This window comes from Rhinolophus hipposideros (genome assembly GCF_964194185.1).
Source record: "Rhinolophus hipposideros genome assembly, chromosome: 20".
NCBI lineage: Eukaryota > Metazoa > Chordata > Mammalia > Chiroptera > Rhinolophidae > Rhinolophus > Rhinolophus hipposideros.
In genome coordinates, this window is record NC_138066.1 from 38580180 (window position 1) to 38699388 (window position 119209).

At 50.1% G+C, this 119209-nt stretch overlaps 2 protein-coding genes and 1 pseudogene across 12 annotated transcripts; 1 reads left to right on the forward strand and 2 right to left on the reverse strand.

Moving 5' to 3' along the window:
* The first annotated feature begins 33665 nt into the window (after positions 1-33665).
* LOC308488618 (translation machinery-associated protein 7-like) lies at positions 33666-33853 on the forward strand (annotated as a pseudogene). The gene has a single exon. The product of its transcript is annotated as a translation machinery-associated protein 7-like (transcript).
* A 5160-nt stretch (positions 33854-39013) lies between these two features.
* Positions 39014-69763, reverse strand: ARHGAP27 (Rho GTPase activating protein 27). 6 transcript variants are annotated; one of them, XR_013991827.1, is made up of 19 exons: positions 69343-69579; positions 68277-68409; positions 66295-66972; positions 48361-48774; positions 48003-48185; positions 47667-47747; positions 47511-47594; positions 47084-47151; positions 46726-46816; positions 46130-46234; positions 43003-43101; positions 41942-42047; positions 41698-41820; positions 41527-41625; positions 41264-41341; positions 41017-41151; positions 40753-40858; positions 40313-40645; positions 39015-40214 (listed from the first exon to the last, which is right to left on the reverse strand). XR_013991827.1 is itself a non-coding variant. In XM_081027148.1 (18 exons), exons 3-18 carry the CDS (start codon positions 66952-66954, stop codon positions 40468-40470), a joined length of 2610 nt encoding a protein of 869 aa, XP_080883274.1. In that variant the 5' UTR covers positions 66955-66972; positions 68277-68409; positions 69343-69763; the 3' UTR covers positions 39014-40467. The 6 variants fall into 6 exon arrangements, 4 of the variants coding, with proteins under 4 accessions (XP_080883274.1, XP_080883275.1, XP_080883277.1 ...); XM_081027148.1 differs by having other exon boundaries at positions 39014-40645; positions 69343-69763; XM_081027149.1 differs by having other exon boundaries at positions 39014-40645; positions 66295-67101; positions 69343-69618.
* A 1201-nt stretch (positions 69764-70964) lies between these two features.
* PLEKHM1 (pleckstrin homology and RUN domain containing M1) lies at positions 70965-116663 on the reverse strand. Of its 5 annotated transcripts, none has more exons than XM_081028885.1 (13): positions 116566-116663; positions 115857-115929; positions 110096-110184; positions 107560-107807; positions 105251-105874; positions 98431-98842; positions 89202-89472; positions 85402-86322; positions 82836-82981; positions 79202-79395; positions 74779-74842; positions 74066-74223; positions 70965-73224 (listed from the first exon to the last, which is right to left on the reverse strand). In XM_081028885.1, exons 3-13 carry the CDS (start codon positions 110141-110143, stop codon positions 73113-73115), a joined length of 3198 nt encoding a protein of 1065 aa, XP_080885011.1. In that variant the 5' UTR covers positions 110144-110184; positions 115857-115929; positions 116566-116663; the 3' UTR covers positions 70965-73112. The 5 variants fall into 5 exon arrangements, 4 of the variants coding, with proteins under 4 accessions (XP_080885011.1, XP_080885012.1, XP_080885014.1 ...); XM_081028886.1 differs by having other exon boundaries at positions 115861-115929; positions 116566-116651; XM_081028888.1 differs by lacking the exon at positions 116566-116663 and having other exon boundaries at positions 107542-107807.
* Between the last annotated feature and the right edge of the window lie 2546 nt (positions 116664-119209).

Consider the following 119209-nt stretch of genomic DNA (forward strand, 5'->3'; position numbering starts at 1 on the left):
CTAGCTTAACTAAAAACAGCTGGATTCATACATCTACATTCAATCTGTTGTGATGTTATACATACCTCATGTGGTCTCTGGAAGACACTGGAGAGCAATAAGGGTAAACTCTGAAATAGTTTTGACATCATGGACCCCCAGAAAGGGTCCTGGGGATTTGCAGGGGTCCTGGAACCACACTTTGAGAATTGCTGTACTAATGCATTAATTTTTCCAAACAGAACAATGAGGCAGATTTCTAATTATCCTGATTTTACCGATAGGGAAACTGAGGCACAGAGAAGCTAAGTAACTTATCCAAGGGCACTTAGCTAGAAAGTGGCAGTCGGGATTCAAACAAAATCAGTTCATAGAGATGGGATTATGTTGGTGACTATCTCTTACTAGATGTGTGATCTTGGGGAAAATCAGCTTCTCTGAGCTTGAGGTATATATAGTTTGTTATTTGATTAACCCATTGCCATCTTTTAGGTCGGGTTAGACTTGACTTCCCACCTGATGGGGTCCTCATCTATGCTTCCTTAGCGTTCCCTTTTTGTCCTTCCCACATGGCACTGTATCCCACGCTACCGAGGCATTATTTATTTGTCCCCATTAGACTGGACTCTCCATGAGGGCAGATACCACATCTGCTTTGATTCAATTGTCTTACTGGGGTCTGGAACAGGTGCTAGAAAAATCTTTGCTGAAGAAAGAAACAAATAAATACATGCAGAGACATTTCGCATGAAGGCGGGATGTATTCCATCCACCCTACCCAAAATTCTTCTCTGCGGCTCCAGGGAGGGAGAGAGGAACGGGTGGGGGAAGGGAAGGGAGTTACAGTGCACTTGCATATACTTGCCCAAGCTCATAGTATCGTCACAATCACAGGACTAATCCGGACTAAGAAAAGACTCCCCCTAAATTCTCCAAAGCAACTCGATCACCGCCTTTTTTCCTGGAGTCACTTCTATTCAATCTTCCCATCCTTTGACACTCAGACACTCAGGTTAGCAGTCTCTCCAGATATTCTACATCCTTCTAGAAAATTCTACATCTCCCCCTGTACTGCTGGGGGATTGGGTGGGGAGTTCTCTGCCTTTTTCATTCATACCCTGGGCTTCGTATGTTATCAGCAACTCCCCTACCCTTTTCTAGAATAGTTAAACCTTTGTATTTCATTACATATAGAAAGGGTCAGGCACACAAGAATGAAGTTGTTCTCGTTCCAGTGCCCCACACCACTTGGTGCCTAATTAATGGCTGCACTTCCGGAGGCTGGGGACTCTGGGGAGATGTGGCCTGGCAGGTGGGAACAGTTGGATGGAGGCCATCTCCCTGGGCTGGAGCTGCTCAGCTTCCTCTTTCGCTATCTATACGGTCCTTTCCAGCAGTGACCTTCTAGGATTCTCAGAAGCCTCTGAGGAGAAGTGTAATTGTGGGGGAGGGAAGGAGGCAGCACAGAGACAATCAACCAGGATTCTGCCTGGAAGGTCATGAGGCTGAGCTCTGGCTCCAGAAACCTTTAAGAAGAAGCAAAGAGGAACTGAGAAAATAGCCAAGAGTCTGCTCAGCTTGGAGTTCCTGGAATTCTGCTTTGTGTATGAGCTTCCAGCAGCAGCCAAAGCCCTTCTGACTAACAGGAGATGAGAATGGGAAGCGAGAGGGCGGGTGGAGAGACAGCTTGGCCTGACAACTCCCAGGCACTGCCAGCTCCACAGACTGGCTCCAGGTTTCCTCCCGGGGCCCACCTGGGTCTCCCCAGAATCTCACCCATAAGGGCAGATGGCTGCCTGCCTGCTGTGCAAGAGGCCAGACAGATCTAATAAGTTAGGTTCTCTTCCCACCCAGGATCAAGCTCTCTGCCCATCTGGTCTGGAGCAAGCAACCAAACTGAGGCTGCTATCTCCAGAAGGCCATCTTTAAAACATGTCTCTTACCCAGAAAGGCTTACCTGACCCTCGGGTCATTTTTATGATTCAGTAGTTGTCATTATAGAAGATACGGGGAGCCTGGTCTGAGCCACAGGACTGATGGATTTCAGTAGGAAGGAGGAGGAGGAGGGATTGGGAGCAGCAGTCTGGTCAGGGTGGGGGTTGGGTTCTTAAGGAATAGGTATAATTGGGATCAGAGCCATACCCAAGGTTGCAAACAAACCCAAGGATCCTTTTCCGTTTTTCCACCCAACGTTAGTGCAAGTGAATTCTTGTTAAGATAAAAATCAAGGCTAGCCTGGGTATACTCTTACCTTCTCACACCGTAACACAAGAGTCCTTCATGTGTCTGTCTCCCCCTCTAATTTGTGAGCAACTAGACGACAGAGGGCTGGGTTGTGCTCACCTCTGCGTCTCTGTGTCCTGTGATGGGCCTGGCACACAGGGCGGGCTCAATAGATATTACATGAATGAATGAAGAAACAAAGCCACAAACAAGACTAGAGTCAAGGGTGGGACGTTGTGGGAAGGAGGCAACACAGCCAGGAGGAGCTAAAAGCAAAGGCAGATTGGGAAGGGGAGTGGATGCGTGGGTCCTGCTACTATTTACTGTGTTGTAGGGGCTCAGAATAGCTTCCTCCTCCCCCCTTCCTCCAGCTGCCCTGGTCTCTAAATGCTCAGATAAGGTGGTTAATCCATCTAATCAACACATGTTTATTGAGCGCCTGCCACGACAAGCCCTGGGTTCTGCATGACTGAGGATGAGACCTACACTTACCTGCGTCAGGGAGCTCCCAGTCTAGTATCAGTAATAAGTAACTACCATGAGCTATGATAAGTCCTGTGACCCGGTAGGTCTCGTAGAGCTAGAGTGCCTATACTTAGTATCCTAATTGGGACACTTTTGAGAGTAAGAGTTCCCTGGGAAGCAGATTCTGAGATGGAGACCCGCATGCAGAAAGTTCATGAGTGTTTTGGGGAACAACACCTGTGGAAGGAAGGGACAGAAGCCAGACTGGAGGGAGAAGAGAAGTTGAGTTGTGACACACGCACACTGAAGGCCTCAGGCAACCCCACAGCGGGCCTAGAGCTGACAGGGCCCTATGGCCTCATCTCCAGTTGGGGCAGGGGGCCTGGCTCTTATACTGTCATGTTGAACTGCCAGTGGATCCTGTCTGCCTCTGGAAGCACGTGTGACCTTGGGTAAGGCTATTTGCTTCAATCTTCAAAGAGGGCTGACCGCTGAAGGCATCTCCCAGCAGCATTCCGACACTTAGCGGTTTGGGTTGTGCCTCACGTACTTGCCACCTGAACTGATGAAGGCCATGCACAGACAATTGCCATAAACCAGGCTGTCTCAGGTGCCCACAGCAGGAGAACTGCGGCATCTTTCAGCTGGAACCCTGTGTCAGTGTAGGGTGGCAAGAAGCTCCGGGCAACAGCAAGAAGCTCAGGGCTTTCCAGTCTGCAATCCCTTCATCGCCGGCTCTCCTCCTTTCCCTCACCCATTTCCTTTGCCTTTCAGGACCATTCGTGACTTCCGCATGTGCTCCATCATTCACTTCATATTGATCGTATCATTTAATTTGCAGTGAGGTGGGTGTAATTATTATTCTCCATATCCAACATCTGTACTATCCAAAACACAGCCCCCAAACACAGTTCTTTTCTCTGTCTTCACCACCTTCACCCTGGTGCAAACCACCACCACCTCTCTCCTAACTGCTGACATTGATCTCGTTATGAACCACGGTGGCCAATAGCATGAAACTGCTAAAAAGACAGGTGACAATGTGAACAAACAAAACAAAACAAAACAAAAAACATTGAAGGAGCCTCCCAGTAGAGCATATGCACTAGAAAAACCTTCAAGGATGCCAAATACATATTTCATCTGAAAATGTCAGCACATGACCTGAAAGTTGAGGAGATTCCCTCTTAAGAATAAATTGAGAAGGGCCGGCCCAGTGGCGCAGGCGGTTAGAGCTCCGTGCTCCTAACTCCGAGGGCTGCGGGTTCGATTCCCACATGGGCCAGTGGGCTCTCAACAAAAAAAAAAAAAAAAAAAAAAAAAAAAAAAAAAAAAAAAAAAAAAAAATTATAAAAAAAAAAAAAAAAAAAAGAATAAATTGAGAAGCAGGCGAGCACAGTGGTTAGTCGCACGGGGCTAGTGGCATGGCTCCCGAGGCCAGAGGGCCTGGGCCTGTGTAACCACAGGCCAGCTTCTTGAAATTTCTGTCTTAGTTTCCCTGTCTGTAAAGCAGGGGTGATGATAACAGAACTATTACACAGGGCTGTTAGGAGAAGTAATGAGTCACATGGGTAAGACATTTAGAACAGTGCTAGGGCACACGGGAAGTGCTCTACCAGAGTTAGCTAGTGGTATTAACCTCTGAGCTGCTAGCTTGGTCCACATGCAGTATGGCAGATGTTGCTGTTGGTACCCCTTCTGGTCCCCTATCTTCTAAGAAATAGTCAACAAATATTTCAACAAATATATCCTACGCATGCACCAGGCACTGAACTCTTGTTTTATTCTTCTCCGTTCCACAAGTCCTTGAGCCAGCGGGCAGGCTACCCTGGGCTTGGTTTTGCTGGACATGGGAGGCTCTGTGTCCCTCCATTTCTTGGGATGTTCAGGGTCCCCCAGATGAAAAACCCACTTCTGTGGGGCCCAGCTACCTTTGTCCACCTTTCAGGCCTTCAGTTGTTGGCTGAGAGTGAGCATCATAAATGACTCCATGGGCTCTTCCTCATGGACCCCAAACGGCTGAGTGAGAGAGGAGGCCCTTTGCAGCATGGAACCCTGCTCTCTCAAGTGGCTGCATTCCCCACGTGATTCTGACGTTGGCCATGGCCTTGTGGATTCCTGGCCTATGCCTCCTCTTTTTGGATGTCCCTCCCAATCTCAGCAAGGCCCTGGAAGGATGAGGGAGGAGTAAACCAGAGAGAGCAGGGGATTGAGCAAGTGGAAGAAAGGAGCGAAGCCAAGGGAGGCAAGAGGGGTTGAAAGGGAAGAAGGGTGAGAGCACACTGATGACGAATGAATTCGTTGATGCCTTAATCCACGTAATAGCCCTACAAGGGCAGTGCTATTCTCATCCCCATTTCACGGAGGAGGAGTCTGAGGCAAAGATAGTTATAAAACTTGCCCAAAGCTTTATGGCTTGAAAGTGGCAGATCTGGAATTTGAACTCAGAGATGCCCTGGAAAAAGAAGAGTGCAGACATCCTAAAGGGACACCCTGAGGGCGTACATCTGGCATAGAGCTGGCAGGCAATGAGTGGTGTTGAACGGATCATGGTGCAGGGTGGTCAGGGCTGGAGGCTATGGGTTGTCTCTTGACATAAATCCCTGGTGTTTGTTGGCACTGGTCAGTGAACATCTGATCTTCCCCATCCAGTAATTCTTCAGCCACCTTGGTCAGTGCCCTGTAACCCAGCAGCCAGAGGGAGACCTGGATTCACCAGTCCTGGGTGGGCACCCCCCAACGCCACCCGTGTGAGAAGGAGATGGCTGTGCTGTGGGCACAACTTGACGTTGATCACTTCCTAACCCTGGGACCAGAGGCGTTTAGCCTCACTTTCCATCACACAATAGGAATAGTAGGTCTACACTCGTGGGGTTGTTGTGAAGATAAAATTGCACGGGGGCAGAGCCCCGCACAGAGCAAGGAGGTGATAAACGGATGCTGTTATTATTATGGTCCTTGGTCACCAGCCCTAGTGTGCTGTTGGCTGAGGGGTCTTTACGGGCGACAAAACCCTTTCTGCTCCCATCTCAGCCTGACATGGATCCTCTTAGCACGTGGGCAGGCATGACAGAACTTCCTTCTCTCTTTCACAAATGAGCAAACTGAAGCCCAGGAGATCAGCGAGGAGGAGTCCTGCAGAGGTCCATGGGGGGTCTGTGGCAGCGGTGTCAGGAAGAGAGAAGCCCGTCTGGGTCCTGGAACCCAGTGCAGCCTGCCTGCCTGCCCCTCCTCTATCAGCACGGCTGGGACCTGTTGGCCCATATCGGGTCCCCATGTCCCTTTCCAGCAACAGCCTGACCTCGTCCACTTGGAGAAAAACAGGAAGCTGGGCTCTGCCAGGAATTGGAACACACCCTTCCTCGGTCCTGGATATGAGGATACTGCAGTGGTAGGGGTCTCTGGGGGCAGGACATGGGACAAGGTGTGGGGTAGGGGTTCCGTAGGCCAAGCCAGAGTGGACTGGGCCTTACCGCCTCGCCAAAGGGCTTGGCTCAGTAGGCTGGGTATGCTCTAGCCTGGCCTCGCTTAGCCTCCCAGGGGCCAAGAAGACTCAGGGAGGTGGAGAATCAGGGGGAGGCGCTCCTCACCTTCCTCTCCCGTGTGGGGACGGAATTCTGGGGCACCAGGGCCACGTAAGACTTCTGCCCTTGTGGACCCTGTACTCCATAAAAAATATTAAAACGTATATTATACAACTGCCTTGGTATAAAGATGGATATACATGATTACATATTTATTATTATTCTATCCAATTTATCTTCTGATTTTAAAAGAAATTAAAATGAAAACATTTTATGTGCCCCTAAAAGTCTCATGGGCTCTGTGCCTAGAGGATAAGTTGGCCCTGTGGGGGAAGCTGCTAACACTTTCCAGCTGACACTGTGTTCCCGCCCTTCTCCCCAGGCCACACAGTGGGGATTAGCACTAAGCTCAGATGCTAGAGGGGAAGGCCTGGCTCAGCCTAGAAAGAGAACCTCTCCAAGCCTCAATTTCCTCTTCTGTAGAATGGGGGAATGAAAGCATCTGCCTTCTCATGCTCTTGTGAGATGCTCCTGTGAAAAGTGTCTGGACCAGGGCCTGCCCTAAAGGGCCCCTAATGTTTTCATAGTACATATGAGTCTCAGAGCCCACGGGAGACCACAGCAGCTGCCAGGTACCTAATGTAGGGTTGGGGGACAAAGCCAGAGTTCCTACATCTTTAATTTTTCCCTTCTCTCCTGTCTGTCTCTCCTGGACCTCTGCTTCAGAGTCAGACCCAAGGCAACAATAAGCTAAGGAATCGTGTGTGTCCAGCTCACAACCCGCTTTCCCCCATCCCCTCATCAGTCCTCACAGCAACCCCATGAGGAATGTTTTATGTGATTATTCACCCTGTTTGTTCGAAGAGGATACTGACCATCAGAGAGGTTAGGTACCTTGCCCCAGGTCACACAGCTCACAGAGAGAGAGATGGGACAAGATTTTCATGCCAACTGGTATATGTATGTATGTGTGGGGGCTCTTGTGACAAGGTAGGTAGCAAGGATTGGAGTGACTGTGGCGGGGCTTAGGACCTTGCTGGGGTGTGCTGACAGGGGGCTCATAAATACAGCAGGTCTGTAGTTGCCCCCCACAGGGGTCCCTGAGGCGCTTACTTTGTCTGTGTCCTGCTCAGGGCCTGGGCTGGACCCACTCACCGGTTCCTTGACTGCTGCTCCAGGTGAACCCCCCCCACCTCCTGTGTTCCCGCTCCTCTTCACTAACATAGGTTAGGCACCTACTGGGTGCAGAACCTAGGGAAGAAAGTGGCTTAAGAGAACAGCCAGTATTTTATGTCAGAGTTTAGGGTCATCTTTCATTTTAAACTTTTCATTGGAAAACAATTTACTATCTTCAAATATACATAATCTCACAAAGAGAAATACAGTGAAAAGTGGGATTCATGTTAGATTTCAGTGAAGAAGATTGAGGCCCGAGATGAAGTCTCAGCTCGTGAATATTGTTTAAGCACAAAAAGTGACTCCTGTGTAGTGTAGTGTCCAGAGAATTCTTTTCAAAGACCTTGAAGGAGAGACTGAATTTCCAGCAGACAGGGATAGTTTGGGTTAAGGTTTTCATTTCTGTGATGTTTCCGATTAAAACCTTCCAGCTCCTCTGGCCGAACTAGGTCACATTGGTCTTTCATGATTTCGTTATTTCCTAAGAATCTGAGCTGGAGCTGGATGACCAATGCCCTCCTCAGCCCTGTACCCATGGACTCCATGGGCTGGTGGCTTGAGATGCCATTGGTCTTGCCCCTTCTTTGCCAGAGGATGATGAGGGTAGGACAGGTCACCCGGCTGGGCCTGCCATTACTCCTGGGTCCTGCCATTACTCCTTCACAGCCTTCAGCATCTGGAGATGACCCATTTATGTGTGCAAGTGTTCGAGTGGAGTCTTTGAATGGAGCTCATCTGCCCCACTAGAGGCACCTATGAGGAAAATGAGGCAACGCACAGAAAGCACTTAGCGGAATGCCTGGCAGGGCAGAGCAGACACTCAACAAAGGCAGGCTGCTAGGATGAGGATTCCCTGTGGTGACAGGGAGAGGGAGGAATGAGGGCCCAGGACCCATTGCACAACATCTCACAGCTCTGTCTACATAGATGGCAGACATTCATCACCACGTCCACAGCTATTCCACCACTTGTGGGCTTCCTATGATTTAGGATGGTTTTACTGTTATGGTTCCCAAACTTAGCTGTTTATTGGAATCAAAGGGGAATTTTAAAAGAATCTGAATGCCTAAATTCAGCCCCACAGATTCTGATGTAATTGATCTAAGATGTGGCCTGCACATCGGGACTGTTAAATGACGCCAGGTGATTCTACCGTGCAGCCAAGGGTGAGAACCGCTGTCTTACTCTAGATGTGATTTCAGGAGCCTGCTAATTTCTTATCACTTTCTTCCCACCGGCCTGAAATTTGTTTGACACAACACAAAGATGTTCATGGCACAATGAAGATAAATTACTTAAAATGCAAAGGACGAATTGAGGAGAAAAATGGCTGAATCTTTTTCCCAGCATGCTCCATCAGTCAGCTGTCAGATTCTTTTCTGCCTCCCTAGCAGGAAGGGGATTAGAACAGAGGGGCTGGGCCCTAGGAGAGGGAAAGGGAAGAGAGATAGGACCTGGGATCTGGAGACCCACGTCCTAACCTCAGCTTTGCCACTGTGTAAATATGGACAAGCCACCTCTCCCCCAGACCCTGTATCTCTCAGTTCCCCCTCCACAGAATGACATTCTTTTGACAGCCAGCATCTTACCGCTAGGGCCAATTCCACAATCCCTAAGAGCCAGCCAGCCAGCAATCCTAAAGATTCTGTATCCATGTAGCTCCCCTGGACTCTAGCTTGCCCTACTTTCTGAAATTTATTTGTTTAACACAATTGCGCTATTATAAAGCTTAATTCCCAGAAGACATCACTGTACTTTTGAGGTTATGAAACAACTCAAAGTAAACTGAGGTGTTGACAAGTAGAGGTCGAGGGGGTCAGCTTGTTATTGCATAGACAAGAATCTTCTATAATCAGCTGGAGGCTTATCTGTAGTTAGATGTTGCCTAAGAGAGTGAAATGTTTCCTCTCTTGAGCAGGTCGGTGTGGGCCACTGTAATACTATTTTTACACAAGTTATTTAAAGGGAACCCTGTTCTTGTTCCTGCGGTTACCAATTAATTGACAAGATTTTATAGTTGTTGGAAGAAAGAAGAAATGGAAATTCCAAGGAAGAGACACGAGTTCTACAAAGCACATTTAATATGACACAAGAATGAGTAGGGCTGAGGTAGGGTAACGTCCTGGAACCAGCCTGAAGGGTGGGCCCGGAAAGGTGTCCCTGGGCAACTGCTCTTGTTTTCAGATTTTTTTTCTGAGGTTAGGACTGAGGGCCTCCCAGCTACAGAGCCCAGTCAGGCCACAATCATTGCACAAATCACAAACATCTAGCGCCAGCCCAATCAGGCCCAAGCCCAATTTTTCTGAATGTTAGAACTTGCACATTTGAGGTCAAGCTCTGTTGGACACAGAGAGAAAGGGTAGTTGGGAAAGGACAGACTTTCCAGAAACTCTCTGGCACCCTGCGCCTTCCCCTTCAATTCAGAGTTGGGAGCACTTCCAAAGCAAGGCAGCCTCATGAAGACTGCTCAGATACCCTGGGAAAGATTTCTAGATGAAATCCACTCAATCCCTCAAAACATGCATTGGCTAAGTCTCCTGGTGTCCAGCACTGGGTTATATGCTCACATCCGAGTTGGGAGGTAAGCAAATTTGGCATTATCCCTATGCTCTTCCTATGAGGAAGCTGAACGATTCTGTTCCAGGGATTGTGAATTCAGACTGGGGGTTCAGAGGTGAGGGAGACCTGGCCCTACTCTGGAAGAGTTCACAGTCCACGAGGAAGATGGACAACACATCTGGCTTGACTATCCTGCCAGCTCAGGGCTGGACCTCACCTGGACAGACCCTGGCTCTTGGTCCCACTCAGAGTGATCCTTAAGCTCCCTCTACACTGCTACATCTGCCTGTGTCCCAGTGGCTGCCTGATGGGCTATCTGGTCGACCCAGCCTCCAAATAATAATTTATCTTGATTACTGAGTTTTTTGGCACCTCTTGAAATTTTGCTCTTGAAGCAAATGCCTAACTCATCTGACCCTAACTGAGCCCTGGACAGACTTCTGACTGATGGCCATACATATACAAGCAGCTGTAGGCTGGAGGGGTGAGTGCTTGGAACAAAGACCCATGAGAGTTCACAGGGACATTTGAGTAATCCTGGGGGCAGTGTTTCCCAAAGTGTGCTCTGTGAAACATCAATCCTATGAAGTGCTCCTCCAAAACTAAAAGATTTTGTGGACAAATACTTTTGGGAAATGGTGCATACTCTAGGTTCCCCCTTAGATATTCACAATGGATACGAACACACTGAAGGCTCTGAGACTCCTGTATGAAGAAATATTACTTTTCTAGACCACCCTCTGGGACTACTTAGCTGGGTCAGCTCAGACAAGTCTATCAATGTTTCTTAAAGTGAAATGAGGGGCCCTCATCTCAGAATCTCTTGGGGGTGTTTTTCAGAAATACAGAATCCCAGCTCTGCTACAGACTTTCTGAGTCAGAGTCTTTGGAGCCAGGACCCAGGACTGCTTTGAACAAGCTCCCAGTTGACTGTGATGCATGCTTAAGCTGAGAACCTCAGATAAATCTTCCCAGGCCTGGGCTTTTTCTCAGAATGTTGTAAAGATCAAGACATAAGCTTGACCAAAATATTAGTCAAAAAGAAACCTAGACACTTCCTAATTCATTCTATGAGCCAGTACTATCCTGAGAACAAAACCTGGCAAAGACATCACAAGAAGAGAAAAGTGCAGAGCAAATATATATGTAATAAATGTAGATTCAAAAATCCTCAATAAAATACTATTATCGCGAAACAAATCCAACAACATATCAAAAGGATTATACACCACGACCAAGTAAGATTTATCCCAGAAATGCAAGGTTGGTTTAGCATCCAAAAATTGATTAATGTATACCATATCGACAGAATAAAAGATGAAAACAATTTGATTATCTCAATCCATGTATAAAAAGCATTTCACGAAATCCAACACCCCTTAATAATAAAAACACTCAAGCTAAAAATAGTAAAGAACTTCCTCAACTTGGTAAAGGGCAACTTTGCCCACAGCTAACATATTTAATGTTGACAACAGACTGAAGGACTTCCCTCTAAGATCAGGAATAAAACCAGGATGTCCACTCTTGCCACTTCTATTCAATATTGTACCAAGTGAAGAGTAGAATGGTAGTGGCTGGGGGCTGGGGCAGGGGAAAGTGAGGAGTGGTTTAATGGGTATAAAGTTTGGGTTGTGCAAGATGAGTAAGTTCTGGGGATCTGCTGAACACATAGTAGTTAACAATACTGCATTGCTCACTTAAAACTTTTGTTAGGAGGGTGGAACTCATGTTAACTGTTCTTACCACCCAAGACAAAACAAAAGGACAGGAAGAAAGTTTTTGGAGGTGATGGATATGTTTATTACCTTGATTATGATGATGGTTTCACAGGTGTATGCATGTGTCCAAATTCATCAAATTGTATACATTAAACACCTGCAGTTTTGGTGTATCAATTATACCTCAATAAAGTTGTTAAAAAAACAACAACCCATAGAATTGGAGGTTCTAGCCAGAGCATTTAGAGAAGGAAATGAAATAAAAGGCATCCAGATTGGAAAGCAAGGAGTAAAACTATCTATATTCTCTGATGACATGATCTTTTATATAGAAAATCCTAAGGAATCCATTTAGAAAACTATTAGAACAAATAAGCAAGTACAGCAAGTTTGCAGAATACAAAAATCAGTTGTAGTTCTCTACACTTACAATGAACAACCCGAAAATTAAATAAAGTAATTCCATTTACAATAACATTAAAAAGAATAAAATACTTAGGAATGAGTTTAATAGAAGTGCAAACTTTATACTCTTGAAAACTTTATACTTTTGAAAACTTTATACTTTTGAAAACTGTCTTATTTCCAGAAATTGATAAACTGATTCTAAAATACATATCAAATTCAAGGGATCCAGAATAGCTAAAAATATTTTGAAAAAAAAGAATGAAGTGGAAGCACTCATACTTCCAAATTTCAAAGCTATTCCAAAGCAAAGCTATGGTAATCCACTAATCAAGACAGTGTAACACTGGCATAAGGATAGACATAGAGATCAGTGAAATAGACTTTAGAGTCTAGAAATAAACTCTCGTATTTATGGTCAATTGATTTTTGGCATAGATGCCAAAGCAATGGGGAAAGAATTTCAACAATTGGTGCTGGGAACTAAATATCCACATAAAAAGGTATTAAGTTGGATCCCTATCTCACATGATATACAAAAATTAATTCAAAATGGATTAAAGACCCAAGAACTAAAACTGTAAAACTCTTAGAAGAAAACATAGTATAGTGGTATATCTTCATGCATTTGGGTTAGGCAATGGTTTCTTAAATATGACGCTGAAAGCACAAGCAACAAAAGGAAAAAATGGTTAAATTGGACTTCATCAAAATTAAAAGCTTTTGTGCTTTAAAGGACACCATGAAGAAAGTAAAAGACAACCCACAGAATGGGTTGCAAATCATGCATCTAATAAGGGCTTAGTATCCAGAATATATAAAGAGCACTTACAATTCAATAATAAAAAAAGACAGATAACCCAATTTAAAAATAGGCAAAGAATCTGAATAGACATTTTCCCCCAAAAGACATACAAATGGCCAATAAATACATGAAAATATCATCAGTCGTAAGGGAAATGCAAATCAAAACCATAATGAGATAATGTTTTTCATCCACTAGGATAGTTATCATAAAAATAACAACAACAAGAACAACAGATATTAACACGTGTTGGTGACGATGTGGAAAAAAACACTGCTGGTGGGAGCATAAATTGTGAAGCTGCTTTGGAAAACAGTGAAAAACTCACCTCACTCTCACTGAGGCCCTGACAGAACTCTGACTGATGGCAACACATACACAAGAAGCTGCAGGTCAGAGGGGTGACCTCAAAAGGTTAAACACAGAGTTACCATGTTACCCGGCAATTCTACTCCTAGGTACGTACTCAAGAGAATTAAAAATGTCCATACACACAAAGACGTGTACATGAATATTCATAGCAGTATTATTCATAATTATTCATATTCCCAAAGTGGAAGCATCCAAATGTCCATCAACAGATGAACAGATAAACAAAGTGTGGTATATTAATACAGTGGAATATTATTCAGCAGCAAAAAGGAATAAAGGATTGATTCACGCTACAACGTGGATGAACCTTCCACGCATATGTTAGGTAAAAAGAGCCAGACACAAAAGGCGACATGTTGTATGATCCCATTTATATGAAATGTCCAGAACAAGTAACTCTATAGACAGAAAGGAGATTAGTGGTTGCTTAGGGCTGCAGTGGAGGTGGGGACATGGGGAGCAACTGCTAAAGGTCATGGGGTTTCTTTTTGCAGTGATGAAAATGTCCTAAAATTAATTGTATTGATGGTTGCACACGTCTGTGAATATTAAAAACCATTGTAAACTTTAAATGGGTGAATCATGGTATGCAAATTATATCTCAATAAAGCTGTTACAAAAATAAAAGAAACCTAGAGATGGGACTCGAGTTGCACCCTCTCCCTGATAGATTTCATCAGCCTCCACACAAACAGAACGAAACTAAACATGAATCATTACGGACGACCTCTCGCTTCCTCTAACTCCCTCAGTGTGCTTTTCCTTCACTTGCACATCCCCCCCATGAACATACTTGACGTAAGAACCCTGGCTGCTGCTCCCTAGGCTGGTGCTCAAGGTGGTCCTCTGTGTTGATGGCGCTGAGTAACTTTCAAGGTCTCATTTATTCCAAGAAACATTTATTTAGAACCCATGTTCTGCAAAGCACTTTGAAGAAAAGAAACATAGCTATGCAGTCTTGTAGGAGAAATAAGACTTATCATTTAGGAGACGTTTTCAGCAAATGAGTTTGGATATTACAGAAGGAAACTGTCAGTTCCTTCTGGAGAGCCACAAACAGATGCATCTTGGGACAGGAGCCAAGCGCTGGTGTTACCATTTGCACATTTGAGTGTTGATTTTTAGACTTTACAGGAATATATATATATTGATCAAACAATACAGTGAATGTTTAAATAAAAAAACCTATTACAGTAAAAGACACATTGCCATTAATCCCCCTCAAAATACTCTCCCTCGCTTCAAACACACTCATCTCATCGTTCTTCCTGAAGCAGTTCTGGAAATCCTCTTTTGTGAGTGTCTTTAATTGTGCTGTCATGGCTGCCTCGATGTACTGTCCTGAATCGATTCAAAACGTTTACCTTTCATGGTAATTTTGACTTTGGGGAAGAGCCAGAAGTCGCACAGTGCCAGATGGGTGAATAAAGTGCATGAGGACACACCGTAATGTTTTTATTTGACAGAAATTGCCGTACGCCAGAAGTGATGGGTAACACGGAGCGTTGTCATGATGGAGGATGAAACCATTTGCCCATTTCATGTTAATGTGTTGTTCATGATCCATGATTTACAGCACACTTTAACACATCTTCTCTCACCCATAGCTCCCACCTGACTGACTGCATCGAACAAGTTGGAACTTGTCACACACTGTTACTAAGGTTCGATGTGTCGCTTCCTGTATTGAAAATCCCTGCCTTTCCATTGGAGGGCACGTGGCAGCAGCATTCACCATATTTTTTGATCACACCTCAGACATTAGACTAATTTCAACAAACGCCTGTGTCTGTATAACTTAAACCTCTATTAAGCAACATAAGTAATTGCCATCACCTCAGAAAGTCCCCCATACTCCTTCCCAGTCAGTCCTTTCCTCCCCCCATCCACACAACCACTATTCTGATTTTTTCACCATAGATTAGTTTTGCGCGTTCTAAAACTTCCTATAAATCAAATCACATTACATGTACTCTTCTGTGTCTAGCTTCTTTCTCTCAACATAATGGGAGATTCATTGATAATGTTGCATGCATTGGTAGTTAATTTTTTTTTTATGGATGAGTAATAGTCCATGATTATACCAGAAGAACTATTTATTCTTCTGGTATAATCACTGGAACTGCTTCTAGATTTTAGCAATTATAAATAAAGCAGCAATGCACATTCTTGTATGACTCTTTTTGTGGACATATGCTTTCATTGCTTTTAAGTAAATGCGATAAGTGGAGTTGCTGATTCATGGATAGCTTTTGTTTTAAGAAACTACCAGATCTTCATCCAAAGTGGTTGTACCATTTTACATTCTTACTACCAATGTGGAAGACTTCTGACTGCTCCACATCCTTGTCAACAGTTGATGTTCTCGACCTTTAATTTTAGCTATTCTGGTAGGTGTATATTGGTGCCTCGTTTTTGTATTTTCCTGATGACTAATGATGTTAAGCACTTTTTAATGTGTTTCTTAGTCATCTGTATGTCTTCCTTTGTGAAGTGTTTACTCAAATCTTTTGCCTATTTTAAAAAATTTGGGTTTTTTTTATCTTTTTATTATTGCCATGTAGGGGTTCTTTATGTAGTCTGTGTACAAGTCCTTTGTCAGACATGTTTTGCAAATATTTTCTCCCAGTCTGAGGTTGGTAATAGTTTTCTTAATGGTGTATTTTATGAGCAGAAGTTTTAAATTTTGATGAAGTCCACTTTATCAATTTTAAGTAGTTATTGCTTTTTATGATCTCTTTTAAATTACTGCTGCTTAGTCCCTAGTCCCAAAGATATTTTCCTCTTTTCTTCTAGAAGCTTTTGATAGAGGTCTATGATCCATCTCAAATCAACTTTGTGAATGGTATGAGGCAGGAATTACAGATTTTTTTATATGGATATTTAGTTGTTTTAGCATCATTCGTTGAAAAACCTTTTATTTACCCATTGGATTGCTTTGGCGACTTTATAAAAACATCAAATGACTGTTTAATTGTGAGTCTATTTCTGAGTTCTCTTTCTATTCCATTGAACTGTTTGTTTATTCTTATGATAGTGCCACAATGTCTCAATTGCTGTAGCTTTATAATAAGTAATAAAGTCAGGTAAAGTAAATTCTCCCATTCTGTTCTTTTTCAAGATGCTTTGGATATTCTAGGTCCTTTGCATTTCCATAAAATTGTAGAATAAACATCAATTTCTACACAAGAGTCTACTGGGATTATGATTGAAATTGAGTTGCATCTAAAGATCATTTTGGAGAGTCTCAACAATACTGAGTTTTCCAATCCATAAACAACATATCAATCCATTTTTCTAGGTCTTCTTGAATTTCTCTCAGCAATATTTTGTAGTCTTTAGTGCAGAATCTTACACATATTTCGTGAATTTTTTTCCTAAGTATGCTATGTGGTTTTTTTTTAATGCTATTGTAAAAATTTTTTTTTCAAATTTCATTTTCTATTGCTGGCAGCAGAGCTGAATGCCAAGACTATGACAGAAAAGACAGTTCATCAGGAGATCCTACATGTGACGAAGTGGGGATGGCGGAGATGCCACTTATTTACAGGCAATTATAGAAGGTCTGAGAGGGTTAAATATAATGCGACCATGTGATGGCAGAGAGATTAGATGCACAATATAGTGTGGAAGACCAACTTCCTTTCTCTATCCTGTTCCTGAGAAGGAATGTTCTTCCTCAATACTCTCCTGGACAGGAAAGGCAAGGGGCCTTGGGAAAGTGCTCCTGTACACCTCCTCCCCAACTTCCAGAGCTGCATTATTCAACTAGCCCTCTGGTGAGGCTTCTGCCACTATGGTCAGGGATGAGCATGGCCTTGTGTAGACAAGTCACCTGGCCTCGGTAGTAGAGGTGGCATATTCTGCCCTCTCCATGAGAAATTGCCACAGCCTCTGTTCCTTAACTGAGTTAGCCTTCAGGGAAGGAGATGGAGGCTGAAACACCTGGGACTCACTCTGCTAAAAATATCACAGCCAAACTTTTGGGCTGGTTTTCAGCTCTCCCGGATGGACTGCCATCCTCAATGGTTTCTCTAACCCCATTCATCATGTTGCCCCACCCAGTTATAGAGTCAGCTGCCCACACTTCTTACAAGGACCAAAACTTCCAACTCATGCAGAGGAAAGATTCTTAAGAAGCAGAAAACTGGACAAGCCCAAACACCACCCATCCTGGGTCCTGTCCCTATTTTATTGGGAAGGGTGTATGAGGGGACCGGGGGGGGGGGGAGGGAAGGAAGGCTCAAAGCTGTTTATTGCTAGGCAACAGGGCTGTGGGGGAGTGGGGTGCAGTGGTACTGCCCAGTGGGGCTGTCACCCCTCTCTACTTCCCATGATGCTCCCAAAGCCCCTTCAAAGAAAGGTATACTTATCATGTCTTAAGACATTGCTAGTTGCTCTAACAAGTAACCCACCAAATAGATTGTTTCTTTCTCACTCATCTATCAGTTCATAGCTGCTCTTGTTTTGCACATGGCTTTCTTCCATGCAGCCATTTAGAGACGAGGCTTTCTGCCTTTCTACCATACCCTGGTCTATCCATTATCCTTGGCACTCATCTAGTAGGAGGGCAAAGAAATCCCGTGGAAGACATAACCACTTCTCAAAACCCTTGGTACAAGTATGGCACACATACTTTTGCTCACATTCCATTGGCAAGAACCTGTCATGGGGCCACACTTAGGTGCAAGGGAGCCTGGCCCTGCGATCGGCAACTATTTCTCAGCAATAATTTGACCCTGGAAAGAAGAGTTTGGGTTTTGCATCATTTCTCTAGGTCTTCTTCAACTTCTCTGAGCAATATTTTGTAGACTTCAATGCAGAGTCTTATCCATCTTATGTGAAAAATTTCCCTAAGTATTCCATTTTGTAATGCTATTGCAAACACAAATTTTCCTTTGTCTCTGAAATTGCTTTTCCCCCTCACTCAGCCACCTCAAGTTCCCCCTGCTTCTAGACACCTGCCTAAATGTGACCTCCTCCAAGAAGCTTTTCAGGGATCTTACTGTTCACACTGAGGTCTTTCCTTCTCTGGGCACCCTGTTTGCCATGAGCATGAACAGGAGCAATGTTTGGGAGCACAGCCCCCCCTTTCTCATCTGTTCATAAAGTTTGCCATTCCTTCAACTGAAGACCAAGACTTTCTCCCCACAGCCTACACTGCGCCTTCAGATACACTATGTCGGGGGAAGGGCAGAGTTATCACTCCCTCTAGGTCGTTCTAAGTCCTTCTAGAGGGGAGGGAAAGAGAGCAAAGGGACCCTTGGCTGAGCAGAGAAGGGGGCAACTGTAGAAAGGGGGGCTGTGGGCTGATGCAAGCTTTGCTGATGTCTCCGCTATATTTTTCAATCATAGTCGAATATCTTCAACTTTTTCTAAACAAAGTGAGACTAATCAAATAGTGCCCATTGATTCGTGCTTACCCTTGCTGGACATCACTAAGCACGTTTTACAAGCATTATCTGATTAATCTTCCCAACAACCTAATGAAGTAGGGACTTTTAATTTATCCCCATGTTGCAGTTGAGGAAAGCAAGGCTCAGAGACATGAACTTTTCCAAGGTCACGTAGCTAATGAACAGAAGAGCTTGCGTTTGAATCTAGGTCTCCAACTTCAAAGTCTGTTAATTCTTCTGTGCCTCTGTCTCCCTTTTCCATGGGACACCCTGTGTAGCAAAGGCACCTAATGCTTGTTGGATAGCTACGTGCTCCTCCAGCCTTCCTTGCAGTCAAGTTGGGGCCATGTGACTAACTCTGATTAATGGGCTGTGAATGGAAGTGACAAGTGTCATTGCTGGACCAAAACTTTCAAGTGCTGGAATTTGACCCTCCTGTTCTCTCTTTACCTTTAGTGGTGATTATAGAGGCCACGCCTTGAAATGGAGGAGCCACTACAAGGCAGCAGCCTGGATCACTGGGTCATGGTAGAGAGGACGGCTGACCTGGAGAGTTGCCCAACCAGCAGCACCTTTGTGTGAATGAGAAATATACCTCTGTTGTGTTAAGCCACTAAAGTTTGGAGATTCATTTGTTACTGCAGCAGACTAATTATTCTCCTGACTAACACACCAGGGCAGGACACCAAATATACCACTGCTCCACCTAGTTGGCTACTGATAATGTAGTATCCCTCAGACACTTGGTTTTATGAACTGTATAATGCCCCAGAGTAAGATGGCTGCCCAAAGACAAGCTTCCAGAAGCAGATGGGAGAATACTGAGGGTCTTCCTGAGCCCATGAGTAGTAGGGGTCCCCAGGCCTGGCCTTCTGTTCCGTTTCTTTCTCTGCCAGGCATCAGGCTTCTCTCTGTCGCTGGTTTCCAAAGCTGCTTGCCTTTGGCACAACTTCTCTGTCGCCACCCCCAGCAGACAGCTTCCAGAAGCTAAGGCCCAGACGCCACTGGCCCCTCTCCAGAGGCCAGCCAAAGTGCCTGCAAGGCTTTCTGAACCTCACATTGTCTTTCAGACACAGAGCTGGGGACACAGAGCTCTTGCGATGGGACAATCACTGCTTTCTGGGCCCTGCTGACTCGGGAGGTACTGGCTGGGTGTGGCAGGCAGGAAGCCCAGGACGGGGCTGCCCACTGCCAGTCAGGCCTGGGGAGAAGGTGCGGGTCTCAGGGTCCTGGGCTGGCTCCTGGCTGGGGTGGGGAGGGCCAGGACAGAGAGAGTGTTCACTCCTCCTCCAGACAGTTGTCAAACACTCATCTCTGGGAATCCCTGTGGACCTGGCCCTGTGCTTGGTACTGTGGCAGCACACAGACAAGAAGTCATGGCCCCTCCCTTCCAGGAACTTCTGTCCTATAGGCTCCAGCAGGACATTAGCTACATAAAAGCAGAGCACAGGAGCGAATGTCAGCCAGGGATTTCTCAGTTATAGTAATATGACCTCTACAGCGAAAAGATCGTGTGGTTCTTACTTCTCAAAGTAATTCAGATTCAAATGTTATTTTCTGAAATGCTACTTTTTGAAATATGTGTGTGTGTGTGCCAAAATTAACATTGATGTTTTAGATTATCTGATTGAAAAATTCTATACAAGTTTGTCAAAGCTGAAGTCTTTTCTTTCTGTTAGTCCCCCCAGTTAGCTGGTACCCCAAGTCCATGCTTTGAATTATGCAACACCAAACCAGTCTTAAAAAGGGATATTTTGTCCTCATGTCTGAAAACATTCTTCAGGCTTGGCTGGATCCAGGTGCTTATCACATACCGTATGAAAGCTGTCTGACTGCTTTTCTCCATTTTGGCTTCATTCTTAGAGAAGCTCATACTCCTATGACTGTATCCTGTGCTTATCAGTCCCACTTGAAAGAATGGGCCCATCTCCTGGTCACACCAGTAAAGTCCTGATTTAACTAGCTCTGACTGGGTAAGAGGCCCGTTCCTGGACCAACCTCTATAGTGGTTAGGAGTGGGTGGGAATGAAGGTGGTTGGAGAGAAATATGATGCTGTGACTGCTAGGCCTGAGTCATACGCCCCTGTCTGTATCCTGGGGTGGAGTCAGCTTCTTCTGGACCATATGACCGAATAGATACTTTCCCAAGGAAAAGCGGGTGTTATGATCAGGAGGCAGCTGGATGCTGGGTAGGGTCACAACCAACACCCACTGCTGGCAGGGTAGTGGAATGTGCCCTCAGAGAGGTATGAACCAAGGACTGTGGGAATTCAGGAGGGAGATGCCATTTCCAGCTAAAGGAATCAAGGAAGGTTTCACGTGAAGGATACATCTGGCTGGGCCTTGAAGGATGACTGGAGTTTAAGTGTTGGCTCTGGCGGGATGGGGAGGAAAGGGAATTCTGGCCAGAGGGAACAGTGTGAGCAAAACCTGGAGATAATCAGAGAGGAGCAAAAGCCAAAGCCAGATGAGGGAAAGGCCTTGAATGCCGGTCAAGGGGCATGGATTGAATTTGGAAGGTATTCATGGATGGTTCCAGAGCCAAGGATGGCCTCATCAGATCTGAGCTCCTGGGAGCTGACACTACATGCCGAAGGGGACCTGACCCTCTGCTCCTCTCCACCCTTCTGGACTGACCTGGGTGCCTACAGATCCCTCTTCCTTTGGTACAGCTCACTCTAGGCTGGCGTTCTCCAGTAGAAATGCTGAGTGAGAAACAGAGGGAAAGTGAAAGCACAAAGTGTGATTACAGAGCCTCGCTTTCTCTTGCTAAAGTACAGAAAGCCTGAATACGCAACATCCTCCTTACTCTGGGCTTAACCTCTCCTCCCCTACCCTGTCGGCTGAGCCTGAGGCTGGAATGGGAGTTGGCAGCAGTGTCCACTCCGTGGGACCCTCAGAATCCATTTTCTGCCCTGAATAGTACTTGCTCTAAAGCAGCTCTGGCTCAGGCAAGGGGGGGCACCCTAAAGTCTCACCCCTAAATTCCTCCTCTGACCCTGCTCTCATTGTGTCGCCCAGAAGCATCAGAAAAATCAGCTGAAGGCTGGTGGGGCCTGGTTCTCAGCCCCTCACATGTAGGGTTGCGGACCAGTCAAAAGTGTGGCTTTTGGGGTTAGTCAAACCTGTGTATGAATTCCACTTCTATCCCTTACGGACAAGTCCCACGACCTCCCCAAGTCTCGGGTTCCTCTTCTGCAAAAGGGAACACAGAAGCTACACCTCATGGGATTGGTGGGAGGATGAGATGGGATCCTGCCTGTTATACACAGGCACAGGGTACATCTGCAATAACCGGTGAAAGGGTGAAGGAGGGGAAAGAGCCACCCAGGGAGGGAGGAAACGACCAGCAGACTCCTGCCTCTGGGAGCGCTCTGAGCTTAGCCTGTGCCTGAGGCCATGTAGTCAGGCTGCGCAGACGCAGGTGAAGGGAGGCCGGGATAGAGCACAGGAACCAAAGGCATCACCACCCTCAAACACACTCCTGGACTTTGAGCTCTTCTTGCATGTTGGGCTCAGGGAAGCCCCACATGAACACATCATCATGTCATCCATCCTGGAGCTCCCCAAATTAAGGGAGGCATGGACTCTGGGTCATGACAGAGGGCCTGGAAAGTCTGACTATGCCAAAATGCCCCAGGTGGACCCCTCTGAGCTTCATGTTCCCCCATTTGTTAGGGGATCTGTGTCAGATTCTTTGAGGTCCCCAGGCTGCCAAAGGAGCAGGCTTTTAACAGAGTTTTCACAAAGCTCAGGATGGCTGGATAGGCCTGAAGGATGGGGTAGGGCTGAAGGGGAGGGAAATGAAGGCTCAAACCAGGGGTCTCCAAGTTTTATTGAGCCCCTCAGCAAAATAATTTGAGGATGTATCCTTAAAAACACATATTCATTTACTTATTTACATCAGAAACATATACTATTACACTAATATATTAGGCCCACTATAAAATAGATGTAAAATGAAACATTTTCATGAGATACCAATAAGAAACAAACAAATTACAGCCCATCCATACAATGGACTACTACTGAGCTATAAAAAAAAAAATGAGATCTTGTGACTCAATAAGGAGAAAATAACTAAATTTAAAAATGGACAAAAGATTTGAATAGGGCCGGCCTGGTAGCTCAGGCGGTTAGAGCTCCATTCTCCTAACTCCGAAGGCTGCTGGTTCTATTCCCACATGGGCCAGTGGGCTCTCAACCACAAGGTTGCCGGTTCAATTCCTTGAGTCCCGCAAGGGATGGTGGGCTGCGCCCCCTGCAACTAGCAACAGCAACTGGACCTGGAGCTGAGCTGCGTCCTCCACAACTAAGACTGAAAGGACAACAACTTGAAGTTGAACGGCACCTTCCACAACTAAGATTGAAAGGACAACAACTTGACTTGGAAGAAAGTTCTGGAAGTACACACTGTTTCCCACTAAAGTCCTGTTCTCCTTCCCCAATTAAAAAAAAAAAAAGATTCGAATCGACATTTTATCAAAGAAGATATGTGAATGGCTAATAAGCACATGAAAATGCTCAATTTCATTTACCATTAGGGAGATGCAAATTAAAACCACATGAGATAACCCTTCACACCCTCTAGCATGGCTACAATAAAAAAGACAAATAGAAGTGTTGTCGAGGCTGTGGAGAAATTGGTACCCTCCTACATTGCTGGTGGGAATGTAAAATGGTGCAAATGTGAACTAGCCATACAATAGAATGTCAGTCAAGAACAAACTAATAAAACATGCTACAACCTCAGAAGCACCACGCTCAGTGCAAGAAGCTAGACACACAAGAACACATATGGAATGATTCCAGTCATATGAAATTTCCAGAGAAGGTAAATCCATAGAGACAGGAAGTAGATCGGTGTTTGGCTGGGCTGGGGGTGGGAGTCAGGATTAAGCTGTAGAAGGATTCAAGGAAATTTTGGGGATGATGGAAATATGCCAAAATTGAATTGTGGTGAAAGTTGCACAACTCCACAAATTTACTAAAAATCACTGAACTTACACTTACAATGGATACATTTTATGTAGATTATATCTCAATAAAGCTGTTTTTTAAAAAAGGAAATTCTTTAGACATTATCATTCTACCTTCTGTTCCTGTGAATTTGACAACTCTGGACACCTTATACAAGTGGAATTACACAGTGTTTGCGTTTTTCTTTCTTTTCTTTCTTTCTTTCGTTTCTTTCTTTTGTATTTGCCTTTTTGTCTTTGACTTCTTTCACGTAGCATAGTGTCCTCAGGATCATCCATGTCGTAGCGTGTGTCAGAATTTCCTTCCTTTTTAGGGCCGACTAATATTCCACTGTCTGTATGTACCACGTTTTATTTATCCATTCATCCCTCCGTGGACACCTTGGCTTTCTCCTTTTTGCTATTGTGAATAATTTTGCTATGCCTATGGGAGTACAAATATCTGTTCGAGACCCTTGTATCTGTACATTTTAAAGTACTACATATATGAATGTACTCATTTGAAGAAATACTAAATTAAATCACAATTTCAAAGGATGAAATACAAATCAATAGAAAAGGAAGTTGTACTATTTCTTCCCACATCCCCTTCTGTAAGCTTCTGCGCCGCCCTCGGGCTTCCAAGGGGCGTTTGTCCCCAGGGGACAAGGGGATGTGCCCAACCCCCACGCCTGCATGGCAACAGCCGGCAGCCCAGGACCTGCAGGAGCCCGCAGGGAGGCTCTTTCTTAGCCCCAGGCAGCGCCCACCCCCTGCGGAGCGATTGGCCGGGACACATTCCTGCGCGCTGCCTGCTGCACGCCCGGTGACTCACGGCCCAGGCAGCCCAGGAACGCCCGGCCTGGTCTTCCGGGCCCCGCAGCCGCTGGTTTTCCTATTTGGAAACTCAGCCGCCGCCGCCTCCGCTCCAACCAACCCCGTCTCCTGCCTGGTCCCCAGCAGGCGGGGGAAGCAGGGCAGGGAAGCCTTGGACACGCGCCCTCTCTGTGCAGCGAGCGGCCCACGGCCTTAGAACGGACGGATCCACGCTCCTTCATCCCCAATTGCAGAATCCCCAAATGCCTGAAAACCAAATGTACAGGATGGCAAAACCGGTCCCGACCTGAATGTAGTCTTTATTTATCCCGCTGAATGTGCACCGCATGGGTTTTCCTGCAGAAATGTACAGGTCTGATTACAGGAGGCCGGCCCGGTCCCCTGGAGGTAGTACAGCACGTGCGATTCAGGCGCTGAATTTCCTTTCTGAAGTCTGAAAACTTTTGAATTCCAAAAACCCAGCTGGCCCCCAGGATTTTAGGTAAGCGGCTGTGGATCTGTGTTGCACCCTTTACTGAGCAGAGTTAGGGCTCAGAGCGGTCAGTCCCAGCTGGGAACGGGCTGGTGGCGCTACTAAGTGAGTTGGACTCCCCCTAACCCACCTGCCACAAGACTCCCCACCCTCTCTGCCCCATCCCCTCTCCTACCCTCCTCTGGGGAGCTTTCCTTGTCTACCCAGATAGCGCCCTTCTTGGCCAATGACCTTTCCCTGTTGTGTCCCAGAGCCCAGCCCAGTGCCCACACTTATGGGCACTTGCCGGGAGAGAAGAGAATATGGTGATTGAGGCTGAGCCGGGGTCCCACTACTCAGCACCCAGCCTTAGTTTGACCATTTTTCCACTGTGTGACCTTGGGCAGGTTACTTATCCCTCTGTGCCCTCATCCGTAAAGGGGCATAATAATAATACCCCTCGCTTAGGGTTGGGGTGGTGGTCAGAGAATGGCCTGGCAGAGGGCTGTCAGCTAACATGCAGGACGCCTGTATTGCATGGGGCAAACTTATACTGAAAAATTATTCATTGTTTACTTGAAATTCAAATGTAACTGGGTGTTCTATATTTTTATTTGCTAAATCTGGCAACTTTAGGCTGGCACACAGTAAGTCCCCAGTATATGTTATGGGATATTAGTAATAAATGTCAAATAACACGGGAGGCTTATTATTTTATTTATTTATTTATTTATTTATTTATTTATTTATTTATTTATTTATTTATTTATTTTTGGGGAACAGTGTGCTTCTCCAGGGCCCGTCAGCTCCAACTCGTTGTCCTTCAATCTTAGTTGTGGAGGGCGCAGCTCAGCTCCAAGTCCAGTCGCCGTTTTCAATCTTTAGTTGCAGGGGGCGCAGCCCACCATCCCATGCGGGAATTGAACCAGTAACCTTGTTGTTGAGAGCTCGCGCTCTAACCAAGTGAGCCATCCGGCCGCCCCACGGGAAGCTTTTTATCACACTATTTGTATTGTGCCTAATCTTCCCTACTAGCTCTTCAAAAGCATTTATTCACACATTCATTCACTTAACAGTTATTTATTGGGCACCTACTATATTGGGCAAGTCAGAGTTCCAAGCTTTGAGGATAAAGGGGAACCAGACCTGCTTCCCGCTTTCATGGAGCTCCCAGTCTGTCAAGGAAGATGAATATTAAACACCAGTTACCCCAAATGATTACTAACCATCGTGACAAGCCCCGAGGAGAAGTCCTAGCTGCCAGGACAGTCTATGCCAGGGGGCCTGAGCGGGTCTGGGATGGGTGCCTATGCCTCGTACTTTTCCAGCTCTTTCCTCACACACCTGCTGCCAGTGTTCCACCTGGTGGGGGGCTGGCTGGTGGTGCTCATGGAGAAAGGCTTGGCGAGGATGCTCCTGGTCCCCGGGGAAGGAGGTTTGATGTGTCCAGTGGTGTCCTTGCAGTGATGCCGGCCCACCCTAAGCTATCCACACTCTCCCTATCCTGCTTGTGAATGGAGCAAGCTGGGACATGGCAGGTCTAGTTGAAGACTAGAGATCAGCCTGAGATCCAGGGGGATCTGGGCTAAATCTATGTCCCTGTCCTTTAGAAACATCTCCTTCCTGTGCTGGTCCAGTGAGCAGGCTCTGGGTGGGGGCTAAGAGAATGGCTCAGGTTGAATGATGTGTCTTGAGGCGAGGGCAATCAGCTGCTGATGGCGGGGAGGGGAGCATCTTAAAGATCAACTGACCTGACATTTGATGGATGAGGAAACTGAGCACTGAAGAGGGAAGTGAATGCTGAAGGTCACACAGATCTTTCCTGGTGGAGCTGCCACCAAAACCCAGGCTGACTCCCAGGCCAGAATCCCTGCCCCCTCCTGCAGTGGTGTTAAAGAAGGGCCCTATAAGTTTATCGCTCTTCCTCAACTGGGAATCCCCAAAGGGGGTCACTTGAGAGCCCACAGCACCCCTCTCCCACATCCCTCAGGCAAGTTTCAGTGTGTTTCAGGCCCAGGGCCAGGGCCTCCAGGCCTCTGCCTGCAGCTCTGAGCACCGTAGCCACTGAGAGCCAACCTTAAATGACAAATGAGAAAGTTGGCCTTGAAAAAGTTTCACTTCCCAAGTTTCGCTGTGGTGGCTACAACCTGGGCAGTGAGATCTGACATCCCTAATGCTCCCTCACCAGCTCCTTGCAGACTCCCTGAGGAGTTGGGCCTGTGACCCATCCAGGCTCACTGAGTGCAGGACCTTCCTCCTCCTTTCCCTCTAGTGCTAGGTACTGATTCATACATCCAGCCCTGGAGAAGGGGCTCCCTGAGCAAGCACACCCAAACCCCCAAATGCCACCCATCCAGCCCAGCGGTCCCCAATCTTTGGCATGCCCAGGCTGGGATGTCCATGAGTGACAGGACAGAGCTTTCACCTTCTTAATGTCACTGCTCTCTGTCCCCTCTCCCTGCCCACACCTACTGCCTTAGTGAAGACCCTTCCCTCTTTCTTGGCAGCCTGGTATCATGTGAAGTTCTATGGCCTAATGTGTGGGCTCGGCCATCAGACTTCCCAAGTTCACCTTCTGATGCCACCACTCTTAGCTTCTGTGACAGTTCTAAGACATGTCCACTAGCTATTTGGTACTCTTCCCATTGGGAAGTGGGTCTATGTCTTCTCTCCTTGAAGCTAAGCTGCTTTTATAGAGTATGGTGACAATAGGGTATGGCAGACGTGTTGTGATGTGACTTCCAAGGCTAGGTCTTTAGGACAATTCAGCTTCCTTCAAGTTCTCCAGGCACACTCACCTTTGGGGTCCTGAGATGACATGTAAACAGTGCAAGGCTGCCATGTTGTGAGGAAGCCCGGACCATGTGGGGATGCCTGGCCAACCATCCCAGCCAAGGTTTATGCCAACAGCCAGCATCAAGGGCAGAAAGTGAGGGACATTGCACACAGAGAGAAATGGATGAGCCAGGGCTTCTTGCCAGAGATGCTGGGAGCTTCTCAGTCAGGACCCACTAACAGGTAGAACTTTGACTGGCCCCAAATTTGGCTTACAGGTCCAGAAACTCAATGTTGTCAGGGTCTCCAGAGATGGATGGACTCAGGAGTCCAGACCCCCCCACTCCCTGGGCTCATAATAACAAGAGACACTGGCTGTGGGGGTTTGCCCCCAGCTCTTAAGCTGGCACCCTCGTCCCTATGAGCTCCAGCCAAGACAAAGTGTTCTCGGGGTCACTGGGTTGGCAGGGATCAGTGGTCTGGACTGTTAACCACACCAGCACTCTAATCTGTTTCCTTTACTTCTTTGTTTATTATTTACCTCTCTAAGCAGTAGAGTGTGAGCTCCATGAAGGCAAGAGCTCATCGGAGTTTATGTGTGTTGTGATCTGCATCTCCAGCACTTACGACAGTGCCCGGCACATAGTAGGTACTCAATAAATATTCCCTGAATAAGTCAATGAATGGAGGGATGGATGGTGTGTCCGTCACGGTGAGGCCAGACCAGCTACAGGCTAGGCGCTGAGCCCTCCTCTGTGAGATGGGTGGCATGATGGGGCCTACCTGTCAGGAGTGCTGGTGGGGCACTTGAGAGAACGGACGAGTGCTCATGCCTAATGTGTCACTAACACTCAGGTGAGGGTCACTGGGATTGTTTCCACACTCAGATGTCACCAGGCCACTGGCTGAGTCCCCTCGGACTAGAAGACATAGTCAGGTTTTCTGATGCCCCTTGACCCAGGCTCCATGTGGTCTCCCAACCTATGAGCATATTTGGGTCTCTGACCCTCCAAGCAGATGAAAACCTTCTTGGGGCTCCTATAGACCACCCCCCATGTGTACCCTAATCCCAGGTCCGGCACCCTGATCACGTGTTGGTCTGTGACATCCCAGGGCTTGGGGACCAGGCCTCACCACTTGAATCCCAGGTCTAATCCCACTCCTGCCTGGTGCTGGGAAATGGGTGATGGGGGCACTGAGTTGGTCAGAGCTTCCTCTGAGGCCACCCAATAGCCTCCCATTGGTCAGTCTTTGACCCGAAACACCACAGCTCCCCTCCATCACTCCATAAGGATCACTGTTCTGTGACAGCCAAGATGGGGGTCACAGGGCCAGTTTCTTCTCACTTCCCTCCCAGAGTGCCACGTGAGCCTGTCAGGAGGAAGGCGGTGGTAGTGTTAAGTGGGTCCCGCCTGCACACGGATAAGGTAGCTGTGGTACTCTGGGAGGCAGCTGCTTTCTCCACAGCAAACACAGCAGGGAGACTGTGGGGGGGGCTGGTGGCTAATCCAGCGCCTCTGGCTCCCCACCAACCCTCCTCGTGGTTGAAGAGCATTTCTGTGCCGTTAGGCAGTGCCTCTCTGGTGCCCATGGAGATTATCTGCAAAGGAGCAGGGGTGAGGAGATGGGGGCCTGCCCTCTCCGTGTCCCCTCAACTACTTACACCTAGGTCTGCCCAGACTTGGGGCCCCAGGCTAGGAGGGGACACCTCCCTCCAGAGTGAGGGAAAGAGGGAGTGGGTTGAGGGAGACTAGTGCTGCTGCCTAGAAGCCTCAGTTCTGGAAGTGTGGGGGTTCAAGCCAGTTCTAGAAAAGCTCGTTAACTGGTGCTAAAAGCTAGTTAACATCTCACCCTCCTTGGGACCCTTCCTCCCTCCACAGTGCCCTCTATCACCACAACCCATGGCCTCCACATGCTTCTCTTTCCCAGCGGCCCTACTCTGCTGGCCCGTTCTTGCACTTCAGCTAGGTGGGAAGTCTGCCAAGTGTGGCCTCAGCTTGGCCCATCTCCCTGTCCAGGCCACTCTCTCAACTCCTCTGCAGCCCTTTCTGGGGGCCTCGGGGTTCACAGGGCATCCCTCTACCTCCTGGCCCTGGTGGAGACTTCCCAGCAGCCCTTTCAAAAGGAGGCACCTCGGGGCTGGGAGGTGGAGGAGGACATCCTCCTCATTCCCTGGGCAACTTCCAAACCAGCCCTCCGCCTTCCTTCACCCTCCTGGCTACTTTGAACATACACCAACCAGCTATGCCACCCATGCCCCTGCCAGTGCTGGCAGCCCCCACCTCTCAGCCACTCCCCCACATTCTGGGGAGGGCTCATTGGCTGCCCTGCACCCCAGCCTCATTCTCAATGACTCCATCATCCACACCCGCCCCATCAGCACCTCACCTCCTCGCCTCCAGACATCACTTTCTCCATTCCATCCGGCTACCCACTCCTAGTCACACCCCGGACTGTGGCCTCACGGCTGACAGTCCCATCCCCGAATTTCCACCCTGACCACGCCTCTTATCCTTCCAGCTCACCTTCTCCCGGGCAGGCTTCTTCTAAAACGCCCCCACCCAGAGACTCTGCCACTTTCTCACCTAGCATTCCGTCCTTTTTCCTTCTCTTCTTCCCACCTTGGAGTTCATGGTCTACCAGTTGGATTATTCTCTTGCAACAAGCCCAGTCCTTGTTCCCTGCTCCCTTTGTCATCCTTGCCTGGCAGAGGCTCACTGTGGCTGAAGCCAGCGCTCCACTCTCTCCATCTGCACCAGAGAAGCAGGAAGCTGCTGAGACAATCCCACAGCCAGGCTGCCCGTGCACCTTAACCATGCAGGAAAGACTTAGACATTTCTGGCTGGGGCAATCGGGTGTGTGGTGGTGCCGTTTTCTGAGATGGGGAAAGATGGGGAGAAACAGGTTTGGAGGAGAAATCCAGGCTTCCTGCAGTTGGTCCTGACAGTTTGACCCCCTCTATAGATCGAAAGTCAAGGCAGATCTCCCGTCTGCGCTGCCTCTCCCTTGGCCCAGTGGGCTTGGTAAAGCATCGATCAGAATGCATCAGGTCATGTCCTTAACACCTTTCAATGCATTCACATCTCACTGTAGAATTAATCCAAATGTCTCCAAGGCCTCCATCATCTGCCTGCTGGCTTTCTCTTCTATCTCGTCCCTTCCACTCCCCACTTCACCCCATTGAACATTCCAATTCTCCAGCTATGAAGAATACGTCCATTCTGCTCCTGTAATGCCCCAGACACTGTCCCACCCGGCACCTTTGCACTTGCTGTGCACTTAGCCTGCTGTGCTTTTCGATGGCTGGTGACTTCTCAGATGTCACCTTCTTGGAGAGCCCCCCCACACACACACATCCAATGTAGCTGCCGGTTACTCCAGGCCCTCCTGCTCACGTCACCCGGTTTGTCATGTCTTTCACAGAACTTACCATAATCTAAGATTAGCTTGTCGGTTTGTTGGAGGGGGCTTGTTCATCTTGCTTTACGTCCCTGGCACCTGGCACATACTAAGCACTCAATAGATATTTGTTAAATGTATGACTGAATGGATGGATGGATGGACGGACGGACAGATGGGTTCCTTTCTCTAGGTTGCTGTGCGGATGAGCTGTGATACTGGGTGGGAAGTCATTCTGGAAACTGGCCTGTGCAGCCCATGGTAGGTGTTTTGTCCAGCACCACACCTGGCAGGTAGTAGGTACTCAGTAAGTGCGGATGAATGAACTCATGGGAGAGGAGGCAAGGCTGAGAATGTGAAGAAAGTGTAGACAAAGTGTCAGGGGGCAATGGGGCCTCATTGGAGGAGAGGCTGAGGGAGGGGAGGCCTCTGGCTGGCCTTTCCTGCCGTGCCTGCCTCATCCCTGGCTGTCTTTGCCCAGCCCACCCCAGAGGCATCTCATTCCCCTCACATGTCGTGCTGTTTCCCACCACCAGCCCTTTCTCCACGAGGTGCCTTCCTCCAGAATGCCTTCAGGAAGGCCAACGATCCACTCATCCTCCACAGCTTAGCTCAGCTATTACCTGATGAACTGCATGGATATTAACTGAACACCTACTCTGTGCCCGTCACTACCCCATTCAGGCATTGGGGAAACAGCGGAGGACAAGAAGTGAGGTCCCTGCTCTTGTGGAGCTTACATTCTGAGGGTGGGTGGGACAGAGAACAAATGATCAGCCATCAAAACATTAACCTCTGCGAGGAAGCCTTCCCTAACCTCCAGTCCCCAGATCTGGTGTTTCTTCTCTGACTGCCCGCAGGCCCGGTGCCTCGCCCCCCACTTCACTCACCACCCTGTACTGGGAATTCCCATCTGTATTTGTCTCTACTTAGGAGATGGGAAGGCCGGGATTCCTGTCTTTTCCCCATCAGCATGGGCTGGCACTTCATAACTGCACCTTTGGGTTGAATTCCACAAGCTGAAAAGGTAAGGCTCAATATTCTGGTTGGAGGGGTGGCCGCAGTGCTGTGGAAGTGCCCACATATTTCCAGAGGGCATGGGGTGCAGGAGGGTGGCCCAAAGAGGCATGCTGGTTGGTGCTGGATCTTAGTGTGGAGGTTTCCAACGGGCTTCTATAGCACTTGTCTTGCTAAGGGAACATGTCCCTATTTACCAAACCACCAATGGCGCCATGGACTTGGTTACATGTGAAGTCACATCTGAACAAGTTGCCCCACTCTTCTCCCTGCCCCGCCAAGGAATTGTAAAAGTTTAAAACAAAATGTCTGTGTCTCACACAACAAGTGCCTGGCTTAGAAAACCTTTCAAGCTACCAAGAGGTTAAGTAGATGTTGGAGACACTGTCATGGGTGACCTATCCATATAGGGCGGTAAAGGGAACTGGGATGACTTGTGGACATCCCTAACCTTTGAGGCTGACGTCATGGTGATAACCACTCACCCACAAGACATCTCGTGGTCCCAGTTCTCCATAGAGGTGGATGAGGTCCCTAACGCAGGGCTGCATGTCTGATGTTCTCATGAGCACACAAAAGGAACCAGGCCACCCCCCTCCCCCAGGAAACTGCAGAGAAATTAGAATCATTCCAAGAGCTGTTCATTCTTTCATTTGGCAAGTACATGTTGAGCGCCTTCTCCAATAATCAGGTGACAACACTAAAGGAACAGCACGCCATATAAACCGTAAGTGTTCTTGGATGGGATGGCACTGGAGGTGGGGTTAACCTCATGAGGGGCGTGGCATCATGTAGGGGGAGGAGCTTGAGCTGGACATTAAGGATGGGCAGTGCGATCAGCAGGTAGAAGGGCATTCCCGGGGAACAGCATGCACAGACACTTGGGGGTGAAAAAGGTATGAAACAGCAGGGCTTGTTCAGGGAGCAGCAGGCAGCTGGGTGTGGCTCCGTTTGTCACGTCCTCCTGTGTGCCCAGCGCTGGGCCACTTCATGCCACTGGGCAAACCCATCATCCTTTCAGGTGATTCATAGATTAAGAAGCTGATGCTCAGAGAGGCTAGGTAACTTGTCTCAAAGGCCCAGCCAATGGCAGAGCTCAGATTCTAACTGTGCTCCTACCCACCGCACTGAACCATCTCATGACATGATGTGGAATCTGAGGAGTCAGGGCTGGCCATTTGGACTTGATTCCAGAGGGCAGGGTGCCCTGAACACCTACCATTTGCACTCCACCTTTAAGAGATTTGTCAGGTTTTCAGACTTTCATATCTCCTTCTCCTTCTCCTTCTTCTTCTTCCTTTTCTTCGGTGGAAAGAAAAGCAGGTTTATTCAAAATGCTGGCATTCTGGGAGGATCGCGGACTCCTGTGCAAAGGCCATCCCCCTCCAGACTTGAATCTTCTTAATACGTGTCTTTAAATGTTTCACTTTTTAAAAATTTAAATTTAAGTAATTATTTCTTCATGTGTAACAATCTACATGTGAAGAAATACACAAATCAATTAATTTTCACTCATGGAACCAACAGTAATTTTCCACCCAGGTCAAAACCAGAATGATATGGGATTCTGGTGGCAGGGTCTGGGGAAAGGGTGGCAGGCGCCATGTCCAGCTGCGAAGATGGCAAGAACAGCCCCTCACGCAGCCCAAGAAGCAGGCCAAGGAGATGGATAAGATAAAGTGTTCAAACAGAAGCAAAAAGAGGAGCAGAAGAAACTCAAGGAGCTAAAAATGAAGGCTGGGGGAAGGGCCCCCGGCCCCAGATGGAATTAAGAAATCTGGCAAAAAGTGAGCTGTTCCTTGCTCCTGGGGCTATGGTGAACCTTAATTCCACTCCTGTTTTAACATCTGGATTCCCTGTTGCCACTACTAGCTAGTATGAAGTGTTGTCTTGGAGCCTGTTGTATATTTAAGAATAAACTTTTGTAAAGAATGATGATGGTGGTGATGATGATACAATGGCTGGTCTCTTTGGTTCTCATTCAGCCATTTCAACCTTAGCTGTGAGGTCAGAATAAACCCAACCCAGAATCCTACCAAAGTATGTTCTTCAGTCTCTGTTCTACCCTGAATTCTGTACCACCTGAAATTAAACCAACTCCTTTGAACACAAACAAACAAAACTCGGATTATTATGAGCTCCTCAGCAGCTGCTCTCATGCCTCCTCCCCAGGCAGACTCCCACAAGGTAACCACTCTCCCCATTATAACAGCAGAGATTAGTTTTGTTTACTTTTGAACTTTGTATAAATGGAACCAGAAAGACTGTTCTTTTTTTTTATGTCTGGCTCAAGTTTTGTATAGTTTAATTTATTCAGTATTGCACTATGTGAACGTACCAAGATGTATTTAGCCACTCTACGGCTGCTACATAGATTGTTTTTCATCTGGGGCCATCCTGACAGAGCGCTGCCACGAACGTTCCTGCGCATGATTCTCTCGGTAAACACAGGTGCTCGTCTCTGCTGGAACTATACCCGGGAATTGAATTCCTGGGTCAGGGAGTAGGATGGTATGCTCAGCTTCAGTAGGCATGGCTGGTTCCCCAAAGTAGTTGTTATAAATTACCTCCTCACCACCAGTGACTCAGAGCTCCAGTTGCTCCAGATCCTTGCCAACATTTGATACCGAAAGTCTTTTTCATTCTAGTCCTGGTGGGTGTACAGGGATATCAAATTGTGGCTTTAAGTCACATTTTCTGATGACTAATGCAGTTGAGCACTTTTCATCTGTGCATTGCCTACTTAGATACCTTCTGTTTTATGAAGTGTTCAAGCCTTTTGTTCATTTTTCTATTTGATTTTTTATAATATCTATTGATTTTTCTTATCGATAAGTAGGAGTTCTTCATATATTCTGCATGTTAGCCCTTTGAAGGATATGTGATTTGCGATATCTTTTCCCAAATACATTTATTTTATGGACTATTATGACCATAACTAAAACCACCAATATCACATGTGATAGACAGAAGGCAACTGTAAAATAAATAAGACAATATTATTACATTCCAGCTAAATGTCTTGTATCTGGCAGCTTGCTTCGCATCCTGATCCCTGTTAAGAGATTAGCAAGTGAAAAGGATGCGAAAGTCATTCCAGAGCCACATGGACACTTTCTCCTTGATGTCTTCAGAGGCTAGAGAGAACCAGGAAAGAAATAACCTCGTTTTGCAACTTCCTGTTAATTGTCACACACACCCCCCTGTACCCTTTTTCCTTGAACCTCCTATCATTATGTCATCTGCCACCCACTGTGTGAGCTATACACTTTGGGAAATACAACTATAAGTGATGAGGACGCGTGAGGATTTTAACTAGGGGTTGACATAGCGAGATTGATGTTCTAAAAAAAAATCATTCAGGTGGCAATATGGATAAAAGCAAAAATAGAGGTCAGGAACTCAAGCTAGGAGCAGTTAAGCAGGTTCAGGTGGTGAGTGTCGAGTCTAAACTAGGAGTGTGTCAGTGACGGGGGAGGGGGGTATGGGAATGGGAAAGATGGGAGGTAGAATCTGGGCAACATAGTGGCTGAGTGATGTGTTAAGAGAGTAAAAGGTGATGTCTGGGGTGACTGGGAATTCTAAACTAGAGGACTGAGAGAGAGGTACCAAAGACTGGAGAAGCAAATTGTGTGGAGGGAGGAGATAATGAAATAAATCTGGGATGTGATGAATTTGAACTGTTCGCAGGCCTCAGAAGGAGAGTCTCCCACGCATTCACTCATTCATTCATTCCACAAATATTTACTGAGCATATACAGGTGCCAGGGGTACAGTGGTCAATCAGATAGATACAATTCCTGCTCTGATGGAGCTTAACGTTCAGATAGTTCAAAGGACAGGTAAGGACAAGCAAGGTATGTACAGGGCTCAGGGCCCTCCGCTATGGGCTGTGAGTTGGATCTGGGCCTGTTAGAGGAAGGACAGAAGTCAAAGCTGCCAGTGCAGGTGAGCTTGCCTAGGGAGAGGGGCCAGAGTGAGCCTGGAAGAGGGTAGGGTGGAATGCCAGCGTTAGAGGCAGCACAGAAACAAGCATCAGGATAGAAAACCACCCAGGAATAATCAGAGGGGGTCAGAGGAATAGGGTTTCAAATGTCTGTCAACTGATGCCTTCATTCATTCAATCATACTTTAGTTGGCCCCTTCCCAGCACTAGGTTCTGGGGAGTAAAAGATGACAAGAAGTCTCTGGGGGAAGCAAACACGTAAACTACAAATCCTTAGGCAAGGCCACGTAGAAAAGATTCTGTTGTGGAAGTAGAGACGACATGTGGGAGCACAGACGATGGGGACTCACACTGTTTATCCTGCTCTGTGCTAGGCACTGGAGAAGGCTTCCTGGAGGAGTGGGAATGGAGCTAGAGAATGGCGGCAAGAGCCCTTGACAGAGAGGGGATGGCTTGAACAAGAGCGTGGAGGTGGGAAGCTGCTTGGCAAGCATCTGGCAGCAGGCATTGCAAGCACTTTGGGACAAGGAACCCAGGGTGGGGTTAAGATCATGCCAAGAGAGTGGGCTGAATTCGGAAGGGATGGGGCCAGTACAAGTTTTGAGCAGAGTGCCTGCCACTGTCCACTGTTCCACCTAGTAGACAGAAGCCAGAGCCCCTGGGAACGCAGCTGCTGCGCTTGTCTTCCCTGCCCCATCCCCCAGCGGTTAGCAGGTGCCCACACCCAGTTAAGTGCCCACGCTGCATGCTTCACAAATGTCACCTCCATGCAGCTCAGCACCTGATGGATAAGCCCTGAGTCAGGAGGGGGGCGCATGCCGAAGCGCCGTGTAGGGAGGAACATAGAATATGGTGACACAGGGGTTGCACACGCTCCCGGGTCTTGGGAGTGTAATCTTGGGAGAAGTGGGCAAAGAACTGAGGACAATTATCAGAGATGGCGAAGGATGGACGGGGCAGAGGTGCCAGGGTTCAGCCTCGAGGCCTGAGCTCAGAACCACCCTCTGAGCAGGCGCCCTGCGCTGGCGGAGGGCCAGAGCCCTCTCCCTGCACCACGCCAGGCCTCACCTTGCCTCTTCCTCCACTACACGTCGTCAGCCTCATCCCCCAGCCTTGGAGCTCAGGGCTGCCTTGAAACTTGTAGGCTGGGTCCGGAAGTGGACGAGACTCCAGGGTTTTCTTGGTCCACGAGCCCAGCGGCCCCCAAACTCTTTGGAACCTGTCCTGATCTTCATTGAGAATCAGCCCCTGGAAAAGACCTCGGGCGCCCCCTACTGGCAGCTCTGGGTCAACAACCCAATCCCTGGTTCCCAGCGGCTGATTCTGACCCAATGGCCTGAGCACACCTGGGGCCACTTCCAGTGGCAGGGAGGTGGTTCGCAGCCCCATCAAGACGGAGGTCTGGCTTGTGATATTTACCTGGACTCCTGCAGCTGCCTAACTGGTTTCCCTCTCGCCCTCCTGCACTCACAGCTGGGAGAACACCTTTCTTTAAAAGCCTATCTGTGGAATACTAAGCAATAGCAAGTAATGAACTCTTAATACCCACACGACTTGAATGGACCTTAAAGGCATTATGCTGAGTGCAGAGAGCCAATCTCAAAAGGATACGTTTTAGGATTCCATCTATATAGCTTTCTCCAAATGACAGATGTAGAGAGGGAGAGGTCCTAATTCCCTAGGAATTAGGGAGGGGCGAGGAGGGCGTGGCTATAAAGGGGCAGCATGAGGGATTTCTTTTAACGTGATGGAACAAGTTTGTATCTTGATTGTGGTGGGGGTTATATAAATCTACACATGGGATAAAATGTCATGAAATTATACACAGAAACGTACAAAAAATGAGTGCATGCAAAAAATGGTGAAATCGAGTAAGGTCTGCAGTCTAAAAATTGTAGAGCACCACTGCTTTCCTGGTTTTCATAATGCACCACAGTTATGTAAGCTGCCACCACTGGGGGAGGCGGGTGATGGGTACACGGACCTCTCTGTACTATTTTTGTGGCTTCTTGTGAATCAATAATTCTTTCAAAGTAAAAAGTTTATTAAAAGAAAAAAGCAAACCTGGTTATATCATCCACCTGGTCATCTCTACCTGGCAGCACCTGGTGGGCTGCAGAGAGTGAAATCCATGAAAGGAAGTCTGCCAACTTCCTTAATAAACCAAACCTTTTCTGAGGCTGGTGACAGAAGACTATGACCCGGAGGGGGCAGGGTGGGTGGGAGGCAGGGTACTGGACCTCATGGCCCCGGTTCTACCTGGTCGGACCTCGCCTGTTAATCCCAATGGGTAGTCTACTGTGCTGGCCTGAAGGGGACGCTCTTCCACCTCCGATGTCCTGGCCCCAAATGGACGAAGTACCCTTTCCTTAGCACTGCTAGGACTAAATCTTGAAAAAAGGCTGCTCTGGAACTCCGGGAAACAAGTCACAGTCCAGTGTGCGCTCCCGCCTGCCAGGTTTTCTGGCTGCACTCTGGGGGCTCCTCCTGGACACTTGTGTGTCTGGCTCCCACTGGTCCCACCACAGAGGCTGTCTCGCCCCAGGAACCAGGACTCGCCTGAAGAATGAAGACTAGAGAAGCTTCACAAGTGTCCCTGTACCAGGTTCTGGGCCATGTAGATTGCAGACAAGTCTCTGAGGTAAGTGTGAATGTCCTAACACTGAGCTGACACTTCCCAAGACCTCCCTGCTCAGGGATCTTCCTGCCCGTTGTCCTGATGACCATGGGTGTCACAGGAACCCTTTCATTGTGGTCCACAAGGCCCTGCACTCTGTCCCCTGCCAGCCTCTCCAGCATCACCTCACATCCATGACCACTGGATTTCTAAGCTTCTGTTCCAATGGTCTTGGATTTTGTTCTCAGAAGCCTTACTGGAGTGTCCGTATGTGTGCCTCTGAACCTCTTCTTGGGGCAGGATAGCTCTGCGAGTGGGGAGCTCTTCTCATGCCACCATATTTGGGCACAGAATTTGGAAGAATCCAAAAAGTTTACATTCAAATATTCAGAGTAGGAGAATAGAACATATTTTATTGAACAGTTGTTAGCTTGATGTATAACTTTACAGTATTTCGATATGAGGCCTCCATTTGTCTTGCCCTAGCTCTGCTGGCATTAGGGGTGGACTTGTGGCAGCCTGACCCACCAGACCATACGTTCCACCAGGGAGGCATGTGCAATACCCCTGCCCCAGAGCACAGTGCCTGGCACAGAAGAGCAGGTAATAAATATTGGCTGTGAGAAACAAACAAGATAATCCAAGTAAAATGCTTGGAATGGTACAAATGTCAATAAATATTAGCTATTATTGCTTGTTTAATAAATGAATGGATAGGTGGAGCAGGGGGGTTGAGACACATTAACTGAGGTGGTTTGTGTATGAGGGAAGGGGGCTGCTGACCCCAGGGTCCACACTTCCTTTACTGAGGTTATGTTCTCCTTCCCCCTTTCCCCTGCATGCCTTCCCAGCCCTACATGGCAAGGTGGGCACTAGGTAGGCACACTTGACAGCCAGAATGCTGAGAGGGGCTGGGGGCTCCTGCTAGTGCTATTTCCCCTCCCCCCAAGTCCAAAGAGAACCCACCCAGCTTAGTTTCTTTTGCTTTACCCATAAGCCCATTCTGTAGTTTGGGGGTAGCTGAAATACTCCATTTCACCTCCCAGTAGGCTGCGCCCTGGTGTAAAAGGAGCCTGAGCTGGAGTCAGAAGATCACTGGACCCTGAACAAGTCACTTTGCCTCTGCCAGCCCGTTTTCTCATCTGTAAAATAGGATTTTGTGTGGAAATGGTGCATGTCAGAAGGCAGGTATGGGAAGAACTATTGCACAGAACACACATGGGTCAGGGAGGGCAGAGGCCCAGCACCCCAAACAGAACAGCAGATGAAAATGGTCCACAACCAGCTAGTGACAGTGCTGGGCAGGAGTTTCATCCCTGAGGCCTGAGGGAAGGCAGGTTCAGCTGGAGGCCCATGCTGGAGGCCCAGGTCAGTCCTATTTCAGCAGCAGAGAAGTTGTCAGTTGCTACTTCATGACAGATGCAGTGCCAGGGGCCCCACGGGGTGTCCTGGAAGGCCTCAACCAGGTGCAGGCCTGAAGAAGCCAGCAAGCCGTTCACCCAAATTCCTCTTCCCAGTATGGGGCGTGGGCCATCCCAGAAAACCGTCAACCCCCACCCCACATTCTCGCACACGCACAGTAGGTGGCGCTGTAATAAAGAACAGAACCCAATTACCCCAGAACAAGACAGGCAAGGGGGGAAAAAAAAATCACATTTTGTGAACTGCCCACTAGGAGTCACCATACCCTCAGAAGCGAGGGGTGCAGAATTCGCAGCGGCCTGTGGACATGTGGGAAGTAAAGGGTCTCAGAAATAGAGTCCAGCAACGTGGCCTCCCGCTTCTGTGGCAGCACCACAGTCGCCGCCCCAAGTCTCAGGTCCGCAGCGCCAGCAGCGAGGGTCAGTGTGGAGGGAAGATGTCCGAGCACTGCTGCAGGATGAGCTCCACCACCTGGTTCTGGAACACCATGGTCATGGGCATGCTGGTTTCCTCCGTCTCAGGCCGCAGCAGCGTGGGCCCGAACACTATGGCCACGCTCTGCACGGACATGCGGTTCTGTTCGCCGTGCTCGACCACCCTGCAGCGGGGGTGGGGTAGGGCGGCATCAGGGCCCAGAGCTGGGGGGGGGGGGCTGGGGGGTCCCGCGAGGGCCCGCCTCCCCGTTCCCCTGGCTCGCCTGCTCACCGACACAGGTGCTGGAAGAGCAACCGTAGGGTGTCGTGGTTGGGGGAGGGCAGCGATCGCACCAGGTCCCGCACACAGCGGCTGCGCTGGGCCTGGTCCTGCAGCTCTGGGGAAGGGACGGATCGGAGGGAGAGGGAGAGTCAGCTAGGCGAGGGGAGCAGAGCGGGCTGGCCCCCAGTGTGTATGCGGGGTCCGGGCCAAGGCGACGCTGGAGAAGGCCAGCTGCACCCCTACCCCACCCGCCCCACCTCCCCGGGCACTCACTGATGGCTGCGATGAACTGGCGGAAGTGCGAGAAAGGGAAGAGCGGCTCAGGCAGCTCCCGAAAGAAGAGCTTCAGGGCACCGGTAATAACGTGGACGTCCTCCCAGCGCCCGTCGTCCAGGTCGAGGCGCTCGTCTGCAGCAAGGGCGGAGGTGGGGGGAGGGGGAGAGCGGAGAGCGGGAGGGAGAGGGGGTCAGCATCCTTTCGTGCCTTCAGGCCCTGGGGCGGGGAATGGGGACCGGCTCACCGTGGTCCACCTTATAGCGTAACTTCTGGATGGTGGCTAGGTTTCCGCTGATGCGGTACAGCCCGTCGATGTCCAGCCCTGGAGAGAGGGAGGCGCTGAGCCGGGGTTTGGGGGGATGGGGCAATGTTCTGTCTATGATTCCCACTCAGGAACTCCAGGTCTTTTCCCCTCCACCCTGCGTCCACCCAGAGATCTGCGTCATGGGGTCCTGGAAGGAGGCGGTCCGGCGCACAGAAGGCCCACCCAGCCCGCCGCGTACGCACCGCGGGCTTCGACCGCGCGGATGCACTGCTGCACGAAGCGCGGCACCGGGCTCTTCTCGCGTTCACACAGCGCGGCCAGCGCGCACCCGAACACCTGGTCTGGGGGAAAGGCTCGTCAGCGCCGCCTGCCCCTGAGGCGCCGGCGCCTCGCTCTCCAGGTCCCTCCGGTACCTTTGATGTAGCCCTTCTCCCGCAGTGACTGCAGCGTGGGCCGCCTGAGCAGGAACTTGCGGAGCTTTTGCCTGACCTTGCTCAAGTCGCTCTCCTGGCCCCCGGGGCTCGGGGCGTGCGCGGCTGCCGCAGGGAATGCGAAGCGAGTCAGTCGGTGGCGCCGGGGTGGCTCGGCCGGCCCCAGCCGGGTCCTGACACCCCGGTAAAGATGCCCTCCATGCTCCACCCTCATCCCTGTGCACACCTGCTCCGGACCGTGCCTCATCCTCCCGCCAGCTTCCCAGGCGCTCACTGGACCCAAAGTCCACGCTGCTGCTCTCGCTTTCTTCTTCCGGGGGCAGGTCTGCGGACTGGAAAAGCACAGCCTCAGAGAGGCAGAGCCTGGAGCCAACTGCAGGTCCTTCTGGGGGACGGTGAGGGACCCAAAGTTCCGTCCTAGCAGGCCTGGTAACGCACCCTCCACACCCGCAACCCGAAGAGCGTTTACTCTTCCCTTACCCAGGTTAACTCCCCTCACGTCCACCAGGGAACCTCAGAACATTCACCTTCCTTAGCTGCATGGAGCCCCTCGGTTGGTGGAGTTCACCTTGTTCCACCTTACCCACCTCCCAGATCCTGACTCCTTTCCCCATATTTTCCCTCAGCAACTCCACACACACTCCGCTAGGTCAGATTCTTCAGTATGCGGCTCCCAGTTCTGAGCTGGCAGTTCCAGCTGGGACCTGAGCACTGCCAACAACTGTACCAGCATCACCTCCCTGAGTCTGGATTCCTACCTCTAGTAATACAGCCAAACGCTGTAACCAGTGTTGGCTCCTAGGGAATGAGGGTCAAAAAGCCCCATGTTGTTTCCAGGTGAATAGTTGTCAGAGGGGGCCTATCCCGTATCTACTCATGCAATTAATATTTTGAACCTAAAAAAATGGTAGTCTCTTCAATTCAATCCTTTTAAGTTTTACCTTCTAGTTTCAGCCTGTCATTCTAGCCTGAGGCTGTTTCTTGGATATTTTCTTTTCCTTTTGCCTCCGTTGAAATGGAAGATGTGCCTCACCCCTACCTAGGCAGTCCTTCAGGGCCAACCTCAGAGGCTGGATTCATATACTTAAGAAAGACTATTTCTTTAACAGCCCTTTTGCCATCCAGCCATAAGGGGGTATTGCATCTGCAGAATGGGGCACTACCCACGGGCGCCGTGGAGCTCCCAGTGCCTAAGTGAAGGGCCCCACCTACAGTGGGCACATCTGCCCTGCGTAATGGCCCCTCATCCTCTCCCCACCAGCCTTGGAAGCCCCAGGCTCTACCTACCAGCTCCTGGATGCCCTGGGCAATAGCCTTGTGCCAGGTGCTGATGATGGCCTCTGAGTCGTGCTGGATCAGGTACTCTGAGCCATCTCGGCTCCGGAGCTGGAAGGACACAAGTAGTCAGTTATCTCTGGTCCCCTGGCTCTATCCCTGTCCCCAGGAACTCAGAGCCTAATGGAGCAAGGGTCTCACCCCAGGTCAAGGTATTCCACCTCATTAAAAGCAGTGGGTGACAGCATGTCTGTGTTATAGATGACCAAATTGAGGCTCAGAGACTTGAAGCAATTTCCTTGTGAACCCAAAGCCGGTGAGTGATGGAGGAGGGATCTGAGTGAAGTCGGTCTGCACGGCTCAATTGTCTGGTCCATTTTCCCCTGCCCTCCTGCCTCCCCATGAGCCACAGAACATGGCAAGCCTCTCCCAGAGCACTGGCTAGCAAAATAGTCAGTGAAAGAAACTCCCTGTGGAGGCCCCTTGTCACTAGAATTAACAGTGAGGTAAATACTGTTAGGAAGAAAGGCACTGAAAGCAGATGATCCGAGAGAAAACAGCATCCCCTATCCAGATACACACTAAGGACCTAGGAGTGTTGTCCCCCGTTTGCAGCCACAAGTCCCATCCTCTCCCACCCTCCAGCCTGGGCAACACATCCTCTTAGAACTCATTTCATCAAGAAGCATAAATTAAAACCTGAGGGAAAAACTTTCTGACTACTCAAAGTTCTTTCTGACTAGCAGGCTGGGGGTACCAACCCATTTACCCTTGTTCACTTCAAGGACATGCACACGTGGTTTGGAGAGGTCTGTGAGCTGGAGGAAGCACTGCCCTGTAAGTCTGCTGGATGTTCCATCCTGACCACAGACCATATTCTTCCTTAAGGAGCCCCAAAGTCTGGGCTTCCAAAGCCACTATTTTATACTATTGAGGAGCAAGCAGGTATCAATAGCCCAGGCTGTTCTTCAAACTGACTGCTGGTGAGTGTCCTTATTTCCTAACAAATCTCCAAAGAACAGAGCGAGGTGGTCAGCAACTTGGTTAGATCTCTCATCAGCCTCTGGCTCTGAGGACCAAGTGTTCAAGGTTAATGTGAATGTTTGGTTGTGCCAGTTCACACCAACCCTGGCCCTAGGATCCAGTGAGAGTCAGGGTCAGCAGACACTGTCTCAGACAACAGGGTACAACTTCCAGGTCAGAGGGGACTGTCTTTTGGCTGCCCACCTTTTAAATGTAGACTGGAATGCTATTTAAACAGCTTTGAAAAATGAAAAAAAGAAGAAAAAAACTGCATGTTCCACCCCACCCTCATTCCCACAAAGACTAGAGAAGCTTCAGCAGGCAGATAGCACACCATCACTCCAGGCTGACAGAGTCCTGCCTCTGTCATCCCAGAAAATGGCCTAACGATGCTTCTAAAACAATCATTTATGGAAGTTCTCTCAAAACATAATTGGTTCATATTTGAAAGTTTCATACAGAAGGTGAAGCTGTCTAGTTAGTTACGTAGCAATATATTTCACAAAACACTCATCCTGTCGCATGGACAGGCAGGCCGAGCTGTCCCAAACCAGCTGTTTTTGTAACTGAAGTTTTCTGTGGCTCCTGGGTGACTAGGAAGAGTTGCTGTGACATTTTGCCAGGCCCAACTAACCTGGCCATGACATAGAATTGGGGGCTGTCTCTTGGGGAAAATCCTCGAGTTGCCTGCAGGCTACTCAAGTGGAGGGAAGACTGCCACCTGCCAGCCGGAGAGCAGGGGGTTCTCCGACTTCCTTTCGGGACTGCCAGCCTTCCCATCAGCTTGAGTAGCTTCCAACAGTCCCATCTGCCTTCTAGTCCGTGCCAGAAAAGATAACTCAGAAGTGTTTACTCTGAAAGTTTCATTCAAAGCCCAGTCAGGGAGGTGACACTTTACAGAGGACGGGTTGAAGGATGTCCCTCTAGGTCATGGAAGGACTATGCCTAGCAAAAGAGATGTCCCCACTCAATTTGACACCCGTGGCAGACATTGCTAGTTGATCACAGCACTCTATGTTGCTAAGCCCAGAGAAGGCTCCAGACCTACGGATCAGAGTAGCTCATGAGATGAAACCAGTTCTCCAACCCTGCTCTGTGGATACTCTGGTATTAGAAGCTTAGTGAATCATTAGAAAACCACATCCTCAAGCTCCTTGCAGAATTACTTTTTCTGTGCTGAGATGTACCGCCGTGCTTTTGGCTTCCATCATATGTTACCTGAAGGAGACCCAAGAGTCCCTACTAAACTAGAATGGAGCTGCATACTAAAACATTTTTTCAAGAGGTAAGGGCTAGGAAAAAACTTTGACTTTCCTCAAAATCTGGGAAGGTTCCTCCCCACCAATAATAAGAACCATGCCCTTTTTTCACTTTGCCTACCAGGAAACCCGGAGCTAATTTTTTTCAGCAACAACTTAGACACCCATGCTTCATCTGCCCCTAATTCCTTTCTACTTTGACCCCCTTCTCTAACTTGTTTGCCTAGTCCTGACCTTTCAGTGAATTTTATCAACTCACCATATGTATTTTTGTCATGAATTACTTCAAAACTTTTTAGAACTGAAGTGAGGGTAAAAGCAGTTTAAAAACAAGACAATATGAGGACAGTGAAGGGTGTGGCACTGTGAGTGTCCTTGCCTGGGCCCCACCGGGCCTCTGTTTTCCTGCTGGAGGAGCCTAAGAAAAGTGTCCACTGCCCTGATGTATTCACTGGGGACCCAGTCCAGTCGGAAGCGGGGTTCTGACCAGCCAGAGCAGGTTTCCCAGCCTGTCAGAGGAAGTAGCAAGGGGCGGGGAGTCTCCTGTCTGTCTCAGACCAGAGCAGCTGGGCTGACGGCTGCCCTTCTAGGCATGTCAGAGTGTCATCCTGCACAGACCCCCTATTCCTCACCACCAGCCAGGTCCAAGGATTGGTAAAATATGCTCCAGAAGTGGAAACTGCAGAATCCATGATACCAGAAACACTGTGGACAGATCCCTGAGGTGGGGGCAACTTTGGCTTTGAGCCCTGAGAATTCCTGCTCCAACTTTCCCCGGGTCCTCCTTCTTGAGGCTTGCCTAGTTTGGGTCCCAAGCCACCAGTAAGCCCCCTCTTCTCCCCACCCTCACAACTCACCTCTAGCACATTCTTTTTGCTGGATTTGTCTTTGGGGGCCCAGGTAAGAGAGGCCCCCTTCAGGTCCACCGTGTACTCGGGGGTAGAGAGTTTAGAGGGCTGCCTCTGTGAGAGAGGGAGGAAGGGTGAAGGAGCCCTCAGTTCAGACAGGCCTGCCACAGCACGCTGGCTCCAACCCACCAGGCTCCCTTTGCTCTAGTGACAGGATGAGGGTGAGGACCCAGGGATTCCTGGAACCCAGCGATCCTGGTACTTCTTAACCACAGCGCCTGCAGGCTGGCTGGTCCTTTGCTGCCTGCCCACTCAGGAGAGGAAAGGAGAAAGGTGTGCAGCCCCCATCCCTGTGAGCAGGGTGCCTAGTCTTCAGCTGCCTGCGCAGTGGGCTGGAGCTGGCGGGCCTCAAGGACTGCTCCCCACGCCCTAGGTGGCTGCAAGTGCTTGTCCTGGGGTGTTGTCACCCCCTGGCAAAGGCCCAGCTCCCTTGCTACTCATGTTCTACTGTCTCAGACCTGGCCTTTAACAAGTTAGATCAGGTGAAAACCCCCAGGAGTCAGGAGCAGGTGGGGTGATCCCAGTTCCGGGGGCCTGGGCCTCACCAGACCGCCTGCAGCTGAGGTCTTCGAGTCCTTAAAGAAGGTCAGGACGCCGCCCTCCAGCACTGTCCAGGAGGCACTCCAGTGCTTCTTCCTAGGTGGGTGTGGAAGTGCAGGGTGGCAGGGTGCAGGGCGGATTTGGCCATGGGCTGAGGCTCCCTTCCCACCCAAAAGAGCAGGGCACAGAGCTTAACATAGCTGGGGCACCCAGCTGTGAGGGGGACTCCCTCCCTATATCTCTCCGTGCCTCAGTACCCTCACAGGACATCTTATAAAGTCACTATGAGGATTAACAAGAGCCTGGCATAGAGGAAATCCTCAGTGAACACAGTCATTAAGGCCCACCCTGCCCTGCTCTCACCGGAGCCGCTTTCCCTTGTCCACTGTCTTGGTGCGATGGAGCACGCCTGCCTTGTCCAGGGTCTTGATCTTAAAGAGAGAAGGGGAAAGAGTAGGCAGTTAAGGGAGTGAGCCATAGTGGGTCTCCCCCTCACCCAGCAACTCCCCACAGGCCGGGCCTGAGTCTCCACTGAACCCTCTTTGCTGCTGCTGGTGGTAGGGTGTCTGCTCCCACAGAAGCAGCAGCAGCAGCAGGCGTGATTTCCCCCCAGCTCCCATCCTCACCCAACTCTGGGCCTCAGGTGACCCAGTCCCAGGTTCATTTAGCCCAGGCTAGTGCTGAGGCCTATGGGAGAGACATGCCGTCCCAATCCCAGCCTCCAGGACCTCTAGAACTCCCTTATTTCTTCTGTGGGGTCCTGCCAGGGTCTATGTGCCCCTTTCCTTACTTTCTCCTCAGGGGGGCTGGCCTGGGCTGGGGTCTCACTGTCCGGGCTGGATTTGCGGATGCTTCGAGGGGCAGGAACTGGGATCTGGGGAGAAAGATGCTGTCATGTATAATCACCTCCTCTCTCCCCAGGACTCTCCCTTCCCCATTTGGTTACCTGGGGCAGCTCCCACCGAACTGAGGCATCATTTGGGTTGTAGAAGTAGGGCTTCCCATGTTCATCTTCCAGCTTCACCCACTGTGGGGAGAGGGAAAGTCAGGGCTCCAGCGGGCCTCATGAGAGGGGAGGAAAAGGTTCCCTCTAACCAGAGCCCAACAGCAGAGTTTGGAGGGGCAGGTGCGGGTGACCCAGTGTCTTGGACTGGCTTGGGCCGGTGCAGGAGCTGCAGTTTAGTGTTAAGGGGAGCTACTTGTGAGGAAGGAAGGGTTGGAGGTGTGTCCCGGAGGCTGTCTGCGCCCATCTGCACACCGCCCATCTGCACACCGCCCCTACCTGCTCTAGAGTGAAGTTGTTGGTGTAGAGCGTCTGCCCCTCCGGGTCCACGTGGCAAGACCAGCCGGGGGGCGTGGCCAAGGGAGAGGCGGGCCCGGGCTCACTGAACGAGCCCGCAGGAGAATAGTCCTCCTCCAGGTAACTGGTCAGCGACTCCGGGTAGTCCGTCTCGGGGGTGGGGGGCTGCAGGCAGCAGAAGACAGAGTCAGATGTTCTCAGATCCTGTACTGACCCTGGCCCGCTCTTTGGGATCAGGCCAGACCCTTCACGGAGAGTCCGGGGGATGGAGGGAGCAGACACTGGGTCAGGGGTCCTCAAAGCCAGCCTCACCCACCCCTGCCCAGGCCCCGCCCCTCACCCTCTGGTCCCTGGGGCTGCCCGGGCTAAGGCCCGGCTGCATGTCCATCTCGTCCTCGTCCTCCGGCTGGTCCTCGGGCTCGTCCTCCCAGACCGTGTCGCCCGTCAGTGGGTTGTAGAAGAACACCCTGCGGCTCTCCTCATCCCAGTACTGGCCCCAGTCGGTCTCGAGGCTCTCGCGGCTGCCCACCGAGGCCCGGGAGGTGGTGGGGCTGGCAGTGGCCTCGGCAGCCTCAAAGGGTGACTCCCAGGTCGTCACGCCCGTGTCTGGGTTGTAGTAGTAGAGCCTCCCGGTGCCCGCGTCCGTGTGCGTCTCCCACACCTGGCTGGCGCGGGGGGCCGCGGTGGCGCCAGGTAAAGTACCCGGAGGCTGCCTCTCTATGTTCGCGTACACGGGCTCCGGGGTGTCGTCCACCTGTGCGAGGAGGAAAGTCAGTTCTGAAGCCACTTGCCACCTGGGTGACCCTTCAGCAAGTCACCGTACCTCCCTGCCTCAGTTCCCCTGGCTGCAAAATATCTGCCCTGCCGGGAAATAGTAATGAAGAGCGAATGAGGAAATGTTCTTGAAAATGCTTTGTAAAGTAGGAAATGCCCCAGATGCGTGGGACAATTCATGAATTATTTATTAGTAATAAAATATCGATAACCGAGTTCTCCCAGCTGTGCACTTACAGGGGTGACTCAAAGGTTGGGCAGGAACAGAGAAATGGCCTGGGACCCATCCTTTCTCCGCCTCCATTTGAGTCACATGGGGGCAGGGCCCTGCTGCATTCTACACCCCCCACCAAGAGCCCCCACCCCTTCTTCCTTCCTGGCCCGGAAAGCTCTGGGACTGGAATCAGTACTTTGGATTTGGGGTTGGAACTTCCTGGATGTGGGGTTTGCAGGCCTCAGCATCAACTCCAGACAAGGGACAGACAAAGGAGAGCCAGATGGGAGGGCAGAAGGAGGGGCAAAGAACAGAGAGCACCCTTTCCCCCTCCAGAGGCAAGTGAGGTGGGCTGGAGGGTTTAGTCATACAGAATATGAGGCCGCTCATGTTTAACACCCTCAGGGCTCCCTGCTGCCTGCAGAGCAAAGTCTAAGCTTTTAACAGGGCACTGGAGGCCCCATCACCTGCCTGACTTCCACCTTATTTCCTGCCACTCCTTCCCCTGGCCTTGAGCTTTAAGCTCCTATAGCACCCAGTTTGGTGGAGGCCCCTATCCTCTCTTCTGTGTCTCCTACATGCCTCAGTTCAGTCACAGACTGCCCAGGCCCATCCCCACCCCTTTCTCACCCGGTGGATCCTTCTTTAGGACTCAGCTCGGGTGTCAGGTTCCAGCCTAACCCCCTCAGCCAGCCAGGGGGATGGATACCTACGCTGTCAAACCCCAGGCAGCAGCACAACGCCAGGAGATTAACAGTGTTTTCTAAGAATACATAATGCTATGAAGGAAAAGCACATTTCAAGATGGTAAACTTAGCAGAATTCCAATTTTGTGTGTTTTGAGAAACCTTCCAAAATGCTAACAGAGGTCATCTCTGGGCAAGGTAATTATAAGGATTAGATACGTTCCATTTAGTTGTTTTTCCTTTCAACTTTTCTGCAGCCTCAATATTTTGTACAATAAACCTTTTTTTTTTTTTAAATATAGAAGTTTCTCTGTTGCTGTGACACCTTCATGAAACTGTAAATGTCTCAAGAGGGGAAGCAGCTCCTGCTCAAGGTGGCCTCTCCCTGAGCCTTAGGCAGGCACCTATAAAAGCACCATTTGTTCAAAAAAGATTCGCCAGCTCTGCCCCAGGCACGGCTCTCGGCACTGGGCATGCAGCAGTGAGGAAATGGACATGAATCCCTGCCCCCTGCCCGGGCAGCCTGTACATGTACGCAAATGGTGTGGGAGGGGAGGGGAACAAGCCATGAATGAAAAGCACAGCATGTCCATGATGGTTGATGTTAACAAGAAAACAAAAATACTGTCGGAGAGGGGGTTGTGCCCGGCAGTTTTACCCAGGGTGGCAGGTCCCAGGCACGTATGGGGAAGGAAGAACTGGGTCCAGTCCATCAATGCCTCACTCCTGTCCGTTACCCACAAGCTCCTGTATGGCTGAGACAAACTCTCCAGCCCACTTCTCCTTTCTCTCCACCCACTACACCTCCTGTGGCATACTGTCTTCCAACCACACCAGCCTGCTGACTTTCCCCCACACACAACGGTATCTTCCTACGTCCGTGCCTTTGCTCCAGCCATGCCCTCAGCCTGGAACTCCCTGCTGTCATTCCCTGCCTATCAAATCCTACTCCCCCACTGGTGCTCAGCTCACAGGTCTCACTTCAGGGAGGACTCCCTCCAGAGAGAAGTCTAGCCCGCTGGCACTCTAGTCTGTTAGGGCCTGATGGCATTCTGCCTTGGTGGTCAGTTGGTTGTCCACCCATCTGCCTTCCTTCTCTGCCCCCAAAAGGCAGGAGTGTCTTGAGAGCAAGACCCAGGATGATAGAATTGACCTCAGTTGCCACCCCCCGCACCGCCTAGCAAATGGTCCAATGCCCTGCAGCACACAGAAGATCAACCAAAAGCACTTACTACTTAAGTATACAAGTCAATTCCATGCCAGACTTCAGCAACAAACAAATACACCTGACACTACAGAAGACGCTCTGGGTCACTACAGGACAGGGTCGCTCTAAGCAAGAACTTCCTGCAAACCAGGGTTCAAGCACCAGAACAGCAGACTCCTTGGGAGGACATGATGAAGGCAGTAGAGGAAGGTGGATGACCAGACACACCTCCCGTGCACCCCAGCTGGACCACTGAGGCACTGGCCTTGCCCATCCCTGGGACAGGGGCTGGAAGGGCACATGGTAGTGGACCAGCCAAGGAAGAAGCCAGACTCTTTGGAAGGGGGATTCCCCCCTGGCGAGGCTGCTGGCCTTGGCGCTGTGTCCACAGGGAGTCCCAAGCTGGTTGGTCTGATGAGGATGTTGCATGAGGAATATCCCCAGCAGGTACAGAAGAGACCTGGGAGGTAGAAGTTTAGGCCTCCAGTGTGACAGGGCTGTCACTGTGGGGCTTCAGTCTATGGGGGCAGGGCAGTGCCCCTTCGAAGGAAGCACATTCTCAGGATTGGGGCTGGCCCAGCAGGTCATAAGGGGTCTTCCCTGGAGGAGAGCAAGCAGAGGACCACCCCGTTAGGGATGTGGCAGTCCTGCGAGGGAGCTAGACTGCAGCAGCCCCGACGCCCCTTCAAACTCTAAAACCCTCAAGAGAGGCCCACAGGGCTGGGACAGAGGCACTTTCCTCTCCCAGCAGAGCCTCAGCAGGTTCAGACCAGCTCCTGGAAGCCGGTGGGGCCAGTCCCTCCATGCCCTCTGGCTTTCACGGGGGAGTTTGCCCAGGTTAGAGTGGTGCCACCTCCCACCCCTAAGTCCTGCAGGCCTAGTTAAGACCCAGATGTAGTCTATCAACAGGGGCCTGACTAGGACACCAAGAGCTCTTGGGGCCCAGACCCAGTCATGATAGAGACACAGAGAACACTGATTAGCAAAGCGGAAGTGTTCTCCCACCTCAGGCCACACAACAGAGCCAAGAAGGGCCCGGCTCTCACCACATGCAGCTTCCCAGCCCCAAGAGCTCCTGTTGTTTTCAGTTCTCACCCACAAGTGGGAGGCAGGCCTATTTCCCTGAGCTGATCACTACCTCTCAGCATCCCTTTGCAGCCCCTCTCAGACAGGCAAGGCCTCGGAGACAGGAAGAAGAAAGAAGGGAAGATTCCAAGCTCCATGAGACTCCTTACTCTGCACCCCAGTTCCTGACAGGGCCAGGGGATGGAGGCCCACTGGCGGCCCACAGGCCCTCCTGCTACCCTATCAGAAGCTGAGTTCAGTCCCCAATGAAGGGCCCCCTACCTGTCCCCGTGGGTGCCGACTCTGCCTCCTGGTCAGCTTGGCAATCATGTCCACCATCCTGTCCCCTCTGAGCTGCTGGGACAGATCTCTGGGAAGGTGGAGCCAAGGGCACAACCCCGGGGCTGGCACAGGGCAACAGGGAAACAAGAAGTTGCCTTGAGATGGCGGGAGGCTGAGCCTTCAGCTTATTTCCTGTCAGGGCTGCGGAAGTGCTGCCTGAGACAGAGGCTGCCTGAGAGAGAGAGTGTGTGTGTGTGTGTGGGGGGGGTTGTCTCAGATCTGGGGTACTTTTATGTGTCCAAGGACACCACTGGCGGCCCCATTCAGTGCTCTGATTACCAATGAGTTCTAAATCCCAGGTCCAGACACAGCCACTGTGCAGGCTCCACCAAAGGATGGCATTGGAGCCATGGGTGGGGGAGGGATAGGCTGTACAGATGGGACAGGCATGGGGTAGCTGGGTGCTCGGGCCTGAGCTGGCTTAGACAGAACAGTAAGTGGCCATCAACTCCCAGGGAGGGTGTGACGGGAAAGAGGAAGCTTGCGTGGGAGGAAGGGTGTCTCAAAGAGGAAGGGGTCTGAGCAGATGTGGTATCAGCAGAACCAGTGTCTGAATCCCTCCGGCCACGTGGAGACCAGGAGGGATCCTGACCACACCACCATCTCTCCACCCACCTGACCACAGCGTCTGCCTCCTTCAGCCTTGGTCACCAAGAGGCGTGCAGCCGTGCGGGCTGCATGGCCACATATATAAACAAGTATGCCTGTGTCCTTCCGCCACTCTCCAAGGACCCAGAGCAGGCGGGCGGGAACCAGCTCCCCCTCCACCCTAAGTTTCCTCCTAGCCACTCCTCCCTTAACCCTGTCATGCAAGTGGGTATGCAGACCCTGACCATGCATAGCAGAAACAGTATCTTCGGTGGTGAGGAGCTGGGCCCCTCCGCAATCCCTTGGGGACCATCTTGTCATCACTGATTCCCTCAGAAGTGCATCCTCCCTAGCCCCAAGGGCCAGGCAGCACTCTGCCCTCCCACTCACCAGCCTGAAGGCTCTCTCACAGGGGCACTCAGCTCCCAGTTCAGGCTCTGACCGCCACCCTCCCACCCTGGATCCCAAACCCCTCACCTCTTATTCTTCCATTTCGCTCATCTTCCTGCTCCCAGACCTAGCTGTCCTTTCTCCTCTGCCCATGTCCCCCAGGGCTCTTTCCCCTGCACCCACTATGGGCTTAGAACTCAAGTAAACCAGGCATGGTATGGATTTGGGGTGTGGGACACTTGGGGAGACTACATCCAGAGCAAGTCTGGGGTCAATGCCCTTCTCTGCCCTTAAAAGCTTCCCTATAGTCCTCTGTGCCCCAACTCAGAAGCCCAGAACCCCAGAGGTGGACTAATCGCCCAGAACACTTGACACACCACACTGCCCCACCTACGCACCCAGGCTAGGACGGTGTCCCCATCCCCCTCGCAGGACAGGTCAACAAGATTGATGGAACCATGCCCAAGAATAGCTGTAAATTCCAAAGCAACCAGAAACTCTGAGCCACCAGGGAGAGGCCTGTAGTCAGGAGGGGAAAGAGGAAGGCAGGTGTGAAAATCCAGGCCCTAGTTCTGCCCAGCATGTGAAATTGGGGAGCAGGGTCTCCAGGTGGTAGGGACCAGGAGTGACAGTGTGGGGGACTAGGACCACAGGAAAGGCAGCCAGGACCCCACCCGCTGCTGTTCCCCAGTAAGAGGCCTGGCCAGCACCGTTGGGGTCTCCCAGTGGCTCTGACCCCAAACTACAAGGACCAAGTAAAACCCACACAGCTCTGGCTTGTTCTTGGTCACTGAGGTTGGCTCCTCAGACCTCCTGTCTGGGCTTCCCCTCTCAAGCAAGAGGACGTGGTCACCACAGTGGCTCCCCAGTGGGGTCCTCCTCCCTCAACCACACCCTCAAGTCTCCAGAGGTCCATGGTGGGGGAGAGGCCAGAACAAGCCAGCTAGCTGCACATCACCCATCTCTCCAGGCCTCTGTCCTTATCGCTTCTCTCCAAAACCCTCTGAACCCTCTGAGGAGTGTCGGGGCAACCAGAACAGGTGCAACCAGAAAATCCTATCAGCTCTCTGGGGCCAAAGCAAAAGGAATGCCCAAAACTGTGAGTGGAGCCCAGGGATTGGCTCAGGGGGCTGGGGAGGGGACAGAGCCTCCTTCGCTGACTCTGAGCCTGCTCTGGGCCACCTGGGCTGGTTGGAGGGATGGTGGGAATGAATAGTGATCTTTGCCTCCGGGAGCTTAGCCAAGGGCACAGAAGTATTCTGGCGTCTGTCTGTCCCTCCCCTGAGCACACCTTCTCCAGGACAGAGTCCGGGCCTCCTCCGTATCCACCCCAGCCCTGAGCAACGTGTCCACCTACGTGCAGTGGGGCGGCTGGGGGTCACCTGCAGGGTCCCGGGCCTCAAGCCTCAGAATACTGGGGAGGCACACCTGGCTCCACCCCCTCTGAGTCCGATGGCACTGGGTCAGGCTGGGGCCTGGGCAATCCATGTTGTGCTAAGGCCCACATGGCTCAGTGTAATCTTATCCCATGCACATCGTAAGAGATTCCAACACAATGGCCTGAGGTGCGTCTCTTCTCCTAGATTTGGGGCAGAAGATTCATCCGATTAAGGACAAAAGAATGGGGCTGGAGTCCAGAGACCCGGCTTCTTGTGTAGACTGTCTCAGTTTCTCTCTGGATGACCCCTTGAATCTCTGGGCCTAAGTTTCTTTATTTATAGAATGGGTGTTGTCATTCTCTTCCCCATTCACAGGGTTGGTTTGTGAGAAAGCTGAGTTCCCACACCCCCCAGAAAGTGGGGAAGAGAGCAGGGCCGCGCTTCTGCTTTTCTGGCTTTGGGTTTTGATTGAGTGCCCTTAGCTTTGGACTCTGCCCCAGCCTCTTGGTGACCTCACAGGGCTGCCTGCTTGGCCTGCTCCTCCAGGGCAGCTGGGCCCTGGGGTGGAGCCCCTTTATGGCTCACAGCCCATGTGCTCTGAGTAAGGCTGGCAGGCACCGGAGAGGCCTCCTGCTGCTAGGCCAGGAGGAGTCAGAAGTGGTCTGTCAAGGAAGCCGCCCGCCAGCGAAGGCCATGGTTATGAGTCAACCTCTAAAGGTGGGAAAATGTGATGGTGGTGGTCACCTTCTACCCACCCCTCAAACTTATCTTCACCTGTACCCACCATTTCTCCTCCCTCCCCCAGGGAGGGCACAGGGTGTTCTGGAGAACCTTACTGCCTCTCACTTGCTCAGAAGCTGCCTCACCTCAAATCTCTAACCCCTGCCACCTACCTGCCTTTGCCCCTTTGGCATTTCCACAAACTCAAGGTCCACTCCATCTTGAAAAGAGAAACTATGGCCTTGGATCCAGCTTTTCCTTCCTCCTGTTCAGAGCCAACTTTGTGAAGGCGTGTGTGTGCCCCACTGTCTCGCCGTCTACGCACTCAGACACCCAGCCCATGGCTCAGGTCTCCCACAACTTCCCTGTGGACAAATCGGGCCCTCGTGTGGCCTGACTCCTCTCTGGTACTTAGTCCTTACAGTCCTCTCCCTCCGAGACTGCCTCACACATGGCCTCGTGGTTGGCGCCTCTTCCTCTGCCCGTCTCCTCGGTGCTCTTCATCTTTGTTTCTCACCCTACTGTTCTGAGAAAGTTCAACTGACTTTATTAGGTTAATGGCTCACAAGTGCATGTCCAGCTTCAGAAATCCAACTGCCCAACTGGATGTCCTCGGCCCTACACGGCAAAGCTGCATGTCCCAGACTGAGTTCATCGCCATCCTCCTCCTCCCCCCATCTCAGCATCCCCTTTGTCGCTCAAACAGAGACCTACTGTTTATCCTTGATTCCTGCTTCCCTGGGATCATCTGTCGCCGAGCCCTGGTGACCTGACCGACTAAGCCTCTCAGACCTACCGATCCCCGGGAACACAGGGCTTAGAGGAACTAACCCCTGGAATCACTGCCACAAGGAAGCACACATTTCAATCTAAAACAGACCTTCTACAGGGCAACTGGTCTGGTCTCTCTAACAAGTCAGGGCAGAAGGAAGGGAGGGGCCTGTCAGGAGATTTAAGAGACAACCAGATGTAATGCACGGTCCTTGCCTGGGTTCTGGTTCAAACAAACTGGCTGTGAGAGACTTGTTTGAAGACAATGGGGGCAACTTGACTATGGCCTGGGCCTTAGATGATATTAAGGAATGAATGTTAATCTTGTTAGATGTAATAATGGTACCGTGGTGATGGCAGTATTTTTAAGAGGTGCATGCTGAAGTTTTTAGGGGTGAAGGATGATGAAGTCTGGAATTTACTTCTTGGGGGGAAAAAGAATAAACATGTCAAATAGTAATTGTTAAATCTAGACAATAGGTATAATTATATTTATTTAAATATTCCCTTGATTCTTTCGTATGTTTGAAAATGTTCATAATAAAAAGTAAGAAAAAACCCTCCAACTTTTTTTTCTCTCACCATTCTGCAGCCTCGGTGTTATTACTCTATGAGGTAGTCCTTATTTCTTATCTGGAGACAGACTGGTCCTACCAGCTCTCCCCTACCCCCAATCTATCATAGACAAAGCAATGTCACTCCCTCTAGGATACAGCTCTAGGGCCAGGGATTCTGGGAATATGGCAGTTTCAACATGTCTGCTCCCAACTGCTACCCTCTACTGCCCAAGCCTAGCAGGGGTTGGAGCAGCTGGATGAGCACGACTGTCTGGCACAGGTGAGAGTGCCTGAGACAGAGGCTGGAACCTGGGAACTCAACTCGTGGGGCAGACTGGGCCCACCATGGGGCCCTCGGGTGAAGGCCCCGTGACCCCCCCTTGCTCCTAGGAGCTGATGGAGAACCAAGCAGATGGGCTAAGCACTCCTGGCCCTTCAAGCTGGGAGCACTGAGGAAGCGGGGGCAGGCAGAAATCCGGCTGGTGTCTTAGACAGCAGGGGCTAGCCCAGCTCCACAGGCCTGCTAGTAGAAGCCACCATTCCTTCTCGCTAGGGTCCCTCACCAAGTGGGTAATCCAACAGCTTGACCCCAGTCCTGGTAAGCAAAGACATATAAACTCCACTCCTCTGACAGCCCAAGTGGCTGGAGAGAGGGAACAAGCAGAACAACCAAACCAACCACTGCTATCAAACCCCAATAGGGCCAAGACATGCTAAAGACATCATCACAAATAATGGCAGGAAGAGGAACTTGTCAGTAAGAGGTGATGGGACAACTGGAAGGCCATTCAGAAAAATATAATTAAAGGTGTGTCTACATCTCACTCTGTCCACTCAGATACACCCCCCCCCCAAAGGATGAAAGATTTAGATGTAACGAATGAAGCCATAAAATAATCAAAGAAGAAAACACGAGAAAAATTTTATATTACAAAAAGGCCTTTATAACAAAGACTCAAAATCTAAAAGCCATTAATCAAGTGATTTATACATTGGACTACATAAACGTATTTTAAGAAAACCAGTGTGGCTAAAAAAAACACCATGAGCAAAGTCAAAAGACAAACTTGGCAGGGGGATTACAACTCATACCATGGACAAAGGGCTACTTTCCTTGTTATAAAAGACCAACTACCTTATTGTAGAAAAACCTCCTAAAAATCAATAAAGAAAAGCCCGATAACGCAATAGAAAAAAAGGCAAAGTATAAGAACAGATCAATCGTAGAAAAAGAGAAATGAACAATTCTTAAATACATGAAAATGTAATTTCAAGGTACCTTAAGATAATATATTTTACAGCATTTCATACTAGCGAAAGATGGGAACAAACCAAGTGTCCATTAACAGTTAAATGAACTGTGATATATCCTGACAACAGAAAACCATGTTGCTACAAGGAAGGAGACGGTGCTGGCTACGTAAAATCTCCAAGATGCACTGTTAAACCAAAAAGGCAAAAAATTAACTCAATGTAGGACCACGTGCACTACCTACTACCTTTGTGTAAGACAGACAGAAAATCAAGTCATCAAATGTATACTCATACTAGTTTGTAATTGTTTAAAGAAACTCTTGAAGAACAGAGAAGGAACTAATAAAAGCAGTGACTCTGGATCTGATGGAGAACAGGGCATGGAAGCAGGAGTGTGTGTGGGAATTTTTACTATATACTTTTGAAATATTGCTTTGGTTTTTTAAAACCATGTAAGTATATTACCTAGTGAAAAAAATTCGAAGTTATTAGCAAGATAGAAGGGCTGGAAATACAAAGACATGTTGAAGAAAAAATAAGGACTCATGAGGAGATTCAAGTAAAGCACAAAAGCAAAAGACAGGAGTATGTTCAAAGTTAAAATATATCATTGTATTACAACTTGAAGGAGAAAATGGTCACTCTTGAGACTCAAATCTGCGGCCTGGAAGATCAAGAAGAAGAAATATCTTAAGCCTCAGAGAAAAAGTACATAGAAATAGAAATAAGAGGGAAAAGATAAGAAACAAGGAGGATCCAGGCAGGAGAAACAGGCAAATAAAAGAAAAAGTAAAAGAAACAATAATCATGCAACAAAGATTTCTCTAAGCTGAACAAAGAGCTGAAAAAAGACCTGTACAGGCTGATGGGGTTCTGTGAGTTCCAAATGGGACTGCTGAGAAAAAGAATCCCCATCTCGGCACATTTTATATAACACGTTTGATTAGGAACCCCAGGGAAAGCAGAAACTCCAAATGAAATGGAAAGTGTAGCAGAACAACAGATTAACAGTGGGAGAAAAAGAGAATCAATAGCAAGATGATTGAAGGGAAATACATGTAAATACATGTAAAATTAAGCCATGTAATAAAATCAAGTACAGTGCATCAGTTGTTCAACGAAATGTGAACAGATTAAATTATCCCATTAAGAGACAGAGTCAGCTTGGGTTTAAAAATGTAGTCATATGATATATACAAGAAATACACTTTTTAAAAAAGTGATAACTCACCCCAATAAATTTAATAAAAAAAAGTGATAACACCTGGAAATAAAAGGATACCAAGATATATCAGTAAGTACAAAAAATAAAATGAAATCAAATCAAAAGTAAGAGTGGCCATATTAATAACAGAAAGTGGGGGGGATTTCCGTTTAAAAGCACCAAGCAGGATAAAGAGGGACACCACGTAATGAGACAAAGGCACAATATGTGACCACAGAACAGTCACAATCTGTACACTCCCAACGGCATTGTAAGTTAAATACAAAAAGCAAAAACTATTGAAAGTTTAAGAAGAACTCTATAAGGAAAATTTGAGTGAGAGATGTAATAAACCTCTATCAGAATCAGAGTAAAAGATTTAAAAAAAGCATACAAAGGAAATGCAAGTTTGAATAATATAACCAAGAAACTTGATTTGATCCATATGGAACCTTAAAATATATACTTTTCTATGTCTATGAAAAACAGAAAAATCATTTACTTGCTCACGAAGAAATCCATAAATAAATTTAAAGTGGAGCTTTCATAAATCTCGAAAAAAAAAAGAGTGCTTTCCTAGTAAGATATGAAATAGCCAAAATTAACTGGAGAACTAGTGGAAAACTTGAAAAGACCAATTACCACTGGTGAAATAAAGTCTGCCACTGAAAAAGCACCAGGTCCAGAGGGTTTCAAGGAGGAGGCTGAATTGTAGAAACTTTCAGTATTCACCTCTGACATCACCTTCCTGGCCAGGAGGTGGTCTTAGATTTCCCTCTCACTAGTGAGATCCTGGAGAGGGGTGCTCCTCCAACGTGCCCCCCACAGTACCTGCAGAGGTACTTGCGACATCGTTAACTGTGGGTTTGCTTGTCAATTTCTCCTCCTGGACAGACAGTAAGCTACCTGAAGGTAGGCACCACGCTTTATTTTTCATTGCCTCCCAGTACCCAGGTCAGTACCTGTCATTTACTGAATCAATGAACAGAGCACGTGAAAAATTATGGTATAATTGTCAGCATGCCATGATCATGATGTCCTTATGTCTATAAAACGCCCCAACACATAAGCCTAGGAAAGCAGAATGGATGGAAAGAAAGAAACCAAAATGCTAACAGTCATTAAACTGAAACTTGCCCCCATTAGCCAGATATTTATAATGGAGTTAAGCTATTTTTGTAGGGAGGAAGAACAATTTACAAATTCAGACAGGGCAAGGAGTACTCCAGCTGCGTGGAAGAGAGAAGACGATGGCTGGGAGGATCTGAAAGCAGGCCCCTCTGTCACCTCACTTCCTCTCTTGGGCCCAAGTCAGGCCAGCCCGCAGGGCAGACATGGAGGCTTAGACAGGGACCCCTGCCCCACTCACCTGCATGCCTCAGTGGACCAGCCCAGAGCCTGGACAGAAGGGTCCTGCAGGGGTCTCCTTGACTAGGCAGAAGCTCTGGAAATCCCCTCAACACCACAGTCCTTCCTCAATTTGGAAACAAAGTCTCCCTAATTTTAGCAAGAACACTTGTGCCCCTGGAACTCAGCCCTGGTAGCCCTACTTCCCTCGACACCAACCCACATCAACGGTCCCCTTGCTCCCCAACACTCTGGAGTAGAACCCTGACCATATTCTGCTCATCTGCTACCCTGGTCATGATGATGGAATTTTCCATGCCCAGGGTCTGGCACCGACCAGCCATCAGGTCTGACATTCAGTACCCACTGCCCGGCCCCACCCACTATAGGACACAGCTCCAGGAAAGGCAGAGAAAATAAATCTAGAGTGAGGCCAGCTGCTGGGGCTCAGGAAGGAAGTAGGAAGGCAGGTGGGCTTGGCCTGGGCCCATCTCAGGAGTCCTAGAGGCTGAAGGGAACCAGAGACTGGGAGGTGAAATGAGGCCCAGTCTTGGGGGAGATCACCCAGGGGATGAAGGGGCCACCACCAGCTTTCAGGGTAAGAGGTTGCTCCTTTCTGGCTTGGGAACAGTGGGTGTGGGGAGGGTTCTTGGTAGCCAGGAATGCGGGGTGAGGATGGGAGAGGGCTACCCAAGTACCAGCTCATTCACAAGAAGATCACAGCCTGGGGCTGCAGGTGAGTCATGGGGAGGGAAAGGTCAGGCCAAGTGTGAAGAAACCAGTTGGGCCACCCAGGTGGGCTGCCCTCCGCTGGAGGGTGGAGAGAGCTGTTGAAAGGAGGGAGTCCAGACAGGGGACTCACTAAACCCTCCTCGTGGCCTCAACTCCCTGCTTTTACCAGTCCTCCTTTCCTAAAGGCTGCCTGGCTGGCCCCAAAGACTTTCAGGTGGGTCTGTCCAAGGCCAGTTCTTTTGTCTCAATCATAGCTGCCTGGGGTTGCCCTTGGAGTTTGTCCCAGGGAGTGGGTGCCAAGCCTGGGATCCAAAGAGAATGGTGGGGGCACCTCAGAGATAGTCACCAGGTGGGCTTTAGCATGAGTGCAGGGAAAGACTGGCTGGGGAGGGGGAGAAAAGAGTGGGAAAACTGCCCTGGCACCTCTCTCCCAGGGTCCCAACTCCACTCCCACTTGAAGAATCACTCACAGTTCCTGGCAGAGGGAGAGCCTAGGGCCCGGGGCTCCTTCCTTCCAGTCCAGGCCGCCTACTCAGGTGAGGCGCCTCCTGCACTGTTTGCATAAGAAGCTGCAGAGGCCCAGGCTGTAACTCCTTCCTCCTAGTGGCCAGTGCCCCAGCAGCAGGGACGGGCTACAGTCCAGATGGCGGTCTGGGCGGGGATGGTGACGCATCCTGAAATCCCGGAGTCAGGAGGGCCCCTCGCCCAGGGGTGGGCCCTGCAGCCACAGGGGAGGAGTCTCAGGCCCCTTCCTCACCAGGCTTCCCTGGGATCCTGGAGCACTCCTTGGAGGGGAACCGGGTGTGTGTGTGGGGGGGTGGGAGGGGTGGGGGGTAAGGAGGGGGGTAGAGTGCTCTTGCTCACCTCCCCCTCCCCTCCATCTCTTCCTTCTCAGAAGTAGGTGCTTATGTGTTCTCCTGGGACATCTCACTCTCCTAATACACCCTCAGCTGCAGCTAGCAAGGTGAGGGTTTGGAATTCACGCCTCCTTCCCTGCCACCCATGCTCACGACAGGACTGGGCACACAGAGGGCACTTGGAAACGAGAACACCTCCTTGCCTTTGGTTTATACTGTCCTTGCTGAGGGGAACAGAGTGGCCAAGCTTGAAGGCCACCGGGCTGAGACTGAGCCTGATGCCCAGGGTAGGGTTTGGGGTCAGGAGGCCTCAAACTGACATGAGTGCTGCCACCTCCTGGCTGTGTGACCTTTGGCCAGTCACTGTTCTCTGAACTTCTATTTGTACTTGGGGCAAATGGGAGTGTCTATGCCTGCCTTCTGGGCTGCTGGGAGGATGAGCCTTTGAAGGAAAGCCCATGGAACCATGCTGTATCTTACCACGTTTTGTGTCCCAAGTGTCCAGCTCAGCTGGTATATGCTCATTACGTGCTGGTTGAGTGAGTGATGAATAACAAGTCTGTAAAATGCTACACAGTGTAGAGGTTCCTCTCTTCTGGGGGCGGTCCCTGCCTTTGCCAACTGTCCTGCCCTCCACGCTACTCTCTCCCCTTGTCCAATGGTCCATAACCTGGATGCTATTTCCTACCCTCCCCAGCGACTCCATGTAACCTAATCCTCACATCCTTGCCCACCCACTCCCATCAGCCTCTTCTCTGGACACCTCCCTCACTCTTTTCTCCTGGGGACCCCATCTCATCAATCCCCTCCTCGCTATCCTTAGTCAACCCCTCTCCTGGCTCTTGCCCAGTCACTTCAGTTCAGGGGCATCTCCACCCTTGACTTATACCTGCCTCTGGCCACACAGTGTCTCTCCCTTCCCTGGGAAGCTTCTGAGAGTTGTCCACACTCTGGGTCCATGTCCTCATCTTCACTCCTCTAACTCTCTGCCTTCAGCAACCCCCCGTGACCAGCTCCTGATAAGGTGGCCACTGACTTCCGGTGGCCACTTCCGATATTTAACGGTCTTTATCTAACTTTCCCTTTCTTCTGGACACTTCTCTTCAGCTTCTGGGCCAGCACTCTCCTGGTGCTCCTCCTTGTTCCTGACTGTTCCTTCCTCTCAGGCTCCTCTCTCCCTTTGTCTGTCACCCAAATGTGGTGGCCCCAGGACTGTGTCAGTTGCTTCTGTTCCCATGTTCACACTCTCTCCCACCCACAGCTCCAAATCACATGCTGAAGGCCTTTTCCTGGGTGGCAGACCCAGCTCTCCAACGGCCTCCTGGACCCAGCAGGGCCAGAGAGGTTTAGCCTCATTCCTCCATCCATCTGTCCCCATCATTCCCCCTGCAGTGTGCCAACTGGGAAGCTGGAACTCATCTTGATTTCCCACCCCCATCAACCATCAGCCACCAGGTCCCACCAAATCTACCTCCCAAATCTCCCATCATCACCATGTGTCCGGGAGACCACGAAGGTCCTCTGCCATCTTGAAGCCCCCATCACAGGGGTCTTTTCTCAACCCCACTTCCTTCTCTGCTGAGAGCCTTCCAACGTCTGCAGGATAAAGCTCAAGTTCCTGAGAGCCCATGAGGCTCTGCCCAGCCAGGCACCACCCACTCCCCAGCCCAAGCCCCATCCCTGAGCTCAGCTGTACAGGGTGGGGGTGGGACTGTAAGGCCCCAAAGATGCCATATTTTCTCACACCTCCACCTCTGCCCATGCACCTGAGTATAGTTCAATCACAGATGGCCTGTGCCATGCTGGACTGAGGCATCTGTCCCCTCCTGCCAGCCTCCCCCCAGATGGTGACTGGGGCTCCCCTGGTGCTTGGCAGGCGTTCAGTCAATTCACGCTTAGTGAACGAGTGAATTGAGGAGAAGGTAGGACCTGCTTCTCCTGCCTCTTTCAAGAAATTCCTTCTCTAAACTCTACTTTGAACAACTAAGAGCAGAGTGGGGTTTCCTTCCCAGGGGAGAACCAACTCCCCACCCCTGGAGTTTGTTGGGGATGGGGTGTCAGGAGACCCATAGCTGACACCAGAATAAAGCTGGTGGTCACAGGGAGTGTGGTGTTATACCCATACTCAGGGAGGAAACAGGACCAGAGACGTTAAGCGACTTGTTGAGGTCACACAGTGAATTAGGGACAGAATTGGGATCGGGCAGAGCCTCTCTGCCAGTACCCAGGTCTCTGGCAGGTGCTTTTTGCTCTGTGAGGAAGCTCCACCCCACCTATTACCTGTGTCCCCCTCTCTCAACCCTTCACTGCTGGGAGCTGGAGGAAGGAACGTGACTGACCATAGCTGCTGGGGTGATTCCTTTTCTCAAGAGATTTGGGGTCTTCTCCCCCTCCTTCTTCCACCCTGATCCTGGGCTCTGGGGTGGTATTTTTGGGCAGACCTGCAGCGCCCCAGCTCTTGGGAAAGGGAGCCAGCGCTCCTCCTTCCTCCTCAACACGCTGTTGCACAATCTCTGGTCCAGGTCCTATGCGGGACAAGGGGGTTCAGAGGGCGAGGCCAGTCCTCCACCTTGGGGAGCACACCTCAGAAGGACAGATAGACATTCCAACCACCACCAGAACAGAGACTGTGAAGCCACGAATCTGCCCAGGAAGCCGAGGGGAGCCAGGAGAAGGAGGGCTGGCATCCAGTCATCTATCCCAGTAAAGCTCTCCCCCTGGCCGGCAGAGGCGCCGGGCACCAAGATCCCACTGTCCCCACTCTCCTCCCCAGGCCGGGTCCAGGTCCGCGTCCCCACCCGCCGTTGCTGTTCTCAGCGCTGACCACAAGGAGGCGAGCTGCCACTTACAGAAACCCGAGCGAAGGCCGCTCAGACTCGGAGGAAAGGTTATTAAGTGGGACTCCAGCCAGTCTTGGTAGGCCGCCTACTACGTGCCACACGCGTTCACGCGTCATCTCATTGAAGGCTGCCAACAACTTTAATCCTTAGGTCTTGTCCTGAGTTTACACACGAGGACACTGGGGCTGGGGGATTGTTTCCTCAGCAGCTAGCCAGTGACCCAGCAGAGTCAAATTCGAGTCTATGTAGATTCAAATTCTGAGCTCTTTGCACTATAAACCAGACGTGGCAGAAGAAGACCCAGGAACTCGCTGAGGGGAACGGGCCTCCTTCCTCTGGGCACCCTAGACTCCGTCCTGGCACGTGGCAGGGATCAATGTTTATGGTAATCATAATAAGTACAAAGAAAGAAATGAGAGCCTCATAAGCTTCAGGGGTCATCCAGCCCCTCTCCCCGTCCCCTTTGGGCTAAAACACATACTGAAACCCTGAGAGAAGAAGCGAATTGCTCATCACTACACAGCTGGAGGCAGATGTCAGAGGGGATCTGTGCATTCCCCGCCTCTCCCCCCACCCGGAAAAGTTCCTAAAGTACAAGATGTCAGGGCCGCCGGCAGAATTCTGAGGATTCAAGAGTGTTTTTAAAACGTGCTCTATTTTCCATTTCCCCAATTAATTCTGAAGGGGGGAGGGGAACCCACACTCACTATAATTGGACTTCTTTCTGAAACAAACCCATCAAGTTTCTTTCTGTTTCTTTTTCCAAAGAGGGAACTGTAATGTTGGAAGCAGACAAAACGGGAAGCAGACCTCTGACTTTCATATCCATTATCTCTGACTCGCCAAGCTCCAGCAAGAAAGGCGAGGCAGGTGGAGACGGCTGCAGGTCCACAATCCCCTATTTCATGCCAGATGCACTTAGGAATGGTTCGGATTTTAGAAAGGTAATACGGGCGCAAACCCCTGCCATGGGTGCTATAACCTCCCAGCAAGGCTTGGGGCAGCATTCTGGAATCAAGTTCATTTGCATTTCTGCAGCAAAACCTGAATATTCACACCAAATAGGATTAAAAAAATACCATCAGCGGCTTCACAACAGTTCAGATCAACGAAAAACCTTTGGGTTCCAGGGAGTTTTGGCATTTCGAAATTGCAGATAAGAGATTGTGAGCCTGTCCCCCTCATTTCGTGGTTGAGGAAAATGAGGCTGGGGGTGAGGGAGCTCGTCCAAAGCCACTCGACACTGCTGCTCCGCGTCAAACCGAACGCTGAGCCAAGTGGGTCTTCTGGCGCCCGGGCTCGGAGCGGCCGCAGCCCCCGCCCGCCCCCCGGCTCCGCGCGGCTTACCTGCTCCGGGAGCTCCTCCGGCGGCGGGCCGCACAAGTCCTCGATGGCCTCGTACACGTTCTCAGAGTCGCTGCGCGTCAGGGGCCGCGGGCACACCCAGGAGCCCGCCACGCTACAGGCCTTGAAGCTGCCGGCGCTCCCCAGGAGGCCGGCAGGGGGTGCGGCGGCAGCGCGCGCCAGGTCGTCCAGGGACTGCGCGGGCCTCACCTTCGGCGCTGGCCGCGTGTACAGGCAGGAGGGCTGGCCCGGCGTCAGGCTGCTGCGCTGGGTCGCGGTGCCGCGCCGCGCAGGGCTGCACAGGGAGCCCGCACGGCCCCGGCGCTCGGCAGGCGCGCCGTCGGGGCCCTTGGGCACCGGCGCGCTCACGAAGCGGTAGTCGTAGGCAAGCGGTTCCGGGGCTGCGGGGCGCGGGTGGGGTGCGGGCGGCGACGGGGCGGTGGCAGGGTCGCCGATCGCAGGCAGCTCGCGCACGTACTGCGCAGGCAGGTAGAAGGGGCGTCCGCCGGGCTCGCGCCGCACATGCCACCAGTGCTCGGTGCTTCGGCTCAGCAACCTGTAGCGCTCGTTGGGCTGGATGGCGACTCGGCGCCCATCCTTGCTGGTGTACTCGAAGGGGTGCTCCACCAGTACGTACACGTCCCCCTCGACGTCCGCCGCCATCGCGGCCACGGCCTCTCCCTGTGGACAGCAAGGAGGAGGGGCACAGAAGTCAGTGTCACAGAGTCCGGAAGCGCACCACGTTAAGGAGACGGAAGACCTAGGTTCGAGTCCCAAGGTTGCATTCATCGTGTGCGGTCGGGCCTCGGTCTAAAACGGAGATTTAGATAAAACAATCTCTTAGGTGCTCATTCTTACGCCCAATTATGGAATTCTAACAACCCTTTTATTCTGTGGCGTTGATTATAAGATTTGAGCCTCGCTCAATCCCTTGGTGGGAAGATTGTGGGTAATACTGGTCCAGCTTTACAGCCAGGGAAGCGTTGGCTCAAAGAGATGGGGGTGGTTGCTCGCGATAAATTCGACGCCACAATTAGCCCCCAAATTGATTGGGCCTCAGTTTTCCGTCTGTGAAATGGGAAGAACAGCCCATTCCCCACCCCCACCCCATCTCGTCCTAACACCTCCAGCCCTCAGGGAATTTGCGTCCACAGGGCCTCTTCTCTCCAGACATCTGTGCCCCGGGCCCGCGGGGTCAGGGTTGGGGCGCGGGCTTTGGGAGTGTCTCTTCTTCGCTTAGTCCAAGAGACTTAGCATAAAGGGCCACGACTGCCAAGGCCGGGGAACCGGTTCTGTCTGTTTTTGTTTCCTTCCCCAGCGGCTTCGCTACAGACGTGAATCTGGAGCTCGGCCCGCCCAAACTGGCCCACACCGCCCCTGCTCTCCAGCTCTCACCTCCACCTCGGGAGAAAGGCTCGGCCTCCTCGGCCTGCCTAGCTGCCGTGCGATCTCTACATTGCCCCATGAGAGTGGCCCCTACACAATGCACTTTGTGTCAGTGACTACCTGTGCGGTTTTTCCAGGGGTCCCCAAAACTCTCCTGGAGCGATCACCACAATTCCCACCCACTCCAGGCCGGCGCAGCCTGGCTCCAGGCGTGTCGGGGGAGGGGGTCAGAGCCTAAATGTCAATCTGCCTGTGTCCCTCCATCAAAGCGAGGAGTTTCTGGCCTCCTCCGGAAGTGACTGGTCCCTCTAACCCTTTACACTGACCACACCTGCTCCTAAAAGTTGGCCCGGGACCAGCAGCTGGGAGCTCGACTGCTTACTGAGGCTGAGGGACCCAAGGAACAGGGTCCCGCCGTGGGGTGTGTAGCGCTCCTTCTCTATTTTCCTCAAGCTTTCCTCGGTGAGAGAAGTGTAAACTGAGTCACTAAGCACAATGGGCCCTGGAGGAGGTGTCAGTGAGCTGCGGTAAGTTAGGCCAACAAACCCCATGGAGGACTTCTTGCTACCTTCCCCTGCCCCCGCCCCCACGCGACTCACGTTGGCTGGGCGGGCCTCAGGGAGCCCATGGGCTGGATGGGCGGAGCCGGTGGATCGACGCAGGTTAGGTCCCTGCCATCCCGTTGGGCGGGGCTTCCAAGAGTTAGGCTGAAGAGACCTCCGGGAGCAGGAGCTGGCAAGGAGAGCAAAGGGGGAGAGGAACGCTCAGGAGGGTTGCCCCCAATCCCCAAAGCAGCTGTGTCTGGGAGGGACGAAGAGAGCCTGAATGGGTCTGTCTGGTCCGGTGGGGACATTGGAAGCGAGGCCCGGCGCCAGAGAAGGCATAAGAGAGTGACAGGGGTAGGGAGGGCTGCGAATCAAGGGGCGCTAGTGGGTCACAAGCAGAGCCCAGGGAAGGTAAAGTCCCGCCCCTGCCCACCCCTCCCCCCACGCGGGATCTGTAGTCCGCCAGCCTCTGTGTCTCCGGGACTGCTCGACCCGGGCTCGTCTCGCCCGGGCGTTTCCAATCTGAGCGAGGCCACTTGCACTCTGAATCACCAACTACTAGTTGCAGCCGGATTGCAGGCACTACCCGCTCCGAGCCCACCTCCGCCCTCCCCAGGCCCTTTCGCGGAGCAGCTCAGCCGGCCTTGGAAAAACTCAGAGGGGTTCCCAAGGCTGGACACCGACCGGAGCGCAGGGTCTTGGCCTGGGTGGGGAGGAGACTCAGGCCCCGGCTCCTTCCCCGACCCCGGAGGAGCGAAGAGAAAGGGAGGAATGCAGGGAGGATCCCTGGAGCGCAAGGACGGACCTGTCGCCAGGAGGTGCCCTGCGTCCATTGCCCCAGTGGCGCGAGTCACAGTGGCGCCAACGCCTGGATCGGCTCTGGGGCCCTTCCTGCGTTCGGATGGGGAGCCGCCCTTAATCTTCCCCGCCCTCCTGGTGGTGGTGGTAGTGGGGAATCCGTCCCGAGCGGCCTCCTCCCGGGACCACGCAGCTTCCATCCCAGCGCGGTGCGAACGGGAGCAGGCGCGCGGTGCTCCCGGGTGAGGACCCGCCACCTGCGGTACCCCAACCCCACCCCCGGCTCAGCACCCCCTCTCCCGGTCCGGCCTGGCTTTGGCACCTCGGGGTGTCCACTCGCTAGCCTCGCCTCCACTGGTCCCGGCAGTCGCGCGTAGGCTCGGCGTCCGGCTCTCCCTCCTCCACCGCCCAGCTCCGGAGCTGCCGGGTTTCCTGTTCAACAATATAGCGAGGGAGGCACCAGCGGAGAGCACCCGGCAGAACTTCCTCCCGGGCAGGGGCTGGGCTGCGGCTGCGAGAGACAATCCCCGGTGTCCTGGCTTCCTGTCCCCTCTGGGCCGGGCCAGCGCCCCAGGAGCAGAGACGCCACCCCTCCCCCAGCACGTCCCGGGATCCAGGGCCACACCTGGCTATCTCCTGGGAGGCAGTGACAGCAGGACCAGGATGGTGGTATCAAGGGAGGAGGGAGCCTTCTCACCACCTTCTGGCCAGATTTCCGTCCCACTGCTAGATCCCCACCCCCCTCCGCGATCCTGGCGGGGGATCTGCCCAGTGTGATCCTCCAATCTGCCTACAGCGTAAGATCAGAGCAACCTCCTGGGCTGGACTCAAGAGCCTCATCTGCACCTGTTTTCTTTCCAGTAAACGGGACAGTAACACCTACTTCACAGAATTGTTGGGAAGATTAAATGAGATGCACCAAGAACAATGTTATTTTCATATTATAATAACACAATGTTATCATTATCACTACATTTATTATGAGATGAGCTGTCCTCCTCTTTGGGTTGGATTGAGGTCTCCAAACCTTCCATCCTCCTTTAGGCAGGAGGGGGAAGGGAGAAACAAGTGTCTTCACAAGTACTTTGCTGAGGATGGAGGCACTGAGTCCAAAGGCAGGTCAGGTCACATGTCCCTAGGTCTCTGGTGGGTCTGCCTCCCCCAGACCCTCAAACCAAGTTCCACTTGTCTTCCCGGAGCCCACCACCTACTCTCCTGGAGGGAGGGGTGAGGCCCTTGAAAGAAGCTGGGCTCATGGGATGGGCAGAGGGTGCTCCCTCATAGCCTGAAGGGACAGGAAACTGAAGACTTGAATGTTGTCTTCTTCAGTCCCATTTTCCTGCAACCTGATTTCCCTGGGAATTAGTCTGTTTCCTTCTTCTGTACAAACAAAGAACACTGGTGGGCTTCCCCCTGCAGGGACCTCCTGGACTTCTGGATTCAGAGAAAGGTCTGCAACCAAGTAAAAGCCACTTTGAGCCCTGAATCAGGGGCCCTCCTCAAACAGCCTGTCCTTCTGGAGCCCCTTCTCTCTTGACCCAGTGGGAAATGCAGGACTGAGGTCGTACGTGTCCCAGTGTCAGGGGTCTGTGCTTTGACATTTAATGCACAGGAAAGAAGCCATCACGATGGGATTTCAGGCATCAGCTTCAGTTGTTATATACCAGTGTCTGTGAGTGAACCTCCCAAAGGCCCTGAAATCGGACCCCACAGGGGGTCCCTGCCTCCCCAGACTGGCAAAGGTGGCATATAGACTACCTGTGACTTCCTCTCTCCATGCCCACCACTAGCACACAAACCCCTTGCTTGCAAATGTTCCCCCCATCACACACACTCTCCCCTGCGCCTAGGGACTAACAGGACAGTGGAAGCCTCATCAGAGGGTAATGAATGGCCTGTGGTCGCCCCGAAACAGTGGTAGAATTAGGATTCAGAAGCCAGACCAGCGATTAGAAAGATCAGGTCTTTACTGCACAATCATTCAAAAATCGCCCAACAGCAGTTCCTTCAGTACATTGCAAAGCACTTCTCAGGGTCCGGGCCCCTCACTGCAAACACTTTATTGCATAACATGACATTTTAAAAATATGGTGTGAACTACTGAGGTTCACATCAACTTCCCATTGGAGGTGAGGGGGTTAAAGTCGCTCATCTGAAAGCATCAGCAGCAGCTTTTGGTAATGGGAACAGGGTTAGCTCTAATGCTACTCATCTCTGGGACAGCAAGGTTGGGGTGGACTGAAGGCGGCGCCTACAGGGCCTCACACCTGCTGTCTCCTAGGGTTCCTTCCAGAATATAGGATATATTCACAGGCCCGAGGAAACAGGGCCAGGCTAAGGTGGCACTGCCCACCCCATACTGGGTTCCTGCCCACTCAGAGATATGGGGCAATTCTGGCTCTCAGGAGGCTATTTCAGGTGGAGCATTAATGCTGCTGTCAGGGGGTGGGATGGAAGTAAGAATCCACTTTCCAGTACCCTAGGCTTTGCTGTACTGGGCCCAGGTGTGCACCATCTTCTGTGAGGGGACAGAGAGGCTGTGTGGCAGCCCTTTCCCCCATACCCACCTGCCTAGCACCTTCTGTTCTATTGCACAATTTACCCAGCTCCATAGGGCTGGGCAGGTGACTCAGCAGCCAAATCACCCCAAGGGAGAGGTGGGAGTAGGTTCATCTCTTGACAGTGACAGGCAGGTCTGCACCTGAGGCCCCCGATCCAAGCTGAGTGCAGAGAGGATGGCCAGAGGACCCCAGGGCTGAGGGGGAGGCCCACGGGGCCCAGGAGTGGTGGGGGAAGGCAGCAGAGAAATCATGCACCCCAAACCCCAAGGGTCTAAAGATCACTTGGAAAACAATTCCAGGATCCCATCCCACTTCAAGACCCCTTCAAAAGGCAATGGTGCTCCAATGAAACTGTCCAGTCTCTGGCAAGGACCCTCCTGGGTCAGTCCAGCAAAGCTGTGTGAATTCGTGGCTTTGTAAACGGAGATGAAGCCCCCTTCCACGAGGTGGCTTCTGCCACCGGTCCCTGCACATCTCAGCAACAGGGCTGGCACTCTTGGTGGAAGGACAGCGTCTCTGCTCCAGTGTGGGGCCTGGCAGTCATGGTGCAGAGGCTGTCCCCTGCCTGGGCTCGCTGCCCTGTGGGTCCAGACTACCTCTGTCCCAGGGTCCTCAGGCGGCAGTGGGTCCCCCGAGATCTGCAGCAGCATCCCCCACCCCGACAAGGATGCTTGTGTGTGGTAGGAGTGGGGGGCATGGGGCTCAGGGGAGGGCAAGATGACCACCCTTCCCTGGACCAAGGAAGGTGCAAAGTGCTGACAGTGCGGGTTCCAAGTCATTCCCTTTCTCCTGCAGTGAGCAAGATCCAGGCTACACAAGAGCCGGGGGCTCTGGGGAGAAAGGTGATGGGGGCAGGCAGTAGAGGGAGAGGAAGCAGGTGGTGATCAGGGCCGACCACGTCTGGCCCCATGGGCAGTTTGGCACGTTGCACTTGAGCAGTTGGCAGCAAGCGCCTGGTGAGGGTGAAGGAAAGGCACCCGGTCCAGCTGACGAGCTCTGTCCCAGGGGTGGTCTGCTCACCCGGCCACCCAGCCGCCTGCACACCAGGCCTGAGCGGTTCCTGCACATTTGCTCAGATGAGAATGCCTGGATTTCTTAGGTGACTTGTGTTGGGGTCAGAATAAAAAAATATTTTCTGTTCAAATGTGAAGGGAAAAAAAACCCACCTTAGAAAACTAGACCTTTTAGGAACGTGGAATTGAAAATGCGCCCCCAGTCTTGTTTCCACAGTGTATGAAGAGCCCTGAAGGAGGCGCCAGGCCAGTGAGGTGGGCTGGGGCTGATTAGTGCAAAGCCCCCTCCCCCGGGATCTCAAACAGGGGGCATCAGTTGGTGTCCCCATCTCCTGGAGCAGATATGGGGGTGTGGGGACGTCATCAAGGGCTCCCTCTGGTAGGCTCGTGCTCTGGTCACATCTGAGAGTCTTCCTGACAAGGGAGACAGCTGTAGCCAGGGCTGATGGCAGAGCCAGCTGGGATGGCTGAGCTGAATCCTCACCCCCACACCTCTGGGGTGGGGACAGGAGACTGCGTTAGGTGAGAGTGTTCTGTTCTTGGTACTTGCGCCGGCGGGCACAGCGGGGGCAGCCCTTTTTCACCACCGCCTGGCAGCTCTGGTGGAAGACGGTCTTGCATTCACCACACCTGAAAGAAAGCGGCAAGCGCGGCTTATGCCAACGGGCCGGAGGCCTCCCCGGGGCCAGCCAGTGTTCCTGCTCAGAACCCACAGTCAGGCTGTGCTCTACCCACAACCCCAGGCATGCAGGCACTACTTCTCCCTCTCGGGACAAAAAGATTCTTGCAGCAATGTTTACCCTAGGGCATGCAATGCCTGCTGGTGCTATTTCATTTTTTATAAATGCTGAGACTCACTAAATGACTTCCTATGTTTAAGACACTCTGCAGTGTGTCAAAAACTCAGGCCTAGGAATGTTTAGGGGCTGAATCCAGGACAGGGGACACCCACTGGAAATGAAGTAATGCTCCCACCAGTTCAGGCTTCCACTTCCACATGGGTTGGCATGGAGGTTTGATGGATGAATTTGTCCATTTGGAGGCTTCTGATAATGAGCGATAATGGGGGACAAGAACGATAATGACAGGAACAGAGGCAGTGGCAGGTACTACCCACCAGGTGCCCAGTTTGTGCTGGACCTTGTGCCGACACTTCAGGGCTGTACCTCTTTCAGTCCCTGTTCAACCCATTCACAGATGACAAAACTGAGGCCAAGGGAGGCCTCCCACTCAGAGAGCCAGCAGCCACCCCTTCTGCAGGAAGATGGATGGCTCAGTAGAGGCAGGGAGCCCTGTGAGGGCTTGTCTCGTGCCCTGAGCTGGACGGGGGCTGGTCATGGCCGTCTGGGGCGCCAGCTGGACCTCTCCACCCCGTGGCACCAGCACAGAAGGAAAGTCCTGTGTTCCTGCACGATGGCGCCAAATGCAGGCGCCACCCTGCAACACTGGGGCAGCTGCGGGTCCTGCATACCTCACTGTGGTGTCAAACTCAAAGGGGAAGATGATGTCACGGTGGTGGCAGATCTGACAGATGAAGCCACGCTGGGTACACAGGTCGCAGTGATAGATGTGCTGGGAGGCAAATTCGATCAGGGCCTTGAGGAACCCTTCATACACACCCTCCGCGATCTGTGGGGGCAAATGCAGGCCGTCAGGCCATGCAGGCAGCTGTGCTGCGGCTGTGGCCATCTGCCAGACGTGGCCTGCAGCTGTCCACGGCAACCTTCCCCATAGAAGTGTCTTTCCACTTGGGCAAGAAATCCTGCCCAGATCAGACTGAGCAATGCAGGCGTCAGCCCTTGTGCACACGGGGGGTAAGAGGCTTGACAGATGAGACCCAAATCCACTGTTCCCTCCCCTGACGAAAGGAATGTCCCAAACTCTCACCCCTGTGGCCTTTTCTCCCTCTGCCCTCCAAGCCGGGGACGAGTCCAGATGCAGGAAGGGGCTGAGGAATCCCTGTGATCCTGGGCTTTGCTGCAGTGCCTGCTTATTCCGGGGGGGTGGGGACTCACTCACTGTCCCAGGAAGCAAGGGAGAGTGGGACACCCGTTCTGAGATTCTGAACAGCTGAAGACTGCTGTCTTGCCTCAGTGAACTCAGGCCTCAACACCCCCATCTCCCTTTCTGATTTCTCCAGGAATGGTGTCCCTCTAGAGAGGTCTGGGGGGGTGACATTCTCACCTGCTGGAGGTCAGCGACACTGTACTTGTGGGGAGACTCCAAGAGATAATTCCTGTGGTTGAGCCTTCAAAGAAAACACAAGAGGTTCCTTAGAAGGGTTTCCAAGCCTGGGGCTCAACCCTGTGTTTGTTTCCCTCTCTCAGCCTGCTGACGGTGGAAACACCTCCTGCCTGGGCCAGGTACTGGTGAGCAGCAGCCAGCCGGCCTGGGCGTGGGACCGGGGCTCCCAGGTGACTAGCTGTTGGGACCCTGGGTGAGTTCCTTAACCTGCTTGCACCTCAGGTTTCCTCACCTGAGAAACGGAGCTGTTTTGAGGATTAAATAATTTATTTAAAGCATTTGGCATAGTGCCTAGCACATAGTAAACACTGAATAATTATCTGCTATATTGATAATATTGTATTGCATAATTGAAATCTGCTAAGAGTACAACTTAAAATGTTCTCCCCCCAAAAACTGTGACTAAATAAGGTGATGGGAGTGTTAATTAACCAGATGGGAAGAATCCTTTCACGGTGTGTACATGTATCAGATCCTCAGGATGCACGCTTGAAATATCTTACAATTTTATTTATTAATTATACCTTAATGAGACTGAAAATTTAAAAAAATTTAATGGCATAAAAATTAAATACATGTCTATAAAAAATAATAATGAGGAGGATGAAAGGTTGGTACCAGGACCTGGGTTGAGAGCTTTATATACAGCAACTCATTTAATCCTCACAGTAATCCTGTGACGCTGGCACTATTATAACACCCATCTTGAGAAGGAGAGGCAATGGAGGCACAGAGAAGTTAAGTAACTGGCCTGTGGTCACACAGCTAGTAGGTGGAGTTTGAAAGCAGGATCCTGTTTGGCTCCAGAGCCTGCATCCTTACCCATCCAGTGAAAGCCTATAGGTATTAGCTGTTGTCATTATTGCCACCATTACATGCCAGGGACAGTGTTGGGGACAGAAATGCACAGGGCATGGTGTCCGCCTTCCTGTAGCCCCTGGTCTAGCTGAGGGACAGACATTTAAGCAGCTGGTTTCGGTGCTACATGAGAGGAACTGAGACCTGTCCTAAACACCACGGCAGATCCTGTTTCAGAGGTGGGGTGGGGAGGCAGGGAGACAGGACGAGGCTCAGCCACCAACTTGGCTCTTGTGTCCACCTCGCCAGTGGCAGAGATCCCGAGGGTTACATCCTGAGGGGAGGAGAGGAAACACCTGCAGAAATTCCCCGGTACAAAGCCTTCCTGGCCTTGCTGCATGTGTCTTCATGGTGCTATAGGGGAGCTTTGAAGGGGAGAATATTCCAAGTCCAAGAAAGCTTGGGACACCTGGGGGCAGGATGGGGCCAGGCCCTGGGGCATCTGGAATGAGGGCTTGGCCATGGCTCTCCCCACTGCCTCAGTTGTGGGCCAGGGGAACTCAACCCAGGGCAGAAATGGCAAGTCCCACCAAGCAGCTGGGTAGGCCACACTGCGTTCCGTGGGGTGGCGACACTGCCGACTGGCCGGTCAGTTCGCTATGCTGGTCTCCCCCGGAAAATCCCAGCTTTCTGGGAACAGGAAGCCACCATTTATCACCAGGAAAACACGGGGGTGGGGGGGTACACAGGCTGTTCCTGAGCTGGCAGGAAGGGTGGAGCTGATTTGAATGGAGCGTCACCTCTGTCATCTGCCCTCTGCTCAGTCATGGAAGCCCTGGGGGCCAGCCAGACCCAGAGCCACTGGATGAGCCACTGTAAGCCACTGGCCGCTGGGCCGGTCACACTTAGAGAGACCTTACGACTGAAGTGGGAGGTGAAGTCAGGGAGGAGCTCCCTTTGCCAGTGGCAGCCCCCGGGCGAGGTCCTCTGAGAGAAAGGGGATCCCACATCCCAGACCTGTCCATTCCTTCTCGTCCTCTCACCTTCTACCCTGGGCAACTCACCTCCCAGGAGAAGTGCTGTACCAGCCTGTGCCCCACTGCTGCCAACCTGGGTCTTTTCTAAACTGATCAGAAAAGACCAGTGACAATGTCATGCTCAAAGCCCTTCAGTGGCTCCCAATGCAGGCAGAATAAACCCCAACGCCTTTGGTGTGGCACACAGGACCTCGAGGTCTGCACCCACAATCAGACTGCACTGAGCCCCTCGTAGGTCCTAGTGAGCCACACTCTCCTTCCGCCCCCCCGCCCCCCGCACCTTAGCCAGGAAAGCCGGGCCCCTCTTCCCCTTTCTTCTCTTTAGTTCCTCTTTTAAGCCCTGTTTCACTATGTACGGGATGCTATTTGTGCTGCAGCAACGCTGTCTCCCTGTGTGTAGGACAGAGCGAGGGCTGGAGCATGCTCTGACAATACCGACGAGGATGGGGCTGGAGAAGGGGTGCGCCCAACTTCTGGCCTGACTCTTTCATACTGTTTGAATACCACCTTTATAAAGAAGAAAAGCATATTATTTCTTAATGAAATTTAAAAAAAAAAAGAACTCCACAAACCCTCAGCTCAGACACCATCTTCTCCGGGAGCCTCCCTGGCCCTCTGGGCCCTGCCAAGGCCGGGTCAGATACCCTCCCTCACGGCACATGCCATGATGATCCAGGGCCATCTGTCTGCCTATCTGTGTCCCTTCTCAGACTCGGAACCCCTCACATAGACTTCACCACAATGCGACTCGGGAAGGTCACGTGAATACAGCGATGACTCGCACATTTTACAGACAAGAAAGCTGAGGCTCAGAGACTTGAAGCAATTTCCCCAAAGCACACAGTGGGTCTGAGGCCAGGCCAAGTCTGCTCTTGTGCTCTTTCCCCTATCCGTGCTGCTTCTAGAATGGGACTTCCACAGGCGTGGCTCTGTTCTCACAGGCCGGGTACATAGTAGGTGTATAGAGCTGTCGCCAAAGGATGAGGACAGCAGGGCCAGGGAGAAAGAAGAGGGACTGCCCCAGCACCCAGCACAGGCCAGCCCAGACAGGTCAGTGAGGACGATGACCAAACCATGTCAGCAGCGTGGGGCTGAGGGAGTGGGAACAGCTCCCAGGACTCATCCTGCAGGCAGCTGATCTACTCAGGTCTGCAGAGACCGCCCCCCGACTGGGTCAGGTGATGAGGTCCCACCTGAACCCACAGATTTCACCACCCGGGTCATGGTAGGGGGCAGACTCTGAAGCCCTGGGTCCTGGAATGTCAGAAAGGATGGGAGTGAGTGAAGACGCAGGCACCCAGCTGATGGCTGAGATGTGCAGAGCCTCTCAGGGAAGCAGCCTTCTAGGGTCCGATAGTGGCCCCCAGAGGGCTCTCTGTGCTTCCAGGCACTGCAAGAGAGACCTTTGCTAAGAGAGCTCCCTGCAGCAGCCCTCTCCTTGAGAGCCCCGGGGGACCTGCACTGGGCACTGCCCTGGCCCCGCAGAGCCAGGCCTGAGGAGGCACAGCCAGTCAGACAGTGGTCTCTGTGCCAGCCCTGTGGGGAGGGTGGCTAGAGGTGGGATGTGGATGGGCTTGTGAGCTGCTCCAAGCCCCCACAAACACAATGAAAGCCACCTGGGTGGTGGGCACCAGCTCCTCTACCTGAGGCCTGCCCTCCTGAGGGCCCCAGGATAGCACAGTCCCATGGAGGCCGCAGCCTGGGCTGTGACCTAGGGGCTAGGAGATATTTATGACCGGCACAGAAAGACCCTCTAAGCCAGTGCTGCAGTCCAGTGTCACCTCCCACCCCTGAGCAGGCCCCCAGGCCCCGGATACCTGGAAGCTTCCTGAAGGGCATCCCGAGGGTCCCACCCCAATCTCGCCCTCTTCTGGGGAAGGGAGGGGCCAGGGCAACTCATCCTTGGTGGTCTGGTCCTCGCTTGCTTCTACAGCCTTCCTCTCACCGCACGCCCCACTTCCCTCCTCACTCTCTCTGAAGTTTGCTCTGTTCTTCCCACATATGAGGCCTTCATTCATGGCCCATGCACATCATTCTTTCTGTCTGGAACACTCTTTCCTGTTTCGCTTCCCCTTTCTACTCCTACTCATTTTCCAGGTTTCACCTTAGATGCCAGTTCCTCCAGGAAGTCTTCCGCCCCGCCCCCATCCTCCAATCCACTTCGACGTTTCCCTTTGTACTTCCAGGGCCAACCTCTCTCTTCTGGCCCTCAGCCCTGGCCATAGCTGCTGGCTGATTCATCTGCCTTTCCTTCAAGAGGGTAGGACCCAGGCCTACCTTGCCCTGCGTTGGATCCCACACACCTAACCCAGTACTGGGCACTGAGTACATTCTCAATAAATATTTATTGAATGAATGAATGAATACATGAACAAATAAAAGCCATTCCTAAAGCATGTGGTAATTTCCTAGGCCCAACAGGCAGATCTCCGCCCAGCCCTGGCATTTCTCCCAAGAGGACATGTTGAGTATGCACTGACCCCTTGTGTGTGCGTGCGTGTGTGTGTATGTCCGTGTCCAGGGCTCACCTCTTGCTTAGCTCCTTCAGGGCTCCACTTCGGCACAGGCCCAGGTAATCCCCCAGAAGCTTCAGCTGCTCTCGGCTCCTCCCAATGAGGTGCATTCGCTCCTCGTGCTCATACAGAGATGCGTTGACCAGCTGCAGGTTGATGAGGGGCTGGGCCCGGATGTGCATCAGGAACTTCAGGGCCTGCCGGCAGATCTGGGGGCACCACCAGGGGGCGGGGGTAGGAGAGAAAGGCCATCCAGTGAGCACCTCTGGGCTAGACACTGTATTACCTACTTATTCACTCACCCTGCCACCACTCTCCAAGGGAACTGGTGCCATCTTCATTTTACAGATGAGGACACTGAGGTTGACATAGATGAAGTGACTTGGTCTAGGTCCACAGCTCATAAAAGCCAAGATTTGAAACCAATTTATCTGACCCTCAAGACTACTCTCCCTCCATGGAATCAGCTGGTGCCCCTCCCAGACCATGTTGGGATGGAGGAGGGGCCCCTCTCCTCCTGGGCCTCACAGACCCTTTCCACTTTTTCCTGTTCTCCCAGCCCCCATCTTCCTGACTAAAGGAAACAGTCCCCTAGGCCGACTTAGGAATCAGGTGATGGGTCTGAGTCAGGCTCCAACCACAGGAAGCCACAAATCCAACACAGCTTAACAAGAGGTGTCCGCAGTTCCATCAGTTCTCACAGGCAGTACCACCCAGGGCTCTCCCGAATCTCCATGTGGAGTTGCGTGATCAACCGCACCTGATAGGGCGTTGAAGGCGCTACCCTCAGGCTTGATCCGAATGCCAAAGCCAATTCTTGTGCACAGACTCTTTGCTAGACGCTGGGCTAAGGACCTTGACCACAGCCTTTCTTCATCCTTTTAACAACCCGAAGGGAAAGTGGAGCCCCGGTCTGGACTGAGGTGTCGTTTCTGCACACCAGGCTGCCACACTAACTAACCAGTAGCCTCTCTCCCCTGCAGTCTCCCCCTTGCTGTGATAAGAAGGATGGAGGAGAGGAGCTGCCTCCACTGCCCACTACCACCACGTAGTGGTTAGGAGTCTGGCTTTCAAGTCAGAATTGGATTTGAATCCTGGCTCTGCCATTTCCTAGCTATGTGACCTTGTAAAACTTCCTTAAAGTCTCTGTGACTCAGTTTCCTCATGTGCAAAATACAAACACCTATATCCGGGGATTATTATAAATTTAGATGAAAAGATAATCTACATAAGCTCCTGGCATGTAGCATATGCTCAGTAAATGGGGGCTGCCATCAGACTCTGAACGCCTGTTGCAGCCCCGTTGTCCCCTGGAGGGTGGGGGATGTAACAGGGCCCTCAGGAGACTGTTACCCTGGGGGGCTATCTCCCAGGTCCACTAGCATCTCTTGCTTCCCCCAGCAATGGCCAACTCCTTCTTTCCCACTGCCTAGAGCCCTGAGGTAGCAGTGCCCAGACGATGGGCAGCCCGCTGGCAAAGCTGCAGTGACTCCGGTCAAGCTGCTCTTCCCAGCCCTGCCCACGACAGCCTTAGGCCTTGGGTGAGGCTCAGGTGAAATAACACACAGGAATGTGTGCTATAAACTGCCAGGCGCTGCAGACGGGCAGTGGTTTTGTGCTCCCCAGGGACTGTTTCTATCCTGTGGGCGTGGAGGAGACAGACAAAGAAAGAAGCTCCAGTCCTGGGCTCACATCCTGCTAAGCCAGGCAGGCCTTGTACAAGTGGGTCAGCCGGAGTGGGAACGGTGAGTAGGCAATAGGTCCCTAACCCGCGAGCCAGCCACTTTCCAGTTTGAATTTCCCTGTCTTTCCCAAGCCAGGGATCTTTGAGAGAGCGTAGGATATTTCCTGATCTCAGGTATGCTGAAAAAATATTGTAATTTTCTAGTGGGAAAGGAAGTAGCACAAAAATTATAGCAATGAATAAGGAGATGGCTCAACAGAAGTATCGGGTGTTGTAAACACTATGTTTTATGGCCAAAGGGTTCTTTGCATTTGTGGTGACTTTGAGATTTCATTTCCTCCATGTAGTGAAATCCTTAACCCTCAGGGTAGGGGTGAGGATGATGTAACCAACCAAAAGGCCCAAGTGAAGCTAACGTCTCTGGGGTTCCTGTCCCCGGGGGTGGAGGCTGGGGTGGCACAGACTCTCGGCATCACGCTCCTTGCGCTCTGATGAGGACACAGCCACATCCCAGGCCTGCACAGCCAGTAGGCCTGGGTCTCGACAGAAGCTAATAGCTTCTTCCTTGTGTTTCTGTGTCTGTCTTAGCAAAAATCTATGCTTTTAGGAGAGAGCCACATTTGTGCCCCTTGAGGTAAACCCTGGCCCCATGAATTGGGGGGCAGAAGGTGTGCAGGTCTCAGGAGAGGGGAAGGGCACTAATGTCTAAGTGACACTAAGTGTCTAAGGGCACTCCGTCTAAGTGACTGTGGGGCGCTGCCTCCTTTAGTCCTCACACAAGCCCAAGACACTGTTATCAATCCCCATGCAAACAAGGAAGCTGAAGTTAAATAATTTGCTCATGGTAACAGCTAGAAAAGTGGGTAAGCTCAGTGGGCAAAGAGGAAAACCTGAATGATCTTAGAGTGTATCTCATTCAAAAGCAGTTGGTGAACACAAGAAAGTACCCAAGATGTAATACTAAGTATACAAAGCATGTATGGGTCCAGCATAATCCCAACTTGACAAAAAGTAGATGCGTACGTAAAATGCACGGTGTGGACAAAAAAGGGCGCTGTAGTAAATTTAACCGAAAGTAACCTCACAGGGTGATCTGATCACAAATTCCTAACTGGGCAGGCATGGTGGCCATCATGCCCCAGGCAGAAAACTTCTTTAGTAAAGGGCTTCTCTTTGCCTCAAGCAGCCCTGTCCATTGTTTCTGTGCAGCTAGGTTAACACACCTTAGAAATGCTCCCTTTCAGATCCCTCTTTCTAAAGCACGACCACCCTCAAGAGAGCGTATAATCTTAACTAATCTGTAAAATCCCTGCCTTGCTCTCTCCCACCTTCACGTCCTCTTCCTTACGTTCCCTCCTTAATCCCAAATGTATAGAAGAAAATGCAAAACTGTCATTCTCTGGGACATGTGAGGTCTTGCTCCCTGGCAATTGTCGTCAGGTTGGCTCATAAGTTGTCATTAAAAAATTCTTTACAGGTTCTTTCAACAATAGAAAGGGCTGACTGCTCCACGGGGGAAGTGCAGCCAGCTGACCAGCCAGTCTATCCATCCACAGCCATGTATCCACCCATCCATATATCTATCCTCTCCCTCCATGTATCTAAGCTATCGTATCTATCCTTGCTTTCCATCCATCCATCCATCCATCCATCCATCCATCCATCCATCCATCCATCCATCCAGTTGCTGGTACCTTAAGCAGCTTTGTCTGGAGCTGTGGGGAGCTGCAGAGGGCCATCCTCAGACCCCCACCTGAGGACCAAGGCAGGCACGGACAGCGCTGCCTAGGGGCTGTAGACCGGCACTGAGTTTTTCCTTGGTCAGCTCCCCCACATCATGGGGCCTGAACCAGGGACCCTGGCTTTTTAGAGCTAAAGTCCTCCCAACAGATGGACAGCAGCAGCGAAGAGGAGTGACCACTCAGCAGCCCCGTGTGGCCACGACAGGTTGGGCTCGAGACTTACAGGGCGCTTGGTGAGGTCCCAGTTGTGGATGATCCTGGCGGGAATCACTGAGACATCATCTTGGTGGCAGATGTCACAGTAATAGAGGCCAGAGAAGGCACAGAGCTTGGGTCGTACAAATGAGAAGCCGATCTGCCGGGAGCAGCCTGGGTGGGGAGAAGGATGGTGGGAGTGAGTAGCGGTGGGGGCCAGAGTCAGCTCCTGAATAACACAAACTACTGAGGTGGACAGGGCTTGCTATTTAAGGTAAATATGGAGATAAAAAAGGAGAGTACAAAGATAAGAACCACCATCACTCATGTTCTCACCACTCAGAATCAACTATGTTAATCTTTACAGCAAAACACTGTAAGAATTACCATCGCCATTTTATAGCTGAAGGAAGTGGCGCACAGATGTTAGGAAACCTGCCAGTCACACGACGATGAAGTGGCACTAGGACTCCAAGTTGGGCTGCGTTGGTCCTAGAGCCTGCGTTCCTTTATACCTGGCTGCCTTGCTCAGTGTTCCTAATCCTTGCTCACCATACCCACCTCCTCTAGGGCCCCGCTCCACTGGGGCCCAGAAATGGAAGCAACCAAGTACAGGGCCTCAGCAAGCAGAGAAGGAGCTAGGGACACAGGGTCGGCCCCAGGGAGTGGGGGGAAGGCAGAAGGAAGCAGAGCAGTCTGGAAGCCGCCTGGTGCGAGCTTGAAGCCAGAGCTGCCCGATACTTCAGGACAGAGGTGCAAGGCCCAGCTTCAGCCCTCAGCTGGAGGTCCCTCCGACTGGGGGCAGAGGGAGTGGGAGTGGGGCGTGCCTAGGGTAAAGCAAAGGCCTGGCTCAAATCCTGACACACGCCCAGCCTCCCATGGAGCAGAGGAAAAAGTCCTCCGGCCTCAAGACTAGAAGGGCCAGCTCTTCTGCTTACCAGCTGCGTCATCCTGACCTTCACTAAATATTTGCCAGGTTCTAGTTCAGTAGCTGTACAAGTTAGCTACTACTGGTTATTTTGTGGGGTTATTCGAAAGTGTAAATGAGACAGGTTTTGAAAGGGCCCTGCAAACTATGCAATACAAGCCAAATGGCAGTGGCTGGTATCTGCTTGGCCACTGAGCTGTGCTTGCGGGAGGAGAGGAACCCCAAGCTCCCCAGTTCCAGTCTTGCCGGCAGGCTGGCGGATGGCAGGCATGGTGAGAGCTGCCCCCACCAGTGTTCTTTCACACCCACAAGTGTAAATTGTCTGGCAGGAGGAGAGGGGTGAGCAGGGGCTTGAAGAGGTTTCCACAGGACGCTCTGCTCTGCCTAGCGTCTCCCATCCTCCAGGGGTACTGGACTGCAGACCACTTCCTTCCAGACGCCTGAAGCAGGCTTTCCCCTCCAGTCCCACAGCCTCCACCCTGACAGAGCAGCTCCTAAAGAGCTTGTAGCCAAATCTCCTGCCTTGGCACTCTGCATCAGACAAGCTCCTCACACTTCACCCAGAGGCCCCAGGCTGGACTGGGGAGAAGAGCTGAAGACGGAAGGTGAACAGTGGCATATCACAGCCTGGCAGGGGAGGGGAGAGGGCCTACGGGCACCGGGCTAAGAGCACAGGTTCTGGGACCATCACGATCCTCATGTCCCTCTGCCACTTACTAACTGTGTGAATTTGGGACAAGATTCTTATCAGCCCTGTTACTCGGTTTCCTCAGCTATAAACAGATAATAGTAGCACCTATCCGTACAGGGTGGGTGAGAGGATTAAATAAGACATCCAAATAAAGCATCTGGCCCAGTGCCCAGCACAGAAGAGTTAGATTTGATGATGATGATGATGATACAGCAGATGGGTCTTGGAATAACATCCATAATGTATTCTTACTCAGAAAAAAACCAACTTGCAAAACAATATATATGCAGCTGCGCTGTCTGACACAATGCCACCAGCCACAGGTGCCCTTTGAAATGCATTAGGTTGGTGCCAAGGTAATTGTGGTTTAAAAGGTTAAAAATAATTGCAAAAAACCGCAATTACTTTGGCACCAGCCTAATAAATCCATTTCAATGAAATAAAATCAGAATTCAGTTCTTTAGTTACACTCGCCACGTTTTAAGTACCCAGTAGCCACATGGGGCTGATAGCTCCCGTACGGGACAGCACAGATCTAGGTCATTTTCATCATTACAGAAAGTTCTATTGGACAGTGCTGAATAGTATGAGCCCATTTTTATAATTAAAAAACAAACAAACAGCTGTGTGTACTTGCAAAAGCATGCAAAAATATTTGAAAGGGTACCATGCAGGTTCCAGAAGATGATAATATAGTAACATGGTAAGGAAGCGAGTGGAGAGCTTAGCTCCCTGGAACCCCTGAGCAGAGAGCAGTGCTCAGCAGAGCTGCCACCCACAGGTCCCACCCCTCAGCAGGAGGTGCCAGGAAGGGGCTGCTTGGAGCAAACAGCCCCATTTGCTGCAACACCCCAGTGATGGGATGGGGGCACTCCTGGAGGGCTGGGAAGGGGTGCAGAGCTGAAGCAGGAACTCCACCACAGGAGGAGGGAGGGAGGCTGGCCTACTGGGGGTGGTGGGAGGGCAAGTCGGCACCTGCGCAGAAGCAGCCCTGGGAGTCCAGGCCCTTCTCCGTGGGGATGGCCACCAGGTACTGCAGCAGGAAGCCATTCTCCCTGGTGGCGAACTTCAGCACCTCCTGACAGTTTTCATCCAGACTCCCACCCAGGGTCACTGCCTCCTCGGCCGTCTCCAAGTAGGACGCCAGGACCTTGCGCACCAGATCTCTCCACAGAGCGGCCTCCTCGGCATTGCCGGCCTGCAGCTTCAGGGTGGCCTTGGCCGTGATGATTTTGAAGAAGGCCGGGCCCCCGAGGCTTGTGTCTGGCAGGATATCCCGGATGGTCTCGACTCCATGGCTGTCGCATAACATCTTTTCGTTGTTTCTCACGCGAAAGCATTTCAGAGACTCCAAGGACAGAGAAAAAATGTAGGGCGTCCAGGTCCTGTCTGAATACAGGTACAGGAGGGATTCTTTAATAGCATCTGGCTCGGGAACTTGGGCGAAGGACCAATCCAACTGCACGCCCGGGATGGTCTCGGGCTCCGTGAGCAGGTCCGAGCGGGAAGGGAGGCCATCCTCAGGGGCCTTTGGGGGATCGTCGGGCAGCTCGGGGTACTGGATGTTCACCCACTCGTCGTCCTGCTGGGGCCGGCACTTCTGCAGGGCCTCCCGCACCCGGTCCAGCCAGTCCTCCGCCTCATCCTGGGAGGACGCACGCAGGGTCAGCTTCTTGCTGGAGAAGACCAGCTCGAAGCGACCGTCGCTGTGTGCCGGCCCCACAGAGTCACAGCGCAACAGGGAGCAGTTCTCCACACAGGTGCGCTCCTCGCCGCTTAGGTAGAGGCGAAACTCCAGGGGGGAGAGCTCGCAGAAGAGTTCCTTCCAGATGCCCATTGCCCCCCGCCGCTCCAGTGTGCCCAGCTTCAGGAGACCCCGGAAAGGGTTGGACAGTCCTGGAGGCAGAAAGAGGCACATTAGACAGTGGGCTTGCCACTTTACTACCCGAGAAAACCTCTGGAGCCCAAGGTCCTGCCGTGGGTGTGGACAAGGGGACGCCACCAGAACGCAGGCCAGCCACGGGGCTGCTTGGGAACAATTGTTTGAGTGCCTCCAGCCCATTCTCTCTCAGCTGTTGACCTTGTTTCTGAATTTCACAGAAAATAAAAACACCCAAAAGATTACCTCCGTATGCCCCCGTGACACCTCCTCCACGCCCAGCGTCTGTACGCACATTCTGCTTCCTCCTGTCACCAGGGGTGAACTGACTGTGCTTCTGTTTGAGGCCAACCCCTCCATTTGTACAGGGGTCCCTGCTCTCCCTGCTTACTCAAGGACAAGGACATCTCTCCAGCAATTCTCCCTCCCTCTCCTGTGTCCTTGTGTACACACACACACACACACACACACACACACACCTCCTGTCTTTAAAAATACCTCTTGACTCCACTCACATCTCTAATTACCATCCTGTTTCTCTGTCTCCTTCACAGAAAAACTCCCGAGGCGGTGCTATTATAGAACTATCTCTAGTTGCCCTGCTCCCATTCCTTCTTGAACCTGCTCCAATCAGGCTTTTGTCCCCTCCTTCCACTGAAACAGCCATCACAAAGGCCACCAGGTCCTCCTTGTGGCCAAATTCAAAGGCCAATCCTCGGTCCCCATCTGGCCTGACCAGTCAGCAGCACCGGACACAGCTGAGCCCTCCTCCCCTCGTGAAACACCTCCCTCACTTGGTTGCTGAGACCTCACTCTTGGTTCTCCACTGTCACTGGACACTCTGTCCCTTGGGCTCACTCCTCCTCTCGCTGCCCTCTCAATTGTTGTGCTCCAGAGCGCATTCCTGGGTCCTGCCCTCTTCTCCACGTATACCACTTCCTAGGTGATCTAACCTAATCTCAGGGCTTGAGGCCAACAACTCCCCAGTTCTTTAGCTTGGACCTTGCCCTTGAACTTCAGATTCAGATCTCCATCTGCTCCACGCAAGTCTAACAGGCTTCTCAAAGTGGATTAGGTGTAAAAATGCCTTCCTGATTCTCCCACTCCAAACCTGCTTCTCTCCTGATGTTCATCTCATAAAACAGCCAACTTCATCCTTCCAATTGCTTGGGCTAAAAACCTTGGACTTGCGCTTGATTTTCTTTCTTTCACACCCCACATCAAATCCACCAGCATATCCGACTGGCATATCCAGACTCTTCCACTTCTCACTACCTCCGGAACCACCTCATGAGTTCAGGCCACTGTCATCCCTCGCCTGGGTTATGGAAATACCCTCCTAACTCTCCCCCTCTGCAGTCCTTCAACATATGAGCCAGGATGACTCCCCCATCTAAAATGTAAGTCAGATCATGCCCATCAGCTTGAAACCCTGCAATAGCTGCTATCTCCCTCGGAGCGAAAGCCCAGAGGCATGCCATCACTCTGACCTCATCTCTAACCACCTCCTTTCCAGTCCTCTCTTCCAGCTATTCTGATCTCCACTGTTTCCTGGACACGTCAAGCACGTTCTCATTGCAGGATCTTTGCATTTGGTCTCCCTGCTTGAACCAGAGATGGTCTTGTGCCTCCTTTCCTCCCTTCTTTCACATTTCTTCAAATGTCACCTGATTTTTGAGGCTCCCTTGGCCACCCTATATGAAATAGTGCACTCCCCACCTTGGTACTCCCTGGTTTATTGTTCCCCATAGCTTTTACAATCACCTGCCCATAGTATACATGTATGTTTACTTGGTAATTTTCTTATTTCCTATCTCTCACACTAGAATGAAAGTCCCATGAAGACAGGGACTTTGCTGTTTCCTGCCGTGTCACTAGCATCTGAAACAGCGCCTGACACATCACAGGTGTTAATAACTATTTGCTGAGTGAGTGAGTGGGTGCCCACGTAGCACACACTGCTCAATGCTCCCTGATCCCGGAGGACCTACTGCCAACCAAGAGATCCAAAGCATACACAATTCTCTCTCTCTCCGCCTGGACCAGCCTTGGAGATTTCAAACCATTGCAGTGGGTCTTCCTACCCGTCAGGAAACCCGATGGCCAGGCACAAAGCTCACCTCCTCTGGCATGGTTACAACCATTGTGTAGGTTTTTCTGACAGGAAAACCTACAAGAAGCCAGCGTGGCGATCAGGAGTCTACCCATACTCCCTCTCTCAGCCAGGCCCCCAGGAACTTGGCCAGAATTCTCTGCTGGGTCATTATAAACAGAAAATGAGACAAAGAGACTGAGTCTAGGGCACACTTTTTTGTTTGTTTGAAAGAGGAAGCCCATTTATGAGGGTTACAGAAAAATTTGGTTATGGCTATTTAACGCTTTCTGGAATGTCACAGGGTGCTACATGCGATCCAGCTGGCCTCATTGTAAACAGCACAGGGAGGACACTGAACAAACAGTTGACCTGATTAAGTCCCCAGAGCTATTGAGTAAACTGCCTAAGATAAAGGCCTTGGGAAGGAGCACTTGAAACTCCTGGGCCTTCAAGAGGCAGGGTTTTCTCTGGGCGACAGACAGAATCAAGGGTTCTGTAAAATAAGGTTTATAGGGTAGCTTCAGAGAAAATGTTTTCCATTCCAATATACGAAACAGTATTTTTTACTCTATAGGCAATTTGGAGCATAGCATTAATAAGACTGTATGAGAAAACGTACTCCTTTTCCTGAAATGCTTTCCTGAATTACTCAGCAAGGGTGCTCCTCATTACATTTTGGGATGAGTCTTTTCTTGTGAGAAGACACCACCCAACTGGTAATGGAAAAGAGGACTTCAGAACTGCTTTGTGACGGGCAGCGTCCCTGCAGTGAGGCCACCCCAGAACTCTGCCGTCACCTACCCATCTGCCGGCGGTGCACCACCCTGAAGTTCTTATGCTCCTGCAGAGCGGCTGTCTTGCTTTTCCCGCTTTCTGGAGAAGGCACACAAGCCTCGTCTAACGCTCCCATGGAGGAGCTCTTTCTTGGTCCTTGAGAAAAATGCCTGAGAAGACCAGGCCCTGACTCTGGAGACCCTCTGGAAGAAGCTACGGAGCCATGTGAAGGGCTCTCTGTTGCTGGTTCCTGGGGAGGCCGGTAGAAGTCATCTTCTGAGATCCAGCTCTTGCTTTTCTATTGGGAAAGAAGTAAAGACATAGGCTGTTTTGAAAGTTTTTTAAAAAACATCTTCATTGAGACATGATTCACATACCATAAAATCAACCCATTCAAAGTGCACACAATTCAATAGTTTTAGGGTATCCAGAGTTGTGCAATCATTACCACAACCTAAGTTTAGAACATTTTCATGACTCTGTAAAGAAGCCCCGTATCCATTAGCAATCACTCCCTATTTCCTCTCAACCACTCCAGTTCTAGGCAACCAACAAACTTACTTTCTGTTTCTATAGATTTGTCCATTTTGGACATTTCGTATAAATAGAATCCTAGAACATGTGGTCTTTTGTATCTGGCTTCTTTTGCTCAGCGTAATGTTTTCAAGGTTCATCCACATTGTTGCATTTGTTAGTACTCCATTCCTTTATATTACCAAATCATATTCCAATGTATGGACATACCACACTTTGGCAATCATGAACAATGCTGCTATGGACATTCATGCACACTTTTGTATGGACGTTTTCTATTCTCTTGGGTACATACCTAAGAGTGGAAGTGAGGAGTCATATGGTAACCAGGTCTAACTTTTTGAGGAACTTACAAATTGTTTCCCGAAGTGGCTGTACCATTTTACTTCCCATCCGCCAGTATGAGGGTTACAATTTTTCCACGTCCTTGACAACATTTGTTAGTTTTTTTCATTATGGCCATCCGATGCATGTAAAATACAACGCCATGGTTCTGATTTGTGTTTTCCTAATGTCTAATGACACTGAGCACCTTTTCATGGGCTTACTGATCATCTGTATATCCTCTTTGGAGAAACGTCTATTCACATCCTTTGCCCATTTTTAAATTGGGTTGTCTTTTTGTTCTTGTGTTGTGTTATGGATTACATCATATCCCCCCAAAAGATATATTGAAGGGACGGCCCGGTGGCTCAGGCGGTTGGAGCTCCATCCTCCTAACTCCGAAGGCTGCCGGTTCGATTCCCACATGGGCCAGTCGGCTCTCAACCACAAGGTTGTCGGTTCAACTCGAGTCCCGCAAGGGATGCTGGGCTCCTCCCCCTGCAACTAAGATTGAACACAGTACCTTGAACTGAGCTGCCGCTGAGCTCCCGGATGGCTCAGTTGGTTGGAGCACGTCCTCTCAACCACAAGGTTGTTGGTTCGACTCCCACAAGGGATGGTGGGCTGCGCCCCCTGCAACTAGCAACGGCAACTGGACCTGGAGCTGAGCTGTGCCCTCCACAACTAAGACTGATAGGACAACAACTTGAAGCTGAACGGCACCCTCCACAGCTAAGATTGAAAGGACAACAACTTGACTTGGAAAAAAGTCCTGGCAGTACACACTGTTCCCCAATAAAGTCCTGTTCCCCTTCCCCAACAAAACCTAAAAAATAAAAAGTAGAGTTTAAAAAAAAAAAAGATATATTGAAATCCCCTAGTGCCTCAGAATGTGAACTTATGTGGAAATAGAGTTGTTGCAAATGTCATTCGTTAAGATGAGGTCATACTGGGGTTGGGTGGGCCCTTCATCCAATGTGAATGGTGTCCTTATAAGAGAAGACACCTGCACAGAGGAGATTGCCAAGTGAAGACAGAGACACAGAAGGAGAAGGCCATGTGGCGACAGAGGGAGGGATCGGAGTGACGCATCTGTAAGCCAAGGAACGCCAAGGGTTGCTGGCAACACCAGAAGCTAAGAGAGAGGCATGGAACAGATTCTTGCTTGAACCTCAAGAAGGAACCAACCCCGCCAACATCTGGCTTTTGGACTTCTAGTCTCCAGAAGCCGCAGAGATACATTTCTGTTGTTTCACGCCATCCAGTTTATGATACTTTGGTTACAGAAGCCCTAGGAAACAAATACAAGTTGTAAGGGTTCTTTACATATTCTGGATACTAGGCCCTTATCAGATACATGACTTGCAAATAATTTCCCCAGTTCTGCGGGTCATCTTTTCACTTTCTTGATGGTGCACTTTAAGGCACAACGTTTTACAATTTTGATGCAATTCAATTCATCTATTTTTCCTTCTGTCTCTATGCTTTTGATGTTGTATCAAAACCCTTAACAAACCATTGCCTAAACCAAGGTCACAAAGATTTACTCCTGTGTTTTCTGCTAAGAGCTTTATAGTTTTAGGTCTCATATTTAGATCTATGATCTATTTTGAGTTAATTATTATGCATGGCGTGGGGAAGGGGTCCACGCCTATGTGGATATCCATTTGTCCAAGGGATGTAGAGTGTTCTGGCCCTGCTTGCCGGGTGTGAGATAAGGGAGGCATGGGCAAGCAGAACTGGGTCCTCATTGGCCGCCTCTGCCTCTGCTCCCTACTTCCCAGCAGGCCTGAGGCCCCCCAGCCTTGTGCCTTTCCTTCTGTTGCTGTCTCTCTGATGCTGAAGCTGCTCACGGGCTGGGGGAGGTGGGGTGGGTCTGGGGTCTGGGGGCTTGTGGGACTGGATTCTAGTTCTTTTCTTCACTATTTCAAGCACTCCCTGTCTTTCTGTCCCCAAGTGTGAAAAAGCAGAGGCAAAGAAGCTAGCTGCCCTATGTGGCTGTCTACACAGAGGAAATGAGTCATGCAAGGGGTGGGACCAGCCCAGCTGTTTTCCTAAGTGCCACCAACCTCACCCTGATGTTGCTATTTCCAACCCCGAAATCAAGACTACTCTCCCTGCTCACCTAGACAGGGAAGGGGAGCAGGGCTGGGGCTGCACCAGAAGGATTGGTTTAGACAGTTTAATCAATTCAGATGCTATAGGACTCCCTAAGCCCAGAGTGGGAGTTCGGAGTCAGGGGCCTGGGGGGACCTCACAGAGCTGGACCTCTAGGGCTTCCTCTGAAAACCCTCAGACTTGGCAGGTGCTTCCTTCTGCCAGTGACAGGACAATGTGTCACTCAGGGTGGCTACTGGGGACCATTTACCACACAGGATTCTGAACAAAGCCTGCCTAGGTCATTGAGACCCAGGGGAACTCCCCAAGGAAAATGGGCATGGCTGTTTAGGCAGCTCCACAGAAGCTGGCACACATACCTGGGAAATCCTGTGACCTCTCAGCTCCTGCTAATGGCCCTAATGGGAAAGACCACTACCCCTTAAGACTCAGCTCAGGGGTCATCCACCACCTCCTTCTGGAAGCCTTCCTTACTCATTTCCAACCTGCCCCCTCCCACCTCCCCAGCTGGGCTAGGGACCCCTGCAGCCTTGGGCTCTCATGGCGTTCTGTGCTCAATGCCATCCTAGCACCTGTAAAGCTGTTTGGAATGGTCTTTTTTTCTTTGTGCCTTGCACAGGGTTATAACAGATAAGGGAATAAATCTTGACTTTGAGAACATCTTTAATGTAAAATAACAAGGGTGGCGCAAGGGAACTGGAAGGAAGGAAAAGGTGAATTCTAAGATGATGCATGTTCACTGGTAAGGGCTCCTCTTTCCATGGAGGAGAGGGAGACTATAAGGAAATGGTCAGACACACATCAGTGACCACAGGTCAGCTGCCGGGAAATCATACTCTAGGGAAAAGCTTTTGTTCTTTTAAGCAATGGAGAAAAACAGTGGGAACACTGGGTCCTTGGAGTTTCTGCACACAGAAGCCTGGACTGAGGTCTGGGGCTGTGCCCCACACTAGCCCCCAGTTATAAAGTGGAGAGGGAGGTGGGGGAGAAGGGAGCACATCACTGTCTCCCGTCTCGCTCCACTCTCATATTGCCTTCCTACCTCCTGCTAACGCAGAGGCCCACATCTGGCCAGTTCCCTGCCCCTTGAACAGTGGGGGGAAAATGACCATTAATAAAGGATCTCAGACAGAGCACCACCTGCCACCAGGGATCCAAGAGAGAGGAATGTCACCTGGAGTTACTAAGGCATCAGGATGCTTTATACAACTGCTAAACCCAGACAGGAGTCCAGCTGAGGAGAGAGATACCAGGTCTCTGGACTGCTTTCAAAAAGCATTTTTTTTTGTCCAGTGTGCGCTTATTATGTCAGGCAAAGGGACTGCCTGTACCCCTACCTGGAGGAGGGGACCATGTGCCGTAGGACGTGAGGGCAGTGATTAGGGCCACGTTTTAGAATTCAGATTGTCCTCTGAAAGTTACGCTGAGAAACCAAGTCACATCCCTCCAGGTCCCAAACACAGTCACCCTAGTGTGCTCCCTCACTCCCTGCACCCTTCCTCCCCAGCACTTATCACGGCATAATTATGATGTCTAATCTAGTGTCGATCCCCAGCGAGCAGGGCCCTTGTCGGTCCTGTTCCATCACTGTACCAAGCATGGTGTTTGGCCCATTGCAAGGGCTTTGTATTAAATGATTTTTTAAAACAAATTTAATGAAAGACTGAATGGCTCTTGGGGTTATGAAAGTTGACAGTGAAGCCCCTTCTCAAAGTGTCAAATAAATAGCAGTGACTAAGTGACGGAAGCATAGAGAGATGAGAACCACAGAGGCAGCACGCAGGGCACAGCCCCACCTACCCCGTCCAAAGGCAGGGAGGCCACCAGGCCAGTGTGAGCAGGCAGGCTGCACGTGGTGCTGGGACTGCCTACAGAGTGGAGGAATGAATGGACCCACAACTCCCCTGTGGAGACAGACTCAGGGAGGGGCGAGCATCCGAGGTGCTCACGCTGGACTGGCAGCAGCTGCTTTGAGTCCACGTTACCCAAGCAACCCTCCAGCAACCAGACCCCCCTGAGGCCTGCACGGGGCCTGCCCTGGTCCGACCAACCTGGCCACTCCTGCACTTGATGGGGTACTTCTCAGTGTAAATACACAAGCTGGCATTTCGAGAGTCTCAGGAGAGTTCAAGAACTATTCATTGATACCTACTTTCTCCCCAGTCCAGTGGTCGAAGCTGACAATACAGAAGTGAATAGACATGGTCTTTCACATCGTGGAGCTAATATTCTAGTCAGGAAGATAGAAAATGAACAAGTAGACAAATAAAGAGATAATACAATTAATTTCACATAGTGATGAGTGCTACCAACAAAGTGAAGCAGGTAAATGGGAAGGAGTCATTGGGGATGGTGCGTTGGAGGCAGGGTGGTCAGGGATGGCTGAGGCAACACTGAGGAAAAGGAGGAGTCGGGAAAGGATCTCGGCAGACGCAACAGAAGGTGGAAACACCCAGGGTGGAAGGGGCTTGCTCTGCTAGGAGCTGCAAGGAGGCCAGTGGGTGAAAACTTGGTGAGTAGAGGAGGACCCTCGTTAACGAGTTGAGCTGCCCTGGCCCATCAGTTCTGGGACCCTGGCAAGAAAGGATGTCTGAGCCGGCAAGGCAGAAGCCAGACTCTGGACAGGAGTGAACTCAACACGGTCAGTGGCATTCTGTGGAGCCACTGTCCCTACAGGATACCCCTCTGTCCTCTGCTCAAGCCAGGGGTTTTAGCGCCTTTCTTCCCTCAACCTCCAGAGTGTGTTGGCAGTTTTTCAGTCCCAAACTCCAGGGTTCTGTGACATTCTGGGCCCTGAAGCAGTCTTTGGGATAGTAAAAATGGAGTCTGACCTTCATTTACAGTTACATGGTTTATGTAGTCATATTCAATAAATGGTGCTAGTCAATCAGATATCCACATGGAAAAACATGAACTTTGCCTCTTGTCTCACACCATATACAGAATTAATCACAGATGGATCATAAACCTCATTGTAAAAGGTCAAATATAAGCTTCTAGAAGAAAATACAGGGATTTTCATAGCTTTCATAGTCTTGAGGTAGACAAAGATTTTTAAGAGAGACACGTAACACATTAACTATATACAGAAAGATTGATAAATTGAAGATCATTAAAAAATGGGGAACCTCTGTTCAACCAAAGATACTATTAAGAGATTTAAAAGGCAAGCCATAGACATTTGCTACACATATTTTGTGCTCCAATAAAAGAAAAACCTATTATATATAAAGAGCTCCTACAAACCAATAAGGAAAATACACATCATTCAACCTGCGAATGAAACAATGACTGAGACACTTACACAAGAGGATCAAATTGCCAATAAGCAAATGAAAAGGTATCAATATTATTAGTCATCAGGGAAATGCAAATTAAAACCACAGGGAGCTACCACTACACACGTATTAGAGTAGCTAAAATTAAAAAGATCAATGACAGCATTGGCTAGATAAAGAACAATGAAAACGCTCATAATTGCCAACAGGAGGATAAATTAGTAAAAGCACTGTTAGAGAACTGTTTGGCAGCATCTACTGAAGCTAAACACATGCCTACCCAAGGACCTAGCAATTCCACTCTTAGATATTTACCTACAGAAATGGGTACAATCACAGCAGCTTTCTTCATAACGATCAAAAACCTGGAAACAACCCACGTTCTGGTAGCAGGAGAATAAATAAATACATTGTGACACATTCTCACAGAATACTACAGATCAATGGAAAAGATCAAACCATAGCCTCATGCTTCTGTATAGATGCCTCTCACAGACATAACGTTCAGTGCAGGCAGCACAGGAGTACAGAGTGCATGATTCCATTTGTATGCAGTTCAATGACAGGATAAATAAATCTATGGTGCTACAAAGCAAAATGGCTCCCTCGTTAGGGAGCAATGACTGGGAGAGGCAGGAGGGAGCTGGAAATGTTCAGGTGGCTGGAAATGTTCTGTCTCTTGATCTGGATGGTGGTGACAGAGTGTACATCACATATAATTACTCACTGGGGTGCACGCTGAGGACCTGGGTACTTAGAATCCATCATTTCTCAGAAATGTTTAAAAGGGGGAAATAATAGTCTTTTCAATACATAGTGCTGGTGCAACTGTGTATCCATAAGCACAAGACTGAAGTGGGACCTCATCCTTATACCACATATAAAAATTAACTCAAAATGGATCACAGATCTAAACAACTATAAAAATTATAGGAGAACACATAGAAGTAAATCATTATAACCTGTGATTAGGAAATGGGTACTTAGATACATAACTCAATAGTAAAAAGACAAATAACTCAATTTAAAAATGGGCAAAGGTTCTGAATAGACATTTCTCCAAAGATACACAAATGGCCAATAAGCACATGATAAGATGTTCAGTATCATTAGCCATCAGGGAAATGTAAATCAAAACCATAATGAGATATCACTTCTCACCCATTAGGATGGCAGTAGTAATAGTAACTATTATTATATAATAATAATAATAACTTATTAAAAAGACAATTACAGGAATACACTGATGGTGGGAATATAAAATGCATCAGCTCCTTTGGAAAACAGTTTGGCAGTTCTTCAAAACGTTAGATATGGAGTTAACATATAATCCAAAAATTCCACTCCTAGGTAGGTATACAAGAGAATTAAAAACATATGTCCACCCAAAAATTGGAACATGAATGTTCATTGAAGCATTGATCACAGCAGTTAAAAAATGGAAAAAAACCCAAATGTCTGTCAACTGATGAAGTTATAAATAAAATGTGACATATTCATACAGTGGAATCTACAATGGAATACTACTCAGCGATAAAAAGGAATGAAGTACGGATACATGCTACAACATGGATTAACATTGAAAACATTGTTAATTGAAAGAAATCAATCACGAAAGGTTACATAGTATATGACTCAATACATGATAAGTCTAGAATACCATTATGTATGGACAAAGTAGATTAGTGGTTGCCAGAGGTTGAGGGGAGAAAGGAAGGGGGAGGGGAGAGGTGAGGGAGTGACTGCTAATGGGTAGGGGTTTCTTTTATGGGGGATGAAAATGTTTTAAAATTAGATTGTGATGATGGTTGCAAAGTCCTGTGAATATATTAAAAAATTATATACCTGAATTAGGTAAATTATATGGTATGTGAATTATACCTCAATAAAGCTGTTTTAAAAAAGGGCGAGGTGTGCCTCTTCTAGTCTGTTTCATGATCCTGGTCCCATCCTGAGCAATAGGATCTGGAAGCTCCAGGCCAAAGGAAAGAATGCATGGATAGAGCTGAAAAAGTAAACTGTGCCCTAACATGAGCCCCAGATTGCAGCTGGCAAAAACTCCAGGCTTTGTGTGTCCATGTGCACATGTGCATACAAATTCCTGCCTCTGCGTTCCATGGCACAAGAACAAATGTGATGTGGCCAAAGAGCGTGGCTTCACAGCTTAGACTACTGCTTCACCAGGCCAGTGGTTCTCAAGCCTCACTGTCCATGGCTCTCTCCGGGACATTCCCAGGGCTGGCTTCCCTCAGGTTATCAACATATCGGACTGACTTATTCTAGAACAGCGCTGTCCAACAGACATGCAATGTGAGCCACATATGTTCTAGTAGCCACATTTTTAAAAAAAATGTAAAAAGAAACAGGTGAAATGAATTTTATTCATATATTTTATTTAACCCAATATATCAAAATATTTTCTTTTTAATATGTAATCAATAAATTATTAATGAGAAATTTTACGTTTTCTTTTTCCATACTAAATCTTCAAAATCCAATGTTTGTTTTACACAGCTTATCTCAATTCAGACTAGCCTCATTTGAAGTGCTCAGTAGTCACAGGGGGCTAGCGGCTGTCAAATTGGATAGCGCAGTTCTAAGTCTGGTTCATGTGCAAAACGAGTATTTTCGAAGCCTGGTATCACCTAAAAATATTAATTCAGTAATAACAAGTACTGAAGAGGAAGCCAAGGCTCAGCGAGGTGAAGCTCCTTGCCCAAGGCCCTGAGCTGCTAAGTGGCAGTGGTTAAGAGCAGAGAGTCTGTGGTCAGATGAGTTATCTTCTCACAGGGTGAATGTGAAGACGACAGCAGGTACCCATGGGGAGGGATTGGCACGGTGCCTGGCTCATTTCCACGACTCACACACAGGAAACATTAGCTCCGTCACCACAATGCTATCGACACTATACCACACAGGGAGAGGGGGTGACCGGAGCGAAGGCACAGACCATTGTGAGACATTTCACCGAGATCGCCCCCTGAACAGCCTGGACCACTCACCGGACTGATGGGTGAGGAAACCACAAGGCTCAGTACAGCGCCGTCATCCACCGAAGGCTTCTGCCAGCCACTCCCTTGGCCGACGGCTCTGGTCGTCTCTCTCACAGGACTAGAAGGCTGCTGGTCTGACGTGCTCTCTGAAGGGACAGCCTGGGCAGTGCCCAGATGCTGCAAGCCCAGGGTGCCAGGTGTCTGGGAAAGTGGCTCCTGCTGGTGGCTACCGTCTCGAGGGCCAGAGGCTGCCTGGGCAGGAGAGGGCTCTGCAGGCACAGCAAAGTGTGGGTGCGTGCTCGCGTGCAGGCAGAGGCCGTGGAGGGACGGGGAGGCCTGCAGCGTGGGAATGTCCGCGTCTCCGTTCAGTCCGTTGGTTGGCACACAGTTTACCTGGGCTTTGCTGAATTCCGACAACACCCTAGAAGTTTTTGAACAAAGAAACCTGTGTGACAGGTTGTCAGCTAGAATGCTGGAGGATACTGGCGCAGTGGTTAAGAATGGAAAACTGCTGCTTTGTGATTTACAAAACGAAATGAAACAAACAACACTCTCTTCATCATCCACAGGCCTCCTCCTCTGACACTCCCCCCAGAGTTCCTCCCCAGCTGCGACGGAGGCAGACGGGGTGGGCAGGTGACTTGTGGAGCCCAGGATCTCAGGGGAGAAAGCTCACAAAACATTTTGAGAAAAAGGGCTTGATGTGAATGCGAACTGATTGCCTCCGCCTTCTGAACAGGCTCACCGTGGGCCTGGAGAGTTTGCTGAGCTGACGGATGTGTGGGCAATCACCTCCCCAAGCCGACTGCGACAGAGCCGCGGGGACCAGGTGTCTCAGAGCTCGGCTCCCCAGCAGCATAGCAGTGGACGCATCAAGACTCCACTCCTGGGCTATGGACTTGGCTGAAGTGAGGACCCACTTTGTTCCTGGAACAGCAACTGGGCGGCAGGATTGGGGTGAGGTGCAGGGGCTGGTCTACCTCAGAGCCGGACTGGGTGTGGAGTCAGAGAAAGTGCCAGAAAGTGCTGCTGGAGATCAGTGTACACAAGCTGTAAGAGTGTGTACACCAGTACACATGGGGTGTGCACCCGCTCACTCCTCCCAAGGGGACTTGCTCTTCCTGCCCCTCAGTGGCGCTGCTGGGGCCACAGGGACCCAGTGTTTCTGCCTTTGTGTACATACACACACGTGCGCACAAGTGCGTGCACATGCGTGCACACATGCAGACATGCACAAAAACATACTTCTGGGCTTTCTGGAATGTGCACTGGCTAGTGGTTCCTCCACCCTCCGTCTCCTCAGGCTTCTGAGAATCCAAGTTCCATTTCTGAAGTAAACCTATTTACTATCTCCTCCTCTGCTCATGAACCCAGTTGAGTCTGTCATGGATGAACGCAGGTTCAGATGATGACACAGCTGTCTGAAGCCCGAGAGATTGCACACGTCTGCCCTAATGGCTCAGACTGGGTCCAGGAGACACGTCCAACTCCCCTTACTGTGAACTTACACAAAGTAGGATTTTACAACTCGAGGTTTTACATGAGCGTCTCCTAGCGGAACTCTGCTCTGACCTACACCGTCACAGCCCCGAACAACATTCCTAGACATTCTAATCAAAAACTGGTGACCAACCACACATTTATGGGCAAACTGATTTTCAATATGAGCGTCGAAACATTTCAATGGGGAAAGAACAGTCTTTTCAACAAATGGTGCTGGGATAAGTTCCATACAGAAGAATGAAGTTGGACTCCCTTTCTCACACCATATAAAAAAATGAACTCAAAATGGGTCAAAGACCTAAAGGTAAGAGTTAAAACTATAAAACTATTAGAAGGAACAGGTGTAAATCTTCATATCTTGGATCAGGCAATGTTTTCTTAGATATCTCATGCATAAGCAAGCAATAAGAGAGAAATTGGACTTCATCAAAATTAAAAACTTTTTTGCTTTAAAACATACTACCAAGAAAGTGAAAAGACAACCCACAGAATAGGAAAAATATTTTCGTATCTTATACGCAAATATCATCATATATATATAAGGGTCTAGTATCTAGACTACAGAGCACTCTTACAACTCCATGATAAAAAGGCAAAGAACCCAATTTAAAAATAGGCAGAGGATATGAAAAGACATTACTCCAAAAATGCACAGATGGCCAGTGAGAACATAAAAAGATGCTCAATATGATCAGACAGTAGTGAAAGACAAATCAAAACCACAATGAAATACTGCTTTATACCCACTAGAATAGTTATAACGAAAAAGGACAGAGACTAAGAAATGTTGGCAAAGATGTGGACATACACTGCTGGTGGAGACGTAAAATGGTGCAGCCTCAGTGTTGAGCAGTTTGGTAATTCCTCAAAAAGTTAAACAAAGTCACCATATAACTCAGGAATTCTACTCCTGGGTATACACTCAAGAGAATTCAAAACATACATTCACACAAAAACTTGTCCACGAATGTTCTCAGCAACATTAATCACAACAGCCAAAAAGTGGGAAACAACCCACTGCCCATTAATTAACTGACGAACACATAAACCAACTGTGGTACATCCATACTATGGGGGATTATTCAGCCATGATACATGCCACAACACGGATGAACCTTGAAAACATACCATGGGAAAGAAGCCAGTCACAAAAGACCACGTACTCTGATTCCATTGACGTGAAATGTCCCCAATAGGCAAACGCATGGCTGATGGGAAGGGGTTTCCTTACAGGGTGAGGACAGGATTCTCGGATTGGGTAGTGGTGATGCTGCAGAAGCTTGCAAATGGACTACTGAATTACACGCTTTAAAGTGATGCCTTTTATGGTATGTAAATCCTATCTCAATAAACACAGGGGTCAGAGAAATGTGTTCGTGGAATAGTCATGGGAGGGGGGCAGGTGGGTGCTGGTTCTTGCTCCACGGCCTCACTCTAAAAACACACTGATACAAATCCAGGAGTGCAAGTTGCAGGGAGGAGGCAATGATAAGTTCTGGAAACAAAGGGCTAGTTTCCAAGCCAAGGAGGAAGGGACACTTCCTAACTGGTTATATGTGTCCCAACCACTATAACAGAATGGGGCCACCTTCTGAAATGAACTAGGGAGACAGACTGTTAACAAATGTCCCCTGTGAGGTCCCAGCTCCTCACGGGTTCCTGAGAGGTGATGAAGTGAGTGAATAAAAGCAGGGCTCCAGAGTCCTCCTGGCCTTGGTTAGCACATTGCTGAGAGCCCCCAAACAGGTACCTGAAGTTCATAGATTTAATTCCCTTATCTGGAAAGCAGGCAAGGTATCAGCACCCACTTTTGTGACTATGACAAAGATAAAATGAGATAATATAGATAAAATGCTTAGCAGAGTGTCTTACACAAGTTAAGGACTTGAGAAATGTTAACCTCAGTTCGTTATTGCAGCTGTTTTTATTATCACTGATAAGACTGCTTAGCCTCCATGCACACAAACAGAAAAATCTAAGGAAAGGAGCGGGATTATGGAAATACTCATTAGCATTACCAAAATGGTTATCAGTTATAAACAAATCCTAATCTGTAAGACAGGTTTTAAAGATAGAGTAGACTGGGTGTTAAATACGAAAGTTACTTAATTCCTGAAGAAATGCCACCAAACAGCAAGAAGCTTGTGTGATAAATCAGAGCTTCCACCAAATCAAAACCAAGGCCAAGGTGAAATCAAGTTCACGGAGCTTCACCAGAATCAGCTCCGGTCTTCAGGACTCAGAGAGAAGAGAGACAAGTACATCAAGTAGAAAAAGTGCTAGAGCTGAGATTTTGAAGGAAAAGGAAAAGAAAGAAAATTTTCAAAAATTTTGAAGAAAATGCAACATAAAAAGGAAACAGTGAAACTGCTATAGTCCTCTACTTCTGTCCCGCTCAGGGCAGTGTTTTTAAAAAACTTTCTCTTCAAAAAATTTAAAACGTTGTGCTTTCATTTAGACAGCAATCTGAAGAAGTATATTATTATATACACATGTATATATGTGTACATACATGTGTATATATGAAATAAATATAAAAAGCATGGCCTGGAGACTCTGGATGGCCACCTTAAAAAGAACCCCTGCCAAGTGATTCTGAGCCTGGTTCTCTTGAACATGTGGACTACTATGTTGCTGCTACAGGGTACCATTTGGCAGTCAAGGACCACTAATAAATGCACAAAGGTGGGCTGCATATGCTCAGAATCATGTCCCCCAAGGGAAGGCCTCATGATGACATCCGACAAACATTACTAACCAGCGTTTTGTAGCAGTGTTTACAGAGACAAGTAGTAGAACTGATGGCACAGGTACTCAGCAGTGAATGACAATGACACCACCTATTGGGCACTCACTATGTGTCAGGCACTGCTCTAAGCACTTTTCCGATCTTAACTCATTTAGTCTACCCTACATGCCTTTGAAGCACTCTTAGCCCCATTTACAGATGAGGACATAGAGGTCAGAAAGATTGAGTAACCTGCCCAAGGTCAAAAAGCTGGTTAATAAAAGACTCAGGGAGTCTGGCTTCTGAGTCCACATTCTTAACCACTAGACTGTAGTTCTAGTGATAATTTTAATTCAGACCCAACAAACACAAATGAAGCTACTCAGGGCAGTCAATCCTCTCTTTGCAAGGCAAACTGCAATTTGGTTTCAGCACAAAACATTATATTAATAAACTTCATTTGGAATGTTAGGTGTTTTGTACTTTAATTTGCAGATGTTTTGGTTTTATAGTTGTACAAGTTATAAGTGCAAAGTATTTATGACTAATTTTAAGTTATAAACATTTAAGTAAAATAATAAAAATAACTGAAGTGAGCTCTTAAGTGCTGGTGAGAATCTTTTACCCTTGACATATATACTCCAAGGAACGCTGGTCTCTGTGGACGCTCCGACCGACATCAAGCCCAGCTCTATGAGTGATGGAGCTGGATGTGTGTTCGTGCATCTGTGGTTAGTGTGTGCTGGTCCCTCACTGTCCAGTGGACTGTACGTCCTGACCCGCTTCCCTTGAGTTCCCCAGAATATCCAGGACAACACTTCCTACACAGGGTGGATGGTCACTGGTTCAATGACCTTAAGCTGGAATTTTCCAATCACAAGACTCATGGAAGACAGAGGCCAAACACATGACAAAGAGAAGACTGACTGGTCTGTAGGAGGAGGGAGAGACAAGGAAGGACTAAGACACATGAGTGACCCTAAGTCACGCCACAGGCCCAGCCATGCTGGGCTGGGGACTGCTCCTTTCCAATAGGTTCTATCCAAATCTTTCATTTGACATTTGAAAATTCTATCTAATGCGCTCAGTGCTCAGAAACCATTTCTGGGGCCTACCAGACATTCTTATGTGTATAACTCCCTAACATCTGCTTTGATCCTTAGACAGCTCTCCAAGGGATCTCCGTTTTAAAGAGGAAAAAAAGAGAACCTCAAAAAGAGCCAGCAATTTGCCTGACGTTACTGGACTTGTTAGTGGTGGAACAGCGCTTGAAACTAGATCTGCTCCAAACCAGTCCCTCACGCTACCTGATCCTGTGTATTCCGTACCAGGTGGGAACTCTGTAATGACTTGAACCAAAGGTGGGAGGGGGCAGGGAACAGCAGGTGTGGAAAAGAAGGTCCTAAACACAGGCTGACGGACGTGCGTCCAAGTGAAGGAAATGCTTAATAAAAGGTTACCATTTTTAACCGATGAGACAAGAAACACCAAAGCTTGATAATACTGTCTGTTGACAAGACTGAGACGACACGGGTGCATTCTTGAATAAGTCTAAATAGGCAATTATTGTGAAAATTACAAATTCATTTATCCTTTTTACAAATTACAAATTCATTTATCCAAAAAATTCCCGTTTTGCTTCTGGGAATTTACTAAACAGAGATAATTGCAGAGAACAAAAAGAGTGCATGCACAAGGTTATTGAAAACACTGAACTCCAATGTTCCTTAAATACACTAAAGTATGCTCATACAATGGAAAAATATACCATAGGAAAAAAATGAAGATGCTTTGATATGAAAAGACCTCCTCCAAAACAAGGTGTAGAATCGTGTATTTACACTAGCTTTTGTGGAAAGAGGTGGGGGAATAGAAGAAATTTTTAAAATCTGTATATTCGTATTTGTTATAGATACATTTAGAAACATTGGAATAATATACAAGAAATTAATAACTATGGTTATAGGGGTGGGAAAGACTTCACGGTATACATGGTAGATTTTTTTAACCATAAAAAAAGATTATCTATTCAAAAAATAATGTTAAAAAGCCCACATGAAGAAGGCTCTGCCCCGGCTCCCTTCTCCAGTCAAGGTCGTCGCTCCACGCACTCCTCCGCCACACACGCTTGGCCCCACTGTCTACACCTCTTGCAGGCATCATTCAGGTTTTGTGTCCTCCAGGAGGCCTTCCGTGAGGTCACAGATCACCCTTATGCGTCATGCGTCACTGTGTTGTTTACCTATGTAAATACACCTTTGAACTATTAGTTTCCTTCTTTCAAGAGACGACAAACGGTATTTTACACTGAGTGTCAGAGAGATTAAATACCTTGTCAAAGGTTATTCAACCAGCTCTGAGCCGACTAAATTCATTCCCTTCACTGCCCGTTTTGCCTCTAGTGACAGTTCCCAGCAACTCCCGTCCCTGAGTCCCTGACGCGAGACACGTTCCCTTTGTTTTTCTTGCCCTAACAGAGGTCAGTCCTCAGTGACAGGCAAGCACATGCTATAGGAAGGAAGGAAAGGAGGGAGGGAAAGAGGAAGAGAAGAAAGGAGGAAGGAAGAAGAGAGGGAAGGAGTGTAGGAGGGTACTCACTCTTGCAGAGATGGGTCTGAATCATCGGCATTTGCTGTCCCCAGGTCTGACTCGTAGGACATGGGCTCCTCAGAACGGTCTGGACTCTTGGAGCCATTGTCTTGGAGGCAGCTATCAGAGTTTAGGCTGCAGGACAGCTGGGATGAACTGGCCGTGTCCAGGCTGAGGGAGGAGGCAGTGAGCTGCCTGTTCCGTCGGATCTTATGGCTGGAGTGCTGGACTTCGATGTCCTCCGAGCCTGAGGAATGGGAAATGGAATCCAGAGACTCTTTCCGCTGCAGTTCTGTACCAGAGATAGCGAGAGGGTCGAGCTCAGAGAGGGGGCAAAGCCCAGAGAGGGCCAGTGGGGTAAGTGTCCACTCGTTCAAGATAGCAGACTTATAGGAGAGTTCAAAGGATAAGGATGTCAGCCCCTGCAGGAAGCTGAGGAGGAACTCGCCCTCCTCGGCGTCTCGAAGCAGGGCGGTGGGCTGATAGTACTCGCACAGTCGGGCCTGCTCCTGGAGGAGCAGCTTCAGGTAGCACTCCATCAGGCCGTCATTGAGGGCCAGCCGCAGCCAGGCCCGGCAGCGGCCCACGTCCGTGCTCACGAAGATCAGGTGCTCCAGTTCTGAGATGGTGTGTCTGGGAACAGGGAGAACAGCCTTGTCTCAAGAAATGACTGAATCACCGGGAGGTCGTTCTATCCACTGGCTGACAAGAGCCAGTAACGGTGACTGCAACTAGACAGAGGCATGAGAAATTCTTGCCTGGCAAATAGGGTTCTAAGGGGAACTGGAAATACTAAGCTGTACCCCCAACTTTTTGGGGTTGCTGCCATGAAGCATAATTGCCATTTTCATTACAACTACTCCTTGGGACACCATCTGCTTGCATCTGGGACATGTTTATTGTGGAAGGTCCCTTAAGTGCAAGGTACTTGGAGCTGTGAAGACACGGGGTAAAGACATGGTCCCCACCCTCCATCCAGGTGACCACCTTTCAAGGGCACACCTGTTGTCAGAGCTGGGGTGGGGGCTGGGCAATCATTTCTGGGTTGGAGTAAGAAAAATGCCATAGAAAGGCAGTATCTGAGCTGGGCCTTGTGGGATTTCAACAGGGAAAGAGGGAAGGAGAACCTTCTAGGCAAAAGGGACTGACAGAATAAAAGGCATGAAGGGTAGGAAAGCAACAGACCTGTAACAGGAGTGGGGAGCACTCTAGTTACCACACAGGTTGGAGTGGGTGATTTGGTTGCAAAGACAGGTACCGCAAGGTCTTGAGTATCAAACCGGTGAGGCAAAGTGGGGCAATGGTTCCCACACCTGGCAGTGTCTCAGAAACACCAGGGGAACTTGGTCAGGATACAGAATCTGGGGCCCCAAATGAGTGAATCAGCCTCCAGACTACCATTTGGGAGCCTGTGGCTATAGGTTTCTGCACAGGAAAAGTGACTTGACTCCAGCTATGCAGACTTCAGGATGGGTTGCTCTGGATAAGACCAGGCCCCAGGCAGACCAAACTCAGGCCCCAACTGCCTTGGTCTGATGTAAATGCCGTCCTGACGACCACAGTCCTCTGCGCACATCTCCTGCACAGGAGTGCAGACAGTCCTCTGCAGGACTCAGTCACTGGCTCCAGTTGGCTTAAGCTCAGTAAATGTTAAGAAAAGACAGAATGAGATAAGGGGACAATTAAAAAGCCATTGTCACCCAGGAGTGAGGTGAGAACCTGAGATAGGGCAGTGGCAGTAGGCATGGAAAGGAAGATTAGAGACTGACGACGGGTGCTGAAGGTGGCATTTAATAGCCCTTAGAGGCACAGTGCCAGCCAGCTACTTGCTCCAAAGCTCAGGCAGTTAAGGGCAGGGCCACAAAGACAAGCATCTCAGGGTGAGTATTCAGATGCTCTAACTGGATTCCACTTAAGAGGAAAAACAACCACCCATACCTTGTTAGGAGTGTAATACTTAGCACCCAGATGTTCAAACATTCTAAAGCGGGGTCAGCAAACTTCAGTAAAGGGCCAGAGCAGTAAAGAGTTTAGGCTCTGCAGGCCACACGACCTGTTGCAAATACCTAACTCTGCCAAGGTGTGCTAAAAAGGCAGCACCTGCTAAAGGTGACCAGTCCAGCGGCTCAAAGCAGTCCCAGGCCGTTACCTGAGGGCTGAGGAGCTGATGAGGCTTGGTCTAAGAATAACCTCTATCTCAGCCATCTCTATTCTAGAACACAGAGCGCCTCTGTTGCTTTCCCGCACAGCTGGAGGAGAGCCCAGCGTCCCCCACTCTGAAGCTCTTCCCCAAAGCAAACCTGCCCAGCTCATCTCACTTGTGGGTGACAGCTTTCAGGAGGGGCCAGAAGACAGGCTGAGGCAGAGGCTTCTGGTGGGCACTCTTCTTCCTTTTCCCTCCGGCCTCGGCTCGGATGTGCTTGGCGTGCAGGCCGTGGATAAACACGGCCTCCAGGGCGCTGCACATGGTGTTGGCATCGCCGTCTTCGCTAGTGACCACGGTGTCTGAGGACACATACTGCCTCTGCAATGCTTTCACGGATCCCACTAGCTTCTTCTTGATGACCTAGGCAAGGCCAAACATAACACCGGCCTTTAGAAGATCCTCTGGTGATCCCTGCAATGTCATTGCCTGTCACCCAATACGTGCACAACCCCTCCCCCCATGCACACACCTGTGGGGATACATATATGCCTTCTGCAAAACTAGTGCATGCTAATTCTAGAAAATAAAGAGAAAGCATAGAGAAGAAAAGGAAAATCACTCACACTATCCAGAGACATCGTTATTATTTTTGCGCAAAGAAATTTGTGTTAGCTTTTGTTTTTTTAAACCGAACTTCATAGCCATGTAAATCTTGTGTTTAAATATTGGCTCCATTAGAGGTGCAGTGATGGGACTTCGGTCAATCCTTCTAGGACAGGGCTTTCTACCTTAGTTACATGACCAAGATTCCACAGAGTCAAGAAGCTAAGGAGCAAAAAGTGCTGCTTTGAACAATAAAAAGACCAAGACAACAGGAGCACGGTCTACATTTGGAAAGATTCTAGACTTGCCCACGGTTAGCCCCAGCTCTGTCAGTCACCAGCTGGGTCACCGCACACATTTCACTTAACCTCTCTCAGCTGCACTTCCTCCTCTGCTAAATGGAAATGATGCTTCCTGATCTCAGCATGGGGTCGGGGGGATTCCTCTCTGAGGGCAGGACTAGGTTTTCATTCAACCTCATGTCCTCAACACGTGGCATGGATCCTGGCACATATAAGTACTGAGTAAATGTTTGTTAATAAATAAATTGTAAAATATATGTAAACTCCTTTACATATATAGAATAAAGACAATTATTCTTTATCATATTCTAAAGAAATATAGAATAAAGACAATTCTATTATAATATATCAAAATTACCTCAGGGTCTGGAAAAGGACTAGAAGGGACTGCAGAAAAACTGGTTTGAATTGTTAGGTCAAAGGATTTTGGATAAACATTTTGCTGTTTTGTTTTTATTTTAGCCAAAACAGCTAATGTTCTTTGCAAAGTTAAATGTTCCTTTTCTTTATAATATAAGAGCTTTAATGAAACGTAATTTACATAGCATAAAATTTGCTCATTAAAAGTATACAGTTCAATGGTTTCTAGTATATTCACAGAATTGTGCAACCATGGCCACGATCCAATTTTAGTACATTTTCACTGCCCTAAAAAGAAACACTGCACCTATTAGCAGTCACTCCTTAGCCCCCTTTCCCCCTCCTTGACAACCATTGATCCACTTTCTGTCTCTATGGATTTGCCTATTCTGGACGTTTCATGTAAATGGAATCATACAATGTGCAGCCTTCTGTGTCTGGCTTCTTTCACTTAACCGTTTTCAAGGTTCATCTATGTTGCAGCATGTATCAGTTCTTCATTTCTTCTTATGCCAAGTAATATTTCATTGCATGGATTTGCCACATTTTATTTATCTATTCATCGATTAATAGACATTTTGGTTTTTCTTACTTTTTGGCTATAATGTTGCTATGAATATTCATGCACAACTTTTTGTACAGACATAAGTTTTCAATTCTCTTGAGTATATATATCCTGGAGCAGAACTGATGGGTCATATGTGATTCCATATATAACTTTTTGAGGAACTATCAAACTATTTTCCCAACGCCTATACAATTTTACATTCCCACCAGCAATATATAAGGGTTCTAATTTCTCCACCACCCGAAAACACTTATTATTGTCTGCCATTTTGATTCTAACCATCCTAGTGGGTGTGAAGAACTATCTCATTATGAGTTTCATTTGCATGTATCTAGTGTCTAATGACGGCGAGCATCTTTTCATGTACTCATTAGTTATTTGTTTATCTTCTTTGGAGAAATCCTTAGTCTTCAGACAACCTATATTAAATCCCCACTGTTTTCTGTAAATTCCCATTTTATCACCATAAATGGTGATCTACCCTGTTTCTCCGAAAATAAGACCTAGTCGGACAATCGGCTCTAACGCATCTTTTGGAGCAAAAATTAATATATGACCCGGTATTATATTATATTATGTTATATTATAGTATAGTATAGTATATAAGACTGGATCTTGTACTATAGTAAAATAAGATCGGGTCTTATATTAATTTTTGCTCCAAAAGATTCATTAGAGCTGATTGTCTGGCTACGTCTTATTTTCAGGGAAACACGGCAGAAAGGGCAGGCTCTTATCAGAGCCTGTTTCTGCTCTAACTTCTGTCAACACGAGGCCTCCCTGGATAGTGCCCATTCATTTCAAAGTGAGAAAAACCAATCAAATGGCTGTCCTGTGCACCTCCTACTCCCCTTGGATACCCCTTTGCCACTTACCGGGATGGCAGCCCGGGGATCTAGTCCATTCTCCACCACTGAGAGCATTTCCACTCATGCAGCAGCTCCCAAGGAAAATCACATGACACCTGCAGAGACAGATGACAGCCAGCTGAGCTAGCTCCCAACTCAGGGACCCAGACAATCCTTCTAAACCCCGCACCCCACCCCCAGCGGGCAGCAGCACGTCAGCCCATTTTACTCAAACTGCAACTGAAAGGCCTTTGAATACAAAAGCAAAGATGGAGAGTGGATTTTACGGAAGGAAAAAAGTCTGAGGGCCTGGATCTTGGGTGGTGAGGAGCCCTGTGAGCTGGGGTGGTCTGCCCTCAGTAGTGGGTGGAAAGGGCCCTTCACACCACACCAGAGGCTGGCACAAAATGTAGGGAATGAAAGGCTGACAATTTAGATACAGAGCCCAGGGTATGAGGGGATGGTGCAGCCGAAGGTGCCCGGAACCCACAGAGACCAGGAAGCAGGCCTCACAAGTCACATTCAGGGCCTGGGCCTTGCAACTGTCCCCTCTGACTCCTGACCCAGTCCAGTGTCTGACAAAAGGACAACTGAAACTGCTTCAAAAGGGAGGCTCTCCCGCTACACATCTGCTTCTCCTTTGGGCTGAGAGTCCGGCTTGAGTAGCACGGGGACATGTCTAAAGGGGAACATGAATTCTAAGACCAATTTGCCATTAACCAGCTAGGCATGATGAGCCACTGCTCACGCAGAGATTATGTCAGTGGAAAAAGCCTAGTACGAGGCCGGATATGTACCAAGGGCAAATGGTACCTATAATCCCAGGGAATGTGGCCACCTAAACTACAGGCGAAGAAAGCCATTGCCCAATGAATATGTTCAAGTAGCTGAAGTCAGTATACAGGTTAAGTCCCTCAGGGCTGCGGGCTTCCTGTGTGTGTAGGGGGCAGGAGGGGTTGTGGCTAAGGGTGAGGGGGCTGCTGGCTGTCAGGGACATTGGGGGTGGAGGCTTCAGCCTGAGCCTGAGGGGGCTGCTGTCTGGCCTCACCCCACCCCAGCAACTTGGACAGACCAGAACCGGGCAGGCATATTCACATCTGAACAAACCTCTAGTGATCACACAGCTGAGCATGAGGGGACACCAAAAATGACAGGTTATTGCTGTCTCTGCTCTCAAAAACTCATGGCCTAAAGAAGTTAATAAAACCAAGGCATGCTAAGTGGGTTTTGTACTCTTTACATATATCGCCTTATTCCATTTCTCATAACCACCCTGGGAGGGCTCTTTTATTACCTTGACCTGACAGATGAGAATTAGAAACTGACCCAAGTCAAGGAACTTCCCAGGGCTGATATGGCCGACTCCCCCACCCACCGCCAGGACAATGCCAACCCCAGCTCAAGGGCAACCTGCAGACCCCTGGGTGCAATCACCTCCCTTCTGGAAGAGGCGGGTGTGAGCTAGGGGGAAAAGGGACAGTGGGGACTGGGCGAGGGCTCATCAGCTGGGGGCCCTGGTGGAAGACATTCAATCCCTGGCCTCTGGAGTTGGCAGAGGGTAAACAGGACCCAGAGCCAACCTTCCTAGGTAAGGACATGCAGAGGGAGGCAGGTGTGCGTGGAGGATGGTCCTGCAGCGCCAGCTCCAGTCAGGGCCTGACAGAGTGCCAGGAAGAACATTGCCTGCCTCACCCTTCAACCACATTTCAGCTCCCACTGACCCTGGGTCCCCAGGGCCCTCCCTCTTCTGGACCATCAGGGCAACAGGGCAAGCGGCCTGTGCTGCGGTTCGAGTCCCTTCAGAAAGTACGTCTGATCCTGAGGCTGGGTTCCTTCGAGGCTACCTTGCGCAGCCCAACAGGCCAAGTCTCGGTTCTCTGGCTCCAAGACCCTGGGTTCTAATCCTTTTCAGCAATTCCAGTGGCCTAAGGCCTTCCCTCAGACCTGCCCTACTAGACAGAGCCTCAAGCTCCCAAACTGCCCTTTCCTCAGGCCCAGGCCCTTGAGGGCTTAGATCTCAACAATCTGAAGAACAGCCTGATCCCATTAAGGACTCATTAACTGACTGGAAATAATACAGTATTCATTGGAGGGAGAAGGCTTCTCAGTAAGTGGGAGCTCCCAAGTTAGGGTCCACTGAAAAACCAAAGGAAACTGAGCTGAGAGGTCAGAGTGGGCACAGATAAGAGACAAGTAACTGTGGCCTAAAACAGTGTCAAGAAAGCCATGAAATGACAACAGCGAAGAGGAATCCAGGAGAACAGCCACTGGGCAAATCACAAAATAGGACTGAGACTTTGGGGTTCAGGCCACTATTTAGGACACACTTTTCTTCATAGGAAGACTAAGCACCTGACCCATGGTGTGTGGTCCATAATGGCTCAGGGAGGCAGGAAAGCAGCTCAGAGGCGGGCATCTGATAGCACGACTGAGCTCGCTGGGGAACTGGAACAGGGCTTTGGGTGTCCTGCCTGCTGAGTCAGTGTGGCAGCATTCTCTTGTGTGGCCCAGACCCCCAATCTACTACGCTACGGAACTAGCTTCACTTCCTGTCCTCAGAACACTCTTCATTGACACCAAGAACCAAACCAAAGAGAGGTCTGGCTCCAAGGAGACCTAGGCTGAAGAAAGTAAGGAGAGAATTTGGGCCACACTGATACATGGTAGCTAGCATGTCCCTAGGTAGACAGGGAGGTCCCTGGTGGAATAAACAAAGACAGCCATATCCTAAAACTCCAGGTTTTGAAATCACTCCTCGCTCCAGGACATAATGTGACAAGGCCTTGAGGTTAATTATAAAATTCCTTTTGGCCTGACAAATGGAGCAGCTCTGATAGATAAGAGTGGGTTGCTTTGCTAATTCCTTTAGGATGGGCGAGCAGAACAAACCTGGTAGATGAATTTCGTTAGCAGGTGCCAGTTCCCTTCTTCAAACAGCTCCCCTTCCCCAAACAGGCAAGGGAAGGGATAAAAGTAAGAGCCTTCGCCTCAGTCACGGGGCCACTCCCATTTGGGATCCCTTCCGCTCAGGAGCTGTGACTCTTTGCTTTCAATAAACTATCCTCTTTTTACAACTCTTTGCCTCTCCTGGGTCCGTGTTTCCATTCTTTGGTCTCACGAGACACGATCCCGGCCTACACCCAGAAACTGCCGGCGGATCCAACATCACCTACATCATTTGGGGACTCACAGGAAAATATTCTTCCATCATTACTACCAAAGGGCTCTTCAAATAGCACAGGCAGAGTTTAGCAGAAAGGTGACTTCTGTCTGCCCTTTAGGAAACTTCAAAGCCTGCTACGTCTACCTTTTCCCTAAACAGGGTGTGTGATTCACCCTGACACAGCTTCCCAAGCTTCTCTGATCTCAGCCTCTAATCTCATTAAATCCTTACAACAATCCTCAGAGAAGGGTGATTACCTCTGTTTTGCAGAGAAGACTGAGGCTCAGTAGAAACGCTCCAGGTAACGGACAGAATTCTCTGGTTTCCTCATTCCAAGTCCTGTACTTTTCACTAGACTAAAACACCTCAGATCTTTGGTCAAAGACATTCAGGCAAAATTATTACTTATAAACTCTTAAGAGGCACTCAGAAGCTCCATTTTATCAACTCAGGCTTAAAATAAACAAGAAACAATTTTGCCAATCAGATCTGTAGCCCAAGTAGCAGAGACCAGGTCCTTTCCATGGTACCCAAGTTTCAGAGTTGTCCTTTCCTAAATGTTCCAATACACAGGAAGGAATCCTTCTGGTTGTTTTTCTTCATTACGCTGCCCAGTATTCTAAATATATGTCCAATTTCACTTCCTCCAGAGACCAAGGAAGAAAGAGAAAAATGGAGTATGAGACTTACATTAAAAGAAGAAATGGATGACCGGGCTTCACTGCTTTCAAAACACTCCAGCCATCAGTAAACAGTAACCTCTTCTTAGACACTTCTCAGCCATTCCCAACAGCCTCCTCTCTACAGCCTAAATCCAATCATGTACCTGGCTGTTCAGAACAACAGCCTGGTGTGTAAGTCATCCAGCTGCTGTACCAATTGATGAGTCATGGTCTTCAGTTGCAAAGAATGACAAAGTTATTCTCTGATTCAGAAAGGCAGCTGATCTTTTAGCCATGTGACTGATGAATGAGTAAACAACAACCCCTTCTACCTGAAGAATATTGGATTTCTGGAGCAGTGAGGGATGGGATGGAGGGGGTGTTCTGGGGGAACTGCCTTTCAAGCAATTGAATATCAGCTGGAGGGTGAGAAACTTCTAGCTTGATTCCCAGACCAAGGGCTAGTGGGTGAGACAAGAAATGTGAAGTCGATTAACACAGGGTAGCTTTTTTTCTTCCTTCTTTCCTTTTATCCAATAACATGCCTCTGCCCCAATATTCTTGTTCAATATCCTTAGGATTCTAACAAGGGCCAAACTCTCAACGAATGAAAACAGGTACTCTGGCCGACTCATTCACCATTGCACTTCTAGTGACTAGAACAGTGCACATAGCACACAGTGGTGGGTGCTAAAAAAATACCTGCTGAATGAACTGATGAATAAAATAAAAATAAGGCTCAGGGCAGGTATCTCCCGTTCACACACTGTGGAAAGTTGAAGTACAACTCTTCAGTGGGGGAAGGGGGCATTGTGGAACTCCTTCCATTAAATCAAATTGCCAAGAGGCTGAAAAACATTCATATATATCACACCTTAATGGGGAGATATTGGTGGTAGAAGGGCATTCAATTTTCAAAGAAACAAGACTATAAATGGCAAGCAAAGACAATGGTCCTGTTTGAGCCCTTTAAATTTGCTGTCAAATGGGCAACCCTCTGAATAGGTCACCAGAACTTTGAGGAAATGTGCACCCAATAAACCCAGATGGTAAATGCTGAGCATGGGGCCTGGGTGCTTCTGGAATGTCTCCCTGCCTCAGCTACCCTGAGATAACTCGGCTCCCTGTGTTCACAGGAAACCAAGGTGGCCAAAACGCAAGGATCCAGACCCCACAAAAAGAGGAAGCTATTCAACAGCCTCCACACACAGCGGGGCCTCAGCCGCCCCAGGACCTCTCAGCTATACTCTTTACAACACGCACATCATCTCTGGCAGCCACCGTATTGCGTGTGCAGTTTGGGGACTGATCTGGTATCAGCTCTGGCGAGGGGAGCACTGGGTGAGGGTTCTCTACAAGTGCCAGGACAGCACACATGGACATGGTTCTGGGACCCCCGCCAACCCACACGGCGGTACTCCCTGAGTTTCTGCAAGGCCAGAACAGCAGCCAAAAGTAAGTGATGGCTTCTGTGGCTCTAGGCTCACTGAGCTGGAGGAGTGGCCACTCCTCACCTTCCAGGCACTTGGAAGATACCTGTCATTCCAGCAGCCAGCACAAGTAACTAAATACGAATGCTAGAGTCATAATCCCTGGGGTTCGGCACAAGGACCAGACACCTAGGAAAAGCCCCCGACCCCAGGGAATCCCTGCTCCTCCACTTACTTACCATCTGAGGCCCTGCACGTGCCAGTCAGCTGCTCAGTGTCTATCTGCCTGGCTCTGAGCAAGCACCGAGCATTGGCTGTTGAGGGGCAGCTGGTGGGGCTGACGGGGGACTCTGCTTTGTGTTCTCAGAGTGACGCAGACTGGTCAGGGAAGAATGGGTGCCGAGTTGGGGAGAAGAGTCAGAGGTGGGGACAGCAGAGGCGAAAGGCCATAAAGACCTCACTTTGAATAAGATTGGGTAAGGGTGGTAGGAACTGGGGCAGCAAAAGTTGGGGGCAGTTTAGCAAAGACTTACGTACGAGGGATGTTCTCAGGAGGGTTCGAGATGGAAAGAAGTATATGATGGGCCCGGAAGTTAGGAGCTGAATCTGTGAGGACAAGAAGACACATACTTCTAAGACCTGGGACAGGACGGTGAGCACAGTTATCAAGAAAGCAGTGAGCTCCAAAGGGCATCTACTTTGGGGTGGGTCTTAAATGAGAGCGGGGTAGAGGTGGGGTGTTTACGATGAGCAGGCCACGGAGAGCTGAGCAGGGGGGTGTGGGAGACAGGGATAAGAAAGCTGATCCAAAACAGGGCAAACCACAGCGGTGGGTCTCGAGGTTTGCGTGGAGCATTCGGATCGCCAAAGGGGCTGAGGGGTGAGGATGAGCTGAGTTAGAGGGAGGCGGAGGGATGTGGCCGAGATCGAGGTTGGAGCTTGGCTAGGGTGGGGTCAAAGGTCAGGCTGCATTTACGCGAGGCCGGTGGTGAGGGGGTGGGGTAAGGGCTGGAGTCAGGTCATGGGTGGGAGATGATGTAGGGACGCGCCAGCAGTGCCAGTGCGAGACGAAGGCCAGGCACGGAGTGGGAAGTGGGGACAGGGCTTGGGATGGGAAGGGTGAGGACTGAAGCAGGACCGTCTCAAGGCAAACGGGTTTGGGATCCCGGCGAAGGCTGCTGGCCCCCCGCCCGTTCGCGTCCCGGCCCCGCCTCCCCTCCTCGCCCCCGACTACAAACTCACCAGGGGCAGCGGGGAGCAGGGTCGCGGTACTTACTCCCCAACAGGGCTGCACCAAGTCCTCCACCGCGGCCTCCAGCCTACTGACAACAGGAAGTGGCGCCCACGGCGCCTGACGCCATCACGTCGGCTCAGTTTCCGGCCCCACCCCCGGCCCGCGGAGCCAATCGCGGAGCCCAAAGGAGCCCTGGGGCGGGGCTAGCGCTCGGCTGCCCCAGGCTTCCCAGCGCCGGAGCAGGTGGGGACCCGGTAGGGTACGATCGTTACATCCGTTACATCCGTTACACCCGTTACCGGAGAGGCGTGGCCACTGGCATCGTACGGAAGGCGTCCTCACTGCTCGCTTCCCTTAGTGTCCACTAGATGCCGGTCCAAGGGGGTGTCGGCGGTGGCTACAGGGCTGGCTGGGAAACAGGCCAGTTCGTGGAAGCTCCACTGACCTCTGCCGCGGGTGGCGTGGGGGTGGGGTGCGGGGGGGCCCTGTGCTCCATCAGCCTTTCTGGGACGGTCGAGGTGCCTGTTTCCACTTACAAAATCAGCTGTTGGTGTGTGGCCCCCCACTGCGTGGGGGCTGCTGCCCCTTCAGAAATCCTCCAGGTGTGATAACCGCCCCTTCTCGGTTTTAGGCTGGATGAATGCTGAGTGCTTTCACTGCTGTCAATGGCAGAGCAGGAAGATTAGAAATAAAATCTTGGTGAAATATGAGGATCCCCGCTCTAACCTAGGCGACGAGTGGTCAGGGATTTAACGTTCGTGGTAAACAGAAGCTCCTACTGTTTGCCAGGTAGGAACCGTGGTTTGTCCTTACCAACCCTGTGGAAGTAGGTGCCATTGTTGCGCCCTTAGCACAGATAAGAAAACAGGCTTGAGAGAAATTGAGTAACTTGGGGGCTCAAGGCCACACAACTAATAAATGGTTAGAATCAGGATTCTCACCCAGCTCTTTCTGATTCTAGTTGGGGAGGTAGCATAATAGTTCAGTGACAGCAAGAGGGCTCTGGAGCCAGGAAGGCTTAGGTTTGAATCCCAGCTCTATCCCCGGCTGTTTTCTGAAACTTCCCTAAACATTGAGCGGCCCAGGGAAACCCAACAAGTAAGGGGCCAAGACAAGTGTCATAGTGTCAGTAGTTTTCATAGGTCCCTTGAGATGGCCTTGAAGATAGGAACTTCTCAACTGAATTTTATTGATGTTCAGAAAAGAGAAGTTAAGTCACACCACCCATGGCCCATTAGCCTCAGGCAGAGGGGCCAGAGTGTGTGACTGCAGGGAAATTCCAAAAGCCCTCTGAGCCTTAGTTCCTCATCTGTAAGTTGGGGGAAGAATATCAGTTGGTGTGAGGATTTAACAAAGTAATAGCCTTAGGGCAGTTTTTGGTCTGTAGTAAGCACTGGAAAATGACTGGCTATTATTACAGTTCTGGTAATTCTCACCTTCCCTATCCAGTTGGGTCCCTGCGTTTTAAGTGCTCTTCTGAGCACTGAAGTGACATCCTTTTTTGTTTGAACCCCAGATGTATCCTTACTTGGCATCTGATTGGATTTGTCCAACTAGTATCAGTGCAACCATCTGTGTCCTTGCGGGAATAGCTGGTGTTCTTCTGGGATCAGTTGTAGGAGGCTGGTTCTTCTCACGCTCTCTTTTAAAAAATGGATTTAAAAGTTTTTATTACTGTCAATTATACCTCAAAAAAGCTGGACAAAAAAAAATCACAAAATAATGAACTGAAAAAATGAAGAAAACATACTGGATACATAGCTCGCAGTTGAAATAGTACTATGTGCAATGACGGGGTGATAAAAATACAATGATCCACAGCAGTTCCTTGCTCCAACCCTTCTGCCCTCTCCAGCCAGCTCATTGTGGCTGGTTATTTCTGGGGGGAGGCTTTTAGCTGAATCTTCTGGTGCTTATCTCCATGTCTCAGGCATGTGTAGCTCTTGATTTAGCCATTTTAGATTTGGTCTACTGAATTCCTAGTAACATAAGCAAAGACTTAGTCCTTTTATACCCTCACCCCCCAGTCCACTCTTAATGTTCAGTTAACTATTACTATTTCCAGTCAATTAATAGTGTTTACAGATTTGTGACTATGTAAATATTGCTCGCTTCTAAGTTTAATAATGTACTCTGATTACATTCATTGTTAATTTCCTCGCCTTGTCTTTCTGTACAGTGTACCATGATCACACCCTGTCCTCCTGCCTTTTCCCTCAGAGCCCTCTCTCCGGGTTCTGTTCTCCAGTGTGTTCTAGTAACCTCGTCAGCCTGTCACGCAGCTGCCATCCTGGAACGTCCCCTTCACTGCTTCCTGAGTTGGGCCTTTTCCTGGCTCCCTTCTCTTCTTGCTTTCTCTCTTCTCTCTGGAGCACATCCTCAGTTAAGAATCCCTTTCTTATAATAAAAAACAGAATGGTCTTTGGACCTCATGACAGTATTCATACCTTTACTATCCATTAATTGGGGGGGAAATGCATAAGGACAAAAAATTACCATGAAGGCACAACCGCTTTGAAATGAATTTTACTTACAATAGCATCTATGAACTTGTGAAAACCTGTTGTTAAGAGTTTAGGCTTACGCGTTAGTTCAAACTATCTTCTGTCTCTGATCCTCCACTCGCCACCTCAATCCCTTGTCTGTCCTAAC

Coding starts and splice junctions, on each gene's coding strand:
- ARHGAP27 (XM_081027149.1), bottom strand. CDS start 67,080: ATGAATGCAACCTTGGGACTCGAACCTAGGTCTTCCGTCTCCTTAACG. Junction 48,186..48,360: donor GCAGCCCCAGGGACCAGAGG/GTGAGGGGCGGG, acceptor TGCTGCCTGCAG/CCCCCCACCCCCGAGACGGA. Junction 46,235..46,725: donor CCTCAGCTGCAGGCGGTCTG/GTGAGGCCCAGG, acceptor CCTCTCTCACAG/AGGCAGCCCTCTAAACTCTC.
- PLEKHM1 (XM_081028885.1), bottom strand. CDS start 110,143: ATGCTCTCAGTGGTGGAGAATGGACTAGATCCCCGGGCTGCCATCCCG. Junction 79,396..82,835: donor GGGACCTCACCAAGCGCCCT/GTAAGTCTCGAG, acceptor TGGTGCCCCCAG/ATCTGCCGGCAGGCCCTGAA. Junction 73,225..74,065: donor GAGTTTGACACCACAGTGAG/GTATGCAGGACC, acceptor GCTTTCTTTCAG/GTGTGGTGAATGCAAGACCG.